This window comes from Canis lupus, chromosome 12 (assembly GCF_011100685.1).
Source record: "Canis lupus familiaris isolate Mischka breed German Shepherd chromosome 12, alternate assembly UU_Cfam_GSD_1.0, whole genome shotgun sequence".
NCBI classification, from domain to species: domain Eukaryota; kingdom Metazoa; phylum Chordata; class Mammalia; order Carnivora; family Canidae; genus Canis; species Canis lupus.
The window spans coordinates 46,144,561-46,288,739 of record NC_049233.1 but is presented as its reverse complement, the minus strand read 5'-3'; the positions used below and the strand labels follow the sequence as shown (position 1 = coordinate 46,288,739).

Here is a 144,179-nt window from a genome sequence, read left to right as displayed (position 1 = left end):
TGCAAATATGCATTAGAGAAAACTTTGCCCATTTCACATTATTTTATGTGCTTTTCTTTAACTTAAAAAAACCCCACAGAGATAAGTGAAGACTACTCCCTGTTTATGATACAAACTCCCTGTTTATAAGATATATAAAAGATAACTATTCAAAATTATAATACAACACTCAAGTTATGTGCTTTGTTAATTGTATGATGGCCAACTACATCCTTGTCGACTTTCTCAGCTATAGACCAAAGTAAGCTGGTTTTCCTCAGATGCTTATTAGGATACCCATTCCTATTAGTGCCATCTGCTGCTACTTCCATACGGCCACCACCTGCCCTGGGTAGTTTCCTGTGTTCTTCAGCAGGGACCAATAAGTCAAAGACACAGATGCTTGTGTATCTGTTCACTTATTTTTCAATGACCCACAACTTTTCAAAGAGAAGCACATCAGACTATGTGTCCCAATTCTCCCACTCAAAATGATCAACAACATACTTTCAGGAGTCCCAAACCACCTCCTTCTGAAAATTATAAAGTGAAATAGAAACATGTGGGTATGAATGCAGAATGGGATTTTTGTATATTATCTTGCTCAATTACTTAGTTTTATAAGTGAGGAAAATCAGGCCAGTTAAGTATTTAGAGCAGTGTAAATGATAAAGGACAAGTGGTGTAGAGTCATAGTTTGTGTAGAAAAGTATTATGATTAAAATTGTGCTTTAGAAAAATTAATCTTGCCACTTGCAATGACATGGATGGAGCTAAAGTGTATTATGCTAAGTGAAATAAGTCAGGCAGAGAAAACCGTATGATTTCACTCATATGTAGAATTTAAGAAATGAAACAGATGAACGTGGCGGGGGGAGAGGCAAACCATGAAACAGACTCTTAACTATAGAGAACAAACTGAGGGTTGCTGGATGGGAATTGGGTGGGGGGATGGGTTAAATGAGTGAGGAGTATTAAGGAGGTCACTTGTGATAAGCACTGAGTGTTGTATGTAAGTGATGAGTGACTAAATTCTACACCTGAAACTAATATTACACTATATGCTAACTAATTGGAATTTAAATAAAAACTTGAAACAAAAGAAAAGAAAAATTAATAAGGCAATAAAACATCAATTGGCTAGAAAAGACCAGAAGGGAGACGAAAAATAGCTAAAAGGCAATTACAATAATCCAAGGGTGAGAGAGTGAAAGTATCTGAATCCAGGATAGGGGAGTGGGATGAGAGTAGAAATGTACAGGAAAGTGTGAATTGATGACATATCAAAGACTATCTCTTATCTTTGTGGGAGGGAGATTACAAATGCCATAAAGTAGATTCTGTAGATGTTTGTGGAGTGCTTCGTATGTATCATTCTACTAGATTGCAGGCATATTACTAAAAACAAGAGAATCAAGTCTTGGCCTCATGGTGTTCATTAGAAAAATTGAGAAGAAGGGAGCTGATTGAATGATAGAATAGAGAAAACAATAAATACTTTTTTGAATGTTGGAGTCAGACCCAACATTCAGTTGGAAAATAAGAGAATTGAAGAAACCTAGAGGTAGAAGAAACTGGAAGATCCCTGTTTGCCACACTCACCAACCCAAACCTATTTTCTCTACCCAAATGTCTCTTCCAGCCTTTTTTGTCAAAGTATGATACAAAAGTAGGAAGTCATTTCTTTCTGCCTCTGAAATCTTTGTGCATTCCTCGATAGTTGTCCTTTTATTTGTCCCTCAACGTGTACCTCTCAAAGGTCCAGTTGCACCTTGTAGCTCAAATATGGTGGTATCTAGAAAACACCTTTCCTCTGCCTGGCCACTGCTCCCCGCCTCCGCCCCCCCCCCCCCGGTTTGTTGACTTCTTTAGACTGTCTTCAGTTCTGCTATTTCTACCAAATGTGGAAGAGGTTTTTAAAAAGAGTTGGATGATAGAATTGTTTGATTTCCAATGTCTTTCCATTACTAATTGATCACCAAGCCAGAAACTAATATGTCTAAGAATTAATCTATCATCATCTTTTCCCAAACCCTGATCAAGATTTTCTATTTATTTCAATGCTATAAGCCCCTAGCATACCCAGACTCCTGGTGTCCTAGCTTTCTTTTTTTCTTTTCCTTAAGAAGAAAAGGTTTTTTGTCTAGATGAGAAGCAAATGTGTGGAAAAGTTGGGTTGTTTCTCCAGATGGTATAATTGGTCGTTAGGTAGCTAGTGAAGTGTCTGGCTTAGCATCTGCACACTGAGAAGAAATATATAAGCACATTTTTAGTACTTTTAATGCAACTTCTGTACCTTTGACACTGAGGGCTAGATGTATCAACTAAACTAGGGAAATAAGCAAACATAGATACTTTGTCCCTAAAAAACTGGATCCAAAATAAAATCCCTAATCATTTTTTCAGTGGCATTAGAATAAGAGAATCCAACTCATTGAAAATACAACCCCAAGGGGGTACAGCATAAATAGAATTCTCTTCTTTGGTTTCCCTTGCCTAGCACTAAATATATGTGTTGCCCAAATCTATCCCCAAAATAAAAATAAATGTTGATTACTTTTTAATTATGAAATAAGGATAAAGTTTAGTTTTGACAATATGATGCTTGCAACCCAAAAAGAAAGTCTGTGTTTTTGCCTGGAATAAATGTTGATTCAATTAAAAATTTCACTGCAGAGTAATATTTCCCAGATTGGTGAAGAAAAAAGGAAACTAATATTTATAAACTACACTGTGTTTTAGGCACTGTGCTAGAAATTTTCTACAAAGCAGAGTTCAACTAGGATGAATTAGACATATGACAAGCCAAAATGCTAATGTAGTTTTAGAAACTTAGGAGTACCATTCAAAATACTGCTTTTTTTTTTCATGAGTTATTAGTTATAAAGCTAAAAAGAAAATTATTTGAAGTGGTTATAGTATGTGAAATTTCTGGAGATAACAGTTGATTTTTCAACACATTGAGGACTTATCTTCATCAGAATCGGAAATCCTGATTGGAAACCAAAATTGAATATAAGATTGCATTTACAAAGCTGTAGCCTGTTGTCTCATCCAAATGGTTATATTGCTAACTTTTAATTTTAAGCTTTAATTTTAAGCTTATGTCTGTGTAGGAAGTAGTAGGGAAAAACTATTCCCGTTCTATATAAAAAGAAGCAGAGATAAAAAGAAGCTAAATGATTTTTTGTTTAACCCTCCACAGAAGATCAGTAGCTGATATCAAATTAAACCTAACTCACAGGCATAAGAATTTATGCTCTGGATGTTACCATTTTGCAACCATGAAAATGAATACTTATTAAACTACCTGTATGTCTTTAGCTCTCAATTACCGAGGATTAACTTGTTAAATACACCCACTACTCAAAACCCCTCCTTTTTTGCTTCTACCCACTATGTAATCTTTAGAGAAATGTGAGACTTTGACCTTTTGAAGTAATAATAGCACATTATCCAGCCGCAATGGAATGAGTCAGCACCAAAGGGGCAGTCACGCAACACCCTCCAGAAAGCAATCCACTCCAGTAATACAAATCATTCCTGAAATAAGAGTCCTTGCAACTATTAAAGAAGAAAATCTAAGAGAAGAGAAAGGAGAATCACGGAAAGCGAAAACCATTATTTTAAAATTTAAATCAGTTCTTTTGAAGTTTTGTTAGCGTCCTCCTTCTGGAGTACAATTATCTTTTCTAGTCCTCTAGGATTTATTCAAGGAGCCTAAGGATTTCCATATGAATGTCATATAAATAAGATTGGAAAAATAATGTATCAAGTCTACATAAATACCACTAGTGATCAATATAATCTTTGGGGGTGGCACCAGTCTCTACAGGCGGTGGGAGAGTTGGAAGAGCACAGAGTTGAGAATCAGAAGACAAGCATGCTGGCCTTGGTTCCACCCTCCTCTCATCACCTGGAGCCTTGGCAGTCACACAACTTTTAGGAGCCTTGATGTCCTTTCTCATCAATAAAATGAACATACACTTCCTAACTTCACAAGGTTGCTGTCAGTGTCTAATGACTGAAAAATGGACAAGAGTATGTATCTATAGGTGTCAGCTGAGCTAGACTGGAACTACATTTTCCAGAATTCCCTTCCCTGCATAGTTCTGGGCTATAAAAGGCATCATGCGAGATTTGAAATGTGGAAACAAAACAGCAGCCATTTTACACCTGGAAGCTCAGTGCAGGAATGAGACACTGGTGCATCTCACACTCAGTGCTGCTTATCTGTGGGCTCCTCTGAGTGGTACAGGGTAGCAGTGAGGCCACCAGCTGTCACATTACCTGCTGGCTCCTTCTTCAGCTTCTCTGACTTCCCGGCCAGGAGCTTGTTAAGCCCCATGACAAAGGCCCAACTTCATCTCCAAGACACCCTGCCATATAGGCTTAAAAACAGAGAGACATTGACGAGTTTCAGTTCATCTTTGTGGGTTATAGTTCATCTGTTCCTTGCTTCTCCTACTTCACTTCCATCTGCCTTTCCCAAATGCCTGTTTGACTGCTGCTGTCTCTAGGATGCAGCTTTAGATACAGAATAAATAGTGTTCAAGGACTATTTAGCTCCTTTAATTGCATAAAGTAAGAAATCCATAATATATCCCTTGCTATACAAATAGAAGTAGATATAAATATACACATATGGATAGGTATGTGTACATCCTATTGACCCTGCTTCTCTAATGGAACCCTGACTGAAAACATGGGCTGTTTATTTCAATATTTCCAACATAGCAAATGTTCAACAAATTCTTAAACTCAAAGTATTTATTTGGCAAACCTTCAAGATTAAACAAAAATAAGATATTTTTAACGCAACAATCTCCAAAATAAAGTATAAAGGAGTTAACAAATGGTGTTTCTTGATTACATATTAATAAGATGAACTGCTACCTAGAATTATTTTCTGACACAATCAGACCAATTTATATGTAAGAATTCACTATGTCTGGTCCCTTGACATAAACTTACAACTAAACCTTATAAAATTTTAATTTGAGACATTTTCATGCACCATTTTTTAATGGCATAAACAGGAAGCTGTTTGCACCCAGCTAGTGGTGATTATTTCAGACTATAAATAAAGAAATATTCGTGATGGAAAAAGGACCAGTAAACACGCTTGAAATTGGTAATATTCTTATATATAAATGGGGTGTTTTCACCCATTCATTCTCAAAGGTAATAAAACATACACATTTATGGTTTTAATGATGATTGCAAGATTAAGATTATTTAAATAAGGTTTTCATTAACCAAGTTTTTACCAAAAAGAAGATATATGCATATTTGTAAAAAAAAAAAAAAAAACTGTAGAGCTTTAAAAGCCTCAAAAATCTTTCAATTATAACCATCATGTTATATGTTATGACTTAACAAAAACAAAATAACTGCAGCTAAATACCAAAGACTTAGAAAGCCAGGGAATTGGAATTAGACACAATTATGGGAGTAAGACAGCCACTGGGACTCTGAGGTACAGAAAGTCAAAGCACTCACAGGGAGGCAATAGGAAGCTGCATCCAGAATGTCTCTTAGTAGGAACTGGAATCCCAGTCATTAGAGGGAGAGGTGTAAAGGAAGAAGTATAAATGCACTTCCTAGACCAGGATTATGGGCATTAACTGAGGGGCTGTATTATTCATTCATCTGTTCCTCTAGATTGTCTCTTCCTCTTGTTTCTCAAACTCTGCAGTCTTCTGGAGCCATGTTTATATTTATCCCCATGGCTCAAACCACCAGCCATTTTGCCATGTTTCCTGAGTTTACATTCCAACCTTAAGTTCTCTCTGGAGTTAGAGCCACAGGCCCTTACCTGTCCACTATAGGTTACCTCATGGATGTATCCATCCATAGTAATATGTCCAGAATCTAATCTGCACAAAACTTATTCCTGTTTCCTATATTCCTTCATTCATCTATTCTGTTAAACATATACTGAATATCAAACATTTGCCAAGTTCTGAGGACTTGGTAACAGATGTTCCTAGTCCATAAGAGATTAAAGTCTAGTACAAAAGTTCTCAGTCAAGCCACAGAATGAAATTGCTTAAAATCTTGAAAAACCATGGGCCTTACTCTCAGGTATTCTAATTTAATTGTTTTTTATTGAAGGGGAAAGCACATTATTATTATTTTTAAAAAGCCCTCTAAATGATTCTAATGTGTAGCTAGGGTTGGTAAACGAGCCTATTATTCATGCAAAAAAAAAACAGAAATTACCTTAGAGCTTTTACTTTCTACTGTCTCTAATATCCAATTAGTTTACCAGCTCCTATGGGAATGCTACAAGAACATTTCTTAAACTTCAGGCCCCATTTCCATTGTTATTTCTACTACCTTTCATCAGCCCACCCTAATTTCTCCAAAATTCTGACAGTCGTCTTCTAACTTGTTTCTTTGTCCACTAGTTTTTCCCTCTCAGATTGGCACCCTAAATAATAGCAGGAGTGAATTTCCTCAAACACAATAATGATCATACAGAGATCTATTGATCCCTAAATAATAGCAGGAGTGAATTTCCTCAAACACAATAATGATCATACAGAGATCTATTGATCTAACTCTAGTTGCATATATAAACATATAAAATAAAAAAAACCATATAAAATAAATATATAAATAATATATAATTCTAGAATAAAAATGTCAAATGAAGAAAACAAATCATTTAAGAATATGTGCATTTTGATCCTATCTTAAGATCAAAAGAGGCAAAACCAAATATATACATATATGTGTTTTTTAAAGAAACTTCTTATTAAAGAAAGATTTACATGAAGAAAAGTACTCAAATTTAAACCATACAACATGAGGTATTTTCACAATGTGAACACAGGCACCATATAGGTTAAGAAATGGAATATTACTAGCACCTCAGAAATTTTTCCTTGTCCCCATGCCAATCAGGGTTTCTTCTCTCCTCCTAGATGTAACCAACAATATGATTTCAAATATAATAGACTTCCTATTTACAAACATTATGTAAGTAGAATCATGTGGTATATATTCTTTTATATCTGATTTCTTTTCAACAACATTACATTTGTAGCTTTTCACAGTGCCAGTATTGTAGCAAATGTGGTTTATCCAAGGCATGATTATTGCTAATTGAAAACTTTTCCCGGGGCACCTGGCTGGCTCAGTCAGGGAAGTATGTGACTCTATCTCCATCATGGGTTTGAGCCCCATATTGGGTGTAGATATAAGTAAATAAATGAACTTTAAAACAACAATAACATTACATTTGTGAAATTAATTCATGACATCATATGTTGCAGTGGTTTGTTCTTTTTCATTACTATACAGTACTCCCTGTAATTAGAGAGTCTTATAGACAGTATTGGTCTAGCTCCATCCACATCATTATAAATGGCAAGATTTCATTCTTTTTAAAAAAGATTTATTTATTCATGAGAGACACAGAGAGAGGCAGAGACATAGGCAGAGGGAGAAGCAGGTTTCCTGTGAGCCCCTTGATTCAGGACTCAATCCCAGGACCTGGGATCATGGCCTGAGCCAAAGGAAGATGCTCAACCACTGAGCCACCTAGGCACCCTGATTTCATTTTTTTATAGCTGAGTAATATTCCAGTGTGTATTTATATACTATACCTTCTTTAGCCATTCATCAGTCAATGGACATTTGGACTCTTTCCATAATTTGACTACTATTGAAGTGCTGCAGTAAAACTCAGGGTATGGGTATCCCTTTTCATGAGAATTTTTTGGGAAAATAGTTGGGTAAAAATTTACTTTGGGTAATACCTAATAGTGCCATTACTGGATCATAGGGTAGTTCCAGTTTTAACTTTTTGAGGAAATTGTATACTGTTTCCACAGTGGCAGACATGGTACATGGAGGAGTTTGTGCTGGTCTTGTAGGGAAGGGGCCTGCTACACTGGTCCTTAGGCACACTTAGAAAAGCAGACTCCCAGAGTACAGGTGGGCAGGACTTGATGTGAGCAAGTTAGGCAGCCAGTGTTGGCACTATGTTGTTTACTGAAGTTGGGTTATGCTGAGGGGCAGGGGAGAGAAATAGTGCTAGCCTGCTTCCTTTGTCTCCTGAGAGAGTCTCTGTGATTGCTGCTCTCAAGGAAGCACCCCAGAAGAGTGAATAATTTCCTCTTGTGCAGTGCAGGCATTTTTCAGATCACTGTTTTCCTGCTTTCTGTCTCCAGGTTGCTTGCCTGCCTGGAGTGTAGTGCACTTTGGCCTCTGTTCCAGCCAAGTCCATTGGCTTTTAAAACTCCAAACTTGGGATCCCTGGGTGGCGCAGCGGTTCAGCGCCTGCCTTTGGCCCAGGGCGCGATCCTGGAAACCCAGGATCGAATCCCATGTCGGACTCCAGGTGCATGGAGCCTGCTTCTCCCTCTGCCTGTGTCTCTCTCTCTCTCTCTCTCTCTCTCTCTCTCTCTCTCTCTCTGTGTGTGACTATCATAAATAATAAATAAAAAATAAAAATAAAAAAATAAAACTCCAAACTTTAGGGACATACTGTGGCAGGTGTCTGGTCTTCTGTGGGAGGGTCTTGCTGTGCTGGGATGGATGCAGGTTTGACCAAGAAGGGCAGTCGCGTCAGAGTGCAAGGGTATGGGATTTGGAGCAAAGCAGGCTAAACAGCCAGTGTCCAGATGAGCTGTCCTCAGCAAATCTCTCTGCACCTATGCTGAGAGTCAGGGAAAGGAAATGGCACTCCTAGGCTCTTTTGTCCCTAGAGAAGTGACTCTGTGAATGCCACCTCTCATGGAGGCTCTCCAAGAAGAGTGAATAGTCTCTTCTCGTGCATCTTAGGTGATTCTCAAATCATGCCATCTGCCCCAGGGTTGTTTGCCTGCCTTCTCTCCAGGAGTAGGGCAGTGCCCTCAGGTCTCTATGTCAGTCAAGCCCACCAACCTCTAAACACCAGTCTTTGAGTCCAACTAGTTGAAAAAACTCACGAAAATCAGGCATTCACATTTTCCTACCCAAAAGCTTTGGGGAAGTGTCCTCCTTGTGTGTATTCCAGTATGCTCCACTCTCTCTCACCTTTTTCCATGACCATAGTTCTCTCCTCTCTGCAGCACCTGTGATCTGTTTCTCCCCCAAACTATGTCTCTGCACATCCTACCTTCCTCAATGTGACCTCTTCTATCCTTCTAGTTTGACAGTTTGTTCTATCAGTCCTCAAGTCAATTTTTTGGGTCTTCAGAATTAGTTGATAGTTATCTAGCTGTGTTCAAGGGATGAGGCAAGCCTAGACTCCTCACTATGTCACCATCTTAGCCCCCCAACCAAGACATACATTTCTTTTGGGATATTTCTAGAAGTAGAATGGCTGTGTCATGAGGTATGTAAATGCATAGTTTTAGTAGAAATAAACAATTCTACAAAGTGGTTATATGCTTCCAGCAAGAGTATTTGAGTTCATGTTCTCAGCAAGAATATTTAAGAGTTTATGCTCTTAGCAAGAGTATATTAAGATTTTCAGTTGCTTGATTTTCTCAGTGACAATTGTAATTTTTAGTCTTTAATTTTAGCCATTTGGAAAGCTGAACAATGGTATTCCATTTCCTTGATGACAAATGAAAATGAACACATTTCCATATGTTTGCTAACTATTTGGATATATTCTTTGTGGACATCAGATATCCATCTCCTTCAAATTGCCTTTGTTTAAAATAAGTTGACCATATACAGGTCATATTCTGCACTCTGTTACATACTTTTGACTTATATGTACATTTTCTAGTCATCTCACACTATTTTGATTAACGTAGCTTTTTAGGAAGTCCTGAAATATGATAATGGAAGTTTTCTGTTTCTATGTCCTTCTCTCAAAATAATTTTGCATATTCTACTTTCTTTGCCTTTCCATACAAATTCTAGAATCAATTTGTTGATCTCTACCAAAAAAAAAAAAATCCTGCTGCATTGCAGCATTATTCACAACGGCCAAGATAATAGAAACAACCTAAATGTCCGACAATGTATGAATGGATAAAGAAGATGAAACACACACACACACACACACACACACACACACACTAACAAACACATACACACGACAGATAATTATTCATCTATGAGGAAGAAGGAAATCCCGCCATTTGCTACAACAGAATGGATCTTGAGGGCAATCTGCTGAGTGAGATAACTCAGACAAAGGTAGACAAATATTGTATGATATCACTTATATGAAAATCTAAAAAGGCCTAAGTTATAAAAACAGAAAGTAGAATGGTGGTACTAGGGCCTGAGAGATGGGAGGATTGGAAAGAAGTTTAGAGGTACAAACTTGCAAATAGTAAATGAACAAGTTCTAGACATCTAAAGCATAGCATAGTGATTAAAGCAACAATACTGTATTATAAACTTCAAAGTTGCTTAAAAAAACTAGATCTTAATTTTTCTCATCACAAAAAATAAATTATAATTATCTGATGTGATAGAGGTGCTAGCTAAAGCCATAGTAATATATCACAATATATAAATGTATCAAACCTTAAATTGTACACCCTAAATTTATACATAATATGTCAATCATATCTCAATCAGTAAAAACAAAAAAAAAAAACAAAAATGTATGAACTGGGGAGGGGAGATTCTTTTCATAGCCTCCATTAAGAAACCAACCTAGTTTCTCCATTAAGAAACCAGTGAATTAGAAAAAAATAACACTAGTCTGTTAAAATTGATAGTTTGAGTAGCACTACTTCAGGTTATTCAAGAAGGCATCCTGTTTTCTACCTGACAAGGAGGCAGGACTGGACTGTACCGAAAAGACACAGGAAAGTGATTCTATAGAAGGGATCTTTTCCAACCCATGTAAGACCAAATAGTTATAATTCAGGTTGACATGAAGAGCTCTGTCTCTGCATGTGACAGTATTGTATGTGTGTGCATATGTGTGTGTGTGTTTCTATGGATGGTTGTGTGTGTCTGCAAGGAGATAAAACAGTGTGCCTCACCTCAATGATGGCTGTAGCCATTGTCCAAAGTCTGGAGGCTAAGGGCTACCTACCGACCCAACTCTTCTTAAGGTGTGCTGGGATATCCCTGTATGCCCACTCTCCCCCAGTTTCCACACATTCTCAAGGCTTATGGTCCAGATTCCTGTGAATTCTGTGAGGTACAAGATTATCTCTTTGAATTATTTCTGCTTAAATTAGCTAGAGTCTGTTTCTGGTATTAGCAGCCAGTAATCCTAATTGGTCCAGATAGTTATAAAGAAAAAATTATCCCCCATAGCACCTATGTCCAGAACTCTGTAGCAGAACAAACCTCTCCTGGTCCTAGGTCCAGGTCTGTTAGACAGAAAGACAAAGAGAAATAAAACATGAAGGGAACAGAAAAACCATGGAAAGTGCATTGAAAGCCTGCAAAACTCATCTGAACCAAAACAATTAAAAACAGGGACTCAAACAAATCCACATACACACATTTGGTGCAGCACTCTTCATAATGGCCAAAATGTGGGAACAGTCCAAATGCCTATCAACTGATAAATGAATAAATATGATGTATCCATTAAATGGAATATTGTTCAGCCATAAAAAAATGAAGCTCTGATACATGCATGCTACAATGTGGATGAACCTTGAAAACATGCTAAAAGAAAAAAAGCAGACATAAAAGACCATATATTGTATGATTCCACTTATATGAATGTTCAGAATATGTGTGGGAACTAGGGGAGAGTGGTCATACAGGGATATCCCAGCACACCTTAAGAAGAGTCCACAGAGAAATAGAGCAGATTGATGATTGTCAGGGGCTGAGGAAAAAGTGGGGAAAAGGGAGTGCCTGCTTAATAGATATGTAGTCTTCTTTGGGGTGGTGAAAATGTTTTGTAACTAGATAGAAGTAATGGCTGCACAGCACTGTGAGTATACTAAATGTCATTGAATTGTTCACTTTAAAATGATTAATTTTATGTTATGTGAATTTCACCTCAATAAACGATTTTTTAATCCTGCTAACATTTTGGTTAGAATTGCAAATAATCTATACATCAATTTGGAGAGAACTGGTATCTTAAGAATATTGAGTCTTCCAATCCATGAACATGATAGATTCTTAAGTATTTGATTTTTTTATCAGTGTTTTTAGTTTTGCACTCAGATATTTCATATATTTTGCTAGACTTACACCTAAATATTTCATCTTTTTGGCGCTATTATAACTGATACCTTTTAACTTCAATTTCTAATTATTTACGGATAGTATAGGACAATATGATTGATTTTTGTATAGGGACATTATATCCTGCAGCCTTCTTAAATTCATTCTATTGGTTTATTTTTCAGGTTTTTGGGAATTGTTTATACAGGAAACCATGTTGGGACAGTTTTATTTTTTCCTTTATAATCTATGTGACTTTTATTTCTTTTTCTCACCTACTGCCAAGACCTATAATATAATATCACATAGGAGTGGGGAGAGAGGGGATCCCTGGGTGGCGCAGTGGTTTGGTGCCTGCCTTTGGCCCAGGGCGCGATCCTGGAGACCCGAGATCGAGTCCCACGTCAGGCTCCTGGTGCGTGGAGCCTGCTTCTCCCTCTGCCTGTGTCTCTGCCTCTCTCTCTCTCTCTCTACTATCATAAATAAATAAAAATTTACAAAAAAAGACAAAAATCTTTAAAAAAAAAAAAAGGAGTGGGGAGAGAGTGGACATCTTTGCCTTGTTACATATCTAACATTCATAAAGGTTTTCAAGAAAACATCCTGGTCATGATTTTAAATAACCAGATGAATGTCTGTGGGGAGGGCTCCACCGTGTAGAGTGAAAAGAGACTGGATTTTGGAGTCAGCTACATTGGATTTAATAGCTGGAGCTGGGACGCCTCGGTGGTTGAGCGTCTGCCTTCAGTTCAGGGTGTGATCCTGGGGTCCTGGGAACAAGTACTACATCAAGCTCCCTGAGGGAAGCCTGCTTCTCCCTCTGACTATGTCTCTGCCTCTCTCTGTATCTCTCATGAATAAATAAATAAAATCTTAAATACATACATATATACATACATACATACATACATACATACATACATGCTGGAGCTCTCACTTATCAGATTCTGAGTCCCAGTTTACTCATCTGTAAAAGAGAGGAACTAATACCTATGTCATGAGTTAGGTTGTCAGAAGACCTTGAAAGGAGTAATGTATGAAAAGAAATTGAGACTGTGTCTAGCTCCAAAATACACCTGAGATGTGTTCATACAGTCAGTCCCATCTCTACTACTTACTCTGTGACTTCCGACTTTAACCTATCTGTGCCACAAGTTTCTCATCTTTTGAAGTGAATATAAGTATTAAACCCCACTTCAAAGAGCTGTTTGGGTTTTTAATTAAATTAGTAACTTAGGTAGAATATTTAGAAGAGTGATAGCACCTATTGTAACTGAACCAATGTGAATTTGCTCCTTGGTGAGTCAGAAACTGCACCAGGTTGAGTTGTCACACAAAGAAAACTTTATTTGCAGCAAATAAGGAGATCATGGGGAATGGCTTCCAAAGCTGTGACTCTCTGAGCAAGGGTGGATGGGTTCCTTTTATTTAGAGTTAGGAGGAATGTTTAGAGAGAGGTGGCTTGTCATTGTAGGTAGAGCTGAGCATTTAATCATGCATGTGCCTTAAGAAAACTTGCCTATATGTATATTGTATGTTATATATATGAGGTTGAGGCTCCTCCTTGGTGAAGATTTTAGTATTAATATGAAATAAATGTAATTATCTGTCATTCTAGCAGTCCCTCCATGGTCCATCTTCGTGCAGGTGCAAATCAGAGGTTTAGCTCAAATAGGTCTGGCTGGTCTGGGTTGGCTGGAGGTCTTGTCAGTCGCTATTGCTCCATGGTTTTGGTTTTGCTTTCCATTTGCCTGAGTTAAGAGATGATCTAGAAAGGAATGCTTAAGGAAAAATGTGGGACAAAGGTATGTGAGTACAAGCAGGTGGGCAGTAAAGGTCAGGTCTTGGAGTCTAGCAGGTGACAATACAATACGAGGTACCATATAAATGTTAACTACTATCATCATCACCATCATCATCATTGTGGTCATTGTTGTTAGCATTATTATTATAATGCTAGTTTACTTCAGCATTGGTTATTTATTATTATGTAAGAAGCCATTTCAAAACTGTGTGGCTAGCAACAACAAAAAGCATTTATATGCTCATGATTCTATAATGGGGACTAGCTATGCTTCCCAAAATGTCTACTGAAGCAGTTCAGATGAGCAGAAGAGCCCACAATGGCTTCAAGGCATTGCCTCCTAGTAGGCTCTCCACTGGGGTAAGTGGAATGGCGAGGACAAGACTGTGTTTCCTTTATAGTCTCATATCATCCAAGGCAGTTTTCTGTTTGCTTGTTTTTTTGACATGGCCTCCCTCCTCAGGACTGCTTTAAATGGTTGCTCTTGGGTCCAAGAGGGTAAAAACAAAAACTGGCAAGATCTCTTAAGGCCTAGACTTAGAAATCCCAGAATGTCATTTCTGCCACACTCTGCTATTCAAAGTGAGTCACTAAATCCAGGCAGATTTAAGGGAAAGAAAATAAATTCCATGCCTTGATGGAGAGGGCAAAGCCACATTGTAAAATTGCTTGTAGGACAGGAGGAATTACGTGGCCATCTTTGGAAAGACTTTACCACAGTTTCTATGTATTCCCTTGAATATAGACTCAGGTGACAATGCACAGAACCATCTTAATATTGTACAAGAAAGTCTAGAAAATATCTTCTTAATCAGCTATTGACTCAACTAGTTATTTATGCAGCAGTGTCTGGGCAGGGGTTTCTTTGTGTGCTACTCAAAGCTGAGTCCTTCCAGGTGGGTTGGCAGCATCTTGGCAGGAATACCTCTAGATGTGGACTTAGAATCTTTCCATAATGAGCACACTTGCAGCCCTATTTAGTTAGTAGCAAACAAAGCTAAGGTGGAGCACCTGCTTATTGGCAGGCTTTGCTGGCCAGGAGTAAAGGACTCACACCTAGAGAAAGGAAGCCCTAATGTGCATAGGTAGGTTACTTTTTGTGGAAGGAAAGTGCCCATTAAAGGAAGATGGTGGAAAAGGAAGTACAGGCTTGTTAACATATATTCAAATGCAGCTGTGGTCTCTCAGGACAGTTTGTTATTTAAAGTTCATTGTATTTAGAGACTATCTGTATTTGCAGAGAACTCTTGATTTATTATACCCAGCAATTTGACTACTAAAGTAATCATTTCAGGTCTGTCCGTAGTTTCTACTTTGTTTTTTTTTTTTTTTTGTTTTTTTTTTGTTTTTTTTTTTTTCCGTAGTTTCTACTTTGATAAGCAAATTTAGCATATATATCTACTCCCAGGCTCAAAATATAATTCCTATTGAGCTGCTAAAATAAGGTTTACACCTGCCCATTTAAAAAATTAAGTGATTTTTTTAAGTGCTGTTTTTCTGCAATGTCCATGAAGGTCTTGGCAAAACTCAAAATCACAGATTATTTTTTCACTATGGAAATATTAATTAATCCATGAGGGTTAGGCTACCTGTTGTTGCCATTCATTCTATGCAGCACCCTCTTTAAGGCCAGAATCAGTATTTAGCAATATTACCCTTTTCCCTCCTACCCTAATAAATCCAACTCCCACTTGGTGGGATGAGCACTGGGTGTTATGCTAAATGTTGGCAAATTATACTCTAATTAAAAATGTTTTAATAAATAAATAAATCCAACTCCCAAAGTGTTAGCAATGTCAGAGGATACAGAGCTACTTAACACATCTCAGCAAAACTTTCAAATTCTCCTCCTTAGATCTCTAATCTCGTTTCTGCAAAAGTTCTTCCTCCACTACCAGAACCCTCATGTCTCCCCTCTGCCCTCCCCTGCAGCTCCCCTTGAGTCCACCCCTATTTTCATATGCAATCCTCCATTTGGATTCTCCACTTAGCTTTCTCTGGCTGACCTGCCTTATCCCATTTCTTTAAAGAAAGGAGTTCTTGAATTATCAATGTTGATGGGGTGGGTGCAGTAAGAGACGTTTCTTGCTCTTCTACCACCAATTTATCAAAGATGTCACTGAATAAGGTAGATCATTTGGAGGTAGAGTGAGAGAAGTGGGGTAAGGAATGCTAATGAGCAGGGAGAGAGTCTGCTTGTAAGAAAATGAAGAACAACAACTGCCACAGAAGAAAGGTAACTGCCTTATCTATCATCTTTTTGCTTTTTTTTTTTTTTTTTTAAGATTTTATTTATTCATGAGAAACAGAGAGGCAGAAACAGAAGCAGGTTCCTGTGGGGAGCCTGATGGAGTTCTCAATTACTGGGACCTTGGATCACGACCTGAGCCAAAGGCAGACGCTCAACCATTGAGCCACTCAGGTGCCCTTGTCCTCTTTTTCTATTTTGCCTATCAGACTCCTTACACCTCGATAATTAGATGAAAATGTGCACCATCTCCCGGCCAAAAGCAACTAAGCAAGAAGCTTGATTTAAATATATCACCCTACTACCATCACTGAGCTAGGGACAGGAGGGTGCAGCAGAATTTTCTCTTCTGAAAACTTTTAACTTTCTGGAGACTCCCATGCATGTGATTCCTAGAGAACAGATACGATGGGGGAAAATCAGACATCTAATACATTATTTGAAGATCAGAGCTATGAAAATAGAGAGAAAGAAGTGGTCAGAATTTATTGGGACAGTAGGGAAAGGTTTCAAAATCTGTTCATTCAGGAGTGGTGACATCATGAATAAGACTGAAGATATTTTTGCTGAGTATCGAATTTGGGGTTTATGGAGTTTTGTTTTGTTTTTGTTCATTATTTTAAAGTTGTTAATTCATTGTCTACTGGCTTGTAGTCTCTGAAGGAAGTCTGCTGTAACTGTTTTCATCATTCCTCTGTATATAATGTGTCTCTCTGTTTTTTAAATTTCTGGCTATTTTCAAAAGTTTCTCTTTATCTTTATTGCATGTTTGAAGATGATGTTTCCAAGTGATTCTTTTTTTATATTCAGACTGTTTCTCTAATATTCTTGGATCTGTGATTTGATGTCTTTCATTATTCTAGAAAATTATCATTATATCTTTGTATATTATTGTGCCCGTTCTCTCTCTTTTCTTCTTTGGAGAGTCCAACTACACCTATATTATACTTTTTGATACTACCCCAAGCTCTTAGATGCTCTGTTTTTATTTACTTCACTTTTTTTCCCTTGAATTTCAGTTTGAGTAATTTCTTTAAATTTACTAATTCTAATCTCAGCAGTATGGAAGCTACTGATAGACCTGCTAAAGGTGTTATTCAGGGATCCCTGGGTGGCGCAGCAGTTTAGCGCCTGCCTTTGGCCCAGGGCGCGATCCTGGAGACCCGGGATCGAATCCCATGTCAGGCTCCCGGTGCATGGAGCCTGCTTCTCCCTCTGCCTGTGTCTCTGCCTCTCTCTCTCTCTGTGACTATCATAAATAAATAAAAATTAAAAAAAAATTCAAAAAAAAAATTAAAAAAAATAAAGGTGTTATTCATCTTCATATTTTTTATTTCAAGACTTTCCATTTGACCCTTTCTTATACTTTCCATCTCTTTTTTAAAATTCCCAATCTGCTATAACATGTTTCTACCTTGTCCATATTTAAGCATTTAACATATTAATCATGTTTATTTTAAAATCTCTGATAATTGCAATATGTGGATCACCTCTGAATCTAGATTTGTTCATTTCTTTGTTTCTTCATAGTGAGCTTCTCCCTTTCTTTATGTATTTTTAAATTTTGTGATTTTAAGACATGGTATGTCTAATAGTATAGATTGAGGTAAATATTTATGCCTGAAAACTTGAGTCAATTTAGTCAGGGGTTGGATTTGTTTTATACTGTTACTATTGCTACCATCAGTATACTACCAGCTTCACATTCTTCTGCCATTGGCTTTCACTTTTATTTATAGGATTGGGTCACTTGCCATTTCTAAGCCAATTACTGTCAAGGGAAATGGAATAACTGGTTTAGACTAACAAATAGAAATCATTTTTCGAGTTTTTTGATGTGATCAGCTCCCCAGAAGCATTTGGCTGTCCAGTTTCTGAAGAAAATCAGACTCTGTTTGCAAAAAACTGGGGGAGGGGAATGACTATTGGACAGATGATCAACTTTTAGGTTAATGCCCAGACTAAAGCTTGGTGAGTTTTGTAATTCACCCTAACACTATGTTTACAATTTCATCTTGGGCCTTGAGAACTTGCCCCTCCAATGATAGAAAGAAATTGAGAAAGCTAAACCAAAACTAACAAGACATTTTCTAGAATGGAAATGGACATTTCCAGGTCCATTTATACTGCTTACTTTCTTACCATGTGCCACCCTCTGATACTGTCCTTAAGTCTCTGTTGATGTCAGAGATTCTCCTATTGTGTATTGAACTAGGTGATGGTATTTATGCTTTCTCTAGAAAAGTAGCCCTCGAACTCTAATGAAGAGTGCAAACATTCTCTTCTCTTCCTGGCAGCTTCTCAAAAGTAAAAGTAACTAATGCTCATATTAATTCTTTACCAGAAATTCTCTTGCATATAGCACTCCCCCAGCAGTAATTAATATAACTCACACTCAACCACCACTTTGACTTATGCTACAATCTCCTGTCTCTATTTTGCTGCACTTTCACCACTTGAGGTGATGCCAATCTCTTCCTATTTGATCCTGCTCTCTAAGATTTCTCCAACATGTACCCAGTAACTACCTGATGTCCATGGTTATCCTTTCAGAGAATTTTCCTTAAGTACCCCCCCCCCAAGTTATTCCCTCCTTAATGTTGAAGTTCCTATTTTCTGAGTGCCCTGACTTTAAGCTAATCGTAATGGGGAAAATTCTTCTTACCAACTCACCCAAGGGTGTAAATTATTAACAACAGTCTACTAAGAGGATCAACTATAAATCAGGCATCAAAAAGTGTTCTCATAAAAAATTTATGAAAGTTTGAATTAGATATTATTCCAGTACAAAAGTTTAAGATGACATCAAATCCTACTGTACACAGGTAAAATGCAGTCAGCATCTTCTTTATGTTTTAAAGTCTACAGTCATTTTTAATTGATAGTGATTAAGGAAAGCATGTGTTGTTATAACAGCTGTCTTAATTTATATCAAGCTTACATTAGCTTAAAATGGAAGATTTGAAAGAAAATCCAATGCGGCTTAGATTTCTGTTGATTTACTTCCATTGTTGTATATGTCTTGCAATTGTCCAAATGCTCTGTGGTTTTGAGATAGCATCAGAGAAAAAATGAAACTATGTCTCTGTCAAGTGGCATTATGCAATCCATAAAATACTCAGAGTTGCTTGCATTTCTTCTAATATTTTGTGGTATATCATGGAGAAATTGGCAGTTACACTATTTTCCATCAGCATGCATCTAGATGAAATTCTGCTATCTATCTATGAAGGTAGTGCCCAGTTTTCAGTCATTATTTGCACACTGATACCATCAGAAAAAAATTTTAATTTTGTGAGCCCCTTTCAAAAACTTCAAAGGCTATCAATGTCTTTGAAAAAGGTGGAAGGAAAAAGGAAAAAGAAAAAAAAAGAAGCTTTTTGCCAGGAGACAAGAAATATCTCACTGCACAAATGCTTGTGTTCCAAATGCTTGGCAACTTATCACTTTTTATATCACCATGTCTTGTAGGTTTTTGCCTAAGTCTTTATTGCATGAATGATTCAGTTCTGAACGATCCTCTTCTCACAATCCCCTAAGCAACCCTGTAGGTCTAAGACAATACTCTCTCATATGACAATATTCTCTAGCTGATCTCAATTCCATTCTTGAGCCTCTAGACTCACTCTCAGTGCAGCAGTCAGAGAAGTCTTTAAAAATCTTTATTATATGTTATATCATATCATTTCTGACTTAAAACTCTTCAATGACTTCCATTATCCTCAGAACAGAATCCAAACTTCTCTCAAAGCTATAAATAACCAGGCCCCTGCCTACTTATCTGGCCTCAGCTCATATCAGTCTCCTCTTTTCCACCATGTTCCAATTACCCTGGTCTTCTCCATGTTCCTTAAGCACATCAATCTAATTCTTACTTCAGGGACACGGCACCCAGAATTCTATTTATCTTGACTTTCACATAGCTAGATGGGATTTTTTGGGGGTGTGGGAGTTGTTTTTGTCATTTGGATCTCAGCTTTCTTGGCCATCCAATCATCCAATTCAATCTAAAGTTTCCAACCATATAAACTGGCTAATCTTTTATAATTCTCTATGTAGACTTACCACCACCATCTGATATTTCCTTTTCCTTATTCATTTGTTTTTATTTATGTATCTCTACCCATAAGAATGCAAGCTCCATGAGAAGAGGGATCTGGTCTATCTTGTTATTGTTATATCCTGAGTCCACAGGGCAGTGTGCCTTACACATTGTAAGAGCTCAGTAAATATTTGTGAAATGATTGAATTGATAAATGAATGAATGTGTCAATTGTGCATTGATCTGGCCCTAGCTATATGACCTCATCATGTCTCTCCAATCCCTTGGCCTCTCCTTACTCTCTTGTCCCAAAGCATTCCTTACCTGTCCTTTTTCTCAGGGAATCCTATTTATACTTCAACTGAACAAATGAAGTTCATGTATCCTACTTGGTGGTATTTGGTGGGTTTTGGTAGTAGGAGGGAATAGCATAAAAATAAAGCTAATCTTTTGAATTATAACCTTGAAGTCTCTAAAACCAATTATTATGAGCACTAAATGGAAGTTTGTCAGTAAGTATTAGCATCTGATGGAAAGATACTCCATAAATACTACCTCACCTCTCTCTTTCCTTCTCTACTGGACCAGGGCTAGCCCCAGAGAGCACAGCATATGTCTTAACACCTCCTCCAAATTTGTGTTGTGACAGCTCACACACAATTCCCTTGGAAATTTGATTTGAAGGTAGCATAAAAATTGGAAGAACTAATTCCATTTCCATTTCATCAGCTCCCCATGTGTGTTTGGTGAGGATATTCAACCTCTGTGTGGCAATTTATAATAAGGCAGTTATATCAAGATCATGAAGGTAAATAAAATATAATATATACAACCATACTTCTCTCTTTCCTGGCTTTATCTCATACTGCTCTCTCCATTGGAAGAGCCATTTTCCTCCAGCTTCATCTGGTGAAACATCATCTCTCCATCCTTGAAAACTAAAGTCTTCTCTCTCCATATTATCTTCAATAGCCCTACACCCAGCACAGGAGTACATGTATATACATCCATCCATGCACACACACATACACACACACACACACACACAGACTCCATGGAGTTTTTCCTCCAGCAACTTTTTAATCTTTTTTGACACTTCTAATGTCATTTACATAACTCTTTCTCATCAGACTATGAGTTTTTAAGGATGGTGTATACTTATTCTTTTGCAACCTCGTTGTCTGTGTGCATTGAACACAGTAACAATAACAAAAATGAATAACTTTGGCATCTGTCTCTGTGGAAAACTGGCAATTTACAAATACAGTTTATCTTTCATGCCCTCAAAAGTGTGTAAAGAGAATCACACGCCAAAATGATGTAAAGTAGTTATCCTGAACAACAATAAAAAAATTAGTAATTTTCAAGAATTTGCTCACCACTTCATTGAAACAACTCTTCTGTATATATTAGAGGGAGCAGCAGGTTGGCAACCTCTGAGAATTATCTCAGGGACTAGTCTGAGAAGCAATACTTCCTACCTCTTCTGTTGGGATCATTCAAACTTGCCAAAGTGTCAACATTTTAAAAGCCCACCCAAGTATTCCTTCTAGGGAAGCAATGATTCTAAGATAGTGGGAGGACAGTCTTTGGGCACCACATTTTGGGAACTTAAAAAAATGATATTTTGAGCAATATTGTTTCTCAGCAAAAGTCTGACTCTAGTCTTCTGGAACTTACTAATTGAGAACAATTCCAAATAGTAGCAATATGTGTTTCTGTAAAATAGCTGGTACTTAACAGATTGAAGAGCAAGTGGCAAATTAGATCTGGGTACTGCATTGCACCAAAAAATTGGATGAGCCCCAGATATCAAGTCATTAATTGAAAAGGTAAACAACTAACAGAGGGCCTATATGTAAAGAATGAAGCCAAAAAGCCTGGCTAAGCCTATCACAGTAAGTGTAGATGTTGGTTTTAAATGTATCGTGTTGGTTTTAAATGTATCATTTACTTATAAGGTAAAAGCTAAGGTCAATGTTTGGATGATGATCTGAATTCTGAAGTATATGGATGGCCCTCCAAAACCTTGAAAATTTTGACACTTTGAAAGAGTTATATTGTCCAAAAATGCAACCTAGCAGAGTATACAGAACTGATTACTATTTACTCATTTAAGTTTTATCTCCAATATCTTGGAGAAAACCATTGTTTCAGTGATATACAAGAAAGATAATCTATAGCATAACATGAACACATACAGGGGTTTCAGGATGATCCAAAATATTCTTTTACCATTTCCACTACAATATATTCACAGAGTCAGCCTTTCACAGGCACCTGGAATTCCCCTCCCCTTTGAACTTGCTTCCCCTCTGCTTTTTCACAACTCAATCTTTCAGAGTTTCTACTCCATATTGCATTTAACTTTTATAGTCCGGGAGACTTATTTCCCAGTATGATCCTGGCTGGGGAGATACATTCCTGGTTTTATCCTGGAAAAGAATATGGGTCCTCATGTTCTTCAAAGCAGAGTAACAACAAGGCAAGGCAACCTCTCCCAAGCTAATGTTTATTACCTCTCTTAGAGAAATGCAGATGTATAAATAACTAGCACATTGACAACTATGAGGAGTAAGATTGGATTGATGGAAGGAGCATTGCACTTAAAAACGGACAGAGAAGAAAGTCAATGGAAGATAATAAGTTCTGGAAGATAATATCTGAGGGAGTGAATGCCACCTCAGGCCTTGTGGAAGCTCAACTGCTTTCCTTCAAGGCCCAAAATATATATAGCAAAACATGTACACATAAGGATGGAACAGTTCTGCATGTAGTCTAGTTTGGATATATGTCAAAGGCCATTCCACCTGAGCCAGGCACACACTATCAGTCTTGAGGTTGTACAATGGGCCACATGAACACAGAGCTTCAGGCATGCACATAGTCCTCATTGATCCTCTGCAGCCTCTCTAGGCCCATACAGCCTGATTCACACACTTCCCTGAAGTTAGAGCTTCAGACCTAGGACAAAGGTTTGTTGCCCAAATGCTATAGATGCCAATGTCACAGTTATTTCAGGAGCTACCAGGCAAATCCTGCAATGTGTTATACAAAAAGAACTCCCTTCCACCTATAAGGGTGAGAATAGAGAAGAATGAAGGAGAGGAAGAAGAGACCTCACTGTTTGGAGAGTATTTCATATTTTTCTTACCAGTCTTTGTAATTTTTGATCTTCATATGTCTGAATATTAAAACTAGTTTTTAAAAAAATGAAATAAAGTATAGTGCTGTAGGACTCCTTTAAGGACCAACATCATGATCCTATCACACCTCTCTCTAGGCATGATACAACAGAACTAAATGAGAAAAACTAGTTCTACCTAACTGGTTACCTGCTTTGCTAAAAAAGGGGGGGAAGGGCATTATTAACCTCTGAATGCTAAAAACTTTCATCAGTACCCTCAGTAAGAGGCGTTGTGCAAATGGCTGAGGCTCATGGCTTCATGTTTGAGAAGGACTGCTACCTTGGTCCAGAGCTATGGCCAGTCATTGCTGAATGTATGACAGGAGCACAACCTATTCCTAGGCACTGCCTTCTCTTTTTTTCATCTTCTACCTTCCTACCACTTATACACTTAAATACGCCAGTCACTACTAATTTTATTTTTTTTGCTTTCTTTTATTTGAAAAATAAAGTTAATACAACTATAGAACCATAAGTCACCACTCATTTCTTCCACACTGTTCTCATTATACTTCTCAAAAAGCAAAAATGTTTCCCTTAAAAATAACATTTCATTTTGATAAAGATCTTGGATACATGTGAAGAGTCCTTATTCACTTGAATCTTGGGATTATAGGATTTACTCTGTGTGACTGTTTTGTACAATACCTCGTCACATACTAACTTATTCTTTACATGATCAACTAAAGGCTTAGAAGAAATCTGTATTTTAATAGTCTTTCCCTCTGAACCCTAGCCTAAGGTTGTATGCATACCAGACGCACATACACATAAATACATGTTCCCATATTTGGAAAGCAGATACCACCTGATCTATACAAAGTCATGTCACAAACCCTATTCTAGGAATCCTGGTTCCTCCGAGTTTTGGTTTAACTGATTAAGGTTTTGTCTCTATAAAGTTTTAGAGCATTGGCTTTTCAAGGAGCTTAAGAAAAGAAATTTGACAACTTTAGAACACCGTTTGGCACAGTCTGCAAGTATTTTTCCCATTTTGGGAAACTTTCTACTCCTTTCTTCATACAGAAGAAGCCCACATATGTTTATGCTGTCAGACAACCTGAGAAATTTTCTCTACTATTTAAAATCTGGAAACTAGAATTTATCATAATACAAGAATTTTGCTCTTTGTTTAAAAAATAAAAAGAAATACCAATAATTCTGTAAAAGTTTCCCACCTCTGGAAAATTTTCATTGGAGAAGAAAAGATTGCCCCCTACACTCATCCCCACTTTACTACAACCAAAACCCCAACCTTGCTGGACTGAACAGAAAGACGGAGACTGATATTGGTGAAGACTGAAAACAGAAATTGGTAATTCATGCCAGAAGGAAAAGCAAGGCCCTTGCAGAATTCTAAGACCTCAATCTTGGATTACCTGTAAGATTGATATACAGCTGAATATGAGTTGAAAAGAGAGAGAGACTTAAATTTCTCTTCAGTTCTTCTAGGCTAATGCTATTGGGAAACTCTTACCTTTTAATCAAGGCAAGCAACTGCAGATAATGCAAGAAGAGCTATCCCTGTGATGACACGGACAGCTTTTGGACTAGGGCTTATCCTGGCGAACTATATTCTTCACTGTGCTGAGAACATACAGAGAAGTGTTAGCAGGGAGTTGCTGAAGTACTTAAGACAAGCATAGTGACTGTAAAACACAGTGGCAGAGCCATTCATGGTGAAAGGCCGTTCCTCCCCCTGAGGAAGGGACATGTTGTTCCTAGGGGTGTGGATCTCTCTTTCCATAGGCATTTATTTAACAACAACAGGTGTGCAGACTGGCATGGGGTGCAGATACTATATTGATCCTGTGAGTAGTGCTTAGAAAAATCAAATGCAATGGTTTAAAGTGTCACAAAAGCATCCTGCTTAAAATACTACACAGCTAGAAACAAGGGGGGAAATCCACTTAACCCAGAGTGATGGAAGTACAATTATTGATTGAATGAGATTATTATTTTTTAAATGATGGTTTAGATCAGCTTGCAGATACTTTTTAAAAAATGGTGCTGCACAAAAATATTATTTTACCCTAACTCTTTTATTTTTTTTCTTTTTTTCTTTTTTTTAATTTTTATTTATTTATGATAGTCACAGAGAGAGAGAGGAGAGAGAGAGAGAGGCAGAGACACAGGCAGAGGGAGAAGCAGGCTCCATGCACCGAGAGCCCGATGTGGGATTCGATCCCCGGTCTCCAGGATCGCGCCCTGGGCCAAAGGCAGGCGCCAAACTGCTGCGCCACCCAGGGATCCCCCCTAACTCTTTTAGATCAAATATCTTTTTAAAAAATAGCTGCCTTCTACTATTTCTGATCCTGTTATAAAAAGGATTATCTTGGCAATATGGGGCCAAAAAACCCACCATTTTTGTTGCAGTTCTAGCATTTACTATTTAATTTTCCTTTTTTAAAAAAAAGTCCCTTAAATTCTCTGTCACTTCTTCATTTCTAAACTGAATATTTATGAAATAATATCTATGACCTTATTGTAAAGATATGAAAGCTAGTAAGACTTAAATAGTTTTAAAAGTTAAAAGCATAACATATGTATAAAATATTAATATTATATACATAGTATAAACATGAAGAGTATGAGAAAACCATGGAATTAGACTATAAGTGATACAAGATAGTGAAAAATAATAAATCTAGGGTTGTTTTTTTTTTTTAGTAAATATACCAAAACATACACATCCAAATATATGCTGCCTTTTTCACAGTGGATACCTTGAGAACACTTTTTTTTAAAAGATTTTATTTATTTATTCACAAGAGACACACACAGAGAAAGACAGAGACACAGGCAGAGGGAGAAGTAGGCTCCATGCAGGGAGCCTGATGTGGGACTTGATCCCAGGGCTCCAGGATCACCCCCTTGGCTGAAGGTGGTGCTAAACCGCTGGGCCACCAGGGCTGCTCTTGAGAACACTATTAAATGATGCTACTGCTCAAAACACATTTGGATTTTTTTCTTTGAACTACTATCAGAAACCAACTTATAAGCAACAAGAAAATCAAACATAATTAGTCATTAAATCTTATTTAGCACTAAAACCAATATTCCTAGTTTGACCCACAACACATTTATTAGACTTGTTTCTATTTGGCTTATGTCACTTAAAAAATCAGTTGCACTCAAAAAAGGTAAGTAGCCTGGATTTTCAAAATAAATGTTACAGACTCCAAAAAAATTCTAAAATAATGGTTCTAGAAATTCTTTTTTAATAAGGCATTATCATTGGAATAATTTTACAGCTTCCAAGTTAATTATCTAGGTAGGAACAACCCTATTTATGTGACTAAATTCTGATTACGTTTTTGAAAATCAATTCCAGTTCTTAGTAATTCTGCTTCAAACATTTCAAGATCTCCAAGGGACTCCAGTTCCTGTAAAGGGAATCTGTCTCTATTGCTCATTCTTTAGCTTTATTTCTAGAAAATGTCAAAAACATTGATTAAAGGGACTCGAATAGCAATTAGACCCAGACCTATTTCTTGGTGAAAACATTGGCAACATCTTAATGGAAGTTTGTCAGACATTTTCCTTCAAGTGAGCATATTCTGATTGTCATAATTATCTTTTGCTCATTTGTCATTCTTCTATAAGTTTATGATGAAAATTGTCCAGACTACATTATCATGTATCAACCACAGCTTCTGTCCTCCGCTGGACAAATGCCCTAGAACCTGAGGTCATGTCGAGTCATTTATGTGCAATAAATTGGATGGATCTCAAGGACTGAGTGGAAAAAGCTAATCTCAAAAGGTCACTACAGTATGATTTCATTTATATTACATCCTTAAAGTGACAAAACTATAGAGTAGGAGAACAGATTAGTAGATACCAGGAATTAGGGATGGTGGAGGAAAAAGAGTTGTGTGTGACTATAAAGGGATAGCACAAGGGAGAACTTTATGGTGATGGTCTAGTTCTGTGTTTTAACATACCTATTGGATAAGATATCTAGAACTATACTACACATTGTACCAATGTCAGTCTGCTTGCAATATTGTACTATGGTTATGTAATATGTAAATGCTGAGGTTCCTCTGCACAATTTTTGCAACTTCCTGCAAATCTATAATTACTTTAGGGCAGCCCTGGTGGCTCAGCGGTTTAGCGCCACCTTCAGCGCAGGGCCTGATCCTGGGGACCTGGGATTGAGTCCCACATCCGGCTCCCTGTATGGAGCCTGCTTCTCCCTCTGCCTGTGTCTCTGCTTCTCTCTCTCTCTCTCTGTGTGTGTGTCTCTCATTAATAAATTAAAAAAATATATATTTTTAAAAAATCTATAATTACTTTAAAATTAAAAATTAAAGAAAACTAAATGTTACTGATAATAGGTTATCAATTAAAAGTTTCAAATATTTTGGAAACTGTCAGTGAATAGTAAACTAAACTCCTACCTGTCCTATAATCTAGCTATCCCAATGTTAGTTATGTACCAAAGATAAGTGAATGCTTATGTCTACCAAAAAGATAGATGTTCAGAGTAGGTTTATCATAAAAGTCTTAAACCAGAGACAATCCATCAACTGGAGAATAAGTAAGTAAAACATGATTGATTCATATAGTAGAATATGACACAGTAATAAAAAAATCAAATGACTAATATATGCACCAACTTGGATAAATCTCACAGACATAGCTCAGAAAGAAGACAGATACAAAGGAATGCATTCTGTATGCAGAGAATTCCAAATAATGATTAACTCTGGGACCATGGTATTAACCAGCAAGAGGCATGAGGAAACTTTCTAGAAATGTTCTTTATCCTAATGGGGGTAGTAGTTACACAGTGCATACATATATAAAAATTCATTAAACTCTACACTTCCATTTATGTACCTCACTTTATGCATCTTATGCTTCAGTTAAAAAATAGGGAGAAATGGTAATGCTGAACTTACTAGTGGTATAAATCATGATACATCTAACAAGACAGGATTCCTAACCCAGGTAAGCATCACGGGCTCCTCCTTTTGCCCATATGTGTGGCACTGATACAAAGAAGTAGATCAAACTGAGAAGAGATAAAAGAAGATATGCTAATATTGGGACCAATAAATCCAGTGAAATTTGTAAGCCAAGCTTTAACAGGATCTTGACTACATTCCACAAAATATGGATGAATGACATTCTGTCATGTCATTCACAAAAGTACCTAATACATATACTAAGGTCTCTGTGTCCCTTTGAATTGCCCCAGAATCCCCATAACCCACTGGCACTAGGTGAATGACCTAGTGTCAGTAACGTAATGTAGATCTGCCAGATTTAAAAAAAAAAAAAATCAAGGAAGAAGGAAATCAAAATAGCACAGTTCTTACTACTTCAAAGTTGTGCTAATTCCACAAAAATTATCTGCATTTAATTTAAAATATCAAAATAAGATTTTTTTCAAAAAGCAAAACTTTGACGCTCTTATCAAGAGGCCTCAGGATGGACAATAGAACAGGCTGAGGTTTGAACTTTTTAGCTTTCACATTATAGTTTAACTATGCTGCTATTTTTATTTGTGGTTCTTAATATGCTTCTGTCACCATCACTGAACACTGGGGAATCCCCTTTGCATCTACCATAACATCAATTAATTCCCTTACTCAGTAACCCAACACTGCAGGGCCTTATGCTGCAAGCTGAGAATTACCAGCTTTTTGCAGGGGGAATCATTTTTATGGTTTCATTAAAACTGTTTTATTACATTGCTGAAAAAAGCAACAGGATTATGGCAGCATAGAGAAAACAGTTCATAAACTTGCATTAAGTTTATCTGTTCTTTGCTTATGTAACCACAGCAGTTAAGGTAAGAATCCAGCTGTGTTTCATAGAGCCCAAAGAGCCTTTCTGTGACTTCAAAACGTCTCAAATTCCTCTAGGAGTCCCTAGAGGGTGTCTTCCCTGGGTACATGAAATAGTTTCTTAGGCCTCCATGTAATGGACTCCACTGAACTCCTTTCCAGACTATATTCCTGCATTCCTTGCTGAAGCCAGTAAGAGCTGACTGGCAACATAGGTACAGTTGCAACAACTGTATAGTCTCCATTACTTCTTTGCTATTCTATTTGTATCACCCTGACTGTGTTACTGTGTTTGCTTCACCATGATTCAATTATACCTTTTTATCTTTGTGCCACTCTACATGAGATCTGAAACAATGGGACCTAGTGCCTTAAAAATATCAACATTTTAAGCAAAATCAGACCTGTAAATACAGAGAACAAACTGATGGTTGCCAGGGAGTAGAGGATGGGGAGATGGGCAAAATGGATGAAGGGGAGTGGGAGATACAGCTTTTCAGTTGTGGAATGAATGTATAACAGGAATAAAAGACATAGCACAAGGAATTCAGTCAATGATATTATAATAATGTTGTATGATGACACATGGTAACTGCACTTGTGGTAAGCATAGCATTATGTATAAAATTGTCCATCACTATATTGTACCCCTGGAATTAATGTAACATTGTATGTCAACTAAACTCAGTAAAAACTTAAATATATATACATATATATGTTTTATATATATACGTGTGTGTGTGTGTGTGTGTGTGTGTGTCAGCATTTTAGGGCAATGGAAATACTCTCTATAATACCATAATAATGGATACATTTCATCATGCATTTGCCCAGACCCATGGAATATACAACCCACTAAAAGTGAACCTTAATGTGAACTGTGGACTTTGGGTTATTATGATGTGTAGGTTTATCAATTGTAACAAATGTACCTTTCTGGTGGGGGATATTGATAATGGGGAAGCTATGCATGTGAAGGGGCAAGGAGTACATAGGAAATCTTTTTTTTTTAGGACATAGGAAATCTTTGTGCACTCTGCTCAATTTTTCTGTAAACTTCAAACTAATCTGAAAATAATATTAATTTTTAAAATCTAGAGAATTTAATTAATGAACCAGGTAGATTTTTTAGTATTTCTTAGTTTTTATTGTCACTTTTATAAAAATCTTCTCTTCCAAAGACTCAAGTTGAAAAATCTTCTCCATTGTCCTGGTCCACTGCACTTGAACTAAATTTGTGTGTATCAACTTTTTCTTTCCTTAGTGTGAATTCTTCATGGGATATTCCTGGCTCCCATGTACATATGAGATCTGAGTGAACCCATCCTTATACAGACAGATCAAAACAACAGCTCTAAGACCCTCTATGCTCATCTGGTTCATAGACACATGCCCAATCTCACCAAAGCAAAGGGAATCTGCTAGCTTCTTATTCACCAGCTTGGGACACAATTCATGCTAGACTGTGAAGGAAATCTTCATGCTAGACTGTGAAGGAAATATGCTTTGGCTGCTTGACTGCTTATTTCAAAATTCTATTCCAGGGTACCAAATTTTAAAAGAGGATAAAATTGGTCCTTCTTTCATAAAATATATTACCTCAGTACCTCCATCCTTGTGGCCTTTTAGTATTCTATAGAAATGGTCACCATGGGATGCCTGGATGGCTCAGTGTTGTGACCCCAGGGTCTTGGAATCGAGTCCCACGTCAGGCTCCCTCCAGAGAACGTGCTTCTCCTTCTGCCTATGTCTCTGCCTCTCTCTGTATCTCTCATAAAATAAAAAAAATCTTAAAAAGAAAAAAATGGTCACCTTTTCACTTTGTTTAGTACTTAATACTTACATCTGCCCAACCCTTCTTGACTGAGCCCTACTAGCCAAGAGGTCACTAAATTATGGAGAGAAGTCTAGGAAAAGTAAGAGTAACACACCTTGAGAGACGGGGAGGAATCTGATCGGCAATTTATAAATCCCGTTTCATTACGAAGAGCTATGAAGCATTTTTCTATCACGTTGTGTGTGCCCAAACTTGAAAGACAAAAGTTACTAACTTGTTCTTGCCTGTAACTTTCTGCAGCCAAAAAGAGCCTAAAAACATATCTCCTACATGGAGAATGTTTTTCACCTCACTCAATTGATAACATGTGACCAGAAAAGAGCAAATACTATTTACATTTTGTAATTAATTCCAAAAATTAATTTGGTTTCAATAAGAGTTCATTTAATTCTGTTTTTTGGAAAGAAGCATTGATATGGAGCATCCTTTGTGACTATATTGGTCCTTTCTCTCTGGTGCAAAGAAGCATCCCTGCAGGCTGCAATGCCAACAGGCAACAAAAATGTCACAGAGGTTAGAGGGTTTGCAATCAGATATCTGCTGACATTTTGAATGTGTGCTGCCTCCTCCAGGACCTGGACTCTCACAATGTAAAATCCATCAAGTCTCCTCTGAGATAAATATTTATGATTTATCCAGAACACTTTCCATAATGCTAATATTATTTAGGATGCAGAGAAGCTCTTTAAAACCTCTTTAGAGATTTAAGAATTGTTAGAACTGACGGAAAAATTGTATGGTCATCTAAATTATTTTACACCCAGGGAATTTGAATGACCACCTCAAAAATACCCAGGTGACTGGCAATAAAGTCAGGACAAATCCAGTGCTCCTGACATCCAGTCCAATATTCTATAAGTATATTTGGATTTTGTCCTATCCTGAAAGAAGTATTCCTTACAGAGTTGAATCTCTTATCTCTCAGTTCCTGCTTTAATGTATAGAAAGCAATAGCAGATATTGTGAGAACAGCTTATTGAAAGTGCCTGGAGCATGATGTGAGGAGCCCCTAGTAGAAGCTTGTCTTGACTGATGGTCATTATATTCATGTGATTTCAATGAGTTTTGTCCTTCTTGAGACTGAGGATTAAGTTGGTGCAGTATCTTATCTACAGAGTAGTGGTGAGAAAATAGGTTGCAAAGATAGAGTGGTACATTTAGCCTTCTGTTATTATGGTGCATTCCTAACTCCAAACTTCCAAAAGAAAAAAAGAGTCCACGTTTAAGGCATGGAGCATTAATTTAGTAGAATGTGAAAATGGTACTGCTTTTAAATCACTTACATAAGCATTGGGTTCTTAGTTAATGTCTAAGCTTATAAAGACAAGAAGGAGGGCTAGGTCTCTTGATTTCATTATAGCACCTGCATTTCTTTCAAGCATTAGACCGTGCCTTGTGATTGGTGAGATACCTTATAACTGAACTATTTTCAATGCACATCTTATTCACTCTAAGGTTTGGTCCCCATTGCCAGAGATGTAAAAAAACTCCATGATTGGAATTACACATCATTGCTGGGCATGACCCACATTGGTAGGAATCTGATAATGGTCTCTCCCAACCAAATAATTAAGAGAGACAAGGGACGCATTGCAATAAGGTGTGAGAACTGAGACACTTAAATCAAGACATATAAGAAATAGTCTAAGAAAATCCAAATCAAATAACAAATCCCATGAATGGTCAACAAATAAGGAAAAAAAGGGCAGACACTGATGGCCAAATGTGACCCATTAGAACAAACTGAGAAGATGGCTTTCTAGGGTCTGAGAAACCAGTCCTATAAACACAGATTTTCAATTTTTATCAACAACTGGATCACTCTGTAGTCGACCTAAGTGACCCTGAGAATATCTCTAATTGCCTTTTTCTCCATATCCAAGAGAAGGTTAACACCATTTAAGCAGTTTTAAGAGTCATGGACTGAAGCATAAAGACTATTATTCATTGAAAAGCTACCACATCCCCTTTTTAAATAGCCCTAGAATACCAGAAGTGACAATATATTAGCATTCCTGATATTCACTGGATATTCAGTTCAGATTTGGCAGTGACTTATATTCTTGTTTAATATTTACTTGAATAAGATTTCCTTGGGACATAGGTAGCAGTCAAATGTATTCTGACTGGATTGGAATCTGATATGAAAAGATTTCAGCTGAATAACAGTGTTTAGAAATCTTGGCTATATTAGCAGTAGTTTGCATTTTAATAGAAATTTCAAGGAAATTTGGTCTTAGCTATACTGAAAAGCCATCATAGTGTTCCAAAAAGCAACAGTTTATTTAACAAAAATATAATCCTGGGTAGGGAAATAAGACTCAGTGGTTCATATATCAATTTCAAATATCAACCTTGCTATGAATCTGGCTCATGAAAAGTATCCTTTATCTTAGCCTTTAGTCTCTCTAAGGCCTCTTCTCACATCCTGGGGCCTATGCACTACAAGTATCCATTCAGAAACCCCACAGATTCATCCACTTGTCTTTTCTGTATCTTCAGATTTAACAGAGACTAGAAAGTGGAATCTTTCTGGATATTTAATTCATATGCAGGCATAGCTTATTTTATTGTGCTTTGATTTTTTTCTATGTTGCTTTTTATTTATTATTTATTATTATTATTATTTTTAACAAATTGGAGGGTTTTGGTAACCCTGCATCAAGCACATCTACCAGCACCATTTTTCCTATAGCATTTGCTCAGTTCATGTTTCAGTGCCACATTTTGGTAATTCTCACAATGTTTTGAACTTTTTCATTATTATGATATTTGTTATGGTGATCTGTGATCAGTTATCTTTGACATTACTATTGCAATTGTTTTGGGGTTCTATGAACCACATCCATATAAGACAGCAAACTTAATAAATGTATGTGTTCTGAATGCTCCAACAACCAGTTTATCCTCATCTCTCTCTCTCTCTTTGGACATCCTTACTCCCTGAAACACAATAATATTGAAATTAGGCCAATTATTAACACTACAATGGCCTCTAAGCATTCTATGTGAAAGGAAAAGTTACATGCCTCTCACTTTAAATCAAAAGCTAAAAATGTGGGGCACCTGCCTGGCTCAGTTGTAGGAGCGCATGACTCTTGAACTTGGGGTTGTGAGTTTGAGCTCATGTTGGGTGTAGAGATTTCTTAAATAAACAATTTTTTTAAAAAAAGCTAAAAATGATTAAGCTTAGTGAGAAAAGCACATTGAAAGCCAGGAGCAGCTGAAAGCTGGGTCTCTTGCACCAAACAGCCCAGTTGTGAATGCAAAGGAAAAGTTCTGGAAGGAAATTTAAAGTGTTAAACACATGAATGATAAGAAAGCAAAACAACCTTATTGCTTTAGTGCCCTAGATAGAAGATCAAAGCGGCCATAGCATTCCCTTAAACTAAAGCCCAATTGTTGAGATGACAGCAAAGAATTCCGAATATTATATAAACTTAATTGATAAAGCTATTGTAGAGTTTGAGAGAGTTGACTCCAATTTTGAAATAAGTTCCATGGTGGGCAAAATGCTATCAAACGGTACTGTGTGCTACAGAGAAATTGTTCATGAAAGGAAGAGTCAATTGAGGTAGGAAACTTTATTGTTGTCTTATTTTAACAATTTCCCACAGCCATTCAGCAACCACCTTCAGCAACTGATCAATCAACAACCATCAATATTGAGAGGTAAGATTCTCCACCAGCAAAAAGATGATAATTTGCAGAAAGTTCAAATGACAGCATTTTTAGCAATAAAATATTTTAATTAAGGTATATAAATTTTTTAGGCATAATGCTATTGGACACTTAATAGACTGTGGTATTAACATAACATGTATATACACTGGGAAACCAAAAATTCTTTTTTTATCTTTTTTTTAAGATTATTTACTTATTCATGACAGACACAGACTGAGAGAGAGTGGCAGAGACATAAGCAGAGGGAGAAGCAGGCTCCTCACAGGGAGCCGGATGGGGGATTCGATCCCAGATCCAGGATCACAACCTGAGCGGAAGGCAGGCGCCCAACCGCTGAGCCACCCAGGTGTCCCGGGAAACCAAAAATCCACTTAACTCACTTTTTTTTTCTATGATATTCACTTTTTTAGTAGTGTGGAATGGAAACTGCAACATCTCTGAAGTATGTTTATACGTCCTTCTTACCTTTCAACCAATCATGTGTAGCATAACAAATTTTCAAATGTATTTTATTCTTATTATGGAGTTCTGAGTTAAAAATTTGAATATCAATGAAAAAAGTATTGTGACATTATGTTGACAAAAAGATTTATTGTAAATGCATAAGGAATGAGACCCACTACATTAACTAATTATTGCTGCAAACAAATCACCTCAAAACTTTGAGTCACATTTGTGGCTTAAAACCACAAATATTTCTTATCTGATAGTTTCTTTTGGTCAAAAATCCAGATGCATCTTAGTTGAATTTTCTGGCTCAGGTGTCTCAAGGTGACAAACGGGGGTTGCCTTCTACAGCTAGACTGGGTAAAGATCCACTGCCAAACTCACTCATGTGGCTGTTGTTAGAATTCAGTACTTCACTGCTTGTTGAACTGAAGGCTTTAGTTTCACTGGCTGTCAGTAAGAGACCACCCTCAGTTCCTTGCCATTAGCCCTCCCCAACACAGCAATTTGCTTCATCAAAGTGTGCAACTAAGAAAAGTCAAAGAAAGAGAAAATTTGCAAGTAAGAAAGAAATGACAACCTTTCTTCTAATTTCAGAAGTGGTACCCATTCACTTTTGCCATATTTTATTCATTAGGAGCAAGTCATTAGGTCCAGTCAAAACTCAAGAGGAGAAGATTACACAAGGACATGAATAACCTGGAGGTAGGGATCATTGGGAACCATTGTAGTAGCCACTTAACACACTCACAGATCCAGCCATTGGAATTCCAGTAAATTCAGCCTTTTGGGATATAGTCCTTTTTTGTATATATACAGAATTATACTTAATTTTTATTAAAATATATTAAACATAAATTTACTTGAATTTAACAAAATAAAATTGACAGTATTACTAAAATTTCTGTAACTGTGTATTATCAGCAAAATTTTAATACAATTTTAATATTACCAACAATATATTGTGTAAAATATCTTCTAAGTTTAAAAATATGCAAGTTGTTATAATACCACATATTAATTTTATATAATTTACTAAATAATTATGTATAATTTAGTATCTTTACACCTAATTTTACCTAATTTCTCATTATTTTTGCTATTTGTAATGCTATTATTATTATTGTGATCAATTTTCCAATAATTATGTCATTTACATTTTCAAATTTAAAGATAATTCCCAAAGACTTTTTGTAGTGGATTAAAAATGAATGGATAAAGAAGATGTGGTATATACACAATGGAATATTACTCATCTATCAAAAAGAATGAAATCTTGCCATTTGCAATGCTACCTGTGGCATTCACTGTAGAGACAAACAGAATCATTAACAGGTGGCATCAGGCTAGCATATGGTATCCCTAAGGGAATCAAACCATGGTAAGACAAAGGAGCTCCTTTGCATATCTCTTGATGATAGGGCAACAAATCAGATGATGAATAAGAGTGCCAACTCAGCAAGTCATATGCTCTCTGAACTATTAAAAAATCCTCTACCATTGAAGATAATAGGAAATGAACTTTCAGATAAACCACACTCCTGATTTTTATTTGGAATTTTTTTCAATTGCTTCATTGGCTGAATCTTTCAACAGAATTGCCCAAAAGGCATCAGACAAGGAAGTGTATGAGAAAGAGGTATACACAAGAGCCTACTTTAAAAGAACATAGTCTTTATGGGAAGAAAGTTGTCTCCAACAGACTCCAGTACAGGTAAAATGGTGATCAGTGCTGCACCTCTATAAACACTGAAACCTTGTTCCTGAAAGTAGGTTCAAGGTCCAGCAGAAAGGATATCCACCAGAAACTTATTAGAAATGCACAATCTCAGATTCATTTCAGAATTACTGAATCTGGATCTGCATTTTAACAAGATCCCAGAGGACCTGATACACAGTAAAGTCTGAGAAACACTGCTGTAACGGCTCTTCAAAGAGCTCTGAGAGAACCATGGAGAGGGAGACTAAGTTCAACCAGAGGAATTAAAGAATGTTTCATATAGAGAAGATACCATTTGAGTGGAAACTCATAAGATGTGTATAATAATTTCAACAGAAAGATAAGACTTTTTGTGGAAGAAGGGAAAAGTTAAAGCATTAACAATAGTCTAGTGCAGGAAGTTGAACTATTTGTTTGCAAGATGAAAAATGAACACACTGTTAAACTGAAGCCAGATTACAAGGACTTTGAGTACTTGATAAGGGGTTTTTACTTTATTCTGATGGCAATAGAGAAACACCAGAAGTTTTCAACAGAGCAAAAAAAAACAATAAGAAAAATTATAGGGTGGCAGAATGTAAGATATATTGACATGAGGCGAGGCCAAAGACACACCAGTTAGGACTGATTAATATGGATAGACATAAAGTTAGAAGCTAAAGTTCAAGGATGAGGTTATGCAACCTTGAAATTCTAGAGCAGTAATAATAGAAATAAAGGAGAAGTGATGGAAGTTAGAGAGGTGGAATCCACAGCTTTTAGTAAGCATTAGAGTCTTTGTGCCTGAGTGATGGGGAGAAAAAATGATGTAATTCAGGGAGATGAGGTCAGGAAACATGAGCAGATTTTGAGAAAATGAAGATTAGTTTGTCTTTGGCCATGAAATGGTTGCTGAAAATTTTGAGAAAGTCAGCCGTGTCATAGCCTTTCATGCTCTCTTCATGCACCACTATAACCTTTCTCATTTTGCAACTCACATCCTTTCCCCTGAAGAATCCAGCTAGACACCTAAAGAAGTCAGTGCATCTCAATCCAATCAGCAAAGGTTTTATTCTTTTTTTGTGTGTGTGGTTCAGGGTACCCAAATGGAAGAAAATCTTTCATAAGTAAATCACATCCTTGTAATTGCTAAGACAGATCTTGACTTCAATTTTATGTTGGACAAATTGAGTAAAAAGGATCCATTTTAGTAAAGAATCTGGAAAAGTTGATTGTGTCAGATTTCAAGAAAGAAAAGAAGGAGAGTATTAAAAGAATGGTAGCTGTTAGTCCAATTGGAAAAAAGGAGAGAAACTTTACATAATTCCCCAGGAAATAAATCAATGGCTTTTCTTGGACATGGTCCCAAACTTCTTTATTGATTAAAAATGATACAGCAATCATGTTCTAACTAGAATATGTTTGTCTTCAAAATTTCATTAGCTTCCTGATGAACTATTGCTTTTAACATTATTATTTTACCATTGTCACTAAACATTTATGTGGAGTGCTTTGTTTTATGGTGCAGTCCCCTGTAAGAATCCTGAAATGCTGATCCTTTTATATTAACAAGTTTAGATGTCTTTTTTTTTTTTTTTAGATTTTATTTATCCATTCATGAGAGACACACACAGAGAGAGAGAGAGAGAGAGAGGCAGAGACAGAGGCAGAGGGAGAAGCAGTCTCCATGCAGGGATCCCGATGTGGGACTCGATCCCAGGACCACAGGATCTCGCCCTGAGCTGAAGGCAGATGCTCAACCCCTGAGCCACCCTGGAATCCCAAGTTTAAGTGTCTTCAAAGATGTCAGGGATTGTTGCTAAATTAACTAACCACACAGTAAGTCTGGGTTGAAAGCATGACAACTGTCACAATATATCCCAAGGGGCCTTCCACAGGGTCATCTGGATAAAATACAACAGGAAAAGAAAAAGGTTTTACTAAAATTAACAAGGTCAGATTCCACTCTATGTTAGGTAGCAGTTAAAATGAATGGAGCCTGCAGTCACAGTTCATTTCTATTCTAATTAGGCTCTCAAACAAGAGCATAAAAAATAACAAATGAAGCTTTCTTCCAGTCTCAGAGAGACAAGTACCTTCCTTTTCAAGATTAACCCTATACCTATATTCTTATTCATACTCTTCCTTAACCTTCTTCTTCCAGAACTTTACCTTCACCAATTTGTTAAATAGATAGTATTGATTAAAAGATGTTTGATAAAGCATGGTATGGTATGGTATGGCATGGTATTATATTTATTGTAAAAGAAAATATATTAAGGCCAGTTAATAGAAATAAAGTGAGTTTACAATAAATTTAGGGAAAAAGCATACAATTCAACAAGTATATGTATCCTTATTAGTGACCATAGAATAGTGTGACATAAAAATAAAACACATTTAGAATTCAACCAAATGAAGAAGGTACAACTTAGAATAAACTGAGCATTCACACTCTAGGTTACCTCAGAAATGGGCCCTCTTTCAATGTTAATAACATCATACTGAGAACAATACCATGCAAATAAACAGTAGCTAGGAGCACAGTAGTACATGGAATAGCTAGCTATCCCTTAAGAGGAGGTCTTTAGAGCATATGGGGAACAGTTTGGACAGTCAATAAATGATGGGAGTAATAAGCTAAAGAACTTGGATTATATTGTTAAAGGTGTTAAACTGCATATCAAGAATCTTGCATTTATTTTCCCAATTGTGGTAATTGTCTGAACAAATATTTTCATGTTTATGGATCTACAATGTTTTATTTATTTATTTATTTATTTATTTATCTATCTATTTATTTATTTATTTGTTTTGTTTTGTTTCTACACATTGGCATTGTTTTCTGGAAGGGTCTTTGGTTGAAAAGCAGAACAGCATAGTCACATGGTAGCCAGTGAAAGAGGACAGCAGTTTTCTGCTTATACATGTTTCCCCATCCCTTTGTACTGAGACCACCAAGGAAAGGAATGGGAGTAGATACTGGACATTTTCCTAAAACAAAATTTCTAGATGGATCACTGATGACCTTTGGAATCTATAAGGTAGCATTTTAGAAAGGTAATGGATAAGTTACTAATAGGCTTTTATAATGAGGTACAAAGAACAATTCTCTAGGGATAATCAGGAAGATAAAGACTGGGTAAACAGTTAAGTTATAAACCAAAAACAACAAGCAAGTATAATAGATAGATGTTTAGATGTGCATCCAGTTGGACACATTTCTTTGAACACCAAGAAATTGACAAACTGAGAAACTGGGATGGAGGAGTCAGAGGTATGTGTATATGTTTGAAACTGTATTTAACTGAAGACATCTTAAGGCACTTCTCAGCCTCTGACAGATTCTTAGGTCATATTTCTCTTCTTTGAGAAAAAAAGTTTTCTAATGCTCCTTATTTAATTATATTTCTTTCTGGGAATGTTTATGTATAATAGTTTAATAATAACCCTTAACTCTAATTCTCTTAAGTAAATAATTCATAGGTTAACTAATTCTTGGAACATCCTTTTTTTATATTGAGTCTCAAATGAATAAGAGGAGAACCAAACACAGGAACGTTCTTATTTAGTAGAATCCCTTTCATAGTACATTCATATACTTTACACCTTTTCCCTCAGTCTCTCCAAAAATTTAGTTTAGCTTATTCATACCGATAAAAAGAGCCTTAAACCTAAATAAGATAAAATAATTAGTAAAGATAAGTATAAATGAATGAAAATGTATATTAAGAAAATTGACAAAATAAAAAGTTTATTCTAGGAAAATTGCTCAATTCCTAGTAGAACTGATCAAGAAAAAAGAAAGAAGGCACAAATAAACAATGTCAGAAAAGAAAAAGAGGAGATTCTTACAGATCCCACATATACTAAAATAATAAAAGAATATTGTGAACAAATTATACCAATAAATTTTTAAATTTAGAATTGAAAAATTCCTAAAATAAAAACAACTGAAAAAATTGACATAAAAAGAAATAGAAAATCTGAGTAACCCTTTATTTTTTTAATTGGGTCTGAAATTCTAATTTTTTTTACAAAACAATTCTAAGCATAGGTATCTTTACCCATAAATTCTACAAATACATACAAAGGAAATAAAACCAATCTGTATATATTCTTTCAGAGAATTGGAGGAAAAAGGGAAAATTTTCCAATTATTTTCAGATGATATTAATAGAAAAACCTGACAAGAACATTAAGAAAATTAAGATTTTCAAATGGCCAGCCATGACTAGAAGAAAATATTTGCAATATATACATCCTCCCTCCATACCTAAATAATATATGCTTATACAGAATACATTTTAAAAATTCCTAAAAACATAAGAAAAAGACAATGCAATAAAAAAATTGAGCAGGCACTTCACAAAAGTATATGACCAAAAGACCTATAAACATGGAAAGGTGCTCAACCTCATTAGTCATCAGGGAAATGAAAATTAAAACAAAAATGAGATATCACTATCACCGACCAGAATCACTAAAATTAAAATTATTGACAATATTAAATGCTGATGAGGATATGAGGAAATTGGAGCTCTCATACATTTTTGATAAGAGAGTGAATTTGGCAATTCCATTCTATATCAATTATCTATTGCCATAAAAGATGTTTATTAACAACTACAAAACCTCAATGATACACAATAAACATTGATTTAGCTTACAAGTCTACAAGGCAGGAATGTAGCTGGGTTCAACTGGGTTGGCTCATCTTTAGTTCTTAGCAGTGTTCACCATGAGTTTGACAATGACTATCTTTCTGTTGGGCAATGAGACCATAGTCATCTTATTTTAAGCTAAATTTGCATCATTTCATGGTGATAGCACAGAAGCAAGAGTAAGGAAGCTCAGTAACACAGGTGCTTTTTAAGTCCAGGTTATACTACTATTGCTAAAATCCCTGTAGTGAAAGTAAGTCACAAGACTGAGTCCAGCTTCAGAATGAGGGGACAATACAATGTAATATGGGGATGACTGTAGATATGGGGAGAGGTGAAAAATCTGGGCCATTAATGCAATAAATCTATCACATACAGAAATATGTGCATATGTGCATTGATAAATGTGCAAAAATATGCATAACATTATTATTGATGTAATTGCAAACCGCTCAAATGTCCTTCAGCAGATTGGATAAAGAAATTGTGGTATAGTCATGGAAATGACTGCTATAAAAAAAGGCATGCATAACTCTTATAAGTGTAATTTTGAATAAAATAATTCAAAGAAAAGGACATTCTGTAAAATATATATATGTCCAAAACCATGCAAAACTAATCAGTAGTACTTGAGAATGCTTGATCAGAGAGTAAGGCTATCTTTTTAAAAGCAAAAAAAATATTAATAAAAATCATTACTTATTCATTTATACTAATAAAAATAGAAATCATGGCTGCACCTGCCAATGCAAATGATAGGGAGGGGTAATAATTGAGAGTTTCTGAGGCACAACTTTCTATTTTTCATGCTGCTTATGGGGTCACTTTGTGATAATGTATTTATCTGCAAATTTTTGTGGTAATACCTTTCCAGGTGTTATGTTTCAAAATAAAAACTATTAAAGAATGAAGGTCATGGACTTCCTTTATGAATTTTTTTTCTTCTGGATATCGTATAAAAACAATAAGCTGAAAGGAAGGGGGAAAGAATCCACCAGGTCCCTTTTTGGCACTAACTGCAGAAAATAAATATAATCTGCAGTTTCTAAAGATGTGAAAGAGCATTTAAAGGAACTAATAATGGCTAAGTGTTTAACCAGGAGTGAGAAGAGGTGGGGAAGAGGTGAGGGGGAATAATGCTGATCTTCATTAGAAAACTCACAGAGCTAATTGGTTCTTTAAACTATGCATATGAGGGACAGTTGGATGGCTCAGTGGTTAAGCTCTTCTTTTGATCCTGGAGTTCAGGGATCAAGACCCACATCAGACTCCCTGAGGAGAGCCTGCTTCTCCCTCTGCCTATGTCTCTGCCTCTCTCTCTGTGTGTCTCTCATGAATAAATAAATAAAATATTTTTTAAAAAATTCATTTTAAAAAATAAAATAAAAAATAAACTATGTGTATGAATAACTGATTTAACAAATTTAAAGACTAAGGGTGCCTGAGTGGTTTAGTCGACTAAGCATCTGACTCTTGATTTAGGCTCAGGTCATGATCTCAAAGTCCTGCAATCGAGCCCCATGAGGATTCCCTGCCCAGCAGGGAGGCTGCTTGTCTCCCTCTGCCCCTCTTCCTGCTTACTTTATCTCCATAAATAATCTTAAAAAAATTAAAGACTATAAAATCAATAAAAATATTTTCATAAGTATGATTGTAATAGTATCAGAAAAGCCTTAAACATAATGATTCAGCCAAACCCTTCAGACTCAGGTTTTACTTTCTGCCTACAGAAATCTCTCAGGGAGAATGAAAGTTCATCCTTCCCATGTCACTTTCTGTCCTTTTCTAGAATCTTCTTGAGATTTCGTGAATTACAGTATTTCACTCATAAATAATTCTTATGTTTGGTGATTGGTGAAACCAAAATGGAAGAAAAGTCTTTCGTTACAATGGGAATCTAGCAATTCTGAGAAAAGCAGCTCTCAATTTTAAGATAAAATGATGCCCTTTCAATCACACAGGCTGTGTCCTGTCATTATAGGTCCTTTGAAAAGCCAAAGGCACATCACGGGCTGCATTTACTATTAATAGAGAGGTTTCTAACCCTCACCTCTCCCCAGATGAACAGGACTGTGCGACTCTTTAGTGAGGATTTGACTAGAAACGGACTCCAAAGTGAAAGTGTATTTTTCCTGGCCAACTCCTCTCCAGAGGAAGAGGGAAGGGGTGCTGTAAGAGAAACTATACTGCATGGGGTCAGGGTAGGGGAATAGGCCTATTTAATGCACCTCTTGATGAAGAACCAAGATATTTTACAGGCAAGCAGAAGCCAGTAGAACTTCCACAGGTGATGTCTCAGACTCCTGAACCATCTGGCTTTGCTTCCTGATGGGAGAAGGGGAACAAAGGTGGCCAAAACATTCTTCCTCGGGTTCATTGTCTTATACTCTTAGAGCCTGACAAAAAATGCAAGGACCTTTGTTCATGGTAAGAATATTGACAATCTACATTATTCAAAATACAGTTTCTTTTTTTTTTTTTTTTGAGAGAATGCATGCATGAGTGGGTGAGGGGGTGGAGAGGGGGCAGAGGGAGGAGAGAGAGCTCTCAAGCAGGTTCCATGATTGTCGCAGGGCTCTATCTCAAACCCCTGAGATCATGACCTGAGCCAAAATCAAGAGTTGGGTGCTTAACTGACTGAGTGACCCAGGTGCCCCCAAAATACAGTTTCAAATGGGAAAAAATAGTTTTGCTAAACTCCTTTTTAAGTGTTTTAAGATTCATAGTTTCTTGCATTCCCAGACACATTTTTGGCTGGTGAAAATATGTAGGCACTCGTTATTGGAATAGCAACCATTATGTAGTGTTTTGATTATTTTGCCCAAAATCTAAAATTTGGACAATGTTTTACACACAATTAGACTATTCAAGCAAAACAGACTTTGGAAGGAAAAAAAGGCTGTGCCAGAAAAAGTTGAATGTTATTCATGAAGGATTCTGTTGCTACATAAACCATCTTTTCCTGCTATTGCTATAACCAGAAGACATTAGTCATTGTCCTTCTGAACAAGGACAGTACAGAAAACAATGGTAAAAATGCATTTTGTAGAAGTATACTGACCTCATCCCAATATAAATACAAACTCATTAAAATGACAGTATAATTAAGTCTGTGCCAATAACTGCCTTTAAATTTAAAAGGAGTAATGCAAAATACTTGCCAAAAAATTATGAAATCATATTAGTTATGTCATATTGTTTGGTTGAATTTAAACAATCAACTCTTCTCTAGACAGTGAAACCTATTTCAAGTGGGGTGAGCCTCAGATTACATTGCTATGAAAACATAAAACTTTTGCCTAGAAAAAACACCAACTTGTATCAAATGATATAAATAACTCATATCATGTTGCATTGATCAGTAAAAATCACATCCACCCACCTCTTTCCTTCAGTCCCTAATTTTCAGAGTATCTGGAGACACTGAAAAGTACTTTACTATCTTGCTCTTAGAACTCACGTCCCAGGAGAGAATATTAATTTATCTATGGAACTATTGCCCTTTTGGTTTTTAGGTCATGTCAGTCCCACACCAAAAATGAGAACAGTGGCCCTGGCTGTTACTCATCAGCTCTTGCTGTCTTTGCTGTCATGTAATTATTTAACTAATAGCATTATTCACAAAATTATCCACCACTTTGAGCATTCATGGCCCAGTGCCATTCTTAGAAACACCACACTATTTCTGTGAACATAAGTACTGCTTTAAAATCTTTTTTAAGTATGTCTTTTCATGATTTCTTTACTTATTTTGAACCCCATCTTACATAGCAATCTTTTTTTCTTTCTTAAATTGAGTTTAATTTTGCAAAGTTCCTTTAGAGTAGTGGTTTTCAACCAGGTACAATTTTGCTCCCAGGGGACATGTGGCAATGTCTAGAGATGCTGGGGGTTCAAGAATGGGGAGGGGCATGTAGCATGCCTGCTACTGGCTTCTAGGGCTACTGCTCCTGGCCCAGGGGTACTGCTAAACATCCTACAATGCACAGGACAGCCCCTGACAACAAAGAATTATCGGCCCCAAATGTCAATAGTGTCAAGGTTGAGAAACTCTGTTTTAGAACATGGGAGATAACAGTCCTATTCAAAGTGACTGAAGATTCAAACCTTCAATATTAAAACATGCAGTGAAGATTCACCTGCAAAAGCTCCTGCTGGCCCACTAAGAATAAGGTGTCCCTGGTTACAATTACATTGGTGCAGAAACTCCTTCTGTATCCATCAGAAATCAGAAACCACAGTAAGCAGATATGCCTCTATGAAAAGAAAAAGTTGAAATAATGAGATTAAAGTGTCACAAGATGAAAATTGGTTGTGTGAGATAAAGACTGCAAGGAAGCAAAATGACAATATCAGAATTAACATTTTCATTGAAAGTAAAAAGAGTTGGAGGAGGGGCGAGATGGCGGAAGAGTAGGGTCTCCAAGTCACCTGTCTCCACCAAATTACCTAGAAAACCTTCAAATTATCCTGAAAATCTATCAATTCGGCCTGAGATTTAAAGAGAGACCAGCTGGAATGCTACAGTGAGAAGAGTTTGCGCTTCTATCAAGGTAGGAAGACGGGAAAAAAGAAAGAAACAAAAGGCCTCCAAGGGGGAGGGGCCCACGAGGAGCCGGGCTGAGGCCGGGGCGAGTGTCCCCAGGACAGGAGAGCCCCGTCCCGGAGGAGCAGGAGCTGCACCAACCTTCCCGGGCAGAAAGGGGCTCCCAGGGAGTTGGAGCAGGACCCAGGAGGGCGGGGATGCCCTCGGGCTCCCGGGGACACTAACAGAGCAACTGCGCGCCGGGAGAGTGCGCCGAGCTCCCTAAGGGCTGCAGCGCGCACGGCGGGACCCGCAGCAGCTCCGGGGGGCTAGGGCTGCGGCTCCGCGGAGGGGGCTGCAGCCCGGGAGCGCGAATCCAACAGCGCAGGCCCCAGAGCACAGGGCGCCGGGACACGGCCCAGGATCCGGCCTCCCCCGGGACAGGCAGAGGCCGGGAGGGCCCAGGACAGCGAGGACGCTCCTGCCCCGAGCTGAGCAGATCAGCGGCCCCGCCCGGAGCCTCCAGGCCCTGCAGACAGGAGAGCTCCGGAGTTCCTGCGGGGGCTGAATCCACGTTTCCAGAGCTGGCCCCGCCACTAGGGCTGTTGCTCCTGGGGCCTCACGGGGTAAACAACCCCCACTAAGCCCTGCACCAGGCAGGGGCACAGCAGCTCCCCCCAGTGCTAACACCTGAAAATCAGCACAACAGGCCCCTCCCCCAGAAGACCAGCTAGACGGACAAGTTCCAGGGGAAGTCAAGGGACTTGAAGTACACAGAATCAGAAGATACTCCCCCGTGGTGTTTTTTTTTTTGCTGTTGTTGTTGTTGTTGTGTTCTTTTGTTTCCTTTTGTTTTGCTTTTTTATTTGTTTCCTTACCCCACCCTTTTTTTTCCTTTCTTTCTTTTTCTTTCTCTTTTTCTTCTTTCTTTTTTCTTTCTTCCTTTTTTCTTTTTTCTCTTTCTCTTTCCTTTCCTTCTTTCTCTCCTCTCTTTTGCTCCTTTTCCCAATACAACTTGCTTTTGGTCACTCTGCACTGAGCAAAATGACTAGAAGGAAAACCTCACCTCAAAAGAAAGAATCAGAAACAGTCCTCTCTCCCACAGAGTTACAAAATCTGGATTACAATTCAATGTCAGAAAGCCAATTCAGAAGAACTATTATAAAGCTACTGGTGGCTCTAGAAAAAAGCATAAAGGACTCAAAAGACTTCATGACTGCAGAATTTAGATCTAATCAGGCAGAAATTAAAAATCAATTGAATGAGATGCAATCCAAACTAGAAGTCCTAACGACGAGGGATAACAAGTGGAATAACAAGTGAGTGACATAGAAAACAAGTTGATGGCAAAGAGAGAAACTGAGGAAAAAAGAGACAAACAATTAAAAGACCATGAAGATAGATTAAGGGAAATAAACGACAGCCTGAGGAAGAAAAACCTATGTTTAATTGGTGTTCCCGAGGGTGCCGAAAGGGACAGAGGGCCAGAATATGTATTTGAACAAATTCTAGCTGAAAACTTTCCTAATCTGGGAAGGGAAACAGGCATTCAGATCCAGGAAAGAGAGAGATCCCCCCTAAAATCAATAAAAACCATTCAACACCTCGACATTTAATAGTGAATCTTGCAAATTCCAAAGATAAAGAGAAGATCCTTAAAGCAGCAAGAGACAAGAAATCCCTGACTTTTATGGGGAAGAGTATTAGGGTAACAGCAGACCTCTCCACAGAGACCTGGCAGGCCAGAAAGGGCTGGCAGGATATATTCAGGGTCCTAAATGAGAAGAACATGCAACCAAGAATACTTTATCCAGCAAGGCTCTCATTCAAAATGGAAGGAGAGATAAAGAGCTTCCAAGACAGGCAGCAACTAAAAGAATATGTGACCTCCAAACCAGCTCTGCAAGAAATCTTAAGGGGGACTCTTAAAATTCCCCTTTAAGAAGAAGTTCAGTGGAACATTCCACAAAAACAAGGACGGAATAGATATCATGATGACACTAAACTCATATCTCTCAATAGTAACTCTGAACGTGAACGGGCTTAATGACCCCATCAAAAGGCGCAGGGTTTCAGACTGGATAAAAAAGCAGGACCCATCTATTTGCTGTCTACAAGAGACTCATTTTAGACAGAAGGACACCTACAGCCTGAAAATAAAAGGTTGGAGAACCATTTACCATTCGAATGGTCCTCAAAAGAAAGCAGGGGTAGCCATCCTTATATCAGATAAACTAAAATCTACCCCAAAGACTGTAGTGAGAGATGAAGAGGGACACTATATCATACTTAAAGGATCTATTCAACAAGAGGACTTAACAATCCTCAATATATATGCCCCGAATGTGGAAGCTGCCAAATATATAAATCAATTATTAACCGAAGTGAAGAAATACTTAGTTAATAATACACTTATACTTGGTGACTTCAATCTAGCTCTTTCTATACTCGATAGGTCTTCTAAGCACAACATCTCCAAAGAAACGAGAGCTTTAAATGATACACTGGACCAGATGGATTTCACAGATATCTACAGAACTTTACATCCAAACTCAACTGAATAGACATTCTTCTCAAGTGCACATGGAACTTTCTCCAGAATAGACCACATATTGGGTCCCAAATCGGGTCTGAACCGATACCAAAAGATTGGGATCGTCCCCTGCATATTCTCAGACCATAATGCCTTGAAATTAGAACTAAATCACAACAAGAAGTTTGGAAGGACCTCAAACACGTGGAGGTTAAGGACCATCCTGCTAAAAGATGAAAGGGTCAACCAGGAAATTAAGGAAGAATTAAAAACATTCATGGAAACTAATGAGAATGAAGATGCAACCATCCAAAATCTTTGGGATGCAGCAAAAGCAGTCCTAAGGGGGAAACACATCGCAATACAAGCATCCATTCAAAAACTGGAAAGAACTCAAATACAAAAGCTAACCTTACACATAAAGGAGCTAGAGAAAAAACAACAAATAGATCCTACACCCAAGAGAAGAAGGGAGTTAATAAAGATTCGAGCAGAACTCAACGAAATCGACCCAGAAGAATTGTGGAACAGATCAACAGAACCAGAAGTTGGTTCTTTGAAAGAATTAATAAGATAGATAAACCATTAGTCAGCCTTATTAAAAAGAAGAGAGAGAAGACTCAAATTAATAAAATCATGAATGAGAAAGGAGAGGTCACTACCAACACCAAGGAAATACAAACGATTTTAAAAACATATTATGAACAGCTATACGCCAATAAATTAGGCAATCTAGAAGAAATGGACGCATTCCTGGAAAGCCACAAACTACCAAAACTGGAACAGGAAGAAATAGAAAACCTTAACAGGCCAATAACCAGGGAGGAAATTGAAGCAGTCATCAAAAACCTCCCAAGACACAAGAGTCCAGGGCCAGATGGCTTCCCAGGGGAATTTTATCAAACGTTTAAAGAAGAAACCATACCTATTCTCCTAAAGCTGTTTGGAAAGATAGAAAGAGATGGAGTACTTCCAAATTCGTTCTATGAGGCCAGCATCACCTTAATTCCAAAACCAGACAAAGACCCCACCAAAAAGGAGAATTACAGACCAATATCCCTGATGAACATGGATGCAAAAATTCTCAACAAGATACTAGCCAATAGGATGCTACAGTACATTAAGAAAATTATTCACCATGACCAAGTAGGATTTATCCCTGGGACACAAGGCTGGTTCAACACCCGTAAAACAATCAATGTGATTCATCATATCAGCAAGAGAAAAACCAAGAACCATATGATCCTCTCATTAGATGCAGAGAAAGCATTTGACAAAATACAGCATCCATTCCTGATCAAAACTCTTCAGAGTGTAGGGATAGAGGGAACATTCCTCGACATCTTAAAAGCCATCTATGAAAAGCCCACAGCAAATATCATTCTCAATGGGAAGCACTAGGAGTCTTTCCCCTAAAATCAGGAACAAGACAGGGATGTCCACTCTCACCACTGCTATTCAACATAGTACTGGAAGTCCTAGCCTCAGCAATCAGACAACAAAAAGACATTAAAGGCATTCAAATTGGCAAAGAAGAAGTCAAACTCTCCCTCTTCGCTGATGACATGATACTCTACATAGAAAACCCAAAAGTCTCCACCCCAAGATTGCTAGAACTCATACAGCAATTCGGTAGCGTGGCAGGATACAAAATCAATGCCCAGAAATCAGTGGCATTTCTATACACTAACAATGAGACTGAAGAAAGAGAAATTAAGGAGTCAATCCCATTTACAATTGCACCCAAAAGCATAAGATACCTAGGAATAAACCTAACCAAAGATGTAAAGGATCTATACCCTCAAAACTATAGAACACTTCTGAAAGAAATTGAGGAAGACACAAAGAAATGGAAAAATATTCCATGCTCATGGATTGGCAGAATTAATATTGTGAAAATGTCAATGTTACCCAGGGCAATATACACGTTTAATGCAATCCCTATCAAAATACCATGGACTTTCTTCAGAGAGTTAGAACAAATTATTTTAAGATTTGTGTGGAATCAGAAAAGACCCCGAACAGCCAGGGGAATTTTAAAAAAGAAAACCATATCTGGGGGCATCACAATGCCAGATTTCAGGTTGTCCTACAAAGCTGTGGTCATCAAGACAGTGTGGTACTGGCACAAAAACAGACACATAGATCAGTGGAACAGAATAGAGAACCCAGAAGTGGACCCTGATCTTTATGGTCAACATATTCGATAAAGGAGGAAAGACTATCCATTGGAAGAAAGACAGTCTCTTCAATAAATGGTGCTGGGAAAATTGGACATCCACATGCAGAAGAATGAAACTAGACCACTCTCTTTCACCATACACAAAGATAAACTCAAAATGGATGAAAGATCTAAATGTGAGACAAGATTCCATCAAAATCCTAGAGAAGAACACAGGCAACACCCTTTTTGAACTCGGCCACAGTAACTTCTTGCAAGATACATCCACGAAGGCAAAAGAAACAAAAGCAAAAATGAACTATTGGGACTTCATCAATATAAGAAGCTTTTGCACAGCAAAGGATACAGTCAACAAAACTGAAAGACAACCTACAGAATGGGAGAAGATATTTGCAAATGACATATCAGATAAAGGGCTAGTTTCCAAGATCTATAAAGAACTTCTTAAACTCAACACCAAAGAAACAAACAATCCAATCATGAAATGGGCAAAAGACATGAAGAGAAATCTCACAGAGGAGGACATAGACATGGCCAACACGCACATGAGAAAATGCTCTGCATCACTTGCCATCAGGGAAATACAAATCAAAACCACAATGAGATACCACCTCACAGCAGTGAGAATGGGGAAAATTAACAAGGCAGGAGACAACAAATGTTGGAGAGGATGCGGGGAAAAGGGAACCCTCTTACACTGTTGGTGGGAATGTGAACTGGTGCAGCCACTCTGGAAAACTGTGTGGAGGTTCCTCAAACAGTTAAAAATAGACCTGCCCTACGACCCAGCAATTGCACTGCTGGGGATTTACCCCAAAGATACAAATGCAATGAAACGCCGGGACACCTGCACCCCGATGTTTCTAGCAGCAATGGCCACGATAGCCAAACTGTGGAAGGAGCCTCGGTGTCCAACGAAAGATGAATGGATAAAGAAGATGTGGTTTATGTATACAATGGAATATTACTCAGCCATTAGAAATGACAAATACCCACCATTTGCTTCAACGTGGATGGAACTGGAGGGTATTATGCTGAGTGAAGTAAGTCAGTCGGAGAAGGACAAACATTATATGTTCTCATTCATTTGGGGAATATAAATAATAGTGAAAGGGAATATAAGGGAAGGGAGAAGAAATGTGTGGGAAATATCAGAAAGGGAGACAGAACGTAAAGACTGCTAACTCTGGGAAACGAACTAGGGGTGGTAGAAGGGGAGGAGGGTGGGGGGTGGGAGTGAATGGGTGACGGGCACTGGGGGTTATTCTGTATGTTAGTAAATTGAACACCAATAAAAAATAAATTAAAAAAAAAGAAAGTAAAAAGAGAGGTTTAGCACTGCGATGAAAAACACAACCTTGCTTATAAAGAACAAACCTGAGAAACTTTCCAAGAATAAAGGAAAAGGACAAAGGTATTCAAGTAATGAGAATAAAGAAGTAAAAGAGAAGATAAATTGTTCGTGTGAATTATAGATATACCTAAAGAATAAATCATTACAAATAATATGCGAAGACTTGTATTTAAAGTATCAGACAAAATAATAAAACATCCACACCAAGATATCCTATAATACTGTTGAATTATAAAGACATAGGAAAAAATCCTACAAATTAGGTACAAAAACAAGCAGAGGTCCTCTTTTTTGCTAAATGTCAGAAACCTGTGAAGCAACATCAACAGAGGCTTTAGGAGAAAAAGTCTTTTGACTAAAGAATTTGAATCCCAACTAATTTGTTATTCATATGCACAAAATATATTTTTAAATCATTCTTTTATGTGCATGATCACAGAATATAAACCACTCACAGGTTTTAATTATTTTTAAATTGAACTTATTTTCCAGCTAACTAAGACTGGAATGAAAATTACAATATAATGTAATTTGATATCATTTAATTTAATTTAATAAAAATTCAATACAGAAATTATGCTTCTTAATAAACCTTCCAATGAACACTGAAACCATAAAGTTAAAATCTAAGTGGCTGTTGTAATAGTTTTATTGTAACTTTTGTTATTTTAACAAAACTAACCAGTATGTTAGTTGTAACAAAAAATAAATTCAAATCTTAAAATAATTCCTGAAAGAGCAGATAAATAATGTAAAAACAATAATTTTTAAGTCATTTTAAAGAAAAATCTCCAAGATGTTAAGCAGCTGGAGTGATGAGGATAAATGAAGAACTCTCACTGAGTTGAAGAATGAATCTCTCATACAAAGGAGAGTGAGTTAAAGCAATAGAAGTTTATTAAGTTCCTTCCATGGTTTGGCTGTTGTGGACATTGCTGCTATAAACATTGGGGTGTAGCTGTCCTGGCATTTCACTGAATCTGTATCTTTGGGGTAAATACCCAGTAGTGCAATTGCTGGGTCGTAGGGCAGATCTATTTTTAACTCTTTGAGGAATCTCCACACAGTTTTCCAGAGTGGCTGTACCTAGTGCAAGAGGGTTCCCCTTTCTCCACCAACAGTGCAAGAGGGTTCCCCCTTTCTCCACATCCTCTCCAACATTTGTTGTTTCCTGCCTTGTTAATTTTCCCCATTCTCACTGGTGTGAGGTGGTATCTCATTGTGGTTTTGATTTGTATTTCCCTGATGGCAAGTGATGCGGAGCATTTTCTCATGTGCTTGTTGGCCATGTCTATGTCTTCTTTGGTGAAATTTCTGTTCATGACTTTTGTCCATTTCATGATTGGATTGTTTCTTTGCTATTGAGTTTAATAAGTTCTTTATAGATCTTGGATACTAGCCCTTTATCTGATATGTCATTTGCAAATATCTTCTCCCATTCTGTAGGTTGTCTTTTAGTTTTGCTGACTGTTTCTTTTGCTGTGCAGAAGCTTTTTATCTTGATTAAGCCAAACTGTAGAAGAGCCTTGATGTCCATCGACAGATGAATGGATAAAGAAGATGTGGTCTATATACACAATAGAATATTACTCAGCCATTAGACAGGACAAATACCCACCATTTGCTTCGATGTAGATGGAACTGGAGGGTATTATGCTGAGTGAAGTAAGTCAATCAGAGAAGGACAATGATTGCATTGTTTCACTCATACAGGGAATATAAGAAATGTGAAAGGGATTATAGGGGAATGGAGGGGAAATGAGTGGGAAAAATTAGAGAGGGTGACAAAACATGAGAGACATCTAACTCTAGGAAACGAACAAGGAATAGTGAAAGGGGAGGTGGGCGGGGGATAGGGTGACTGGGTGAGGGGCACTGAGGAGGGCACTTGAAGGGATGAGCACTGGGTGTTATACTATATGTTGGAAAATCGAATTTCAATTAAAAAATATTTTAAAAAAAGAATTTGAAAATTCAAAATAAATGTTTATTAAGCAAGAATACAGAGAAAGCTCTCAGGAGGAGAGGGGTCTGGACAGGGTTGCCAATGAGGGCATCTACTGACAGTCTTTTATTTAGAACTGATCAGGGAGGTTGTATACTTAACATTCTTGTGATGTCTTGGTTTGAGTAAGAACTGGTGATAACATCTTTAATGGCTTACTTCTTTTTTGGGGTCTGGTTATTCTTTGTTGGTCACAGATGACTGTCATAAAAAAAAAATCCCTCCCCACCCAGGATGGTCTGGTTTGATCCCTTATCTCTGATTTCCTTTCCTTATACCTCAGCATTTTGGGATTTCTGTGAAACTGATCATATAGCCCACTCTCTATCTAACCCTACCTAGCCCCAACTATTCCCTACTCATAAGGAGAAGTTGAGATGAGAAAAAACACATGAATTTCCTCATCTTCCAAGGGTGAGAAAGAGGAATTCAAATATTTATCCTTCATTTTTACAGTATTAAAGATGTAGATAAATATATTTTTAAACACTTTCAGGATAATTGGTCATAGAATTATAAGTAGGTAAATATCTTTCAAATCTCCAAGAAAGAAAACAAGTTAGAATAATAAAAAAAAACACAGAAGGAAACAATGAGGAAATATTAAATATATTATAATTTTTGAAAAATAGATTTAGCTCCCAATAAAAATATAACATCCAATTGTAGATTATTTATGAGATATTATATCAAGGATATTTATAAGTGGAATACTACTTTGCACTTGTAACACTGGTTATGTTTTAAAACTGCTTAATGGGGATCCCTGGGTGGCGCAGTGGTTTGGCGCCTGCCTTTGGCCCAGGGCGCGATCCTGGAGATCCGGGATCGAATCCCACGTCAGGCTCCCGGTGCATGGAGCCTGCTTCTCCCTCTGCCTGTGTCTCTGCCTCTCTCTCTCACTGTGTGCCTATCATGAATAAATAAAAAAATTTTAAAAATAAATAAATAAATAAAATAAAATAAAACTGCTTAATGTTTTGAAAATTAATATTAGAGTTGGGAAGAGTGTAATAAGTCAGGAATTCTCATAATTTTGTGAAAAGTTTCTGGAAAAACGTACACATTAGAGGCCTGATGTGGGTTCTTGAAAATTATCCTAAAAAATGTAAACAGGATGTAGACAAAAAGCAATATATAATTAACTTTGTTGCAATGCTATCTTAATAGTAAAAACCCAGACATTTCCTAATGTCCCATAATAGGGGGTGAGTCAAATTATCACATATCCATGTAATGGAATATTCTGCAACTATTAAAACTATAATTTATAAAATTATTTAATAATGTAGAAGTTTTAAATATATAATTCTAATTAAAAATGAAGGGTAGGAGCACCTGGGTGGCTCCATCAGTAAATCAGTAATCTGAGTCTTGATTTTGGCTCAGGTTATGATCTCAGAATCATGGGATCAAGCCCCACATTGGACTCTGCACTGGACATGGAGCCTGCACTGGACATGGGGCCTGCTTGAGATTCTCTCTCTCCCAATCCCTCTGTTCCTCACTACTCCCCTCCTCATTTCTAAAAATAATACTAATTATTAAATAAATTTAAAAATAAAAAAATTAAAATAAGATGAAATCAGAGAGGGAAATAAACCATAAGAGACTCTTAACTATAGGAAAGAAACTGAGGGTTGCTGGAGAGGAGGGGGATGGGTAATGGGGTAACTGGGTGATGGGCATTAAGGAGGGCCCATTACTTGATGTAATATGTGTGATATGCAACTGATGAGTCACTGAATTCTACATCTGAAATCAATACACTATACGTTAATTAATTGACTGTAAATTAATTTTTTATTAAAAATTTATAAAATTTTTAAATAGAGGGTAAAGTTGTAACATGATCTTAAAGAAAAATGCATTTGGATGTACTTAAATTTAAGGAAATTTGCCAAAATGGTAATAAGAGTAATGTCTACTCAATTTTTAAATTTTCTTGGTATTATGCATTTCCTATGTTCTACAAGACCATATTTTGTTTTAGATGTTCAATAAGCAGCTGAGCAACCCAATACATCTTTGGAAAATGAACAGGAAAATAAGTGAGATAATCCGTGAGCACAGAAATTTCTGGTAGTAATTTAGTATATTTTTTTCTTCAAACTTATTTTTTCTTCTCTTTTGGATTACAAGGGAAAAATTCCACGGAATTCCTTTCAATTAATCTTTAATCATTTCTACTAAGTCCTAATGATCAATCTTTCCTTCCAGGCAGCAATGGACTTTTCTTGGGTGCTCATGTTAATTCCTAAAGCATAATAGGATTTTAGGGAATGAAAAGAACAGGAAAATGAGAGATTTTTAAAAATATTTTATTTATTCATTCAAGAGACACACAGAGAGGCAGAGACATAGACAGAGGGAGAAGTAGGCTCCTCATAGGGAGCCCAAAGTGGAACTCAATCCCCAGACCAGGATCATGCCCTGAGCCAAAGGCAGATGCTCAACCACTGAGCTACCCAGGCATCCTGAAAACAAGGTATTTTAATAATTTTTAGTAGAGTAAACAGAGAGGGAAAGAAAATCTGTATGAAAACATGAAGTAGTGGCTATTAAAGCAAAAAAGAAGAGGAGGAGGAAAGAAAAGAAAGGAAACCCCAAACTTAGACAAATACAATGGAGAGTAAAAGATATAGATTGAATTAAATCATTTAGAAGTCTATATATAATGCCATAAACTCACCCAATATATTTACTTATCAGACAAAATGGCCAAAGGCAAGTATATACACCCAAATGGCAACAAAAAGTGAGGATAATCTGTAAAGAAATTGAACACAGTTTTAAAGGAAAATTAGGACAGCTTTTGTGGGTGTCAGCACCACTGGGCAAATCTCCCACATGACAGTGTTTAGGGGGCCAGCATCAGTGCAAACTAATTAACAAGCCTCTGTACACAGCAAAATAAGTGAAAACAATCTATGAAATAAAAATGGCATCTTCTCATCCACACTTAATGTTAGAAGACAACTGATGAATATCTTTAAAGGTCTGAGAGAAAGGATTTGCAACCTGAAAGTTGATTTCCAGCAGAATTATAAATCAATCAAATGTGGAGATAAAATGAAGGCATAATCAAATATGAAGACCCAATAATAAGATATCTAGACATGCAAAGATACAGCAAGTTAACTACCACACATCCCTTATTAGGAAGTTAAGTAAAAAAACATAGTGTATAATTATTTAAAATTGATGGAACAAGAAATAATATGTATGTTTATTATGTAAAGTTACAAAAGGAAGTAATAAAGTAAAAATAGAAATAACTATATTGGGAGAAGAGAAAATGGGTAATAATATAAATGATCTAAATCATCAACTCTAATTCTAGGAAGTCAGTATTTAGAGATACAAATATAAACATCAAAATAATTCAAAGTAAGAAAATGTGAAAGTGTAGGGTGGGAAAGGAATAGGAAGACAAAATATACATGCTTTTAATTAGTATTAGTCCTATTCTATCTTACTGTAAAATTATTCACATGGATAATTTTTTCAAATTATAAAACTTTTAATTGAATGGCAAGTGAGGATGTAGAGGAAGTACAGATAATCAATTCACTTGAGAAATTTAGCTGTTAAAGGGAACAGAGAAATGTAGAAATAAGTTGACAAGAATGAAGTAAAGAAAAACTATGTCTATTTGTTTTTCTAATGGAAAATGAGTATTTTATACATTGAATAGAATGATACCAAAAGACAGAAAAATTAATAATACTTTTGTGTACCATCCATTGCAGGTAATAGACAGCATCCAAGCTATTTATAAGGTAAGAACCATTTTATAAAGAAAACTTACACCATCACTAATGTCATCCTTGCCCATCTACCATCTCTAAACATTCATCCTCACACTTTGAAGTGTAATATCAAAGTTGATGTCCTGAACAGCTTCCTGGTGGAAATCTAAATTTATTTGAACTGTACCTGCTGGGAAGCTTCACTTTAAAAAGTTTTTTTGTTTGTTTGTTTAAGATTTATTTCTTTATTTTAGGAAGAAAGTGCAGGGAGAAAGGGGGAGAGACTCTTAAGTAGACTCTGCACTGAGGTGGGTCTCCATCTCACCACTGAGATCATGACCTGAGCAGAAACCAAGAGCCCAGAAACCAAGAGTCAATGCTAAACTGACTGAGCCACCCAGGTGCCTTACTTTAAAAAGTTGGGGGTATTTTTTAAGATTTTATTAATTTATTCATAAGAGACACAGAGGGAGAAAAGCAGAGACATAGGCAGAGGGAGAAGCAGGCTCCCTGCGAGGATCCTGATGCGGGGCTCAACTCAGGGATCACGACCTGAGCCAAAGGCAAACACTTAGCTACTGAATCACCCAGGCAACCCTAAAAAGATTAAAAAAAAAAAAAAAACCCTCTGTGTTGTGTTTTTCAGCCTGATCAAATTGCACAACAGATGAGTAAAAATCAAGATTGGCTAATATCTTACATTTGATTCAGAGAAGATACACAGTAAAGAAACTACTCAAGGAATTCTAGCTTCTTATAAAGCATCAAATTTACTTAGTTCCTCTTTTCTGTGGAAACTGGGCTGCCATCTTACTACAAAACACCTATGGAAGCTTTCCACCCAAAAGCACTAGCCACAATTTATGCTTAATGATCTAATTTCTCTGTGCGATCTTTCCTGGCACTTTCCAATTTTAATATATGTGCTGCCGAAGTGAGCCCTTCCCGGCATTTGCCATTTCATTAGAGGTAGAATGGGGGACAGTTCAGTCAGGGATCCATAACAATTTTGCAGGACTCTTCTCAACATTTCTCAAAGAGCTTTCAGCCAGATATTAAACATCTAGCACCACAATCACTGCCCTACACAATCAAGTGGAACAATTGGATTGATTGCCCAACACCCTCTGACAAAAGGCCAGTCTTTGCCTCAACTCCATTTTTAAAAAATGCATATACTGACACTTGATTTGAGCTGTCAGTAGTTAAGTTTAAAGCCAATATCCAGTCTGGCATGAGGCTGCAAACCAAGGATGTCTAAAAAGAGGAAGATTGAAGATAGTGGGCAAATGTGTTATTAGATTTCTAATGATTAAAGATGTCACCCAATCTTCAAGAATAGAAGTCATTACTGCTAAATTACTCATGAAATTCATGCCTTTGATTCATGTCAACCATTCCTATACAGACTTGGCTTAAGGCATACAAATAACACATGTCAAAAAATAATGTGTTCTGGGTGCTGCTAAGTTTAATCTCCTCAATTCCTTTGACTTTTACTTCATATCATTGGCCCCAAGACAAGATGGGCTCTTCTACTATAGTATAGGTCATGAAAACCTGAAATTGTTTAAGCTCCAGGCTGCAAGTGGAATTGATTTCTTTACAACTATAATAGATTGAGGATGCCTGGCAACCCCAAAATAAATTTGGATGATGGCCAAAAGAACAAATTGATTTCTTCTCATAGAGTACTATATGGCACATAGTACATGCTTAATAAATATTTGTCAGATAAATAAACTATTGAACCAACTCTAATAAACTGGTCATGATGACTGCCTGAAGAGAGCTGTATTGAGTAGGAGGGAGTTACATGAGCTTTCATTTATGTCCACCATAGGCTCTGGAGTGGTGAGTGGCTCCACTTGTGCCATAAATCTGTCATTCTTGTTCTAGAGACAAATGAATTTTCAACTATGCATTCATAAAAGTCCTAACAAAGTGATAAATAAGAAAGGGAATATAGATACAGTTCCTGATGACTACAGATTATGTTAGCTAAGTAGGAATAATTATTATTTGTATTAGTGGTCTGTTTCTGGACTAGTTTTAGTGCCTTTGAGTTATTGAAAGCCATAAACTACCAGAAAGTAGAGCATGAGTTTAGTTATTTTTAGAAGTAATGAAGTTTTCAAGCTGAAGTGTCATCTTCTAGTCACTACTGCTCCTCAAACTTTAAAGAAGTTTGAGTAATGCATAAAGTGATACATGTGCCCTTTTTCAACTCATGAGGTCACCAAACAGTTCTACTGAAATTCCACCAAACAGCTTATAAATCTAGGATTATTTTTCTTAAAAATGAAATTTCAGAGATATCTATCACAACTACTAAGAAAGAATTGAAGAGGAATATGGTAGCAAGTTATATAGCTATTCATTGGCTAAGCTATTATTTATCTTGGAAATGATTAGCATAAATATACAGCATATTTTTTACTCTTTAAACATATTGAAAATAATTGTAAAGAAAGTTCAGGCTAATATTTTTTTTTACATTTCTGTTAAAGCTTTTTTCTCCCCTCTAGCCATTGTTAGAGCCTACACAAATAAAAAGTATCCAGTGTCTGCAGAAATTAGTGGTATAACGAACAATATAGTGTTGAACAGTGGAGTAAAAGACCTGGATCCAGCCAGGTTATAATCTTGGAAGCTTATGACTCTCTCTTGCAAGCTTATGACTTTAGGCAAGCTACTCAACCTCTCTGTAAAAGTAGGACAATGATATTGACATTTCAGGATGTTTAGGAGAACTAATAGGAATAATGTGTATCAAGAATAGCACCTGTCACATGGAAGTTGCTTAATGGACTGATGTTAAGGAGGACAAAGAATATGGTTTTTAAGGAGTGACAGTAAAGGATTCAGAAAAGGGGTAAATGTTATTAAATGTAGACAAAAGAATAAGAAACAAGGCCTGTGTCTCCATTTTAGAAGTAATAGTGTTAGTATTTCTTATGATGTCAAAGTAGTTTAGCTTTGTGAAGGATGGCCACAATGGAATGGAGAGCTGGGGAGGCAGAAATAGGAGGCAGAGCCTGAGGTGGTACACAGAGAAAACAACTGGGGAAATGAGCAGGCCTGGCACATGTTGGCATCACTGAGCTCAGTGGGCCACTGCTTTGGCTCTAGAATGAACTGAGAGTTAAAGTAGTCACTCAACAGAAATAGAGACTCACTGGAGACCCAGCAATGGGCACTTACTGTGAAGCAAAAGAAAAAGTGGGAGTTGGCTAGAGTTATTAGAGGCAGTGTTAGCCAGACAGTATAACTGTTAAAACAGTTATAAAACAATAACAAATCGCAGCAGTTTTCAAAATAAACATTTATTTCTCGCATCTCAGTCCACTGTGGGTAAGTAGTAGGTTAAAGGTCGCAAGGCTTATTCTACAATCAGAGGTGCAGGGTTCCTTCCATCCTGAGACTTTGAGACTCTGTATGGTGTCAAGGTTCACTGCTGGGTCCTCTGCAGTGGATAGCAAGTGAGAGTATGAAAGCATATGGGGCATCTCATAGGAGTGAAAGAAAGAAGAAATAGAGAAAGGGGCTAGATGTATACACCACAGAATCACTTCCAGAAAGGCAAACACCAAAATGATGTTATGTAGAAAACATATCAGGGAAAGCCTAAAAAAAAAAAAAAAAAAAAAAAAAAAAAAAAAAAAACCCTAGAATAATGTATCGACAAATCAAAGAGAATAAAAAATTAGATTTAAAACTTGCTCCTGGCTGTCCATAATAAGAGGAGTCAAAAATATTTGTTCTTCCAATCCATGAGCATGGAATGTCTTTCCATTTCTTTGCATCATCTTCAATTTCTTTCATCCATGTTTTACAGTTTTTGGAGTACAGGTCTTTCATCTCTTTGGATAGGTTTGTTCCTAGGTATTTTATGGGTTTGGTGCAATTATAAATGGAGTTGATTCCTACTGTTTCATTATTGGTGTTGATTCCTACTGTTTCATTATTGGTGTATAGAAATGCAACATATTTCTGTATGCTGATTTTCCATCCTGCAACTTTACTGAATTTGCTTATCAGTCCTAGTGGTTTTTTGGTGAAGTCTGTGGATTTTCCATATAGAGTATCATGTCAACTGTAAATAGTGAGTTTTACTTCTTCCTTGCCAACTTAGATACCTCTTATTTCTTTTTGTTGTCTGATTGCTGAGGCTAGGACTTCCAGTACTATGTTAAATAACAATTGAAAGAATGGGCATCCCTGTCTTATTATGACCTTAGGGGAAAAGCCCTCTGTTTTTTACCACTAAGTGTGATATTAACTGTGGGTTGTTCATATATGGCCTTTATGATTTTGAGATATGTTCCCTCTATTCCTACTTTGTTGAGGGTTTTTATCATGAATGGATGCCAAATAATTTTTCTGCATCTACTGAGAGAATCGTATGGTTCTTATCCTTTCTTTTATTAATGTGGTGTATCACGTTGATTGATTTGTGAACACTGAACCACCCTTGCAGTCCTGAAATAAATCCCACTTGATTGTGGTAAATGATTTTTTAACGTATTGTTGGATTCAGGTTGCTGAGATTGATTGATTGATTGATTGATTGATTGAGAATTTTTGCATCCATGTTTATACGGGATATTGGCCTATATAGTTCTTTTTTCAGTAGAGTCTTTGGTTTTTAGTACCAGGGTAATGCTAGCCTCATAGGATGAATTTGGAAGTTTTCCTTCTTTTTGTATTTTTTGGGGATAGTCTAAGAACGGGTATTAACTCTTCTTTAACTGTTAGGTAGAATTTGCCTGTGAAGCCATCTGGCCTTGGACTTTCATTTGTTGGGAGTTTCTTGTTCACCAACTCAATTTCTTTGCTGGTTTTTGGTCTGTTCAAGTTTTCTATTTCTTCTTACTTCAGTTTTGGTAGTTTATATGTTTCTAGGAATTTGTCCATTTTTCCCAGACTGTCCAATTTGTTGGCATGTAGTTTTTCATAATATTCTCTTATAATTGTTTGTATTTCTCTGGTGTTGGCTGTGATACCTCCTCTTCCATTTGTGGTCTTATTTATTTGGGTCCTTTTTCTTTTCTTTTTGAGAAGTCTGGCTAAAAGTTTATCAATTTTATTAATTTTTTCAAAGAACTAGCTCCTGGTTTCATTGATCTGTTCTATTGGTGGTTGTTATTGTTTTTATTTTCTATATCATTTATTTCTCTCTAATCTTTTCTTTTAAAGATTTTATTTATTTATTTATTTATTTATTTATTTATTTATTTATTTATTGAGAAAGAGGGAGAGAGAGAGGGAGAGAGCAGGGGTTGGGGGAAGGCTTAAAGGAGAAAGAGAGAGAATTTCAAGCAGATTCCATGCTGAGTGTTCAGCCCAATACTGGGCTTGATCTCAGACCCTGAGATCATGCATGACCTGAGCCAAAATCAAGAGTCAGACACTCAACTGATTGACAGGTGTCCTTGCTGTAGTCTTTATTATTTCCTTCCTTCTGCTGACTTTAGGCTGCTTCATTTTTTGTTCACTTTCTAGCTCCATTAGGTGTAAGTTTAGGTTGCATATTTGAGATTTTTCTTGTTTCTTGAAATAGGCCTAATTTCTATTTACTTCCCTCTTAGGACTGCTTTTGCTGCATCCTGAAAGTTTTGCACTATCATGTTTTCATTTTCACTTGTTTCCTTATGTATTTTTTAAATTCTTCCTTGAATTTGGCTAACCCATTCATAGTTTAGGAGCATTTTGCTTAACTTCCTTGTATTTGTGGATTTTCCAAATTTTTTCTTGTAGTTGACTTCAAGTTTCATAGCATATGTGGTCAGAAAAGGTGCATGGTATGATTTCAACCATTTTTATTTGTTGAATCCTGTTTTGTTACCTAATATGTGATCTATTCTAGGGAATGTCCCAGGTGCACTTGAAAATAATGTGTATTCTGTTATTTTAGGACGGAATGTTCTGAATATATATATAAGTCCATCTGGCCCAGTGTGTTATTCAAAGCCCTTGTTTCCTTATTGATTTTCAGTTTAAATGATCTGTCCATTGATGTAAGTGTGGTGTTAAAGCTGCTACTATTATTGTATTTTTATCAATGAGTTCCTTTATTTTGTTTTTGGTTTTTTTACAGATTTATTTAGGGCAAATAAATAAGCCTGAGCCTGTGTGGCTCAATCAGTTAAGTATCTGCCTTAAACTCAGGTCACAATGTCAGGGTCCTGGGATTGAGCCCCACATCAGGCTCCCTGCTCATCAGGGAGTCTGCTTCTGCCTTTGCCACTCCTTCTACTGCTCCCCCTCTTTGTGCTCTCTCACCCTCACTTTCTTTCAAATAATAAATAAAATGTTTTATTTATTTATTTATTTATTTATTTATTTATTTATTTATTTGACAGAGTATGTGCATGGGAGAGGGAGAAAGTGAGATGCAGACTCATAACTGAGCATGGAGTCTGATGCAGGGCTCGATCTCACAACCCTGAGATCATGACCTGAGCTGAAAGTGTTGGACCCTTTACCAACTGAACCACCCAGGTGTCCCAGGTTCCTTTATGTTTGTTATTAATAGTTGTATATATTTGGCTGCTCCCATGTTGGGGGCATAAGCATTTACTATTATTTTGTCTTTTTGTTGAATTGTCTCCTTTATGATTATATAATGCTTCTCTTTGGCTTTTTTTTATAGTCTTGTTTTTAAAGTCTATTTTGTCCACCATAAGTATTGCTACTCAAGCTTTCTTTTGACACCCATTTGCATGACAGTGTCTCTCCATTCTCTGTCAATCTGCAGATGACTTTAAGTATGAAATGTGTTTCTTGTAGGCCGCATATAGATAGATCTTGTATTTTTATCCATTCTGACACTTTATGTCTTGATTGGAGCATTTAGTTCATTTACATTTAAAGAAGTTATTGATAGATATATATTTATTGCCATTTTAATACTTGTTGTTTCTAAAGATTTTCTCTGATCCTTTTTTTCTAAGGTCAGGAACAAGAGAGGGATGTCCATTGTCACCACTGATATTTAACATACTATTGGAAGTCTTAACCACAGCAACCAGACAACACCTGTCAGAACGGCTAAAACTAACAACACAGGAAACAACAGGTGTTGTCAAGGATGCGGAGAAAGGAGAACACTCTTACACTGTTGGTGGGAATGCAAACTGGTGCAGCCATGCTGGAAAACAATATGGAGGTTCGTCAAAAAGTTAAAAATCTACCTTACAATCCAGTAATGACCCTACAAGATATCTACCCAAAGGTTACAAAAATAATGATTCAAAGGGATATGTATACACTGATGTTTATAGCAGCATTATTAACAATAGTCATATTATGGAAAGAGCCCAAATGTCCATCAAATGATGAATGGATAAAGAAGATGTGGTGTACATATATATACTATGGAATGTTGCTTAGCCATAAAAAAGAATGAAATCTTGCCTTTTGCAACAATGTGGATGGAACTAGAGTGTATTATGCTAAGCAAAATAAGTCAGTCAGAGAAAGACAAATACCATATGATTTCACTTATCTGTGGAACTTAAGAAACAAAACAAATAAGCAAAGAGAAAGAAAAGAGGAGGTAAACCAAGAGACAGACTCTTAACTTCAGAGAACAAACTTATGGTTTCCAGAGGGAAGGTGCGTAGGGGGTGGGCTACATAGGTGATTGGGATCAAAGAGTGCACTTGCTTTGATGAGCACAGTGTGTTGCATGGAAGTGTTGAATCACTATATTTTACACCTGAAACTAATATTACTGTATGTTAACTAATTGGAATTTAAATAAAAACTTAAAAAAAAAAAAAGAGGAGTCAACAATAAACTAGGAACAAGGGCCAGGGGACTTCTCATGCTGAAAACCAACAAGAATGAGAAAGAAAAACCAATGCTAGGTCATTATAGACCAGCTTGAAACTCAAAAGGTACTGTCCCCTTCATGAGTAAGGACAAAGAAAGAGGGACAAAGGGAGAGAGACAGCCACAATGTGCAACACAGAGGACTGTGAGGTGGACACCAGGACTTGATGTCTTGGAATGAACTCTAGGAAAACAGCTGAGGACTTCTCATAGCCCAGGTGTTTTTAAGCTATCAGGAAGTCAATTCTGAAAGGGATCTACAGCACACACATGCCCACACTCACACACAGAAGAAGGTTTGGTCATGGCACCAAATCTAGCCTGGTCTAAGGACTGAGTCCCTTAGACCAACATAAACCAGGTAGGGTAAGGTGGGCTGATTTTCAGGGCAAGAATTCTGAATGGTGTTATCAGTGATACTTTTACATTTTTTTATATTTTCTAAATTCTCTACAATTAACCTATATGTGAATAATTTTAAATGCCTTCTAAAATATAATTAATAAAATATAATTAAAAGCATAGAGATGGTTAGATGATCTAAGAAAGGGAATCAGATGTTCTTGGGAAGAGGGCAAAATTGTTCCTTTTACAGTTCTTTAACATTTCAGTGAAGTCCTGAAACAATTTCAGAATTTGTAAACTATTCCCAGACAGTGTTTGTCATTTTGGCCAACTCTGCTGGCTTCCCTGATGTGACCAGCAGTAAGAACGCTTATCACCAAAGTGAGATTTCTTTGCTTATTTCAGAAACAGCAGGGAGAAGTGAAAAAAGTTCACTTTTATATCAAGGCTGTATAAAGAAGGAACTTCAGAAAGTAAAATGAAGTAATGGTAACAGAAAAGAAGACAGGCAGGTCAGGCAGCAGCTGAGGAAGTGGAGGAAGAGGAAGCAGCCCTTGTCTATTTCCTAAACAACCATATGCAAACTCTATTTGGGCTCAAAGAATGGACAGAGCAACTCAAACTCTGACCTTAATTGCTCTTCCTAAGTTCAAGAACATTGGCTGCACCTGCATGTTCTGTGTCAGTAGGAAGGACAGGAGAGGAGTGGCCCTGAAAGTGTCTTTGGATTGATTGGCAGTCTGGGGAAACTAAATTGCTAAATCATCTCAAGAGTCATTAGATGGGTCATATTCTTCGGTCCATTAATTTCTAACTCCTTCTTATTTTGGTAAATGAACTCATCAAAAGAATAAAAGTATAAACATAGTAAGGCTTTTGTTGCTTTATTAAGCATATAAGCTTATTTTTCCAGGACCTCTTTTTTCTGGGAGCTGCTCCTCACATTTATAAATTTTCCATTAGAGAAATGTTTTTACAGATGTGGACCTGCCTTTACCACCAACATGCCAAGGGTAGGGACCTGGTCCTGATCCAAACAGCAACTCCTGATCACATGGGTTGGTCCAGCGACAAACATCTAATTTCACAGTGGCCATCTTCATCCTTCCCTGCTGGGTGTTTGCAACTAAAAACTAGAAAGGGGTGGTTTCTCTTCAGTGGCTCAAACTGCAATGTATAAAATTCTGGAGTTTGTAGGCAGTCATGTTCTCTGTGATTCAAGCTGAAAACAACCAGGAAATCTGTCTGAAGCAGGAGAGGAAAGTTAAACAGATGCACATAGACAGGCACATGGGGATATGAGAAAAGAAACCTTCAAACCTCTGCAATTGTTCTAAGAATCAGCCTCATCTTTGCCCTTTTTTCAAGGCTTGGTTACTGAAATCTTTCTGAATTTCATGAATTGCCTCAGGATCCAACTCATGAAGACAATCTATTTCAAGAAAAAGTCCTGTCAATCACAACTCACAGATCCCCAATTAGTAAAGTTCGAATTTTTATAAAGGAAATGCATTAAAAATAACTTAAGTAGAGTCAGTGGGAGAACATTTAAGTAAAAGTTGTTGCACACCATCATGAAAACAACACAGCAACATAGCAAATATTTATATAAGTAAATCAGAACTTCATGAACATTCTAATTGCAACTATGGAAAAGCCTATATATCCCTAAATACTAGAAGAGAGAATGGAATCATTAAAACTAAGGATAATATTTTTATAGTAATATCTCACCAATCAAAATGAAGTATAATCAGAAGTAAATAATTATATAAATATGTATATACATATGTACATACATACATATATATACACACATTTATATTAGTCATAATTAATTAACCAAAATTCCAGGAGTGTAGTAGAAGGAGCATGTAGTTCAAAAGGAAAACCAACACTCAGCATAATATGAAAGACTATGTGTGTCTGCCCCACTGTTGGCTAAAGTATCCTAGTAGGTTCTGACCACACTTTCAAGTGGCTTTACTGTGATTTATTCAGCTAAGAATGTGAGTAGTACCCAATATTTGTGAATTCCTGGCAGAGATACTGCTTTGCAGAAAAGTCAAGGAGGAAGCAGCCTCCATCCCACTGCTTTGCATGCAGACAAAACTGAAAAGCAGCTCTCCTTTGGCATCATTACATTGTGTAGCCTTAGCTCCCACTGCATCCCAGATGAGTGACAGCACATCTCTTCAGTGCAGGAGTTATCGATGTATACGGCTTAGTCAAAGGAGAAAAAACAGATTTTTAACACTTTGTGTTATCCCTGTCCCCTCTGATAAGAAAAAAAAATTCATAGAGGCATGTAATTTTGTTTTCTAAATCCACTGAATTATCATTTCTAATGTTCATACCTTATGTCACAGTGAAAATAAAGGAAAACCATAAGCACTTCAATCCCAGGGACACTACATAGTCACCAAATTAGACACAGCATCTGTCACTACCACAGTATACACTCTTCAACTAATAATAGCTGCATCTGACCAAGAGCCCATTCTGTGTGTGCACTGTGCCTGATGCCTTTGACACATCATCACATACCATTCTCAGACAATCCTCTGCTGCAGGCCCTCTTGCTCCCATTTTACAGAAAATGGATGGGACAGTAGAAAAAACTTAATTACCTAATTCCAGGTCACCAGGCTTCTAAGTGGAGAACCAGAACTCAAAATTAGAACTTCTCTTACTGCAAAATGCATCTATTTCCATTGAATTCTGACACAGCACATAATCTGGTGATGATGATGATGATGATGATGATGATGATGATGATGATAAAAGCAAGATTCCTTATGGAAGCAGAATTAAATTCATTCTGTGTGATCCTTCAGAAATGAATGTGAAGGGGTACAGGTGACGTCTGCTGCCATAGACACACAGTGCTTGTTCACAGGCACAGTGCTCAGAGTTGATGGAGGAGAAGGGACTCTCAGAGAAAGGGAGCCTGTCACTGTTAATGCAAGCAGAGGCTATACCTTTGCTCAGTTAGAAGGTTGAAGGGTGAGAGAATAAAGAACCTTCAAGGCTCCCTAGAAGCCTGAACTTCTTGACCCTTTGATTCTGAGGTTGGGATGATGGTGATGATAATAACAATGATGAGGTTTTCTGGCAGGCAATTCCCTTGACTTTTTGGTTTCTTCGTGTTCTGCCAAGACCATACACCACCTAGCATTCCTCTTCCAGGTACATGGGTGGGGAGCCCAGGCTGGGTGCTGAGTAAAGGGGACTTCAAACCCCCTGTGTCCCCTATAACCATGATAGCTTTGTTTTTCTCTGTTTTACATGTTGGACTTCTGCATAAGAATATATTTGGAAAAAAGTTTCCATTGGAAAGAAAAAGGAAAGGAAAGGAAAGGAAAGGAAAGGAAAGGAAAGGAAAGGAAAGGAAAGGAAAGGAAAGGAAAGGAAAAAGAAGGAAGGAAGGAAGGAAGGAAGGAAGGAAGGAAGGAAGGAAGGAAGGAAGGAAGGAAGGAAGGATAGTGAGGAATGAAGGTGCAGAATGAAGAAGAGAAAAAGGAAGAAAGAAAAATGAAAGAAAGAAGGGAGGGAGGGAGAAAGAAAAGTAGATATAATGCTTGAAAATTTCTGAATTTGGGGATAGCTATACTTCTGAAAGGAAAAATTTATCTAGGCAATAACAAAATGGAATGCTTTGTTTCACCACAACTGAAGCTCTTAAACACTATGAACTTGAAGCCACCCACCAAAGTGGATAAGTGATAAAAACTTTGAACACCCCAAAATGCCAGAATCCTCTTGGACCCAACTGGAGAGTCTTACCTAGTCAGTGTGCAATGGGACTTGATGAATCAGCCACGTATGGACTCTAGGACTCATCCCGCCCTCCCCAGAATGAAACTTTTCATTTTCTAACACACAAACCATCCTGACTTTTTCCCCATTCAGTGAACAACACAGAGAATTTTTTTCAGGGGACTCTGTTTCCTCATCAGGCAAGTAAATAAACTCAGCACAGGCTTTGTTATCCCTGAAGTGGTCATTGTCTTCCTTTGCCATTCTCCTCCTAACTCTGGCACACAGGGACATTCTGGGGCATACTGTGGAAGGACTGCCACTGGGTCCTGTGCTGAGCTTTCTGAAGCCTCAACAGGCAGGCTCTCACAGGACAAAGAACACCCACACAGCAATATTTCACATGGCAAATATTACATCTAACCCCTCTTATAATTCTTTTTAAGGTTTTAGTTGAGATAAACTGATTCGTAGAAAAACCAAAAAGAGTTTTCAAACTCAGGAAGACCTCATATTTGCATCTCGTCTTTTTCCTCCTGTTGGGGACAGACAGCTCTTTCGCCTTCATAAAAGTCAGACTGGTTCCTTCATGTTCATTCAATCATCTCTACATATTCTTTTTTGAGCTCTATTAGTGTGAACTTGGTGAGCTGTCATCACTCTCATCCTGGCTACATTCAGATGCCCCACATGTACTGTACACTCTCAGGCACCCATGTGAAAAGAGAAACCTTTGCAGAAAGGAGAGAACAGGTTGGCTGGCTAGTGGCTCTGGTGGCCAGGAAGAACTCCCACAGGTTAGAATGAGGATATGAGAGACACCTGGATGGGCTCAGCGGTTGAGCATCTATTTCGTCCCAGGGCCTGATCCTGGGTCTGGGGATCAAGTCCTGCATCAGGCTCCCTGCAAAGATCCAGACTCTCCCTCTGCCTGTGTCTCTGCCTCTCTCTGTCTCTCATGAATAAATAAATAAAATCTTAAAAAAAAAAAAAAAAAAGACACTGAGGAGATGGTATAAAGTGTCCATGGTGAAATCCAGGAGATGGATATAGTGATATTCAACTCATTGTAAAGTCCTTTCAACATTGATATATGTTTGAACATTTGTGTAATAATATTTCAGAAAAGGAGTAAGTGCTTAATATCTGCCTAACTGGTAGAAACTTTAAGCTCCAAATCCCTCAGAAACAAGACTTAGTGAAGGATAGAGCTATAAAAGTGGACCTGAAGGGTTCTCACTTAGGGCCAACTATAGTCAGGCCCAGTCTTATGTGTCCTGAATGATGAAAACAATCTATCCCCTCTTTAGCCATACAGCTCATTTGGCACAAAGGAGGATAAGCAGCTACAGGCAGAACTGTGAGATCTCCACTCTCTCCTCTTTTCCAGGGGCATCACTCTGCCCTCCCTGCCCCATCCTCCATCATAGATTCAGTGCCTTCCAGCTCCTAAAACTTTCCCTACCAGCAAAAAAGAAAAAACTTCAGATCTGGTGTTCTGAAAGTCTCTTATGAATTTTATGTTTTTCATTTTTCACTTGCTTAACCAAAAGTGTTTTAGCAACTGCTCAAGCTGGTCCTGAGGATTTGTGCATGAGTATGTCTGAGGATGGGAAGGTTTCTCCTATACTGACACCAAAAAAGAGTTTAAACTGTCATAGGACAGAGAAGTTTTCAAGGTCAGAGCTGGAATGCTCTTGGAGATTATACAGTCTACTTGCCTACTGTTTAGTCTGTGCACCCCCCCCAGGACAAGCCTGAGCTATGAAACCTGTGATAATATTCAAGCTCTTTCATGAATCATACATTGAAGCCATAGAGTAAGAATCTAATGAATTGTTTATTTACTCCATTTGTACTAAGTGGATACTAGATATTGATGAAAGCAAACTGTTCCTTTGAGCCGTAGGATTCCTTTTGGTCTTAAAGGCTCTATCTAGAGCATTTCTTAATAAATTACTATGGAACATAATATGAGATAACAAAATGATTCCTACAAATGACATTGCTCCTATGAAACATAAAATACTCAAAAGACAGAAATAATATTCAATCTTTCCAACTAATTGGAGTTTTTTAAGTGTTTACTCCAGTTATTCCTGGAGAATAGCTTCTCAGAAGTCTCTTGTATAATTTGTTTACCAACCTGGTTTAAACCTAGTTCATAAAATGTTACATCCTAGGCTTGAATATTCCTTCCTGAAAAGAAAATATTAGGTATTCTTGACTTATAGAGGATCTCATGTACCTACTGGAGATTTACTGGAGTAGTAAGAAAGGGTTACTAGAAGGAGACATATGGAGACTACTAAGGGCTCCAAAGGACAGAAATTTGCTCTACTGGTAGCTGGCATTCAGAAGCCACAGCAGCAGGAGCTATACCAGCTTCACTCTGATAGAGATGGCAAGCTCTGAAATGGGAGGCAACGGTGACTACTATCTTATGGGTTTTGCTTCTCAACAGAAATCTTATATTCCTGGCTGTAGATCAGATCTTAGAACAGCTTATTCACTCATCCATTTCTTCACTTTTTTAGACAAGAGACCTGAGGTCAAGAAAAACTGAGGGAGTTAATCACCACTAGACCTACCTTATAAGAAATACTATTTATATTAGCATTTATGTATAATATCAATTTCTACATATAAACTGAAGAGAAATTTTTAAAATAATAATAAAATCAGCTGTACTTTGTTTTCTGTCTTTTCTGTCATAGAAAGTTCCACTGTTCCTGCTAGGGAGGAAACTGTGAGGGATATTATAGATCTGAGGGCATAATCCTAATTATTTAATGACTATACCTCACCCTTCAGATAACCTGTCTGTCCCTAATTAAATTATGTACCCAAAGGTAAAAAAGCCTTCTATGTCATTGACAACATTCCTTCCTTCCTCCCCTCCTCTTTCCTTCCCTCCTTCCTTCTTCCTTCCATTCTTCCTTCCTCCCTTCCTTTATGTGTTTGGCAAATATTTAAATGCCTATCATATGTTGGGTGGATTGAGTAGCAGATAAAATGACTATTTTTGTACCATGAAATGCTGAAAACAACAGATAACCCACAATTAAATCAAAGAATCTTACAGGTAAGAAATACTGAGGAAAACAAAGGTTAAGTTCATACATCTAATTAAAAGAATCATAACTAACACTCAAGTTTCCTTCTTTTCTCTGGTAGAAAGACCTCTCGTTACAAATTGGAAAGCTGACTCAAACCTCAGCATGGCCAATTACTAATGATGATCTCAAGAGAGTTTATCACTTGTACAGTGGGAATATTATCTTTTTTCCTGAGATTACTATAAAAAATGAAATAAGATAGATAAGATATATAAAATACTTCAATACAGTGTCTGACCCATTATAAGTATGCGATATTATTTAGCAATGTTTTCCCTTCATGGTTCAATACACTGTTCATGACTATCAACAAAAGGTTCACTTTTTTTTCTGCCACTGATTTATTAAGGAATTTTCTCTGTCTTCTTAATTCCATTTTTAAAATGGGTCAAGTTTCCAGTCTATGGCTGAATAATTTCTTTACCTTTCTCCTAAACTCGGAGCTACTGCTGTTCTATACCAGGCTTTCTGGACTATTCCATTCTCCCACAGCCATGCTGATGTAGTCCCACAATCAAGCTACCACCATCCTCTCAGCCAGGAGTTCCTGTGCAATGCCCAACCTGCCTAGCGTGGCCCTTCCTAGTATGATCTGAAACCTCTTGAAAATGTTCCTGTTTGTTCACGTATTCCAACAACATTTACCAAGTAGAATTATGAACTAAGATGGCCTAGTTGCTGACACATTGAGATAGGTTTTATAGTGTCTCTCACTGCAAGGAGCTCACATTATAATGATGTGTATTGTGTGATATTTGGTTATTTATCCAATACACATGTAAAGTCATTACATAAGGTGATGGAGTACGGAGGTGGAAGAGCTAATTAGCTGAGGAAGAGAAAGTTTATCAAACAAAGGCTTCTCAAGGGCAGTAAGACTGGGTTTAGATTGGGTCACAAGGGAAGAATTTGAGCTCTTCAAGTATGGAAGAGAGGAAATTCTCAATCAAGCAACAGCTCAACTGGTTCAGTGTGGCCAGAGCCTGCTATACCTGAAGAAGAGCACAGGAAAGTGGTGCTATAAAAGTTGGCAGAAAGCAGGTAGAAAGCACTGATGCTCCTATCACAAAAGTGATGAAGTTCCGAGTAAATCTTAACAAGAGGTATAGCACAATCATATCTAGACTTAATAAAGACTATTCCACTGATAGAAAACTGTAGGGAGGTGGGGTCTGACTTAATTCCAAGAAAGCAACTCTCAGACTATTACCAAAACAATGGTCTTGGTAATGAGTAATGAGGATCCGAATCAAGGCAATGAATAGGAAGAAAGAGATGCACATATGAGAAATTTAGGAGGTAGAATCAACCAGACTTAGCCACACACTAGAAATGGGAACTGAAGTTCCAACAATCATCTGGAATGACTCTGGATTCTACCGTCAAAGATTGTGATTTTGTAGTCATGTTAGTAGAAGTTGGGAATCTGAATTTTTAGGGAGTATTCCTACAAAAAAATTATTCTGGTACAGGTCGTCCACACACTACAGGGGAGGTTAAGACAGAAGGTACTTCTTTTTCTCAAGTGGCAACAGCACACCTTCTTGATTTAACATCCCTGTAAAGATAGGACAGCTTGCCAGTGATGAGTACCTGGGTGGTTCAGTTGCAGGTGAAACACAGAGCACTAATCAATGATGGGACACTAGAAAACAGGCACAGAGGAAGAGGGTGACTCCAAAAGAGGATAACCAAAGAGTTGTCATAGAGAATGTAGATACCCAAGGCAGATGCTACTCGTGGCCAGAGTTTTCCTTGACCCAGCCTTTAAGGCAGAGATTGCTTTTTCTTGGGGACATGATTACAGTAGGCAGCTGAAGGATGTGGCCACTGTGAGTAGGGGAGAGGGTTTGTTTCTGTATTTTAATTCCTGCAACTAAATTCAGAAAAAGTCATTTAGCCTTCACCTATCCATGAGCTAATCATTTCTGTGATATTTGATACAGCACCTGGAATCCGTAGCACATTTAATGATGTTGGGACTTCTACTTAATGCTTTATAATAATACTCGTTGTGAAAATGCCCATCACCTGAGTGAGACAAGTCAGACAATCCCATTTACATCTGACTGAGCAAAACATATTTCCTTTGTATATATTTAAAATCTATTGATAAGCTGAATGTATACTTGAAAATACACCTCTGGCAATAATTTATATTATGTATATAATTGAATACCAGAAATATTTTCTTTGTGCAAAGCACTGTGTGTTAGTTCCTTTCTTCCACTAGGGCCTTATAACATAACAAGGGAATGACAATAATAGATGGCAAAATCTGACAAGGGCCATCGGGAAAAGACAAAATACCACAAGAGGCAAACAAGAGAGAGCTTTGTGGAGGAGCTGTCATTTGAGGGAAATTGTGAAAAAATTACAGTTTCAACAAACAGATGATGGGAGGGGTAGGGTGGGGCTGGCATTTCAGATGGGACAAAGACTGGCAAATGAGGAAATACAGAGCAAGCTTGGGGAATGAGAGTGATAGGGAATGTGCATAAACTCTAAGGAAACACCAGAAAGCTGCAACTATAGATATGGCCATTATTTTCAAAAATCTAAAATGCTAAACTGAGCATCAATTCCATACTTCCAAAAGGTTTTGTGAATGAGGGCAGGGTGAACACAAGTGAGAGCTCTGTGTTAGGAACATTACTTTGGCAACAGTAAGAAGCAGAGCCTGGAGAGACTGGAAGCAGGGAAACTAATTAGGAGGCTGCTGCCATAGTCCTGGGAGAGTCCACGAGGGCTTGTTTGTTTGTTTTCTTTCTTTTTTTTTTTTTATTTATTTATGATAGTCACACAGAGAGAGAGAGAAGCAGAGACATAGGCAGAGGGAGAAGCAGGCTCCATGCACCGGGAGCCCGACGTGGGATTCGATCCCGGGTCTCCAGGATCACACCCCGGGCCAAAGGCAGGCGCTAAACCGCTGCGCCACCCAGGGATCCCGTTTGTTTGTTTTCTGTAGCTGTATTTCTGAATGTAGCAATTTGAAATTTTATTTTATTTTAGTTTTTCCTGCCATTCTTTCTTTTTTTAATTTAAATTTTAGGTTAACATACAATATAATATTGGTTTCTGGAGTAGAATTTAGTGATTCATCACTTACATACAACACCCAGCTCATCACAAGTGCCTTCCTTATGCCCATCACCTATCTAGCCCATTCCCCACCCTCCTCCCCTCCATCAACACTTGGTTTGTTCTCTATTGCTAACAGTCTTTTACAGCTTGATTCCCTCTCTCCTTTTTTTTCTTTTCCCCCTTCCCATATGTTCATCTGTTTTTGTTCTTAAATTCCACGAGTGAGATCTTATAGTATTCATCTTTCTCTGACTAACTTATTTCACTTAGCACAATGAGGTTTGAATTGAGAAGGGAAAAAACAAAGGGATGGATGCATTAGACATTGTACAGGTAGCATCTGGGTACTAAGCCTTCAGCTCTTAAGTTGCACTGACATTTGTGGTTAAATGGATTATTGGAGTGGCTTCAACAAACATAGTTTGAGTGTGAGGGAGTGAGAAGAATAAAGTCATGAAGAAAGTCCAGGCAACAGGAGTTTGGTGTCTCACATACTGTTGATGATACCTTTAGGGCTCATCTCTCTCCTAAACTGGCATGAGAGCTTCTTTCTGCTGGCACCTGCCCATTGTTGTATGAGGGGTCCTGGCGACCACAGGTTCCAGGGAATTAAGACCCTTTGGGTGGCCCCTGAGCAATGACAGATGAGAGTTGGTATAGAAATACTTATTTCTTCACCCCTCAGGAGACAATCCTGAGACCTGTTCTATGTCTCCCAGAGTCCCAAAGGGCTTAAAGCCCCAGTTGCCCACAGTTGTAGCCTGCTCAGGATAGCTTTCTTTATTGGCATCCTTTTCTCCCTGGGGTCATTTGCTCACTCCACTCAGGGCCTCCTGGGATCACCTCTCTATAATTTTTTATATAACTGGATTCTTCTCAGAATTTGCTTCTGGAGGGGCACCTGAGTGGCTCAGTCAGTTGGGCACCTACCTTCAGCTTGGGTCATGACTCCAGGGTCCTGGGATAGAGCCCCACACCTGGCTTCCTGCTCAGTGGGGAGCCTACTTCTCCCTCTCCCTCTGCCTGCCACTCTCCCTGCTTGTGTTCTCTTTCTGTGTGTTAAAAAAAATAAATAAAGCCTTTAAAAAAAAAAAGAACCTGATTCTGGAAAAATAACCCCTTGAAAATAGAGTCATCTCATATCACAACTTAAAGGAAATGCTGATAACTGTCTTAGGAGCAAGACTAAAGTCACTGGAGGTGAGTTAATAATATTGCTGAAGGGTTTGGGATTATACTAGAGGAAAAAATGGGGGTGAGAAGAAAGGGACAGAATATCCACCTGTGGGCAGAAGATTGAGGAAGAAAGAAGATAGAGTGCTACAAAGATCATCTCAAGTTCCAAAGAGGGGAGGATGCCGAGTGAAAACAGTTGAACCAGACCTCGGTCTTTTCTTATTAAATTACAGTCTCAGGACATGACATGGCTAGATTGTTGTTTGATTGATTTTGGTTAAATTAATGCTTTCAAAGTGGAAGCTCCAATTTAGAATGAGTTATGAACCCTGTAAAAATGATGTAAGCCACCTAAATCTTCTTCTACCTAGAATATCCCTACTTCCTTTACCTAGAATCTTTGCTCATGTTTAGGAGGTAGCTGAGGCTTCAGGGAACCCAAGGAGGTGTCCATCTTAGTACCCTGAGTCTCCTATTATAATTGCCTCTCCTTGAACCTTCTATCCATTTGTCCACCTTTCCTAAAGATAGTAAGTTCTTTGAGGGAAGGGATCATCATTCATTATTCTGATGCTGATGGACAAGTGGACTTAGTCTAGCAGCTCGTGGGTCACCAAAAGGGTTGTTTCAGCACCATCTGATCAAGAGAAGAGCAGGATTTCCACCTACAGAGCATAGATAGTATGATAACCACAGTTTAGACAAGAGAGATAGACAGCTAGAGTTAGAGACAGAGACTGAGACAGAAACAGAGGCAGAGACAGTGCTGTTGAGTATTTTTTGTTTGTTTTTTTGTTGTTTTATTTTGTTTTTGCTAAGTACATTGAGGGAGGATAGACCTCCACAGGATATGTATATTATCCTGTGAAAATTTCCTACACAATGAATTTAATGACTTTTGTTGAGTGTCTCTATGAAGTTGTCAGTGTTTGGGAGCTAAGGACAATTTGACAGATAATTCCACAACTTTGATAAAACCTACATTCTAGTGGGGTGGGGAGGGAGACCGATGGCAGATAGGTAGATACTATAACAGCAAATATATATTATGAAAAAAATAAGAGGATAATGGATGGAGGAGATGGGGAAGGGGGGTCATTTAGGTTGGTTTCAGATATTTGAGCTAAGACCTAAATGACAGGAAGAAGGAAGGACTCAAATACAGGAAAGATTGCAAAAAGAATGTTTCAGGCAGAGGAAAAACAGCATACTTTAAAACCATAGGCAAGAACCACAAGAAAGTCATTGTGGCCAGAGGAGACCATGGCAGAAGATGATGTTGGAGAGGTATGGGTCAGGCCATGTGGGGCCTTAAAGGCCATCACAAGGAATTTGGACTTTATTCTAAGTGAGATGGGAAGGCACTGGAGGATTTTAAAAGGAAAGTAATGTAATTTTGTTTTTAAGAATATCCCTCGGGCAGCCCGGTGGCTCAGCGGTTTAGCACCGCCTTTAGCCCAGGGTGTGATTCTGGAGACCCGGGATCGAGTCCCACATCAGGCTCCCTCCAGAGGGGGAGCTTGCTTCCCCCTCTGCCTGTGTCTCTGCCTCGCTCACGCGCGTGCGCACGCGCTCTGTCTCTCTCATGAATAAATAAATAAAATCTTAAAAAAAAAAAAAAGAATATCCCTCTAGTTGCTATGGGGAGAGTGGATTGTAAAGAAGCAAGAAAACAAGTGTGGAAACATGGCTGAGAGGCTATTCAAGTGTGCAATTATAGCATTCAGGTAGGGTAGAAGCACTAAACACTGACAGAGCAGGACAATGATTTGGATATATTTTGGAGGATATGATGTTCTTTTGATACTTCCACTAGCTCTGAGAATCACTTATGTACCACCTTTCTTCTCCAAAGGTAATCCAACTTTGGTCCAAAACTCCACATCAGATTGTACAGGAATATAATCACTTTTTGGAAGCCACCTAATATTTCCTTCAGGAAAGGTCTCATAAAGACAATACTGATTAAAACAAAACAAAACAAAACAAAACAAAAACAGTAAAACCTAGTCCTAGAGCTCACACATGACAATTCTTGGGCACTTGAGGCTGAAATTCTCATTGCCTCCAGCATGTTTTGTGCCAGCTGAGAAGGCATTGCTATCACCATCACTCCTTATTTGGGTCTCCTCCAGCAGCTTGGCATCAGTCCTCTACTGTTTGGGGTGACATGGTACTAATATAAAACAGGATATGGCACACATATTCCTTGATTTAACACACACACACACATACACACACGTGCTTGGTCATTTGAAAATCTCATTCTTGTTGTCCTCATTTTTGGTGATACTCTCATCATCTGAAATGTAACTTAGATTAATAAAATGGGATAGACATTATCATAAGGACACTTTATGGGTTTTGCTGAGAGCTGCTTCTTATGTGCATGAGAAAAGATACATTTCACTCATCACAATAAAACTACATTGCTTCAAAAAGATGAACTAATCAGAAGCAGCTGGAATGAATTAAAGACACTAACAACTTAGAAATGAGACATAAGTGATCTTGTAGGGGGAAAGTACTTTTAAATTGTTTAAATGTGCTTGTCTAACATGTCACTAAAAGCTGTAATCTTCCATTTTCCATTAACAACTCCATCAATTTTTCCTTAATGTTTTAAATTAACTGTCTTCTCTCAAACATGATGCTGCTCAACATTTGAAGAAAATAGCCCTTGTTTTTCTTTTTTTTTTATTCTGGATTTAGGAAGCTGAAATAATTTTTCATTTGCATTTTTATAAAAGTTTTTTCATTTTAGAAATTGACATGTTTTCTATCATTTTAAATGTCAGAGCACTGCCCCAAAATAAATGTACCTGTCCTTTTTTAAAGTCTATGATGCCTGTGATATTAGAATTATAACTATACCAAGCAGAAGAAAATTACATTGTTTTTATAAAGATACATCATTTTTATAAAAGTCCACAGTGACCCGATTTTCACTTAATTAACTTCATCCATATATCCTTGTTCTTGTCCTTCTTGTAGCAAACTTCCTGGAAAAAAGAAACACAAGAGGGAGAATATGATCGTGTCTCTGGCACCCTATATTGAAAGGAATATGTGTTCATCTATCAGAAGGGATATATAACCCTTCACTTAGTTAGTTGATGTAGCACATCTGGCTAATGGATAAGAGAAATAGAATAGTGTTCACAGACCAAAGAAAACTGAATTTTCTTTTTCTTTAAAAAAAATTATTTATTTTTTCATGAGAGACACAGAGGGGGAGGCAGAGACATAGGCAGAGGCAGAAGCAGACCTCCTGTGGGGAGCCTGATGTAGGACTCAATCCCAGGACCCCAGGATCACGCCCTGAGCCAGGCGGACACTCAACTACTGAGCCACCCAGGTGCTCCAGAAAACCTGAATTTTCATATGAAACTATTAAGCAACCACTACTCATCATGTTGGGAAAGATATCAGACACTCCTTATAAGCCCTATTGAAGCTATTTTGTTTGGCTTTTTTACTGTAGAATGTTTACTAATTCCTTTCAATTTAAGGGATACTTAGTATCAGTTTACATAGACACAAATGTAGGTATTGGGATACAAAGACTAATTAAACACAAACCATGTTCTCAAGGAGCTCAAAATTGGGGGGGGGTATAAAAATCATGTTCAAATTACTATATTGTAATGTGATAGTATCAGATAGGAGAGATTGTTTTATTTTATTTTAATATTATAATAACATTATAGGATCATGGCAGAGTGGTTAATTGTGCCTAATTTGGATAGGGAGAGGAGCACAAATTCTACAAGCCTACCCTATTTTCAATTTAACAGATTTTTTCCTTATATCCTTGTTTTCTTATTAAATAAGGGACATTATTAAACTTGAAAACTTCAAGAGTGACATTTGAAGTGTGCATTGAATAATGAGAAGAGGTCTATAACACTCTGTGACTCTCTCTCAGGCTTAAATTAAGCTGAAGATATGCACAAGATATTCAGGAAAACATTGGACATATATCCTGCCTACTACAATAACTTCAGTTTTTTATGTGCCCAAAAGTAAAGAGAAACAGGAGAAAAACTCCTGATTCAGACTGTGAAATAATCTGATACACATTCCAAGGATCATAGACCCTAACCCCACATAATGGGAAAAGACTGAAAATTTTTTAACAAGGGTGTGGTGGCCATTTTTAAGTATTAGGAAGATTATTTTGGCATGATGCCTTGGTAGAGCATTGTTCCATTATCTTCTAGCAATCAGAGTTGCTTTTGCAAAATTCAGTACCATACTGATACCCAACCCTTTAAAAGCTTAATTTCTCTTTTTGACCTAAAGGTGACCTAGTTTCTCTTTTTAAATCCTAAAGGATCTTTTCTTTATTCTTGGTGTTCTGAAATTTCATCATAGTGTCTTTATTTTCTATGTTAGATTTCTGTTCTTAAAAACTTCTTATGTTACTTCTTAGATAATTCCTTACCCATAATTTTACCTGTTCTCCCTTTCCAAAATTCCAATTAAATAGTCAAACACCTGTTCATTTTTTTTAGTTCTATTTTCTGGGTCATTTCCTCAGCATTATCGTCCCATCCTCCTTCTGAATTCTTTATTTATTTGGTTGGGTTCTGGAAGAAACATATATTATTACATCCCAGAGCCTTCTCCTGTGTTCTGATCATTCCTTTTCTCTACCATCCTGTTCTTATTTCACAGGAGCAGTATCTTTTCTTATGTAAAGTTTCTTCCGCTCTCTAATTTCTGTTTTCCGTGGTTTCCTTTGTTTAATTATATAGTTAGTTGCTTTCATCTGCCTTTCATGTGAAACCTTTCCCAAAATGTTGAATGATACTTGTCTATCAGGTCTTATTTTCAACTTAGGTATGGACAAACTGATTGGAAATTCAAAGTACATAGGCAGGGCTTTTGCATATCTATATATTTAAGGGCACATCACAAAACCAGATTTCAATCGAATAAACATCAAATATCAGTATCCCTCTAGGGCCAACAAAGTTCTCTAGCCCTAACCAGTCTTCAGGTTGATGCTTGGCAGTCACTGATCTGGGAGCAAAGCAAATAGGAACTAGAAGTCTCACCAGTGTAAAAATTCTCCCTAACTCCCTTGAGTTCATCACTTAACCTTCCCTCCCCCTTTCTACTATACCTGGTATTTCCTGTGACCAGAGACTTTTGGATTTTCCTATCTCAGATTTGAACTTCAACCTTGTCTTCTGCTTACCTCTGAGTCTCACATCTTTCTAGGATTCTGTGTCAACTGGCAACTTGCTTCATGAATCCTGTGTACAGATTCAGGTGGAAACTTCCTCTGCTCTACCAAGTCAATGGCCATCCTGCTGTCCACTTTTCATCTTCAGAGACTTTTTCAACATTTCTTCTGTTATTTTTTTCTTCATATTCTGCTTGTAAAATTATAGCAGATGTCAACTCGTTCCTTAACAATTAAGTCTGCAATGCACAAAATAAATAAATAATTTTATATTAGTCTAGGTGCTCTAAAAAGTAGGTTCAGACACATGCCTATGAAAGAAAATGGGGAGGGAGCTTGGAAAGTGTGGAAGAGCCATCACACTGCAATGCAGGTGAAGGGGATATGAAAGGGAGAAAGTTTGAGTGGAAGCATCTTAGAATGCAGTGCAGTTATAAGAGAAGCTCAGCAAGGTGGTCAGGGGGGTTCGTAAGACAAGTTCACTGGTCAGTAGAGTTCTACATTTCCAAGGCATAAGGTCTGACTTATTACCCCTGCCATTTTCAGTCATTGTCTAGGATCAGTCCATTGGAAGCAATGTAGGAGTGAATTTCACAGTGCAGCATCTAGGGCTGTTGGTCAGTAACGCTTTCTGTAGTTGGAGATCTGAAAGGAATATTTATATGCAGATCTTGGGGCTTCTCAACCTCCTTAATCATGAGCTAATGACTTATAAGTCTCTTCCTATATGTGTATACATCCTATTTGTTCTGTTTCTCCGGAGAGCACAGACTAATACACTATGTAAAATGTAAAATAGTACAATCATTTTAGAAAAGAGTGTAGCACATGGACAAACCTGAAGGACTTTATGTTACATAGCATAAACCAGAAACAGAAAAAAAAGAAAAAAGAAAAGAGTGTAGCAATTTCTTGAGGAAAGTTTACATCTGGGGACATTTTTTTTAATTAGAAGAAAACCTGTCAGGGAGCTTGGGTGGCTCAGTCAGTTAAGCCTCTGCCTTTGGCTCAGGTCATGATCCCAGCATTCTGAGATCATGCTGGGCTGGGTCGCTGCTCAGCAGGGAGATTGGTTCTCCCTCTCCCTCTGCCTCTCCCCTCTGCTGCCAGTTTGTGCTCTCTTTCTCTCAAATAAATAAATAAAATCTTTAAAAAGAAGAAAACTTGTCTATAATCTAGTCTCTTATAATCAGGCAGAGGGATTAGGGAAATGCTTATAAATGCTGGAAACCAGCCCATAATAGCAGTTAATATATTTTCAACATTCACTTTTAGAAATAACATTGTTCTGTGTGTTCCAATAATCTGCCATGACCTACTTCCTAAACTACAAAAATAAACTACGAAATTTACATGCCAGAATTTAGTTCTTATTAAAGATAGTAGCATATTTCTTTCAATACAGAAGTAATCAAATGAACCTAGAACAAATTAATAATATCCAAACATGACTGAGGTGTTCCTTAGCTGCACATGCCTTTTTGTACTTAAAGCAGCCCAGTCTTGTCATATGATTAAGGATGTGGAAGTACATTGTAAACCCTAAAGGGCTATGTAAGTGGTGGATACTATTCTAAGCCTAATAAGACATAAAATTGCCCTCAAATATCAATTTTTGTCATATTCTGGAGAATATTCCCAGCAGCATGGGGCCTCCAGCCTCACACAGCATGGAACTTGCAATATTCACTTTTATCTCTACCAGTTACTACTGTTTTTTCCTCTCTCTCTCTCTGTGAGGTCAGTTATTGTATTTATTCCTGAATAGCTACTCTGCTCTATCTAGAAATATTTAAAGTTCTCCTTTAATCTGTGGTTTGTTTGGCTTCATGTTAATGTATCTAGGTATAGGTTTTCCCTTACCTATCCTGTTCCCTTACCTATCCCTTACCTATCCCTTATGTATCATTCTTTAGGCACTTACAATCTGAAGTATTTTTCTTTAATTCGGGGAAGCTCCTTGCTGTTATTTTCTCAAATATCTTCCCTCTTCCATATTTTTTTGTATGGCACTCTTATTTTCCAGATGTTGTCATTTATATTGCTTTCCTATATATATCTTTTGTTATTAATATTTATCATTTTTAATCTCTTTATTCTTTCTTGCTTCATATACAATGAATTTCACAATTTGACCTTCTAGGTTACTAGTTTATCAGGAGATATAGAATATCTCATTTCTCTACATCCTTGTCAAAATTAGTTATTTCATGGTTTTGAATCTATGTTAGTGAATGAACAATGGTGTCTCATCATGATATTGATTCATATTTCCATGTGACTAATAATGTCTACCACGTTTACATATGCTTATTGTCCATTTGTATGTTTTGTTTGGAGAAATGTCTATTCAGATCCTTTGCCCATTTTATAGCTGAATTATTTAGTCTATTATTACTGAGTTGTAAGAGGTTTTTTTTATATTTTAGATATAAGTCCATTATCAGATATATGATTTACAAATATTTCCCCCCACTTCTGTGTGGATTTTTTTTTTCACTTTCTTGATAATGTCCTTTGAAGCAAATTTTTAAAAAAATTTTAACTAAATCCAGTTTACCCATTTTTTGTTTTGTTGCTTGTTCTTTCAGTGTCATCTAAGAATCCATTGTCATATCTAAAGTCATGAAAAGTAAATAAATAAATAAATAAATAAATAAATAAATAAAGTCATGAAAATTTAACTCTCTGTTTTCTTCTTTGAATTTTATAGTTTGGTTCCTACATTTACACCTTAATACATTTGCAGTTCATTTTTCTTTATTTTTTAAAAGATTTTATTTATTTACTCAGGAGTGACACAGAGACATAGGCAGAGGGAGAAGCAGGCTCCCCACAAGGAGCTCAATGTGGGGCTTGATCACAGGACCCTGGGATTATGCCCTGAGTTGAAAGCAGATGCTCAACCACTGAACCATCCAGGCGTCCCGAGTTAATTTTCTTTATAACGTGAAGTGATCCAATAATTATCCACTTTGCCCCAGTACCATTTATTAGAAATATTATTCTTTCCTCCCTTGAGTGGTTTTGGAAAAAATCAGTTGACCATAGACATGTGGATTTATTTCTGGGCTCTCAATTTTGTTCCACCAATCTAAAGCCAGACCTTGAAGATATTATGGGTTTGGTTCCAGACCAAAAGAGCAAATAAAGCAATAAAATGAGTCAGATGATTTTTCTGTTTCCCATTTCATGTAAAAGGTAGGTTTTAAAAAAAAAGTTATGTTTACACTATATTGTAGTCTTTTAAGTGTGCAATAACATTATTTCTTTAAAAAACTACATACCTTGGAGTGCCTGGGTGGCTCAGTCGCTAGTGTGCCTGCCTTTAGTTCAGGTTGTGTTCTCAGGTGCTGGAATTGGACCCAGAATGGAGCTCCCTGCTCAATGGGGAGTCTGCTTCTCTATCTCCCTCTGCCCCTCCCCTCTGCTCAGGAACTCTCTCTCAAATAAATAAATGAATTATTTTTAAACTACATATCTTAATTTAAAAATACTTTATAACTTAAAAAATGCTATCATCTGAGCTTTCAACAAGTCATAATCACTGATCACAGATCACCATAACAAATATGATGAAATAATGAAAAAGTCTGAAGTATTGTGAGAATCACCAAAATGTGACACAGAGACATGAAGTGAACAACTGCTGCTGGAAAAATGGCACAAATAGATTTGTTTGATGCAGGGTTGTCACAAACTTTCAATTTGTAAAATGTGCAATATCTGCAAAGTGCAATAAAGTGAAGCACAATAAAATGAGGTATGCCTGTATATATCAATCATTGTGCCAATACTGCACTGTCTTGATTACTGTCACTTTGTAGTAAATCAGGAAGTGTGAGTCCTCCAATTTTGCTCTTTTTTCCAATATTGTTTAGGCTACTCTGGGTCCCTTATAATTCCATATGAACTTTAGAATCAGTTTGTCCATTATTGCAAAAATGGAAGCTGGAATTTTGGCAAGGATTTCACTGGATAGAAGCTAAGATGGCAGAGAGTAGGGGGACCCTATGATTGTCTCATCCCTTGAACACAGCTAGATAAATATGAAATCATTCCAGACACCCAAGAAGTCAATCTGAGGACTGACAGAACAAATTGCACAATTAAACATGGAGAAGAGGCCACATCATGGAAGGTAGGATATGCAGAGACACAATTTGTGGGAGAAAAGGATGGCTAGTGCTATGGAGAGGAGGGAGCCCTGGTGACGGAGAAAGGAAGGGGGTGGGCGGAGAGAAGAGAGAGTGAGAGAAGTGCCCAGGGGATCGCAAAAGGAAAACATTTCCCCTAAGCATTTGATTGGAAAAATGAGAGGGACTGATTATCTTGAGTTTTTACAACAGTGGAGCTCTACCACCGAAGTTTTTGAGGTCTGTGCCTAGGGGCACTGCAGCCCTCCTGTGGAGAAAGATGGCAGAAACCCTGGAATGCACTGGGAGAGATAGTTTTCCCTTCTTGGAGTGCATCTGGGAGAGGCAACATTGCCTATCAGGGGACAAAGAGCTGCACCACTATACTCCCCTGCCCCTCAGTATATGGACAGAGATACCTGCTGAAGTTAGGTACCCTGGACACCTAATTTTTGCTATGCTTTACTCAAAATTCCAAGCTTCTATATGTTGGTGAAATACTTCTTCTGCACCAGCCCCAATACATCAAGACCCTCCCCAAGAGGACCAGTGCACTCTATACCATGTCCAGTCCTAAGGTTTGGAGTTTAAAATTCAGCCAGCCTGCCTGGACTAAACACAGGTGTACTGTGCTGCCAGGTGGGCAGACGGCCCAGACACAGATAGAATGAAGGCAGGGATCTGAGGGATCCCTGGGACACAAAAAGGGAGATTGTTCACTCTTCTGTAAGAGCTTCCCAGACAGTGATGGGCCCAAACACCTTTGTCCAGGGAGGAGGGAGAGGGCTGGCACCATTTTCCTCCCCTGTACCTCAAGCATAAACTAGCTTTGGTAAGCACAGTGCCAACAGTGGAGGCTTAAATCACTTACACCAACCTCTGCAGGTGCTTCTTTTCTCAGGCAAGTATGCCAGAAAAGCAGTGCTGTGCATTCCTTCGATAGAAGATCAGCACAATCTCTGCACACACACCAAGTCTACTGACCACAGTGTGCTGCAAAGCTTCAGTTCTCAGGGAAATAGTATCAGGCCCCTTTAAACAAACAGACTACAGCAGACCTTGTTAAAACTCACCACACACTAGAAAAGGTCCAAGCACTCCCCACTGCAGCAAAGAGAAATTGTAGAGTACTGACCTACGGAAAGAGCAGTCAAAACACAGCAGCAGAGTGCACATAGCACACTAGAAACCATTCCTGAAGCACCAGGCTCTGAAAAGTATATGACCTCTTCATAATAAAGCCACTACTCTCAGCAGAGAAACAACACGCTTTTCTAACACAAAAAAGAAAACACAGACCTCAACAAAATGCCAAAATGGAAGAATTAATCCCACAAGAAAAGGTCACAGCCAGAGATCTAACTGAAACAGATTTAAGTAATATGCATGATCCAAAATTTATAGCTGGGCTTGAAAAAAGCATAGATGCATAGAAGACACTAGGAAGTCCTTTACTGCAGAGATAAAAGAAACTAGACAGGCCAAAATAAAAAATGTTATAACCAAGATGTGAAATTAATTGGCTGTAATGGCCACAAGAATGGAAAGGTAGAGGAATGAATAAATTATATAGAAGATAAAATTAGGGAAAATAACGAAGCTGAAAACAAGAGGAAAAGAAAAATATTGGCTCATGAATGTAGACTTGGGGAACTCAGTGACTTCATAAAGCATAATAACATTTGTATCATAAAAGTGCCTGAATAAGAAGAGAGAAGAAAAGGAGCAAAAGGTCTATTTGACCAAGTTATAGCTGAAAACTTCTCTAATCTGGGGAAGGAAGCAGACATCCAAATACAGGAGGCACAGAGTACTCCCATCAAAATCAATAAAACCAGACCAACAGCAACACATACCATAGTAAAATTTGCAAAATATAGATATAAGGGAAAAAATCCTAAAAGCAGCAAGGGAAAAGAAATCCCTATAAGAGAAGACAAAAAGGTAACAGTAGACCTGTCCACAGAAACTTCCAAGGCCAGGAGACAGTGACATGATATATTCAATGTGCTGAAAGGTAAAAATACGCAGCCAAGAATATTATATCCAAGAAGGCTGTCATTCAGAATAGAAAGAGAGTTAAAGAGTTTCTAAGACAAACAAAAACTAAAGAGTTTGTGACCACTAAACCAGCCCTGCAAGAAATATTAAAGGGGACTCTTTGAGTGGGAAAGAAAGATCAAAACTGACAAAAACTAGAAAGGAACAGAGAAAATATACAGAAACAATGACTTAAGAAGTAATAAAATGGCACTAAACTAAAATCTATCAATAATCCCTCTGACTCTAAATGGACTACAGGCTCCATTTAAAGACATAGGGTATCAGAATGAATCAAAAAAGAAGACCCATCTAAATGCTGCCTATAAGAGACTCACTTTAGAGCTAAAGACAACTGCAGATTGAAAGTGAGAGGTTGGAGAACAATTTATCACACTAATAGACATAAAAATAAAGCCAGAGTATCCATACTTATAATAGACAAATGGTTTTAAACCAAAGACTGTAACATGAAATAAAGAAGGGTACTATAACATAATAAAGGGATCTATCCAACAAGAAGATCTAACGATTGTAAATATTTATACCCCCAGCTTGGAAACCCCAAATATATAAAACAACTAACAAATAAAAAGGAACTCATTCATAAAAATACAATAATATGAGGGGACTTTAACACCCCACTTACAGCAATGGACAGATAATCTAAACCAAAAATCAACAAAGAAATAATGGCTTTGAATGACACTGGACTAGATGGACTTAACAGATAATATTCAGAACATTTCATCCTAAAGCAGAAGAATACACATTCTGTTTAAGTGTGCATGGGACATTCTCCAGAATACATCATATACTGGGTCACAAATCAGGCCAGAACAAGTACAAAAAGATTGAGATCATACCATGCATATTTTTTGACCACAACATTATGAAACTTGAAGTCAACCACAAGAAAAAAATTGGAAAGACCACAAATATATAGAGGCTAAAGAACATCCTACCAAAGAATGAATGGGTTAACTGGAAAATTAAAGAAGAAATTTAAAACAACAACAACAACAACAACAAAAACATGGTACAAAACTTTTGGGATGCAGCAAAAGCAGTCCTAAGAGGGAAGTATATAGCAATACAGGCCTACCTCAAGAAACAAGAAAAACCTCAAGTACACAAACTTTCACCTAAAGGAAATAGAAAAAGAACAACAAATGAAGCTTAAAGCCAGCAGAAGAGGAAATGATAAATATTAGAGAAGAAATAAATTATGTAGAAACAAACAAAACACCCAGTAGGACAGATCAATGAAACTAGGAGCCGGTTCTTTGAAAAAATTAATAAAATTGATACACTTCTAGCCAGACTTACCAAAAAGAAAAAAGAAAGGACCCAAATAAATAAAATCACAAATGAAAAAGGAGCGATCATAACCAACACCTCAGAAATATAAACAATTATAAGTTAATATTATGAAACACTATATGCTAAAAATTTGGGCGATCTGGAAGAAAGGAATACATTCCTAGAAACATGTAAACTGCCAAAACTGAAAGAAGAAGAAATAGAAAACTTGAACAGACTCATAACCAGCAAAGAAATTGAATCAGTAATCAAAAAACTTCCAACAAACAAAAGTCCAGGGCCAGATGACTTCCCAGGGGAATTCTACCAAACATTTAAAGAAGAATTAATACTTATTCTTCTCAAACTGTTTCAGAAAATAAAAATGGAAGGAAATCTTCCAAACTCGTTCTACAAGCTCAGCATTACCCTGATTCCAAAATCAGGCAAAGACCCCACTATAAAAGAATTAAAAGCCAATATCCCTGATGGAGACAGATATAAAAATTGTCAACAAAATGCTAGCAAATCAAATCCAACAGTACATTGAAAGAACCATTCACCATGATCAAGTGGGATTTATTCCTTGGTTGTAAGGGTGGTTCGATATTCAGAGATCAATCAATGTGACACACCACATTAATAAAAGAAAGAATAAGAACCATACTCCTCTCAATAGAGGAGAGGAAAAATCATTTGACATAATACAGCATCCATTCTTGATAAAAATCCTCAACAAAGCAGGGACAGAGGCAACATACTTCAACATCATGAAGGCCATATATGAATGACCTACAGCCAATATCCCTCAATGGAGAAAAACTGAAAGTCTTTCCCCTATGGTCAGGAACAAGACAAGGATGTTCACTCTAATCACTGTTATTTAACATAGTACTGGAAGTCTTAGCCTCATGAGTCAGAAAACAAGAAGAAATAAAAGGCATCCAAATCAGCAAGGAAGAGGTCAAACTTTCACAATTCACAGATGACATGATACTCTATGTAGAAAACCTGAAAGATTGGTAGAACTGATACAGGAATTCAATAAAGCCATAGGATACACAATCAGCATACAGAAATCTGTTGCATTTTTATTCACCAATAATAAAGCAGCAGAAAAAGAAATCAAGAAATTGATCCCATTCACAATTATACCAGAAACCATAAGATTCGTAGGAATAAGCTTAACCAAAGAGGTGAAAGATCTGTACTCTGAAAACTATGGAACACCTAAGAAATAAATTGGAGATGACGCAAAGAAATGGAAAAACATTCCATGCTCATGGATTGGATAAATAAATATTGTTAAAATGTCTATACAACCCAAACAATCTACACATTTAATGCAATTTTTCACAGAGCTAGAACAAACAATCCTAAAATTTGTATGAAACCACAAAAGACCCCAAATAGCAAAGGCAACCTTGAAAAAGAAAAGGAAAGCTGGAAGCATCAAATTAAAGTCTTCAAGCTATATTACAAAGCTGTAATCATCAAGACATTATGGTACTGGCACAAAAACAGATAGATTAATAGAACAGAATAGAAAACCAAGAAATGGACCCACAACTATATGGTTAATTCATTCAACAAAGCAGGAAAGAATATCCAATGGAAAAAAAGAGTCTCTTCAGCAAATGGTATTGGGAAAACTGGACAGTAACATGTTGAGGAATGAAACTGGACCACTTTCTTACACCAGACACAAAAATAAATTCAAAATGGATGAAAGACCTAAATGTGAGACAGAAAACCATCAAAATCTTAGGACCAAAATCCTAGCTCCAGCTGAGGTCAAAGAAGTTGCTCCTCTTTGACCTCAGCTGGAGTAACTTCTTACTAGACATATCTCCAGAGGCAAGGGAAACAAAAGCAAAAATTAACTATTGGGACTTCAACAAGATAAAAGCTTCTTTTTTTAAAATAAAATTTTATTTATTTATTTATTCATTCACTAGAGACACACAGAGAGAGGCAGAGACACAGGCAGAGGGAGAAGCAGTCTCCTCACAGGGAACCTAATGTGGGACTTAATCCCAGATCCCCAGATCACACCCTGAGCCAAAGGCAGGTGCTAAACCACTGAACATGCAGGCGTCCCCCAAAAAAAGCATCTTAACAGTGAAGAAAACTATCAACAAAATTAAAAGGCAACTTCTGGAATGGGAAAAGATGTTTGCACATGACATAACTGATAAATGGTTAGTATCCAAAATCTATAAAAAACTTATAAAACTAAGTAACCCCTCAAAAAATAACCCAGTTAAAAAATGGGCAGAAGACAGAAGACTTTTTTCCAAAGGAGACATCCAGATGCCTAACACAGACACGTGATAATATGCTCAACATCACTCATCATTAGGGAAATACAAACCAAAACTACAATGAGCCAGCACCTCACACCTGTCAGAACAGCTAAAATTACCAATACAGGAAACAACAGATGCTTGGTGAGGATGTGGAGAAAGGAGAACTCTCTTACACTGTTGGTGGAAATGCCAACTGGTGCAGCCACTCTGGAATACAGTATGGAAGTTCCTCAAAAATTTAAAAATAGAACTACCCTAAAACCCAGCAATAGTGCTACTAGGTAGTATCCAAAGGATATAAAAATACTAATTTGAAGGGCCACATGCACAAGCAGCATTATCAACAATAGCCAAAATATGGAAACAGCCCAAGTGTCCATCAACTGATGGCTAAAGAAGATAAGTAGTTATGGATATAGATATAAAGTATATATGTAGATATAGTATATAAGTACATATGTATATACACTTACAATGGAATATTACTCATAAAAAAGAATGAAATCTTGCCATTTGCAATGATGTGGATGGAGCTAGAGTGTATTATGCTAAGCAAAATAAGTGAAACAAAGGCAAATATCATATGATTTCACTCATATGTGGAATTTAACAAAAAAAAAAAACATGAACATAGGGGAAAAACATAAAAGAGAGAGAGGCAAACAATTAAGAATAGGGAACTTAAGTATACTTAACTAGGGACTCTTAAATATAAAGATAAACTCAGGCTTCCTGGAAGGGAAGTGAGTAGGGGGATGGGCTAAATCGGTGATGGGTATTAAGGAGGGAACTGGTTGTGATGAGCACTGGGTGTTATTTGTAAGTGACAAATCACTAAATTTGACTCCCAAAACTAATTTTACACTATATGTTAACTAACTGGAATTTAAATAAAAACTCAAGCAAACAAAAAAGATTGCACTGAATCTTAAAATAAATTTGGGTACTATTGACATCTTAACAATATTAAATCTTCCAATCCATGAACATGAGCTGTGTATGTCTTTTCAGTTATTCAGGTTTTCTTTCATTCCTATCAACAGCAATGTACAAGTCTTGCACCTCCTTGGTTACATTTATTAGTCCATTTTACTGTCCATTCTTCCTTAATGCTTGTTTTTGCAGGAGGAAATATCCTCTAATGTAGCATTTTAACATTGTAATGATTTTTTTTACTATTTTTTACTATTTTGTACTATTTTACTATTCATATCAGTGGCTGCTCTAGACCTGACCATATATATGCTAACTTCTCTGATTTATACAGACTTAGCTCCAGTGTTTTATATATTTTTTCCTCCTTTTTGTAATTTTATTGTTGTATATATCACATTGTAAATGTTATAAGCTCAATACTAAATTCTTAATCATGATTTTATACATTTTGAATAAACAGAGAAAGGAGGAGACCAAGTTTATATATTGTTCTATTATTCCGTATTTATCATTTCTGGATCTCGTAATTTGTTTTTATAGAATCAAATTACCATCTGGGGTTATTTCCTTGGCCAGGTACAGCTTTGCTCCCACCTAGCTCTTTTCTTACATTACTGGAAAATATATTACATTTTTACATGCTATAGGTCCAACAATATATTATATACATATTATACAATGCTTTTTAATCAGTTAAGAAAGTAAAATAAATATATATTCATATTCCCTTCTAACTACACAATTACATAATTGCATTCATGAGTGCTCTGTCTTTTTATGTGTATTCAAATGACCATCTGGGGTTACTTACTTTTAGCCTGAAGAATAACTTCCTTTAGCATTTTTGTCAGGTGGAACTGCTAGCAACAAATTCTCTCAGTTTCTGCTTACCTGGAAATGCCTCTATTTCACCTTCATTTTTGAAAGCAAGCTTCACTGGATATAGGATTCTTGGTTGGTAGTTTTGGGTTTTGAATAGTTTGAATATGTTATCCCACTGCCTCTCAGTCTCCATTATTTCTTATGAAATGTCATTTGCCAGTCATATTGGAGTTCCCTTGTAAGTGATGAGTCATTTTTCTCTTCCTACTTTCAAAACTCTGTCTTTGACTTTCAGCGTTTTTACTATGATCCATCTGCTTGTAGGTCTCTTAGTGTTTATTTTACTTGGAGTTCATTGAACTTCCTAAATGCTGTAGATTAATGATTTCCAAAAAATTTGGGAGGTTTTTGGCCATTATTTCTTCAAATATTTTTTCTGCTCCTTTCAGTCCTCTCCTCCTGGTACTGGCATTATATGTATGTTGATGCACTTAAGGATATCCCACATTTCTGAAGCTCTGTTCATTTGTCTTCATTCTTTCTCTCTCTTCTTCAAATTGCACAATCTCTATTGATCTGTTTTCAAGTTTGCTAATTCTTTCTTCTGCCAGTTCAAATCTACTTTTAAATTTCTCTAATGAATGTCTCATTTTAGTTGTACTTACCTAATCCAGCCTTTCCATTTGGCTCTTTCTTATAATTGTATCTGTTATTGACATTCTCTATTTGATATGACCCTATATTCTTACCTTCCTCTACATCTTTAATCATGGTTCCTTTTAATTCTTGAACATATTTACAGTGGCTTTGAAGTCTTTATTAAAGACTTATTTCAATATGTGGTCACTCTCATAGGCAGTTTTTATTGCTTGGAGTTTTTTTCAGAGTATGGGTCAGACTTAGTTTCCTTGCATGTCTCATGATTTTTTTGTTTGAAACTGGTCATTTGAGATAATATATTGTAGCAACTCTACGTACTGCCCCTGCCTTCCAGCACTTGCTATTGTTTGTTTGTTTACTATGTTTAGTAACTAGCTGGATTATTTTAATTTATTTATTTAGTTATTGCCTCCCACAGCATGAAGACTCTGATGTTGATTCTCAGAGAGCACAGCCTTGGGTATACCCAGAGTCACCCAAGGATGATAGTGGCTTCAGTGTGGCTCTCTTTGACTATCTCTTTCCACTAATTGCTCAATGATTGCTCTATTGTTTTAATAAGGCCCTGGGGCACCAACTGACCCACAACTGTCCAATTAACTCAGGTAATGGCTTTCAGGGCCCCACTATTCTGTACAGTGTCTTGCTCAAGATAGAGCCTCCATTACATGAAGGAATGGGAAGAAGAAAAGAGCCAGCAATATTGACAATATTCACCCAGAACTTAGCCTCAGCCATAGTTAGCTAGGAGCAGGATTAGAAATGCTGAAGTTTTTCCTCTAAAGAAGATAGCCCTCTGACCAGGAGTTAAGGGGAGAGTGTCTTATATTCTGGGCATTACCACTCTGCGGAAGAGTTTCTGTCTTGCTGAGCAGGAAAGGGGATGTGGGTGTAGGTTTCCTTTAAATACCAAAGAGCCTCACTATTCTTACCAGGTTTTAATATGTTTTCTTGAATAAATATTTGTTATATGCCCTTAAGGACATTTGCAGGTCCTTTTGATAAGTAGGTTTTAAAAAATCATTTTCACCATTTTCACTGAAGAGCAGGTCTGTGGAGCTTCTCATACTTCATTCCAAACTATTTAGACTTCTTAATTCTTCATTAGGCTGAATGATTTGGTGAGTTTTCAATAGCCTTAATTTATTCTACTCACATAGATTATATTATGAATGGGAGTGCCTGGGTGGCTCAGTCGGTTAAGCATCTGTCTTCAGCTCAGGTCATGATCTCAGGGTCCTGGGATCAAGCCTCACATCGGGCTCCCTGCTCATCGATGAGTCTGCTTCTCCCTCTTCCTCTCCCTCTGTGATCTCTCCCGCTCTCACTTTCTCTCAAAGGAATAAATAAAATCTTTGTAAAAGATTCTATTAAAGGTTGCCTGGGTGGCTCAGTCAGTTAAGCATCTGCCTTTGGCTCAGGTCATGATCTTGGGGTCCTAGGAGAGTCCCACATTAGGTTCCCTGCTCTGTAGGGAGCCTGCTTCTCCCTCTGCCTCTGCCTGCTGCTCCTCCTGCTTGTGCTCTCTTTCTCTCTCTCTCTCTCTGACAAATAAAAAAGCAAAATCTTTTTTAAAAAATATTATTAATGGAGTATGCAGCAAAAAAAATTAGAATATGGATCAAAAGGGGAAGGTAAAAGAAATAAGCATAGATTCCTGGGTACTACTTTCTGCTACTGTTTCAAGTTCAAGATTAAGAATGAGTGATGGGTATATTAGTTAACTTGAGCTGCTTATACATTTTTCTAGACCATATTATGGTTTCTACTTTATGGGAGAAATTTCAGGCAGTTAGGCAAGATCAAAGGTAAGGCCAAAAAATTTGTTCCACGTTTGGATCATTAAAATGTTTGCCCATCCTTCAATTTGTTTTTGTGTGCCAGGAAACATTGAAGAATTCAAGGTTCCTATAGCAACTTTTTAGTTTCTATACCAGCTGTACTCATTAGCCACTCTGGAGAATGACCTGAGGTCTGACTTCTTAAAGAACACAGATTCTTCCTTTCTCTGGAGTCACAGTGCATGGTTTAGGCTCCCACTAAAATATTTCATCTTATGTTCTACCACTGAGGCCTTGTGTGCCCTTAAAAAACATATTTAACTGCTTAGTTTCTCTCATTTTAGATACTTTCTTTCATTTTCAATAATTTAGAAGGGATTAATCTCCTGTCAGACATCATGTAGTTTATAAAAGAAAAAAATGTCCTCCTGAATTATGTTGTTATGCAGTTTTTCATTTCACTATTCTTTTATAACTGGATAATAATAATGAACACTTTTTTCTTCAAAATCTTGAATTTCAGTCAATAAAGAGTCCTAAATCCTCTTGAACAGCATATGAACAGCTCCTTAATTTGTCATTTTACTCTTGTAATTCTACCAAAAGCTTTATCTGCAGATGAATGTAGATTTCTCTTCTAATACATGTGAGGTGTGCTTAGAATTTTTTGAGAAATAAGCCATAAGCATTTGTGCATGTATAAAGTTAGTATTTGAAAATAAGAAATACTTGGTTTAGAAGCAGAGAAAAAATTTGAAGAGAATGTGAAACATGTGAATTACAAGATTGATTTGAAACATGATTTCCCTTAACCACTACATTAAATAATAAACTGCCTACTGTATCCAAAAGTGCTAGTATTGTTCTTCCATTTAGGGTGTTTCTTCAAGAATGAAAGATCCAATCCCATAACTTCCACCCAGCCCATTGTTTGTCACTGTATGGATTTATCAAATAAGTATTAACACTTTTTGGGTGCTTATTATGTTCTAGGTGTTGTTCTAAGTGCTTTACATGTACTAAGTTTCACATTCCAACCCCATGAAACAGGCACTCTTATTACCTCTATTTTAAAGATAATTAGAAATATACACTGTGGCTTAAGAGTCCATGCTCTAAACACTAAATATAGTACTTCATGGAATAACTCACTATGTTTGAGAACACCTATAATCATAAAAGAGAGCAAAGCTCAGTGACCCCTCCCACAAATATTTAACCTAAGTGTTGCAATTTGAGGGAGCCCAAAAAAGAGCACCTCCATTCTCTAAGTTTTTCACCAGTTGAGATGTAAAATGAAATTTTAGGGCAGAAGAAAGGAAGGTTAAGATATTACTTTTTATTACTGACTTAAGTAATATTGAAGAATGTGGCTTCCATCCCGAAGGCAAGTCTCAGAACTGGACAGGATTAAATACCTGTTCCCAGGAGTCTCCATGACTCCTACATGGGGCCTACATCTGTAAAACCTATGTGTGATGCAGGCATCTGTAAATCTCTATGCATGGTGTACACATCTGTAAAAACTTGCATTCTGGAGGAGAAGAGCCAGACACAGGTTCTGTGGAAAGGCCAGCTCCCAAGATGAAGAATAGAGGAAGGGTCTGAATTATACTCACCAGTTTTTCCTTCCAAACTCGGCAAAGACACACCCCATCCTATATTGTTTGGAGTCATGCTGGACTTAACAATATAACTGAGTTCCATCCAAATCCTTTTCATAATTTCAAGATCTATAATCTCAGACCCTCTCTAAAAGTACAGTTTATGATATTCTCAACAAGAATTCAACCTTCCTTCCTGTCATTAGTCATAAAACAGATTCTTACAAACACCACCATTGTTAGCAGGTTCTATGCTCTAAGGCATAGAGTCTATGTCCTTTCTTCCTCTGAGTGGAATTTGTCCCAGTGAGAGCTGATGCTAGCAACATTCCTCTCAGGTGCCTCAGCAATCTGAATTCCTCCTTCAAGATGTGTTCTCTGGTGGCTTGGCAAAATTAGAATAAACATAGAATTTGGAATTTGGAGTACTGAATTAAATTCTACCTGTGCAAGTTTCTAAGTGTCCCTTGAACATATTGTATAGGCTTGCTGAATTTTAGTTTCCTCATGAATAAAGTGTAGATAATGATAATAAAAAAATCTCAAGGGATAATCTTTATAGGATGATATGAGATCATAAATTTTGGAAAGTGAAAAGCACCATATAAATATAAGTGCTTATAAGCACTTTAAGTCATCATTACCTAGCCCCGAATAGCATTAATAATTGTTATTGCTATTATTACAATTGAATTTTTAGTAATATTTATTCAGTATTGCCAGATCTAAGAATACTCCTGGTCAGATCACATTTCTGAAATGTAACTGCTGCATTTGGACATATTATTTATTATTAGAAATGAAAATAACAGTAAGCCTATAAAAGTTTCATATTGGCCAACATACCCTAAATAATTAAAGTTCTTAGTTCTTAAACCTTACCCAATTGAAGAACTGTGTGACATTTAAAGAAACTGTTTTTTGTAAAGTCCAATATATCTAAGGCTTTGTACAACTGGCTTTCTATAGAGAAGATGGGCATGGCATAATTTGTTTTTTTATATATTAAAATTTATTTTATGTAAGGAGTAGTCTTTGCTAGTTACATTCTGCCCTTAAAAGAATATTTTACAGGAAAGGTAAAAGGGGAGAAAGTTTCCATCTATCACTCATATTTATTTTTACTAGATTAGAGTCTGATTTGATAGAGAATGCCAAGCATATAGAGCCAAATGTTGAACAATTAATTACTCTATTCCTTTAGGATCATTTTACTTCCACAGTTAGCACTACAGTTCTTCTGAGATCAACCTAATTGGCATTTAATTCTAAGCTGAAAGCACAAAATATTCTCTCAAGCCATTCTTCCACAATATGAATCTCATTTATGAAGGCCAAAATCAAGGAGCCTAATACCCAATTTTTATCCCATACTGAGTGAAGAGAATTGCTGAGAAGCCTGACTTGTCATTAGACCAGAAGGAAATATAAATTGTTCAAGTGAGCCAACCAGAAGGAAAATCTGTATATTATATACTGGTTTATTGTGCTCCACAGTAAAGCTAAATTGTACGGTTTGCAATTTGTCAGTCTAGATGTAAGATGGAACACTCAATCTATTTCCTTGGATATGCCCCTCTAAAAACTGCAGGTAAAACATGGTTTCTTTCCCCATATAAGTATATATTTATTTTCCCAAATATAAATGTGAAAAGAGAAGGGATTCAGTCACTTCTGGTATTTACCAAACTGTTTAGTGGTGTGGATATTGGTCCTTGGCTACCCAGGGACCTAATCCTGCTCCACAAAGAACAAGACAGTCATTCAGAGAAATCTACTTTCTCTTTATAGGCTTTCACATATTTGAAAGTCACTATGATGCAATCTGCAAATTTCTCTTCTCCTGGATGAACATCCAAGTTTCTTTTCACCTTTTCTCTTACAGTCTGCTCTAAAGCTTCCTTCACCATCTTTATAGCTGACCTCAGGACCTCATTAAATTTGTACACATCAAAGCATTTTACAAAGGAAATTAGGCAATGCTTCAGGCATGGTGTGGTCATCATGTGCTACAATGACAATAAAAACTCCTTTGTTTGCGGAGTCTGGGCAAGCTGGCTGAGGCGTAGGGTCCCCAAGTCACCTGGCCCCACCAAATTACCTAGATAACTTTCAAATCATCCTGAAAACCTATGAATTCGGCCTGAGATTTAAAAAGAGAACAGCTGGAATGCTAAAGTGAGAAGAATTTGCGCTTCTATCAAGGTAGGAAGACGGAAAAAAATAAACAAATGAAAAAGCATCCAAGGGGGAGGGGCCCCACAAGAAGCCAGGCTAAAGGGGGCAGCGAGAGTCCCCAAGACAGGAAGGCCCAGTCCCGGAGAAGCAGGAACTTTATGAATCCTCCCCGATGGAAAGGCTCTCACAGAGAACTCCAGCAGGACCCCAGGAGGGGCAGTGGAGCCCCCAGGTTCCCGGGGTCACTAACAGAGGACCTGTGCCCGGGGGGCGAGCCCACCACACACCACAGCAGAGGTCCCTAAAGAGCTGGAGCAGGCTCCCTGCGGGGCCCCGGGAGCAGCTCAGGCTGGAGCTCAGGCAGCGGCTCCCGGTGGAGGGGGCTGTGAGGCCCGGGAGCACGATTCTAGCAGCACAGGCCCCAGAGCCAAGGCCGCTGGGTGACACAGTCCAAGATCCAGCACTCCCCCCGGGACAGGCAGAAGCCGGGTTAGGACACGGGGCAGCAATAACACTCCTGCCACAATGAGGCCCCAAGCTGTGCAGATCGGTGCCACCACTCCCAGAGCATCCGGGCCCCAGCAGACTGGAAGCTGCGGTAATTACTGCGGGAGCTGACTCCAGGGCTGGGGAGCTGGCCGCCACCACTGTTATTGTTCCTCCTGGTGTCACGTTGTACCTGGGACCGAGGCGGGCCGCCAGGGAGCAGAGGCCTCACAGGATAAACAGCTCCCACTGAGCCCGGCATCTGGCAGGGGGCAGGGCAGCTCCCGTAGGTGCACCCATCTGAGAATCAGCACAGCAGCCCCTCCCCCAGAAGACCTGCTAGAAGGACAGGGGAAGAGCAAGTCCTTGACCAAGCAGCGAGGAAAGTTCCAGGGGAAGTCTAGGGACTTACAGTATATAGAATCAGAGGATAACCCCCCCTTGGGTTTTGTTTTTTGTTTGTTCCCCTGCCTTTTCTTTTCTTTTTTTTTTCTCTTTTTCTATTTTTTCCACTACAACTTGTTTTTAGCCACTCTGCACTAAGCAAAATGACTAGAAGGAAGAACTCACAACAACGAAAGAATCAGAAACAGTACTCTCTCCCAAACAGTTACAAAATTTGGATTACAATTCAATGTCAGAAAGTGAATTCAGAAGCACAATTATAAAGCTACTGGTGGCTCTGGAAAAAAGCATAAAGGATTCAAGAGACTTCATGACTGCAGAATTTAGATCTAACCAGGCCAAAATTAAAAATCAATTAAAGGAGATGCAATCCAAACTGGAGGTCCTAATGATGAGGGTTAACGAGGTAGAACGAGTGACATAGAAGACAAGTTGATGACAATGAAGGAAGCTGAGGAAATAGGAGAAAAACAATTAAAAGATCATGAGGAAAGGTTAAGGGAAATAAATGAAAGCCTCAGAAGGAAAAATCTAAGTTTAATTGGGGTTCCAGATGGCGTCGAAAGGGACAGAGGTCCAGAAAGTGCATTTGAAAAAATCATAACTGAGAACTTCCCTAACTTGGGAAGGTAAACAGGCATTCAGATCCGGGAGATGGAGAGATCCCCCCTAAAATCAATAAAAACTGCTCAACACCCTGACATTTAATTGGGAAAATTACAAATTCCAAAGATAAAGAAAACATCGTTAAAGCAGCAAGAGACAAGAGATCCCTAAACTTTATGGGGAGAAGTATTAGGTTAATAGCAGACCTCTCCACAGAGACCTGGCAGGCCAGAAGGGGCTAGCAGGATATATTCAGGGCCCCAAATGAGAAGAACACACAGCCAAGAATACTTGATCCAGCAAGGCTCTCATTCATAATAAAAGGAGAGATAAAGAGCTTCCAAGATAGGTAGAAACTGAAATTATATGTGACCACCAAACCAGCTCTGCAAGAAATATTAAGGGGGACTCTGTAAAAGAAAGAGGAAGTCGAAGGAAACAATCCACAAAAACAGGGACTGAATAGGTATCATGATGACACTAAATTCATATATTTCAATAGTAACTCTGAATGTGAATGGGCTTAATGACCCCATCAAAAGGCGCAGGGTTTCAGACTGGATAAAAAAGCAAGACCCATCTATTTGCTGTCTACAAGAGACTCATTTTAGACATAAGGACACCTGCAGCCTGAAAATAAAAGGTTGGAGAACCATTTACCATTCAAATGGTCCTCAAAAGAAAGCAGGGGTAGCCATCCTCATTTCAGATAAATCAAAATTTATCCCAAAGACTGTAGTAAGAGATGAAGAGGGACACTATATCATACTTAAAGGATCTATCCAACAGAGGACCTAACAATCATGAATAGTTATGCCCTGAATGCGAGAGCTGCCAAGTTTATCAATCAATTAATAACCAAAGTTAGACATAGTTAGATAATAATACACTTATACTGGGAGACTTGAACACAGCACTTGCTGCAATCGATAGATTTTATAAGCACAACATCTCCAAAGAAACAAAAGCTTAAATGATACACTGGACCAGATGGATTTCACAGATATTTACAGAACTTTACATCCAAACACAACTGAATACACATTCTTCTCAAGTGCACATGGAACTTTCTCCAGAATAGACCCCATACTGGGTCACAAATCATGTCTTAACTGATACCAAAAGAATGGGATTGTACCCTGCATATTTTCAGACCAAAATGCTTGAAACTAGAACTAAACCATGAGAAGAAGTTTGAAAGGATTTCAAACACGTGGAGGTTAAAGACCATCCTGCTAAAAGATGGAAGGGTCAACCAGGAAATTAGAGAAAAATTGAAAGATTCATAGAAACTAATGAGAATGATGATACAAACGTTCAAAATCTTTGGGATGCAGCAAAAGCAGTCCTGAGGGGGAAATACATCGCAATACAAGCATCCATCCAAAAACTGGAAAGAACTCAAATACAAAAGCTAACCTTGCACCTAAAGGAGCTGGAGAAAAAACAGAAAATCGATCCTACACCCAGCAGAAGAAGAGAATTAATAAAGATTCGAGCAAAACTCAATGAAATAGAGACCAGAACTGTGGAACAGATCAACAAAACCAGGAGTTGAAAGAATTAATAAGATAGATAAACCACTAGCCATCCTTCTTAAAAAGAAGAGAGAAAAAAAAAGGAGAAAAGACTCAATAAAATCATGAATGAGAAGGGAGAGACCACCACCAATACCAAGGAAATACAAACGATTTTAAAATCATATTATGAGCAGCTATATGCCAATAAATTAGGCAATCTAGAAGAAATGAACATATTTCTGGAAAACCAAAACTACCAAAACTGGAACACGAAGAAATAGAAAACCTGAACAGCACGATAACCAGGGAGGAAATTGAAGCAGTTGTCAGAAACCTCCCAGAACACAAAAGTCCAGAGCCAGATGGCTTCCCAGGGGAATTTTATCAAACGTTTAAAGAAGAAACAATACCTATTCTACTAAAGCTGTTCAGAAAGATAGAAAGAGATGGAGTACTTCCAAACTCGTTCTATGAGGCCAGTATCACCTTAATTACAAAACCAGACAAAGACCCACTAAAAAGGAGAATTATAGGCCAATATCCCTGATCAACACAGATGCAAAATTTCTCAACAAGATACTAGCCAATAGTACATTAAGATTATTCACCATGACCAAGTGAGATGTATCTCCAGATGCAAGGCTGGTTCAACACTCATAAAGTAATCAATGTGATTGATCTTATCAACAAGAGAAAAAACAAGAACCATATGATCCTCTCATTAGATGCAGGGAAAGCATTTGACAAAATACAGCATCCATTTCTGATCAAAACTCTTCAGAGTGTAGGGATAGAGGGAACATTCCTCAACATCTTAAAAGCCATCTACGAAAAGCCCACAGCAAATATCATTCTCAATGGGGAAACACTGGGAGCCTTTCCCCTAAGATCAGGAACACGACAGGGATGTCCACTCTCACCACTGCTATTCAACGTAGTACTAGAAGTCCTAGCCTCAGCAATCAGGCAATAAAAAGAAATAAAAGGCATTCAAATTGGCAAAGAAGAAATCAAACTTTCCCTCTTTGTGAATGACATGATTCCGTACATAGAAAACCCAAAAGACTCCACCCCAAGATTGCTAGAACTCATATAGCAATTCGGCAGTGTGGCAGGATACAAAATCAATGTCCAGAAGTCAGTGGTATTTCTATACACTAACAATGAGACTGAAGAAAGAGAAATTAAGGAGTCAATCCCATTTACAATTGCACCCAAAAGCATAAGATACCTAGGAATAAACCTAACCACAGAGGTAAAGGATCTATACCCTAAAAACTACAGAACACTTCTGAAAGAAATTGAGGAAGACACAAAGAGATGGAAAAATAGTCCATGCTCATGGATTGGAAGAATTAATATTGTGAAAATGTCAATGTTACCCAGGGCAATGTACACGTTTAATGCAATCCCTATCAAAATACCATGGACTTTCTTCAGAGAGTTGGAACAAATCATCTTAAGATTTGTGTGGAATCAGAAAAGACCCCGAATAGCCAGGGGAATATTAAAAAAGCAAACCAGATCTGGGGGCATCACAATGCCAGATTTCAGGTTGTCCTACAAAGCTGTGGTCATCAAGACAGTGTGGTACTGGCACAAAAACAGACACATAGATCAATGGAACAGAAGAGAGAATCCAGAAGTGGACCCTCAACTTTATGGTCAACTAATATTCAACAAAGCAGAAAAGACTATCCCCTGGAAAAAGGACAATCTCTTCAATAAATGGTGCTGGGAAAATTGGACAGCCATGTGCAGAAGAATGAAACTAGACCATTCTCTTACACCATACACAAAGATAAACTCAAAATGGATGAAAGATCTAAATGTGAGACAGAATCCATCAAAATCCTAGAGGACAACACAGGCAACACCTTTTTGAACTTGGCCACAGTAACTTCTTGCAAGATGCATCCATGAAAGCAAGAGAAACAAAAGCAAAAATGAACTATTGGGACTTCATCAAGATCAAAAGCTTCTGCACAGCAAAAGAAACAGTCAACAAAGCTAAAAGACAACCTACAGAATGGGAGAAGATATTTGCAAATGACGTATCAGATAAAGGGCTAGTTTCCAAGATCTATAAAGAATTTATTAAACTCAACAGCAAAGAAACAGACAATGCAATCATGAAATGGGCAAAAGACATGAACAGAAATTTCACCAAAGAAGACATAGACATGGTCAACAAGCACATGAGAAAATGCTCCGCATCACTTGCCATCAGGGAAATACAAATCAAAACCACAATAAGATACCACCTCACACCAGTGAGAATGGGAAAATTAACAAGACATGAAACAATAAATGTTGGAGAGGATGTGGAGAAAGGAGAACCCTCTTGCACTGTTGGTGGGAATGTGAACTGGTGCAGCCACTCTGGAAAACTGTGTGGAGGTTCCTCAAAAAGTTAAAAATAGATCTGCCCTACGACTCACCAATTGCACTGCTGGGGATTTGCCCCAAAGATACAGATGCAGTGAAACGCCGGAACACATGCACCCCCCCCCCCTCCTCCAATGTTTATAGCAGCAATGTCCACAATAGCCAAACTGTGGAAGGAGCCTCGGTGTCCATCGAAATATGAATGGAGAAAGAAGATGTGGTTTATGTATACAATGGAATATTACTCAGCCATTAGAAACGACAAATACCCACCATTTGCTTTGACATGGATGGAACTGGAGGGTGTTATGCTGAGTGAAGTAAGTCAATCGGAGAAGGACAAACATTATAGTCTCATTCATTTGGGGAATATAAAAATTAGTGAAAGGGTAAAAAGGGAAAGGAGAGAAAATGAGTGGGAATATCAGTGAGGGTTACAAAACATGAGAAACACCTAACTCTGGGAAACAAACAAGGGGTGGTGGAAAGGGACGTGGGCAGAGGGTTAGGGTGACTGGGTGATGGGCACTGAGGGGGGCACTTGGCAGGATGAGCACTGGGTGTTATGCCATATGTTGGCAAATTGAACTCCAATAAAAATTTTTTTAAAAAAACTTCTTTGTTTGCAACACCATATTTCTATTAATGTGACTAGAGTATGTCAACTTTTTATACCATCTTCCACTATTGACTTATATAAAGCTTAAACTAAAAGTCAACTAAAAATCTTTTTCTAGGCCCTGCTTTTAAGTCACAGTTCCACCATTATATTTTTGTACTACTAGAGGCAGATGAGTCATGGGTTTGTTTTGCTTTGTTTTTTCTTAAACCTAAGTAAAAGCCTTTATATTTATTTATTAAGTTTTGTCTTCTCTGTAATGCCATACCTTTATAAAGTCAGAGTCCTTGTCCACCTGATTTGCTCTTGAATCCCCCCTATTTTCTGGCATATAATATGCACCCAATACATTTTTTTAAATTAAATGCTTAGATAAATAAACCTGTCCTCATGTTTCAGGTTACTAAGATCTTTTTAGATTCTGGTTTTAGTAGCTAATGTATTATCTTTAGCATCTCAATTATGTCATCTGCAAATCTGATCAATATTCTCTCTACATTCTCATTCAAGTCATTAATAAAACACTCCACCACTAATTCGTCAAAAACAGAGCCCTCACATGCATTTTTAGAGACTCTCCTCCAGGTCAATGTGGGCCTATTAACTAGCAGAATGAAATGAGAGAAATGAAATTTCTCCTTGAGAATTAAATCATAAATCAACACCAACAAGCAGAGCAGGGACAACCAAATCACCTTAAAAAGAAGGGATGTACTCAGAGCTGTCTGATGTGCCTGAAACCTGAGCAAAGGTACTAACTTATCTTTAGTTCTAAAGAACTGTCAGAACATCTGTCAGAAGGGAATCAGGGAAAAGGAAGATAGTGTTGAAGATCACATCCAGTTAGACTAATCACAGAACGTCTTCCTTGAAGATGGACAAAACCAGGCTTTGAGAGTACAACGCCAAAAGACCAATGGTTTTAGACATTGGAACCAATTAACTAATTCCATTTGCTCTGATTCTGTCATTCCCAAGCCACCTGCCTCACCGCCTGCTCACTGTATGACTTTGGGTAACTCTTTTTTTTTTTTTTTTCCTTTGGGTAACTCTTATAAACATTATGCTTCCTCAGTTCCCCATCTATAAAATGGAGGTGTTTATCAGACCAACTTCAGGGGGTTGTTTGAGGATTAAATGGAGTAAATATATTTAACATCTGGAAACAGTAGCCCTTCAGTAAATGTTAGCTATGGAAGGGAGAGGTGTATGTTAGACCTATATCAGAGTCCAGACAGACTACTTGGTTGATATTTCATATTGTAAATCAACTAATTGGTATGAACAGTTTTGATCACAAGAGGCAGATTCTTGTAGTTACAGCTGGGATATAGGAAAGAGCACATTTAAGAGTTTCTTAGCCCACATGTTTGAAGCCTTCTAAGAACCCAGTGAATAGGCTCATCTTGGCAGCCCTTACTTTTACTTTCTTTTCAAATTTCCAGAATATAATTTGAATTTGTATTTGACCCAATTTGAAAATTTTTGTATTTCGATAGGGGTTTTAACTCATTCATCTTAATAACCAAAATTAATAAGTTGATATGAATTACATAGGCTTATTTCATGTCTTTGGGCTTATTAGTTTTCTGATTTATTTTTATTGTCTTTTGGCATATGGACCACAATTTCTATGTTCATTTTGTTTGTTTTTGAAGTGATTTAAAATATAGATGATATTGTTTTAACTTCTAAGTTTTTGGGGGAGGGAGATGAAGAGTGACAAGAAGAGAAATATTTTTCTTACCCTTAAACAAGGAGAAAACTGCAAAGATTTGATGCCAGCAAACAGGTGGGGAGCTTCTTGGTGCCCACTGACATCTGCTTGTTGGTAGAATCCCAGAAGCAGCCTTTCATTTTCTTCTTGCACAAATAGTGCAGGGTAAACAAGAACCCCCGCCTCATTTTTGCCTGGTGCTGCCCTTCATCCCAACTGCAACATTTCCTGCTTTCCCATTAACAGTATTGCGTTGACTGAGATCTCTGAAGAAATACAGAAAGCACGAAGGAAGTCAGGGAGAAAAAAGGTGGAATTGCCCTGGCCACCTTAAAAAGCAACTAATCTGTAGGAAGAGGTAACTTCCTTCCATTAGCCTACAAAGACACTGTATCTTTGAGGCAGGGATACTAAAAATACCCTTACACCTTGCTGACTTCTGCCACTGCACCCTACATCTGCTTCAAGTGGTGGAAATCCTCCTTAAGATCCAACAGATTATCAATCATGTACCTAGTCTCCATCACAGTTAGATTTTTGCATCTCTTTCCCCATTTCATGAGAATTGCAATATGAAGTCAAGGAAGAGAGAAAATCAGGTACAGCTATTCAGTTGTCAAATTCCCTTCTGTTTTCTGCTATTTCCAAGGATGGTTATACTGTAAAAACACAGTAGTTTGTGTTGAGCAACATGACATTGTGGTAAAAAGCATAAGTTTGGAGTCATATAGGAACTGACTCCAATTTCAGGTATAGAGGTATATGACTTCCAGCCACTCACATCACATCCACAAGCCTTAGTTCTCCCATCTGCATAATGGACCTAATAAATTAATTTAATTAATGCCTAACTTACAGCATTTTTATAAGTAGTAGAACATAAATAAGAGGTTTATACTTAAAGATCCCTCAAAAGTACTTATTACTATTCCTTCAAAATACTGTGAGTTCATTTAGGAGCTCCCCAGTACCCTCTCTCCAATCAGCAAGAGATCAGAGGAGGATGCAGGATAAACAGCCTAGACCTCCTGTTCCCACTTAAATCAATGCAGCTCTGCTTCTGTCTGTTCTGCTTCTATATTACATTTCTTCTAAACAAAAAGTCTCTTTGGTTAAGCAAATTTGAAAATCACAATTGAACAACACAATGACTTGCAAAGTCTAAGAAATCAAGAAATGTCTGGGGGCTTTATTATTTGTGAAATAGCCTATTCATTCATCCTGGTGATGTCTTCTGACAGCCTTTTACCTACCAAGGAAAGGATGACTACCTTCTTCCCCAGTTCCTATGTAGTTTGTAAGCCCAGAACCCATAAAGCAGCTATTCCATCACTTTATTTATTTATATTTAATATGTTAAATTTATATTTTTCTTGGAATATTTAAAAATATGTAAAAATAGAAAAATATTTGAAGATAATTCTTGATCTCACCATCCAGACATAACCAATGCAATGTGTTTTTATAGGGATTTATACATAGATTTTGGTTTGGTTTTTTAACTGGGTTATGCTTGTACATCTTATACAACTTTTTTACTTGAGTGTTTTTATATAGCTTCATAAACATTTTTCCATATTTCTATATTCTCTTTTAAATGTCAGTATAATATTTCATTCAGTATTGTTTTATGTTTATCCTTTTCCATATAGATCATTAAGGTTGTTTTTAACTTTCTTATGTTGTAAATAGCATTATGATGAATATAATTGCACATGAAGCAATTAAAAAATTATTGCTTTTATATAAACTCATAAACATAGAATCTTTGCATCAAATAGTATGAGTAATTTAAAGATACTGATATATTTTGCTTCTAAAAGACTTCTACAAAGTTACACTATTACCCTTACAGTATGCCTATACCTGCTGCTTGCCCTCAACAGTTTTAGTAGCCCATACTATTTTCCTGTGAGTAGAATGGAAAACCCAAAGAATATAAAAAAACACAAGCTTCAGATTTTGTTTTCGTTTGCAGTATTACTAAATTTCTATAAACTTAAATTAAATTATACAAATAAGTCTGAATGTGATTAGATTGATAGGAATATAATTCTAACTTCTCCAGGTGGAAAGCTATTAAAGATATATCTGTGGCTTAAAGTAGTGTAAGTGGTTCAAGAAAAATGACCATAATACCCTCAATGCAAACCAGCGCTTTATAATCTCCTACTATTTTTTCTGCACTGAAACCTAATGAAAAATTGGTTTACACAGTTGGTTTACAAATTGGTTTACTCATAAGATTATGTGCAATAACATCTAACTTTGACCGAAAGGTAATGCTTTCAAGGTTACATCTGCAAATCCATTAAGTTCTGCTAGTTTACACAGTAACATATGAGGTACCTGAAATAACTGAAAAGTGTTAAGGAACATTGCTACATTATTCTTTATTTCTAATGGAATATAGATAATTTCTAATTTTTTCCATAACAAAGACTTGAGCCCAGCTGGCAGCTAATTACCATAAATAAGTATTAAAAGTACCTTTCATTTTAGAATATTTCTAATTGCTAAATCTCCACCTCTCCCCCATCAAACAATGAGAATACGTGAACATGAGAACTTTTCCCACCCAAAGTAGACAGGTAGAAAAGAGGGGTGTATTAAAGGAAAAATGTAAAAGAACAAACCCAAGATTCCTATCCAAATAATGGAGAAGATGGTACCAGACATGAACAACAGCTAAAAATCTCAGCCACTGGGGTCAACAATTTTCAGTGACCTCTCAAGGAGAGTTCCCCTTACATCATGTAATTTAAATTAAATCTATGCCATGCAGCATCTTTGAGGCTAGGGTTGGTGGTACCAGTAATGATTTTACATAAACATTTGTTGGGCATTTTTAACTATAAAAGGCTAAGAAGTGACATTTTCTGTCTCCATTTCTAAATTATGTTGGAGAATGTGAAATATAAGAAATCATAACCAAGTTTTCATATTCCCTATGTTTGTTCATAGTATAGATTAATACAATTCAAACCTTATCCCCAATCTCAAGTAAGTCAATAGTTTTCAATTTTGTCCACCCAAATTTTTTAACCAAACAAGCATCAGAATAAACTTTTCATTCATCTTCTCTGAAAGGAGCTGAAGAAAATTAAGGCAGATTACCAAAGGAAAAGAGAGAAGAAAGAGGTTGGGTCATTCACAAGTTAAATGATCAAACCTAGAAACATGGAGAGGTAAGACCAACCTTAGCATTTTCTTACATTCCCTTTTCATTCTCTTACATCTTCTTTTTTCTTCCTTTGATTATTAATGATTTTAGAATCTTGTTCAATAGACTTTGCTCCATTTAAAAACACAGACACTATAAAAGATAGTCTCCTGGAAACTATAAGTATAATGACTTAAAGTCATCACTTACGAAGTTCAGAGTCTTGGTCATGCATTGGAATCACCTGGAGAGCTTTTGAAAACAATGTCCCAAGCCAACGGAATCAAAATCTCTGGGAGTGAGGCCAGAGACTAGTATTTTTTTTAAGCTCCCCCAGCAGTAGTTTGTGTAGCTAGACTTGCATTCCTTTGGCATAAAGTAACAAAATCAAAAGACCCTGATTGGTCCAGTTGTTTAAATCCAAATTTTAAAAATAAGTGATAGGGAAAAATACTAACAAGTATAATTGTAAAACGACAAAGTTTTAGGGATAGAAAGGGGATTTCAACAGGTGCCTGGGTGGCTCAGTCAGTTAAGAATCCAACTCTTGATTTCTGCTCAGGTCTTGACCTCAGAGTCCTGAGATGGAGCCTCCTATGGAGCTCACACTCAGAGCAAAGTCTGCCTAAAACTCTCTTCCGCTGCCCCTCCCCCCTGCTCACATTCTCACAAGGGGCTTTCTCTCTCCCTCTCTCTCTAAAATACATAAATAAAATATTTTAAAAAATAAAAAGAGAGAGGGTTTAGAGAAAACCTAATTTCATTTTCAAGAAGTGTTAGCAAGGGATCACCTTTCCTTTAATATGAAAATTCTAGTAATTTTTGGACCACCTATGCAGTTTGAAGTTTAATTTACCAAAGATGATATTTCTGGAAATCCTCAGATAATGTGCACCCCTCCCTAAACCCCCCATTCATACATTCCCTTAGTCCATCACCTCAGCCAGGCATTTGGTCCTAGGCTTCTAGTCCTGCTCTTCCTACAGGTCAATCACAGCTTGGTCTCCTCCAAATAACTCCTATTGTTTCCAAAAGATCTCTCCTTCCCAACACAATCTCAGTTTTTATTTTCTCCACCCAAATTTTTTTTGTTTTTTTGGAAACCATATTCCTTTTTAAGCCTTATTTTATTTAAATTCAATTAATTAACATATTGTGTATCATTAGTCCCAGGTGTAGAGTTCACTTATTCATCAATTACATAGAACATCCAATGTTCATTACATCATGGGCCCTCCTTAATGCCCATCACACAGTTACCCCATCCCTCCACCCACTTCCCTTCACCAACCCCCAGTTTATTTCCTATGGTTAAGAGTCTCATGGCTTGTATCTCTCTCTGATTTTGTCTATTTTATTTTTCCCTCCCTTCTCCTATGATCCTCTGTCTTGTTTCTTAAATTCCACATGAGTGAAACCATATGATAATTATCTTTCTCTGATTAACTTACTTTGCTTAGCATTATACCTTCCAGTTCTATCCATGTTGTTGCAAATGGTAAGATTTCATCCTTTTTGATGGCTGAGTAAAATTCCATTGTATATATACACCACATCTTTTTTAAGATTCATCTCTTGATGGACATCTGGGCTCTTTCCACAGTTTGGCTATTGTGGACATTGCTGCTATAAACTTTTGTGTGCAGGTGCCTCTTCATATCATGTTTATAACCTCTGGGCAAATACCTAGTAGTGCAATTGCTGGGTTGTAGGAAGTTCCAATTTTAACTTTTTTTTTTAATTTTTATTTATTTATGATAGTCACAGAGAGAGAGAGAGAGAGAGAGGCAGAGACACAGGCAGAGGGAGAAGCAGGCTCCATGCACCGGGAGCCCGATGTGGGATTTGATCCCGGGTCTCCAGGATCGCACCCTGGGCCAAAGGCAGGCGCCAAACCGCTGCACCACCCAGGGATCCCCAATTTTAACTTTTTGAAGAAACTCCATACTGTTTTCCAGACTGGCTGCGCTAGCTTGCATTTCCACCAACAGCATAAGAGGGTTCTTTCTCCAAATCCTCCCCATCATTTGTTATTTCCTAACTTGTTAATTCCTAACTAGTTAATTCTAACTGGTGTGAGGTGGTATCTCATTGTGGTTTTGATCTGTATTTCCCTGAGGCTGAGTGATGTTGAGCATTTTTTCATGTGTTTCCACCCAAAATTTTCAACACAACGTTGGTGATGAGTTGGGCTTATAGGAGAACAACCACAAAGAAGTATCCCATAACTGCTACTTAAAAGGATCACCCTCAGGAGTCCGGCATCCTCCTACTCAGTTCTTTCATTCTCTCCCTTCCTTCTCTCCCAGTACCATATACAAACTTATGGCATAGGAGAAGCACTTGGTTCTCAGTCATCTACCCCTCCACACTGGCTGATGCTCACAGTTTGGGTCTCTATTCCTCACCATCAATGTCCTTTCACCTCGACTGCAAAGTCCCTTAGTTCTGCCAGACCTTGCTCATGCACTTCTGTGTCCCTTTAGCTTATTTTCCAACACTTGGAAGCTATGGCAGAATGGGGTTGTCTCAGGCCCTCTGTGTCTAGACACTCCAGGCAGCACCTAATTCTGCTGATATCATGCAGATATTTCTAGGGTCTCATTTGTTTTTCAGGGCTACATCCAGAAATCAAACACTGGTCCTCTCTGACCTCAGATCACCAAACTTACATAGGGTTGGCTGAGGACTAAATGGGGAGAGGGAAGGCACAGAGTTCCCACCAGCAGTTCATACTTCTTGATTTCTTTCCCCTTACATCAACCCCTAACTTGAATAAATTTAGAGCAGAAAACTCTGAAATCATCATACATTCTCCCCAGATATATTGTTTGTAACATAAACTTTGACTTTTGTGGCTTAAGAACATTTTCTTTCTAACTTATGGGATGGGCTGTTCAAAAGTCTACTTAGAAACTCAAAAAGCTGCCTTCCTTTTCCTCTTGTATGCCTGATATACCAACCCTACTCTAGGGAAGTGTGCAAAGCCCAAGCCTATCCCTCACAAACACAAATGGTCGGTGAAGGGAAAGGAAATCATGAAAATTCTCATCAGTTATATCAACAAGTCTCTCTGCACCTTGGAAAAAGTGCAAGTAGTCTGTCTAAGAAAAGGTTAAGAGACCAGAAAGATGAGAGAGGACATGGAGGATGTAAAGGATACAGGAAATATTTGGAGAGGTGAGTCTAGGCAACTGGCCTCTGAAAAGAGAAACTTTGGAGGAGAAGAGACTGTCTCACAAGGATGTTCAAATGAAATTTAGTGTGTGCCTTCACCTTTTACCCCCCAACATGGCTTCATTACTAGATTCTTTATAATGAATGAAAATATTGTGTTTTGTGTTAGTTGGCTTAGTAAGATGAAATAGAAATAAGTCGTACTTAGAAAATAAGTTAGACTAAAGGAAAATAATCTGAAGCTATGCCAGTCTGCCTAGGCTGTTGGTTTCATTTACTCAGGAAGCAGATTAGCTCATTGGAACCATAACATTTCCAACAGCTCCTTCCATGCAAAGGCCTATTTTGTTTAAATCTCCTTGGTTTTAAAGAATAAATCTATCCAAATTGGCCCAATCTTAAGGGGAAATTTACTGGAGAATAACAGAGGTTATTTATTTCATAGAACTCAAGAGTAAGCAGAACAGCTGGGCCCCAGAAGGACTGGAATCAGGATCTGGAAAATCAGTAATTTTCTGTTTTCCAAGACTATTTGGTCTCTTATACATGGAGACATAAGGCAGCATGATAGATTTGAGGAACTCCACATTACCATACACTATGAGACAGGGTGCCAGCTGACGAGTAGACTGGACACGGAATTAGAGAAATAGGCAAGGCATGGCACGTAGCAGAGACCTAAGCAACATATGTGGAATGAAGGCATGATGATTTTTGTTTTAGAGATATTGTGGATTATTTAAGTTGAAAAGACCAGTAAGAAGTAGATTAATGGGGCAGCCCGGGCGGCTCAGTGGTTTGGCACTGCCTTCTGCCTGGGGCGTGATCCTGGAGTCCCGGAATCGAGTCCCACATTGGGCTCCCTGCATGGAGCCTGCTTCTCCCTCTGCCTGTGTCTCTGCCTCTCTCTCTCTCTCTCTCTCTCTCATGAATAAATAAATAAAATCTTTTTTAAAAAAGAAGTAGATTAATGAATTTGGAGCTCAGAAGGGATATCCAGCTGGCAGCAGAGATTTGCATTATCACCCTAAAGTAGTAGTGTAAACAATAAGTGAATAGGTCATCCAGAAAGACTGTAGAGAAAAGAAAAAATGGGCTAAGGACTGATGCCTGGAAAGACACTGCATGTAAGGGATGATCAAAGAAGGAAAAGCTTGAGAAGGAAAATGAGCAGGACAGGTCAAAACAGGAAGAAAATTTAGATAGCTTTGCACAAATAATAGCAAATATGTCTTCCAGAAGGTGGGAGTGGAGAAAGGATACAAAGATTGTCCTGAAATCAGTTTTGGTAACCATGATGTTCTATCACTGCTTTTGATGAGCTTTAGTTCTGGAGTTGCTTGGGCAGAGGCCAGAGTGTGCTAGTTTGAGGAGTGAATAGGCTGTGAGAATTCTGGCAGTGGGTAGGATCACTCCTAAGTGGGTGTTTTCACATGGTCTATCTCACCTAAACTTCATAACAATCCTGTGAATCAGGGATCATTATTTCTACTTTATAGGTAAGAAAACAGAAACTCAGAAAATTCCTTTTATAAGCCAACTTCCATTTCTGATAGTAGAGAAGATAGATAATCTGAAGCCCAACCCTCACATGGCAAAATTAAAATGTTCTAAATATACTAAAAATGTCATTTATTATTATATATGCCATTGTATATGTTGACTATAAATATTTTAATATATTTAGCATTAGCATTTTTAATCAAGTAACTAAAAGAAATATTATCTATATTCAAGCTGCAATCTGTTAGAGCAAAAATTCACATTCTTTGTTGGTTAGTTGCTTTGGGGGAATTAAAAAAAAAACTGAAATAGTACAAGTAACAATTCAAAATGCCAGAAAATATCAGGTTTTTCTTTTCTGGACCACATCATTTTTAAGGGTTGAAATAAAAACTGAACACTGTTCTCTAAGCATAATCTGAGCAATGCCAATTACAGTTGCTCTGGGTAATTGCAAATCTACTGTGTTTTCTCTTAAGTGTCATCTAGGGAACCAAAGTTAGCCAACTCCTTAATGTTCAAGGGGCTTTCATTTGTACTGAAAATTGATCTAAAGTTCGACTAACTTCATTCCCTGACATTAGTATCCTCAAATCTTCATATCTTCATATGGCTACACACAAGCAGGCCTAAAACTTGCATAGGATTCCCAGAAAAATTCATTTGGGCTTGAGCTCAAAGTCTGAGTGTCTTGTGTTGATGAAAACCTTTGTAAATGAGTATAGAGAGGAGAGAATGATCCCTGACCTCACCAATACTGCTAAGGAAGATACTCATCAAGGTACTAGGCATTTACTTAAAGTTTGGGTCATGTCTACCTGCACACAACCCCAACTATTATTAATCCAGAAACTGCCTGCATAGTCATGCACTGGCCACAGAGAGGTCTGAGGATTTTTCAGAGATATGTTATTCTAAGAGAAAAATAAATAAATAAATGGAGATTTTCTTTGCTTTGCTTGGGAATAATCACTCCTCACTGTTTGCCTCTCCATATAAGTATGAAGAATGAATGTCAAGACTCCTATGCCTTTCTCAGGAGGAACATAGCACAGCATTTTATTCTAAGACAGACTAATATTCAGCAGAGCTCTATAGCAAATCATTCTTCAGATTCCTCACTATGTACTTTACAGAATGAATATGATATGGGGGCATGGTGATGAAATTTTAACATCCCAATGTGGGTAGTAATCACTAACTAATCAGTAAGGTGTGGAATAAGTGTGCCATCTGATTTTTTCAATGAAGAGACTGAATTTGTAAAGTAATTTCAAATTTAGAAAATATGTTTTAAAACTGTATGTAGGACGCCTGGGTGGCTCAGCATTTGAGTATCTGCCTTTGGCTCAGGGCATGATCCCAGGAGCCCAAGGCTCAGGTCTTGCATCGGGCTTCCTGAATGGAGCCTGCTTCTCCCTCTGCCTATGTTTCTGCCTCTCTCTCTGTGTGTCTCTCATGAATAAATAAATAAAATATTTTAAAAAATAAATAAAATAAAACTATGTATAATATAATCAAACTTTTGGAAAATAGACATAAAAGTGAAAATCTACCAAACAAAATAATTATTTTGTGGTGGTAAAACAATAGATTCATTTTAGTTTTCATTTAGATGTCTATATTTTCCAAATATTAAACAATAAGCATACTTACTTTACAATAATTGCAAAGAAAAATATTTCACTGTCATTATTTTTTCATGTTTCATGGCACACATTTTCATGTTTCACACTCATTATTTGCATCAGTAGGTTTCAGGGCTACATGAGAGTCAGACGGCATGTATGATTCAAAGATTAGAACAAGGACTAGTGAGGGGTCCCTGGGTGGCTCAGTTGGTTGAGTGTCCAACTCTTGGTTTTGGCCCAGGTAATGACCTCATGGGTCATGATACTGAGCCCTGCATCAGGGTCCAAGCTCAGTGAGAAGTCTGCTTGAGAATCTCTCCCTCTGCTCCTCCCCCATCTTTAATTGCTCTCTCACTCTCTCTCTTTCTCTCTCAATCCAAATAAATAAATAAATCTAAAAAAAAAGGACAAGGATTGTTGAGAGTTCCAGATTAAAAAAAAATAGCGGAAGACATTTTACACAGAATATGGAAGAAAATAATTTTCAATGGCAATTATTCATTAACTGAACTTTGAAAATGCAGATTAGAGAGTAAATTTTTGGTCAAAAATAGAACATGAAACATAAAAGCAATATTCCTGCTCAAATTGCCTGTGATAAAAATAATGGGGAGTAAAAGAAGAAAATCAACAGTCTGCACTGTAAAACAGGAGCCATCTATCCTGGGATAGACAGAGGTAACCTAGCTGAGTATTTCCACTAATTTTACAGGGGGGATAAACTAAAAAGTAATATCTGAACCTAATTGATGGCTGACGAATTTAAAGTCTTCTGAAGCAAATGTTTTTATGTCTGTTTTTTAAAGAACTTTTTTTTTAAAGATTTTATTTATTTATTCACAGAGAGAGAGAGAGAGAGAGAGAGAGAGGCAGAGGGAAAAGCAGGTTCCACGCAGGGAGCCTGACGTGGGACTCGATCCTGGGTCTCCAGGATCACACCCCGGGCTGCAGGTGGAGCCAAACCACTGTGCCACTGCGGCTGCCCTGAAGCAAATGTTTCATTAAAACATAAAACTTTTGGTCCTTCAATCAAATGGAAAAACATGTCATGTTCATGGATCAGAGGAATAAATATTGTTAAAATGGCAATACTATCCAAAGCCATCTACAGATTCAACACAATCTCCATCAAAATGCCAAAGCCATTTTTCATAGAAAAAGAACAAACAACACTAAAATTTGTGTGGAACCACAAAAGAACTCAAATAGCCAAAGAAGTCCTGAGGAAAAAGAAAGAACAAAGTCAAAGATAGCATACTTCCTGATTCCAAACTAAAGTCATAGTAATAAAAACAGTATGATACTGGAACAAAAATAGACATATAGATCAATGGAACAGAATAAAGAACCCAAAATTAAATCCCAACACATATAGTTAACTAATCATTTGACAAGGAAGCCAAAAACACTCAATGGGGGAAAGATAGTCTTTTTAACAAATGGTTCTGGGGAAAATGGAGAAACACATGCAAAGCAATGAAATTGGACCCATACCTTACACCACTCACAAAAATGTACTCAACATCAATTAAAGACTTAAACATAAGACCTGATTCTATAAAACTCCTAGAAGAAAACAGAGGGAAAAGAAATTCATTGATCATTGTCTTGGCAATGAGTGTTTGGAGATGATGCCTAAAGCACAAACAACAAAAGCAAATATCAATAAACAGGACTATATCAAACTCAACAGATTCTGCACAGCAAAAGAAACAATTAGCAAAATGAAACTTCAGCTTACAGAATGGGAGAAAATTTTTGTAGACCATTTATCAGATAAGGGGTCAATATCCAAAATAAAGAACTAAAACAACTTAATAGCAACAAAAAATTCTATTAAAAATGGCCAGAAGAACTAAGTACATATTTTTCCCAAGATGACATCACAATGGCTACCAGGCATATGCAAAGATGCTCAATATGACTAATCATCAGAGAGATGCAAGAAGAAAAGAGACAACAGATGCTGCCAAGGAACCCTTATACACTCTTGGTGGAAAAGTAAATTAGTCTAACCACTATGGAAAACATTATGAAGTTTCCTCCAAAAATTGAAAATATATCTACCATTCTATCCAGCAATTTTACTTATATATATACACCCAAAGGAAATGAAAACAGGACTTTGACAAGATATATACTCACCCTTATTTATCATAGCATTGCTCACAATAGCGAAAATATAAAAAGAAACCAAATGCCTATAGATGGGTAAATGCATAAGAAAGATGTGGTATATATACACAGTGGAATATTATTCAGTCATGAGAAAGGAAGATATCCTGCCATTTGCAACAAAATGAATAGACTTTGAGCACCTTATGTTAAGCAAGATAAGTCAGAGAAAGACAAGTATGGTATCACTTATGTGTGGAATCTAAAAAAGTCAAATCTATAAAAGAAAAACAGAAAGTAAAATGGTAGTTACTAGGCAATAAGGATAAGGTTGATGGTGTTTCAGGACATAAACTTATTGCAAGTAGTAAATAAGCCATAGAGATTTAATGAACAGTATAATGAACATAGACAATAATAATGTAAAGATAAATGTGATAAATATTACTTCAATGGCAACCATTTTACAATATATAAATGTATCAAAGTAAATTAATATGTAAATATATATTAATGTATAAATGTATACATATATAAATACGTATATATACATTTATATATACATACATATATAAATTTATATACATAATTTATATACATGAATGTATATATATACATTTGTATAATTTACATATGTGTAATTATACATATGTATAATTTATATACATAAATGTATATATTTATATATAAATTTATATACATAATTTATATACATAAATGTATACATGTATACTAATGTATACAATATATAAATGTATCAAAGCATATTAACATGCTGCACATTTTTTTAAGAATTTATTTATTTATTCATGAGAGACAGAGAGAGAGTCAGAGATGCAGGCAGAGGGAGAAGCAGAGGGAGCCCTACGTGGGACTCGATCCCGGGTCCCCAGGATCATGCCCCAGACTGAAGGCGGTGCTAAACCACCAAGCCACCGGGGCTGCCCTATGCTGCACATTTTAATTTATAAAATGTAACGTGTCAAATTTGTCACGCCTGGGTGGCTCAGCGGCTAAGCGTCTCCTTTAGGCTCAGGGCGTGATCCTGGAGTTCTGGGATCGAGTCCCATGTCAGGCTCCCCTCATGGAGTCTGCTTCTCCCTCTGCCTGTGTCTCTGCCTCTTTCTTTCTGTGTCTCTCATGAATAAATACATAAAATCTTTTTAAAAAAAATTTTTTTGGTCCTTTTGAAGATGTGGTCATCCTTCACAAATCTTTTCTATTGTGTTCAAAATGCTAAAGAATTGTTACAGAAAGATTTGATAAGCAGCTATCCAGACTTCACAGATCAAGACTGTGATGAACACACTGGGAAAAAACAGAAGGCAGAACACTTGAAGTAATAATGCTTTCCAAAATTTTAACTTCTGACTAAATATACAAGTTCAAATAAATTTAGCAGAATATCAATCACACTGTCCAAAACCCCAGGAAGAACATTACGACCATGACTAAAGAAAATTATTCTTTAAGAAAAAAATCACATTCTAGGTGATCTAGTAGATGACCTTGACACTCTTTCACAAAAGAAAAATCAACAATCTATTTAATTACAATATTAAACAATCAGTAGTTTCTAATGGCCCCTGGTGCACCAAAAGTTCTGTTTACAAATTTAATGCTAATATCTAATTCACTGGAACATTTGCCTGCTGGGATAGATACAATAACTCACTAGGGTTCTGCATAGTGATACCTCAATATGTTTCCACATATCACAGAACTCTTACTGGCCCCAAAAGCCAGAAACACATTTTATTACATCTCAGTTCTCTCTAATTACCAAAAGAGATGTTTTTAAAATCTCGCAAGTTTTCAAAATAAAATTAATTTTAAACCAATTTATTTTGTAAAAATAAAAACATACTCTCTAGAATTTTAAGGAAATACTGGCAATCACATGAAAGTATCACCATTCCAGAAAGACTAAGTCTCATCTTTTAAAAATCTAACACTATGGAAGTTTAATTCACCTTGTGCCATACATGTGATGGAATCTTCAAGAGGAAAACACTTACTCCCTTGAGGAATGAAGCCAACCTTTCTGGATCAGTTAGACATCATCCTTGGCAGCTTCTGGAGCACCAGGATGGACTACATGGTATCAGCTACTTGTGGTAGATGACCACTGGAATGATGTAGCACTCAGCTAGGTGATAGTATTTGAGAATACCAATAGCTTTTTTAATTCAACTAACTTCTCTAGGAAATATTCAAAATCATTAGCATTAAATTAAGGAATAAAGATTGTGAACAAGACTTTACAAAGAGACTCCTGCCACTCTATATTTCACAAAACACCTTTATTGTGGGATATTTTGGGATGGAGGTGGGGATAATGAGAGAAAAGACAATGAAATACTTCTTTCATGTTCAATTGCCCTAGCCTTGCTCCTCGTAGAGCAAAGCTCCTGACTGAGGTCAAAGAACACTTTCTAAATGTAGGAAGATTTGGTATGTTTACATGTACATATTTCCTAGGGGAAAAGTAAAAGCTTAATTCGATTCTCAAAAAGGTTAATAACCCCCAAAATTTTAATAAAATTGGCCTATCTTGTGAATTCATGGTTTACAAGATACAACGCTATTTAATGAGGAAGCCTATTTAAAAGCAAACACAAACACAAGCTTGTATCCTGTATAGATGCCTGTTCCCAAAAAATGTGCTCACCTCACATCATGCATATAGTTCAGATTGCTGCAAACACGAGTAATAAAGATTTTGTAGTTACATCAGAGGTAAATCCATGACAAGATTTTCCTTTTCTTAGTACTGGAGACATATCATAGCAGTAGTTATGATGCTCAAAGAAATTCTCCAAAAAATTGTCTCTCAAAATCATGGAGCCACAGCTCTGAGATGAGTCAAAAAGATGCCACTGACCTAGTCATTCACATGGGTATAAAACATTTTCCAGTTGCCTTTCCTCATGCAACTTTTGGGTTATTAGAAGTGTTTTTTGAGCACTTAATGAAATCTTTGATGTGGCATTTTCCGGAACAGTTGAAGGTCCTGAGGAATTATTATCATTCCATTGGGCAGAGTGGAAAGAACAGAAGGTTTACATTGTTCAAAGCAAGGTTCAAATTTCAGCTCAGCCTCTTACTGAACATGCAAATCTGGTTAACTTAAATTTTCCATTTCTTCATCTTCAAAATAAGTCTTCTAATACCTTCCTTGTTGGATTGCCTGACATATTCAATAGTAAATAATTTTCATTAATACTCTCCACATAAATGTCCTTTCTTCCTGTTCTGCCTTGAAGACAGAAAATGACCACCCCAAAGAGAGACCTAGAAATGAAAAAGGTGTCCTAGACCAATAGGCTTACATCTGACCATTCACTCAAAGACAATGAGGGAACAGAAGAAAAGAAGGTAGAAAATATTGCTACTACTACAGTGATTCAGATACATTTATAAATTATATCAGTTTAGGAGGCCTGGGCTAAGAACAGAACTTCCTTTCATAATAGTGAGAGAAAAAAGCCACAAAGCTCTGTCTTTGCTAATCAATTTTCCCAAAGTATAATCTTTAAATACTAAATTATTATCAAATGACTCCTTTGGAAAATTTCAGTTCTCTTTCCCCATAGCTTCCTTCTCTACTTGGCAACCCAGGACTGGCCTGTATGACACTGCAGCTCTCTGCCTTTTCAGCATGACTTCCCATTTAGCAGTGAATGAGTTGGTGCCAAAATAAGCTTTATTCTTCTGTGGAAATAATAGGAAGTGCGTAAACCCCTTTTCGGTTGGGAAAGGGCACTTTCTGCCTGGAATCTAATCTGAAAACAAACTCTCATTGCACACCCTTAACCATCTCCTTGGAAACAAGAACTTGGGACTGAAATGACTAGCCTTATAACTCCCCATATCAGAGTAGCTACACCGGGTTACAGGCAGGCTCCCATATAGCACTATCGGAGGACAGAGGAGTAGGTATGTAGTATCAGTCGTGTAGAACCAGCAAAGTATGCCCCCAAGAAGAGAATTATGAACTGAGTTTTAAAAAACAGGAATATGCTTTCACTGGGATAATATGAAAGCAAAATAATAATAATAATAATTTTAAAATTTCTAAGACTGCTGAATGATATTAATGAAGTTTCAGACTTCAAATAAGAACAAGAAATTTTCCAAAGATGTTATAATAAAGCAGGGTTTATAAGCTGTATTTGTGTCACTGGAACTACATTGATTGATAAGTATTTGAGGAAGAAGTAAAGGGATGATCAGAAAGGTAGAGTCCCTTCCTAATTCACCCAGAACAGCTCAGTTGTACATATTGTGGTGGTTCCACCATTAAAAGAAGCTTCTACTAGAAAAACATAAAAAATATTTTGATTACTTTTTAAAAGATCTGAAAAACCTAGTATTGGAAAATTCATCCTAGGTCTTTTAAAACAGCACCGTGATAAGCCATAAACATTTGCTCTGTGAACATTCTCTTATGAGAGTTAGGCATATGTGTATCTATCTATGCCCTGACCTCAAAGTGGGGCACCAGCACTCTTTTGGTTCTTCAGACCTTACCCATGAAATGATAGAACTTCTGGTCCAACCAGAGCTGTATGAGATTCAAGGAACAGAAAAGAAGACATCATACATAATAAGAGTGACATCTATGGGGACAGGTATTCCCTGGCAATTTTCCCACCCTAGTCTCGTTTGGTTGAGATCCATTAGCAACTGGCTGTAGCTGGCCTTCCTTCCACCGCTGTGGCTTCCTGTTTAGTTTGTAGTTTAGACCTTAAATTAGCCCAAGACTCTCTTCCATGTTGCCCTTGGCATTTCTCTCTCTCTTTTTTAATGTTTTATGTTTAAGTAATCTCTATACCCATAGAGAGCTCGTGGAGCTTAAACTCACAACCCCAAGATCAGTAATTGCCTACTCTACTGACTGAACCAGCCAGGCACCCCCTTAGCATTTCTCTTCAAGGTGTGGAGACCATATGACTTGGACTTTGAACTTTCTTGATGATTTACATTCCTCCTTGATATGTTCTCATCTCCAGGGGCTCTCTTAGTTTTAAAAATATGTACAGCTAAGGTAATACTATTTTGACTCCTAAGATATGCCCTATATGATGATTGGTGATGTTTCCTAAATGTTAAAGGAATTCATTGAAATTTCTAAATAAATGGAAATTCTGAAAACCCTGGAAAGAAAACTATTTCTCAGTAACAAGACTGAAAAATTGTATGTCTTGACTTCCTACATCCCCAAACAAATGCAGGCTCCAAGAGTCCAGCTGGTAGGAGGAATTTGCTTATTTTCAGGAACACTAATCAAAATGCATTCTAAATGTCATTCTTACCAAGTAAATATTAATGTACATGAGTCTCCGCAGAGGCACTAAAGGTCTATTTCAGCTTGCTGATGTGGGTATTCATATATTAATCAATGACAGGGCTGGACTTAGAGGCCAATTAAATTGTTGAAAGATAAGAAAATGGACTTATGTCTTCCTAGAATCCCACTGAATTTTAGGAAATGGAACTAAAGTTCAGCAATGTTATTCTACAGTGGAGGAAACCAGAAAGATGTAGCAGCTTACCCACAATTACCAGCACCCTTTTTCCCTTAGATCTTAACTGTGAAATGACACTTCTGGCCCCAAATGAATTCAAACAATGGTACAGCTGGAAGTAGAACTTGGTCTGAGGTGGTTCCCACCATTCCACGCAGGATACAAAAGGGAGAAAAGAAGAATGTTAGACTGGGCCAGGGCCATAATAGTTCAGTAAGTCAAATGAGCATCTGATTATACTATTTATATTTATATTTATATTTATAGTAATTTTCCTAATAGAGAAATATTTAATCGGAAGTCAACAGAGAGTCACTAAGTATGGAAGTGAAAACTCCAGCATCAAATGGAAGAAGTGAGGCGAGAACTGCTATTCCCAATGCTGTTATGTTAACTGATGCCAGTATGGCCATACAAGAATTTCTGCAACTACTGAAAAGTCTTGATCATAAAGCCCCACAGTGGAGATTCTGATACAAGAGGTTTAGGATGGTTCACATAAATCCGTGTGCTGTGGAACAAAGAACACTTCTGTCTGATGCAGTCATGTTCAGAATCTCCGAGGACTCTTTTCACACTGACCCTTCAAGTTCTCAGTAGAATTTTCTCATATAGGGCAAGCTGGGGAAGATATGAGATGACCAAAAGGAGTATCCATGTTTGAGTTGTAGCCTGCTTGTCTGTTTTTAGCTAACCATACTCCTTGTGACTGGTCACCTTACACATTTGATGATGATGATGCCAACCATGATAACAAGGATAATAATAACCATGGGCAAAGTCTACTAGGCCAGTGCTTCTCAAACTTGAATGTGCATAAAAATTACTTAGGGATCCTATTAAAATAAAAATTCTGATTCAGTGGGTCTGGAATGGGGCCTGAAATTTTGCATTTCTAGGAAGTTCCCAAGGGATGCCTGTGTTGCCAGTCAGTGGATGACATTTCAAGTAGCAAGGCACTAGATTTCTTTAACTGGCTAACTAGGAAGAATAGAGTTTATCCCAAACTCCTTAAATATTCAGCATCCCAAAAGGTAAATAAGCAGAGTACAGCTTCTGAAAACAGTACTTAAACCTATGCAGGCAACCAAGGATCACTGGGCAGTGATTTATGCAAGCACTGGGCAGGCCAAAATGTGTTATTGATGGCCTATATGCCACTAAAACTAAAACTAAAACAGTCCATTGAGTAAATATGCCCCAAAGAACTCACATCCCAGGACTTTATGCTTATTCATAAGGTAATAAAGACTGGTCATCTCTTTAAGTCACAACCACATGATTTATCCCAGATCCAAGAGCCCTACAGCTGTTTATTCTCCTCTAAATGAACATGCAACTATTCTGGAGAAGCCATTAAAGGAAGACAAGGACAAGCTTTCTGTCACATCTGGATCCCTCTCTTCCTTTTAAAAAACCCAAATCATAAACATGGCATGATAGGAGCAGTCCCCTGCCAAGTATGGTTCTGCAGCAGAGACACCTTGCATACAAAGTTAATCATTATTTGAGCAATTAAGTAAGCAATAATCACAATCTCAGGAAAAACAGAAAGCCATTCTCAACTGAGAAAAAGGGATAGAATCTTCAAAATCGCATTCTTTATTCCCCATGTTGTGTTTTCATACCATTTCCTTCATCAGACTAGGAAACAGCATATAGAAAAATGCAGAGTCCATTGTAAGTGCTCAGGAAATATTTGAAAATTGATTAACTGAATGACAGATACCTAGGTACTTTTAAATTGAAGATTTTTTTTATTATATCCCAAAACAGTTTTAAGTAATAAAGAAAGATAACCAAAAATGAGAAAAAAATAAAAATTGGCACACTGGAAAGAACGCATTATATACAGCCAATATTATCAATTACCCACTCAAATGCATCTTTCTTTCTTCTTACCTGAAAAGTCCCAAGTTAATCAGGATTTGATATAGATCCTTTGTTCTTTAGGAAACCTGCCTTACTGCAAAAGAAAAATCCTATTAAGCAAGACACAGAAACCTCATTCCCCTGTGTTAGTGAATGTTCTAATGCTGGCCAACGGGATCTAACATAAAGTTCTCTGGGGGCTTCTGGAAAGTATTTGTCCACTCTTGATGAAAACTGTAAAGTTTTCTGCTCCATCACTTCCTTCTTGATTAGGAGGATGCCATTTGAGGACATGAGGTTTGATGTTGCTGCCACAATTTTGTGACCATAAGGCAAAAATTTATCAAAATATTCTAACTATATTGAGTATTGATCTAGCCCTAGAATGGGTTACCTCTTTGTTCCTTGTTATAGAAAAAAAATTCTAAGGCACTTTTAGTAGGGTATTCCAATAGTTGTAGCTGAGAGCATATTACTAATACAATATGCTTCTCTTCATTTATATGTATGTACAGACTTCCAAAAAAAAGAACACTAATAAACCCATGGTTAACAAGCTTTTTGAGGTAATCATTTATTGATTTGGGTTATAAATTCTGGATAATAAATTGACACCCATAAAAGTATTAGCTGAACTTAAGTGTATACCATGAAATGTGGCTGAAAAACTCATACAAGGAGGTCCCTGGGTGGCTCAGTGGTTTAGCACCTGCCTTTGGCCCGGGGCACGATCATGGAGTCCCAGGATCGAGTCCTGCGTCGGGCTCCCAGCATGGAGCCTGCTTCTCCCTCCTCCTGTGTCTCTGCCTCTCTCTCTCTCTCTCTCACTCTCTGTCTCTCTGTGTCTATCATGAATAAATAAATAAATAAATAAATAAATAAATAAATAAATCTTTAAAAAAAAACCTCATACAAGTTTTAGTAGAGCTAATCATTTATGCATTCATTCATTTAACAAATATTTAACTGATATGTCCTACCTCAAAGCTGGGCTAGACACTGGAGACAAGATAGATAAATCCCCGTCTTCACAGAGCTGACATTCTGTGGGGCCAAGAGAAAATTCACAGATTTACATAATGATTAATAATATTAAGGGAAAAAACCTAGAATGATTATGGCAAGAGCAACTGCAGTGTTATCTTTATGTTTTATTTATTTATATTTCTTTTTTGAGAGAGAGAGAAAGCACATGCATGGGCAAGAGTAGGGAGCAAAGGGAGAGGAAGAGAGAGAATTCTAAGCAGGCTGCATACCCAGCATGGAGCCTGACACAGGGTCTAATCTACCAACCTGAGATCATGACCTGATATCATGACCCAAGCTGAAATCAACAGTCCAATGATTAACTGACTGAGCCACCCAGGGTCCCTGCAGCCCTGCAGTTTGTCAGTGGAGGTTCAGACTGATATAGGAGCATAAAAATCCAGTGGGGTATCAGTTTATCCAAAGGGTTGCCATTTCCCAATAGAGCAATAATTGATAAACCCAATTGCCAGGGTATTGGGGGTTAAGCAAGGAAAAGGATAACATCACAAGAGGCAGTAAGCATCACAAGCTTTACTGGGCAGTGTTTGGACAGGGTTGCATGACAGGGTTCATCCCTAACAGCAAGCAACTGCACAGAGGCCACAGTTCAAGCAGAGAAAATGCTAGTCAGAAGAGGAAGATGGTTCAGTGTCTCAGTGATGTTACTCAGCATGGCAGGGTCAGACAGCTCTGAAGGACCATAGCAGCCTGAGGCCTGATAACTGCAAGCACCTGTTTTATAAATAGATAACAGCTATGGAATAAAGTGTCACAGCATATGCAAAGCAACCAGTCTCCAGACAAAAATGTGCTTCTTTGATCTATTTTTTAAATAACTGGGAAGTGTAAAAATTTGGGCTTGGTGGCTGGTAGACTTTTAAAAAAAAAAAAAAAAAAGATTTTTTAAATGAGGAATAAATATTGAGAATTGCCCGATTTCCTTGAAGGATAGATTCCTTTTTTATTTTTATTTTTTTTATTGGAGTTCGATTTGCCAACCATTTGCTTCGACATGGATAGAACCAGAGGGTATTATGCTGAGTGAAGACTTTTGAGTTAATGAGTCTCAGCCTGCAGGGGGAAATAACCTAAGGACCAATACACAGAGGCTATCTTCGGGTCATTTACATAGCATTAACCTATTGTTTTCAAAGGAGGACGGGCAAAAAAGTAACTGGAAGATATTAGCTCCTTTTTTTTTTTTTTAAAGATTTTTATTCATTTATTTGAGAGAGAGTAAGAGAGAGCATGGAGAGAGGGAGAGGAGGCAGAGGGAGAAGTAGACTCCCTGCTGAGTGAGGAGCCTACAGGGCTCCATCCCAGGACCCTGGGATCATGACCTGAGCTCAAGTCAGTGGCTTAACCCACTGAGCCACCCAGACACCCCTGACAGAGAGTAATTCTGATGAGCCCGAATATGACTTAAGAAATAGTGTTTTTCAGCCAGAAAGGAAAGAGTTCTAAATACTTTCCCAACTGGCCCAGAAAACAAGGTGAAGAAAAGGCAAGTAAAATTGATTAGATTCTCAAGCTGCTAGTTAGCTGCTTAAGGGACATGAGAAAACAGGTAGAAGTCCACTGCCTTTCATCTCCAGGTATGGCCCAAAGAGCATGTTTAAGGAACAACTGAAAAATTATAGTTTTACTAAGGTTCTTAGTGAATTTTACTTTTAATTTAGGCTGGGAACACTAAGAAACACACTAGATCCAAGTGATTTCACTCAACACAGGTCTGAGAGGAACCTTGGAGTCTACGTATCAGTGAGAAATTGGGCTCAGAAAAGTTGATGCCTGTAGAAGTTCATGTTGCTAATAGGGGATAGACTCGAACTTCACTCCTTGACTTCTTGCCCTGGACTTCACAAACCCTACCAAACCTCTGTTGATTATATAATCTAATAGTCTCAGGATTTTTTAGGAGAGTTAGCATGCATAAATTTCTTATTTTTTTAAGTTGTAAACCTTTCTCTTTTCTTTCCACCTTGAGACACTATTGACATACAAGTTAAGGTGTACAATGTACTGATTTGATACACATGAATATTGCAAAATGATACCACAGTAAGGTTAAACTTACATAAATACCATTTTGTATGTATGGTAATAATATTTAAGATGCACTCTCTTAAAAACCTTCAAGTATAAAATATAGCATTGTCAATTATAGTCACCGTCCTGTATACTTGATCCCTAAACTTATTCATCTTATAATTAGAAGTTTCTATGCTTTGACCAACATCTCTCCATTTCCCCCACTCTTCAGCCCTGGAAACCACTATTTTCTGGTCTCTATTTCTAAGTTTGGCTTTTTAAAATTCTACATATAAGTGAGAACATACAATATTTGACTTTGTCTGATATTTCACATAGTATAACACCCTCAAATTCTATCCATGTTGTTGCAAATGGCAGGATTTCCCTCTTTTACATGGTTAAGTAATGTTTCAGTGTGTGTGTGTGTGTGTGTGTGTGTGTGTGTGTATACACAACATATTCTTTATTCATCTGTCAAAGAACACAGGTTCTTCCCATATTTTGGCTATTTTAAATAATGTTGCAATAAACATTGGGATGCAGATATCTCTTTGAGATGGTGATTTCATTTTCTTCAGATCTATCTCCAGAAGTGAGACTGCTGGATCATATGATAACCCTATCTTTAATTTCTTGAGGAATCTCCATACTGTTTTCCATGGTGGCTACACAATTTACATTTCCACCAACAGTGCACAATTGTTCCCTTTCCTTCACAGTCTCACCAACATTTGTCTCTTATCTTTTTTATAATAGTCATTTTAACAGGTTTGAGGTAATATTTCATCATGGTTTTGATTTGCATTTCCTGATAATTAGCAATGTTGAATACCTTTTCATGTACCTGTTGATCATTTGTAGGTATCATCTGGAAAAATGTCTATTCGTGTCATCTGCCCCTTTTTTTGAAGAGAGGGAGAGAGGGGGGTAAACAGAGGGAGAGGGAGAAAGAATCCTAAGTAGGCTCCACGCCCAGCATGGAGCCCAACGTGCGGCTTGATCTCACAACCCTGATATCACGACCTGAGCCAAAATCGAGAGTTGGATGTTTAACTGACTAAGCCACTCAGGCATCTGCCCATTTTTTAATAATACTTTTGTTGTTTTTGTTGCTACTGCATTATAGGAGATCCTTATATATTTTGGATATTACCTCTTAATCAAATAAAAGATTTACAGATATTTTCTCCCATTCTATAGGTTGCTTTTTCATTTTGCTGATTGTTTCTTTTGCTGTACAGAAGCTCTTTAGTTTGATGTAGTCCCATTTGTTTATTTTTGCTTTTGTTGCTTATGTTTTTGGTGTCATATCCAAAAACCATTGCCTTGATCAGTATCAGGAAGCTTTTTCCCTATTGTTTTATTCTAGTGAAGTATGTTGCAGTTCTTGCATTTAAATCTTTAATCCATTTCAAGTAGATTTTTGTGAGTACTGTAAGAGTCTAATTTCATTTTTTTACATGTAAACATCTGCTTTCCCCAACCCATTATTTGAAGAAACTATCCTTTCTTCATTGAGTAGTCTTGGCTCCCTTGTCAAATATTAGTTGACCATGGGTGGATTTACTTGTGGGTTCTCTATTTTGTTCCATTGGTCTATGCCTGTTTTTATGCCAGTACCATACTGTTTCAAGTACAGTGGTTTTGTAACTAAGTTTGAAATGAAGAAGTGTGATGCCTCCAGCTTCATTCTTCTTTCTCAGGATTGCTTGGACTATTTGGGGTCTTTTGTGGTTCCATACAAATTTTAGGATTTTTTTTTCTATCTCTGTGAAAAATGCCATTGGAATTTTGATAGGGATTGCATTGTGTCTATAGACACAATGGGTAGTGTAGACATTTTAATGATATTAGTGCTTCCAATCCATGAACACAAGATATTCCATTTATTTGTTTCATCATCAAGGCTTTTCATCAATGTCATAATTTTGACACCAAGTCAAAATGAACTGAAGGAGATGAAGTTGTTCATCTCCTTGGTTAAATTTATTTGTATTTTATTACTTTTGATTCTAACACAAATATGATTGTTTTCTTTATTTCTTTTTCAGATGGTTCATTATTAGTGTATAGAAACACAACTGATTTGGGTTTTTTTTTTTTAAGATTTTATTCATTTATTCATGAGAGACACAGAGAGAGGCAGAGACATAGGCAGAGGGAGAAGGAGGCTTTCTGTGGGGAGCCTGAGGTGAGAACCTGATGCAGGACTCAATCCTAGGACCCCGGGATCATGACCTGAATCAAAGGCATATGCTTAACCACTGAGCCACCAAGGTGCCCCCACAATTGATTTTTGTATATTGACTTTGTTGTATACTGCAACTTTACTGAATTTATTTATTAGTTCTAACATTTTGGGGGATAGAATCTTTAGATTTTCTATGTAAGATCATATTATCCTTGAATAGAGACTATTTTAATTCCTTCTTTCTGAATCAGATAACTTTTGTTTCTTTTTATTACCTAATCGTTCTGGCTAGGACTTTCAATACTATGCTGAATAAGAGTGGTAAGAGGAAGCACTCTGTCTTGTTGTTGATCTTAGTGAAAACTTTTCAACCGTTCATAATTGAGACTGATGTTAACTGTGGGTTTGTCATATATGGCCTTTATTGTTGAGGTATGTTCCTTCTATACCTCATTTGTTGAGAGTTTTAATTATGAAAGAATGTTGAATCTTGTTTTAATTATGAAAAGATGTTGAATTTTGTCAAATGCTTTTTCTGCATCTATTGAGATGATTATAAGATGTTTATCTTTTATTCTATTAATGTGGTATATCACATTTATTCATTTGTATGTTGAAACATCCATGCATACCAGGGATGAAACCCACTTGATCATAGTTTATTATTCTTTTAATGTGCTCTTGAATTTGGCTTGCTAGCATTTTGTTGAGAAATTTTGTATCTGGGAACCTAGGTTCATGAGTGCCTGCCTGAAGCATAGGTTTGCAAAGGCTAATTGGGATCCTGGGGCCACTGGAGCCATCAAGTGCCATGTGAGTGGGGGGCCTGATATAAAACTTTTTAAAGATATGTTTTAGGTACTCAACTTTATTGGGATTTTTTCCAAAGCTTACAATTAATGTAGAGTTGATTTCTTAGGGATCATGGTTATATATGTTTTTAAGATTTATCTATTTTAGAGAGAGAGCATGCATGAGTGAGAGTAAGGGGAGGGGCAGAGGGAGAGAGAGGATCTCAAGGAGACTCCGTGCTGAGCACAGAGCTCAACAGAGGGCTCAATTTCATGATTCTGGGATCAAGACCTGAGCTGAAACCAAGAGTCCAACATTCAACCGACTGAGTCACCCAGGAATTTCCATGGTTATATTTTTTAACATTTTCTATAAATAAATGTCTATTTTCAGGAGAAAGCAAGGGTAGCTCAATTAAAAGCTATTACACATACAGATGCTCTTTTGGGACCAATTAATGGCAAAATACCCTTAGCCTGAGAGTAGAACTAAGCATTCTGTAAGAACAAACATTTAAAACATAACTAGAGTATGCCTTTAATGCATTAATTTCTTGTAACAACAAAGAAACTTAATATAAGCCATTCTGCACCCTTAAAAAGTTCATCCTTAAAAATATAGATGTAAGCACAATTTTATCAGAAGAATGCACTAATCTCTCTTCCTTATTAGAGCCAAACTTCATTTCAAAGCCTCTTTTTGAAAAATTTAAGTCAATTTTTACTGTTTATAGACATAAATCTCATACTGAGACATTGGACATAAGGCAGAAGAGATACTTCCACATTTAAATCTCAGTCACAGAATATTAGCTAAAGTAATTCTAGATGCTGCATAGGTAATCCCGAAAATCTCAATTCCTAATACAAAAGAATTTATTCTAGTAAAATCTAAAAGTGTATGCAGTGAGTGGTCTCCCATAAAGTAATATAGCAATCCAGAAACTTTCTATCCACCATTCTCTAAGACAAGAGCCAGCAAATTCTTTCTGTAAAGAAGAACTAGTAAATATTTTAGCCTTTGTGGGCCTAAACAGTCTTTATTGCACTCAAGTCTGTGTTATAGTGTAAAAAAAGCCATAGACAATATCTAAACAAATGCATATGACTGTGTTTCAGTAAGACTTCATTTACAAAAATAGGTGATGGATTGGATTTGACCCTCAGGCTGTAGTTTGCCGACCTCTGCCCTAGAACTTTAGATTATTTTGCTTTTAGCCACATGACAAGGAAAGAGAGAACATAGATGATTGTGCTAGAGGCTTTGGTGGACCAGGCCTGAAAGAAGCAGACATAACCTCAGTTTCCATTGCATTGGCCAAACCTCATAGGACCACATAAAGCAAGACTGGGAAAAGTAGTCTCACTATTTACCAAGAGATAGAAGAAATGACTTGTTAACACATGGTAATTCTGCCAATGTGTTCTTATGGCCAAATGTCAACTTTACAGTTCCTCCCATCTATAGTACACATATATCATACTCCCAAACCACCCTTCTCCCTGTAAAAAGTACCTCCAAAGCCACATGCAGTCACTACAACCAGTTCAAAAAGCAGATTCTCCTTTAGAAGCACAGTCTTTCTGTCAACTCAATCAGGTGGCTCCTTGTGGCTTGGCAGGTAGGACAATAAAAAAATAGTGACTTAAGAACTAAATATCAAGTTTTCTGTCCACTCTTATACAACATTCAGTATACAATAGTGTGATGTGATGAGCAGTGGGTGTTATACACAACTGATAAATTGTTGAACACTACATCTGAGACTAATGATATACCATATGTTGGCTAAAAAAATTAAAATTAAAAAAATACAATGGTGAAGTAGGGCCATGATAATTATAATAAAATCCCCCATTCAAAATAAGAATGTAAGACACAGGGATGCCTGGGTGGCTCAGTGGTTGAGCGTCTGCCTTCAGCTCAGGGTGTGATCCCAGGATCCTGGGATTGAGTACCTCATCAGGCTCCCTGCAAGAGGCCTGTTCCTCCCTCTATGTCTCTGTCTGTCTGTCTGTCTCTCTCTCTCTCTCTCCGTGTGTCTTTCATGAGTAAATAATTTTTTTTAGGTCTTAAAAAAAAATAATATAAGGCACATAGCAGTTCCTGGTGAATGGAAAAAAATCCTGCTGGGCAGCCATAGTGAAAGCTCTCAATCTGGGATTTGGGAAAGTTCCTTATTTACAGACTAATTCTGCTCTCTGGAAGGTACTTCTTTGTTCATTCAGTTCCATGGTTACAGACACTACATCGGGAATTCTTCTTTGTCCATTAATCTCCAAGGCCATAACTGAAATATCTGTAGACTGTGCATCTTTTGCAGCCCACTCCCTGCCTAAGGTTGTTTTAAGGTCTCTAACCAATCCTAAACTTAGAACAGATTCATGCTTTCTTTGGCAGCAGATTCCCTCAAAAAATCTTGTAGGCCAAAAGCCACTTCCAAGTCAATTTTTTTTAAAAGATTTTATTTATTTATTTGTCAGAGAGAGAGCACAAGCAGGGAGACTGGCAGACAGAGGGAGAAGCAAGCTCCCTGCTGAGCAAGGAACCCCAATGTGGGGACTCAATTCCAGGACCCTGACAGACACTTAATCAACTGAACCATGCAAGCATCCCCAAATCAATTTTAAATGCCAAATAATCATATCCAAAATTCTTTCTCAGACATAATTCTCCAGCCTGTCTTATTTCTTACCTTCTTCACCCCATGTCCTTCTTTCTCTTTCCCTCCGTCTTCTCTCTCTTTCTGTTCTCAATCTCTCTCTCTCTCTCTCTCTCTCTCTCTCTCACACACACACACACACACACAATTTAAGATGATTACATTGAAGCTATCCGAAAAAAAAAAATAGTTTGATGGGAAGGTAAGACCACAAAACGAATTATTATTTTTAACTGAAAAATCTGCTGGTCTTTTTCACTAATGGCCGTTTAATCTTAAATCTTATGAAAAGTAGTTGGTGTTTCCTGCCTATAAGGCCCTAATATCTAGAATTTCTCCATTTCCTTGATTCTCTGCTTGAGAACTAGCCAAAACTTGCTTTATTTCTTATTATAATTTTTTTTCAAAACAGTCAGTAACAGTCAACATAATCACAGACTCCCTCATTTGTGATAGAACTACAAGGTCCTAGGCAAATATATGCCTTCCAAAACATCACGGATGATATTTTTACCAAACATTTTGCCATGATACAACAGAGCTCTTCAATCTTCTAGGTAACCATACTTCTTTGCCTTTTTACCACCTGACCTTCAAACCAATGATGCACATTTCATTTTTTTGTGTTAATCAGCATCCTACTTTAGTATTATCTGCAGTGAAAGATAATCTCAGTGGACTCACATAAGTTTATTTATGTCTCATGTAGTATTAATCATGTGTTGAACAGGCAACCTTCCATGCAGAGATTCAAGGAATCAGACTCCTTCTAGCTTGTATCTCCACTATCACCTGTGACTAGAAAGTCTCAAGCTTGTGGCCAGAGATGAGGAACAGAGAAAGAGTTGGTTGTGCTGGGATGCTTTGCAATAAGATTTGAAAGTGCTCCCATTCTACCCAAATTCCAGATGCCAGAATTCAGTCATTACTATGTACCAAAAGCTAGAGGACATGAGTTCTGGCACACATATAATAGTCCCTGCCTCAGACAACTCTAATATTGCTCCCATCATATAACTAGAATATAGATCTCATTTTCCTAGAAGACAGCCTGGAAGATATGGCATAAACAGAAATCAACAATTTTAAGTTCAGGACCTTGAAATCTTAGAGTTAGCAGTTGAACTGCAGAGACCAACAGTCCAACTATCTCATGTTACAGATTTAGAAGCTGAGGCTCAGATGTACATAAGGAATCAGTGATAGATATAGACCTAGAGCATTGATCTCCTTCTACTCAGGTCAGCACTGTCTTTAATATGCCTCCCTACCTCATTTCTTCAGATCAATGCTGTCTTTATTTTTTTTAATGCTGTCTTTAACATGCCTCTCTGCCTTATTTCTTCCTAAAGTTATAAATTTGATGTAAGCTAATGAATAAAAATTGTATTTTTAAACCTTTTTTTACATATAGCTTTTAGTAAATACAAGAAATAAAATGACATTCAATTAAAAGACAAATAAAATTCTTTGGTCAGAATTTCAGTAAGAATTAGGTTGGTGTGTGGGATCCCTGGGTGGCGCAGCGGTTTAGCACCTGCCTTTGGCCCAGGACGTGATCCTGGAGACCCGGGATCGAATCCCACATCGGGCTCCTGGTGCATGGAGCCTGCTTCTCCCTCTGCCTATGTCTCTGCCTCTCTCTCTCTCTCTGTGTGACTATCATAAATAAATAAAAATTTAAAAAAAAAAAAAAGAATTAGGTTGGTGTGTGTGGTCATAAAGGAGATATTTTTTACTCCAAAGAGATAATCTCAATATGGTCTGAATACCGTTTCTCAGATTTTTTGAAACTATTGAAGCCTAGAGGATCATTCAGGTGAAAGCAAAGAAAAACTATAGCTTTTGTAAAACTAACAAAAATGAAGTAAAGAAATGTTTGCAAAAACTTCAGGGTCATCAAGGGGTGATGAGTAGCAGAGACTAATTGTTGAAGGAATTAAGAACCAGGTGTGCTCTGAGCTCTTGTCCTTGGAATATCTTGTCCAAATCTATAAATAATAGTTCCCTCCCTTCCTCATCTCTGGGATTGTGGTCAGGGCAAAATGAAATTATGTATACAAGTGATTTACAAGTTGAAAATCAATATGCAAGAGAGAGTTATCATATTCAAATGATCAGTAATAAATCTTCTATTTTAGTCTTTAAATACCCATTAAACCTTATTGTGGCCTCTATGCTCCTTAGAGAGCACATGTGAACATAGATAATTTGCTAGATTGTTACTGTTTCCATAATTATTATTTACTAAAAAATGTGCCTAAACTAAATTTCCAATGCTTTCTCTACTTAGTTAATTACAAGAGCAACATGATTATCAGAGATTAGAAATACAAAGCAAACTTTTAAAAAGGTATTTACAAAATGCAAAATTTAGTCACCTATTATTTTTTTAAAGGCTATAAGGCTAATTAAAAACTAATAAATTGATATTGAGAAATGTCATTTAAGAATGAGGCCTTGGTAAAGCAAATAACAAGACTGAGGAAAAATATATTTGACTACAAATGCAAAGAAAGATGATAACCTACCAAAATGGTCAAATACAGCAATGGGTAGGATCAGGAAACTTAACTAAGAGTAGCAATTTATTTGATTAGTAAATCTACGGGTTCAGAAAATAAACCCTCTTGAGAATTACTCTACATGTTAGTGAATTGGGTTTCTTATTTTCAAAGGTTGCAATACCAAAGACAGCATTACAGAACTGGCCTTTACTGTCAGAGGAACAGATTACATGGCTTTAAATGTCTGTACCTTCTGTTGTAGATTTTACAATAAGGCATAATTTATAATGTAGAAAGATGGGTTCCATCTACAGCCAGATCAGAAGAATTGATTCAGAAGAAAACTAATATTGACAAGTTTCCTAGTCATTAGCCAGTTAAGGCGACCCCCATCTACATCACAATTCTTATGACTAATTCAAAAACTCATAGAATTTTCTGAATTTCTAGGTTCCAACCTAGAAGAATGCAAGTCCCTGATATTGGTCTGGATATAGACCTAAGCCTTCACAGAAACATTGGCCCTGCTAAAGGTAGTACTCTATGGTGGACACCTTTCCCAAACTGTGCCTCCAGGAGGCAGGCTGCCTATTTTAATTTCAGACAAATAGTTTAATTAATTTCAGATAAATTATCTTCAAGACCTGTGAAAAAGGGCCTCAATGCAACAGCACATCAGCAGAAAGTCAAGATGAATGGGTTTTTCTTTAAAGAAAAAAAAAGAATTGTGAAGGACCATTTTGTATTATGAATACTCTACCTAGTTTCCCAGACACAGGCAGGCTTCCAGTTACCCACTTGTCAGCCTCTGTGTGTGCGCATTTAAAAGTGAATCCTTTTGATAATATTACTTGGAACTCTGAACAACATTTTTGGTATGACTAGTTATGGTTGCCAAAGCGTCTAGAAAATAAGAGATCTTCATGCTTGTTGCACCTAAAAATAAAAGAAAGAGATGAAAACAAACATATTAAGACACAATTCCCTTATCATCAGGGATTTCAAACCAAATGAAATAGTTTGGCTCAAATTTTGTACAGCAGACATTCTGACATTTCTGCTTTCTTCCAATTCAGTGATTTGGGGGGGAAATATGCAGGCTCAGGTCTGGCTCAACCAGTTCAATTCTGGGGGAAAAAAAAACAACAAAACAAAACTGATCCATTTATCATTTAATACAAAACCAGTATTTGGATTTAGTTCAAGCTTAGTAAATTAGTATGGTTCATTTCAGTTTAATGTTCGATACTATTTTCAACTGTTCATTTTATCAGTTATGGCCCAAAAGAACAAAATATATGTATTAACTACGGTCAGAGGAAACATAGGAGGATACCATTAATGGCTTTGAAAGGAACCAAGAGTCTCATTAGCATGCAAATTAAGCATAAAATTTCCATTGTCTGTCACATCGCTTAGAGTACATAAACCTACCTTTTCCCAAAAAACTCACAGAATAATCCTCAGGCACCTATGTTATTAAACATTTGCTTCATCTCTCTTCTCACAAAGCAACCAAGAAAATTTCTAACTAGTCTTTTCTAGATACTTCTGAATTAGAAAATTTTAACTCTTTATTCCTTCTATGAACTAAGATTATGCATAGCAATGTTATATATAAATTTTTTATACTGTGATATATATGGTAATTTTATATCTATGTATACACACACACAAATATGCACACATACAAAGGGTAGTAGAGAAGGAAAAGTGTTAGTTTCACTGAGACCAAAAGAAAGGCAAGTAAACCAAGGAAAAGAGATGGACTTAATGGCTGGGGTATCTAAGACTTTCTTGTATCAGAAGCTACCGCTTAGAATGTTATTCTACAAGTACATTTGGTAAGATGAATTATTGAGCTATATATGTGTGATTTGTTTGCATAGATTTTTCCCTCTTCCATTCAAGAAGGATTCTCTTTTCCTAACTTTGAGCTCAGTGAATAGATGTTCTCCCGGAATGGGAATAAAAAGGAGGAGATAGAGTTGGTGAGGGAAAAAATAGAAAAGCATCATTAAAGGTCCATTGAATAGCCCCTGCTCCAAACAATACCTCAGCAATGTGGCATAGGGGAATGGTGTCATGGTACAACCCCAACCCACACCCACAGTCCCACCCCAGGCCCTTTAAGAAAGAAAATAGAAGAACCCAATGCTTCAAGATATTGCAAATCTGTATTAGTTTTCTATTGCTGCTACAAAAAATCACCACAAACTTAGTGGCTGAAACACAAATTCACTATCTTAATAGCTCTGTTGGTCCAAAGTTCCAAATGGATTTCACTTGGGTAAAATCAAAGTGTCAGCAGAGAAAGGCTGTATTCTTTTTGGAGATTCTAAGAGAAAATCCATTACCTTGCCTTTTTCACCTTGTAAAGACCACCTTCTTTCCTTGGCTCATGGCCCCTTCCTCCATCTTCAAAGCCAGCAGCATAGCATCTTTGATCTTCTCTCTCTGACTTCTGCTTCCTTTGTCACATCTTATTTTCTGTGATGTTCCTGCCTCCATTTTATAAGAACCCTTGTGATTACACTGGACACATATAGATAAGCCAGGCTTGCATATGAATGCATCAAGGGTTGTCTTGATGAACTGGAGATTCAAGGCCCTCCACTAATCTCCATATATTTGTAAGTCTTGGGATTCTTATAACATTCAAAGGAGAAGGAAGTAACATTAATAACTAAAACATGAGTGGAGGGGCACCTGGGTGGCTCAGTGATTGAGTGTCTGCCTTCAGCTCAGGGTGTGATCTCAGGGTCCTGGGATTGAGTCCTACATCAGGCTCTCCACAGGGAGCCTGCTTCTCCCTCTGCCTATGTCTCTGTGTCTCTCATGAATAAATTAATAAAATCTTTTTTAAAAATGTGAGTGGAGTCAAAATAATGTTAAGATGAAGAAAAGTTACAAATGTGACAGTTATCATTCGTAAAGTTTGTACCTACAACATATAGCTTTATTTTTCTTCCCTAATTGCATTACCTCTCAGTCATCACCACTGCAACTCATTGACTATAATCACATTGACAATTAACAAGTATCTACTAAGCACTTATACCTAGAGCACCATAACAAAGAACTGTAATAATACAAAAGAATTCAAAAATAGGCATCCTTCTCAGGAAGTAATATGTATGAAAACTATAAGTGAGATTATTTATGGGCAAAAGAAGATAAGACTATGTAGTATGCTAAAATATACTGTGCAAATAATAAGTGTTCCTGGACACTCAGTTCCTTCCTATCCTCACTGACTTGGTATTTTGCCTTGTAGATTTCACATTATTTCTTACAAGGTATTCTATGAAAGGGAGTTTCTCTGGTCAAAAAAGTTTAGGAAAATACTAACCCATCATGTTTAATTATTAAAGCAGTAGCCCAGAGAAGTGCTATACCAAAGAAATCACATTTTACTTAACTATTTCCAAACATATTTATGCCTCCAACCCTTTTCTTTTAAACACTTACCAATATCCTTCTTAGAAAATGCTGACTTAGTGAACCATGGTCCTTCCTAGACCATTTATAAAAATGCTTCTATTTTAAAACCCAAGCTTCAGCACTGCCTGCTGGATATTCATAAATGTTTGCTGAGTAATGTGAATATCTCGCAAGATGAATGCTCATCTCTTCAAATCTTTTATTTCCTGTGTTTATCAGTTCCATACCAAAATAAGACCAATTCCCTAAAACTCTTATGTTTCACCACCTTTAGGATTAAAATTTGTCCAACTTTTTGAAACTTTGAATAGACTATATACACTGGTCCTCCTTCCGCATAGATATATTTGGAGGCAGCATGTTATGGAAAAATAAAATGCTGCAGTCTCCTCTCAGCTCTGCCACTAACTACCTGTGTGACTTCATGCAAAGCCCATGACCTTCCAGCACTCAATGTGCTCACTGGTAAAACAAAAGGATGGAACTGGATGGTCTCCAAGGCACTTTACAGCTCTATTATTTATGCATATCCCTTATCTAGATACTCATTCTCTCAAAGAATTTTAACATATGGGGCAAGAATTATTTCTCTTGAGGAAACAATACTGTTTTCCAACCCCAGAACCCACTACCCCCAGTAAGTTGTTTGTGTTCGGTGATAGTACTTTTTATTATAGATCCTATCAGCTTTCCTGGTGTGGCTGCAAAGGAAAGGTCTCTTCTTTAGTGCAGTTTATAATCTATCTTCCTGAGTATATGGAATGAATTATGCACCCCTCTCTTCAAAATTCATATATTGAAGCCCTTATCCCTAATATAACTATATTTGGAGATAGGGCCTTTGAGGAGGTAATTAAGGTTAAATGAGGCTTTTGGAGTATGGCCCTAACCAATAGGACTGGTGTCTTTATAAGAAGAAACACCTGGGGTATACACGCGTCAAAAAAAGGCCATGTGAGGACAGAGTGAAAAGACAATCACCAAAAAAGGCTAAGTGAGGACAAGAAGAGAGGCCTTAGGAGAAGCTATGCCTAGGGAACCTTGATCTGGAATTTCCAGCCCCCAGAATTATGTGAAAATAAATTTCTGTTGTTTGAGCTACTCAGTCCGTGGTATTCTGTTACAGCAGCCTGAGCAGACTAATACATTGAATAAATATAATCTATATGCAAACGAGAAACAGAGTAAACAATATATGACTCAACATAATCAATAAGATGTGCATCCTTTTTTTTGCAGGTGGCTTCTGTTTGCTAGCTAGAGTAATTAGTATGGAAATAACTGTTTATTTCACTTTCACTCATCTATGTGAAATGATCATGTTGAGCATTTTCCACCCTACACGCTAAAAGCTGACAAAAGGTGTTTCCTGGGCATAGTACACAAGGAAAACAAAGCAAGAAGTGGCACAAACTTCTCTCCCAACCTATTTTCAACATCCCTGGTCCTGAGGTAGGCTGCTTAATGGGCCCAATGTTTTCCCTTGGTATGGATGTAGCTAGCAATGGGTATGATTTTACCAATACCCCTTTTACACAAGAACTGTTAACGTCCTCTTCTTAAATGGCTTATTCAAAAAGAAGTCAGAAGAGTCAATATGGGTCTTATAGTATCATCTGGCCAAGTAAGTTATGGGTCTCAGACACCCACTCTCTCCCTCTCTCCACACATCCCTCTCCTTGCATCCTGTTCTTACAGCAGGACCCCCACTGTTGCAACCTTCCAAGAATGGGCTAACTAAAGCAAGAGCTTAGCTTGCATTGACTTATTTCTTCCCAAAGACCTACTCAGAGCAGTAGTTATATACTTATCATAGGCTTGGCTGTATCATCTTGCTTTGGAACATAAAATCTTAAAAACATGAACAATTAAACCCCCATGTTGACTACATTTCTCACTGTTTTTTCCCATTTCTAAACATGCTCATACTTGCTTTCACATCCTTTATACCTAAGATTGGTAAGCACTCCATTATTTAGGAAACTCTTCAGACAGTTCTGGGCATGTATGCTTTATAGCATCTAGCACAATATATTATAGAGTTGATGTTCAAAAAAAAGGTGTGGATCAAATTTTTAAAAACAGGGAGAACTGTATTTTAAAAACATTTCACAGGGATCCCTGGGTGGCGCAGCGGTTTGGCGCCCGCCTTTGGCCCAGGGCGCGATCCTGGAGACCCGGGATCGAATCCCACATCGGGCTCCCGGTGCATGGAGCCTGCTTCTCCCTCTGCCTGTGTCTCTGCCTCTCTCTCTCTCTCTCTCTCTGTGTGTGACTATCATAAATAAATAAATAAATAATTAAAAAAATAAAATAAAATAAAAACATTTCACTTCTCATGTCTGTATATAAGGTATATTAACAGATTTCATTTTAAAAATGAAATTAAAACTTTCATTTAAAACTTGCTATTTGCAGGCACTCTTCTATGAGCTTTATAGGTATTAATATATTGAAATCACACCATAACATTATAAAATAACATAATATTAGTACTGATCCCCCTTTCACAGATAGGGAAACTGAGCACAGGAGATTGAGTAACTTGTCCAAAGTCACACAGTGCAGTGACCCAGATGGGATTGGAGCCTTGAGAGTCAAGCTCCAGAAATTACTATATCTCTTTGTTTTAATCACATAGCACGCAAGTATGAA

General features: G+C 37.3%; 1 long non-coding RNA gene across 4 annotated transcripts; it reads right to left on the bottom strand.

Annotated features, from left to right (window-relative positions):
• Nucleotides 1-79,862: 79,862 nt before the first annotated feature.
• On the bottom strand, nt 79,863-138,464 carry LOC102152711. Of its 4 annotated transcripts, none has more exons than XR_005367446.1 (7): nt 138,105-138,464; nt 127,846-127,909; nt 126,896-126,959; nt 125,021-125,123; nt 107,904-108,139; nt 82,377-82,603; nt 79,863-80,172 (listed from the first exon to the last, which is right to left on the bottom strand). It is a non-coding gene; the product is annotated as an uncharacterized LOC102152711 (long non-coding RNA). The 4 variants fall into 4 exon arrangements; XR_005367447.1 differs by having other exon boundaries at nt 138,331-138,464; XR_005367448.1 differs by lacking the exon at nt 107,904-108,139.
• Between the last annotated feature and the right edge of the window lie 5,715 nt (nt 138,465-144,179).